At 44.9% G+C, this 125,712-nt stretch overlaps 1 protein-coding gene across 1 annotated transcript; it reads right to left on the bottom strand.

Moving 5' to 3' along the window:
* Nucleotides 1–56,344: 56,344 nt before the first annotated feature.
* On the bottom strand, nucleotides 56,345–119,925 carry MARCHF4 (membrane associated ring-CH-type finger 4). The gene is made up of 4 exons (XM_077273241.1): nucleotides 118,464–119,925; nucleotides 87,867–88,028; nucleotides 86,526–86,718; nucleotides 56,345–59,659 (listed from the first exon to the last, which is right to left on the bottom strand). The coding sequence occupies exons 1-4, from the start codon at nucleotides 118,914–118,916 to the stop codon at nucleotides 59,307–59,309; spliced, it is 1,161 nt and encodes a 386-aa protein (XP_077129356.1). The 5' UTR covers nucleotides 118,917–119,925; the 3' UTR covers nucleotides 56,345–59,306.
* Between the last annotated feature and the right edge of the window lie 5,787 nt (nucleotides 119,926–125,712).

Here is a 125,712-nt window from a genome sequence, read left to right as displayed (position 1 = left end):
TCTCTATATACAGGGAGCTCCCCCTAGTGGTGGCTGCAGTCAGGATCTTATCATGTATCTCTGTATACAGAGAGCTCCCCTAGTGGTGGCTGCAGACAGGATCTTATCATGTATCTCTGTATACAGGGAGCTCCCCCTAGTGGTGGCTGCAGACAGGATATTATCATGTATCTCTGTATACAGGGAGCTCCCCCTAGTGGCTGCAGACAGGATCTTATCATGTATCTCTGTATACAGGGAGCTCCCCCTAGTGGTGACTGCAGACAGGATCTTATCATGTATCTCTGTATACAGGGAGCTCCCCCTAGTGGTGGCTGCAGACAGGATATTATCATGTATCTCTGTATACAGGGAGCTCCCCCTAGTGGTGACTGCAGACAGGATTTTATCATGTATCTCTGTATACAGGGAGCTTCCGATAGTGGTGGCTGCAGACAGAATCTTATCATGTATCTCTGTATACAAGGAGCTCCCCCTAGTGGTGACTGCAGACAGGATCTTATCATGTATCTCTGTATACAGGGAGCTCCCCCTGGTGGTGGCTGCAGACAGGATCTTATCATGTAGCTCTGTATACAGGTAGCTCCCCCTAGTGGTGGCTGCAGACAGGATCTTATCATGTATCTCTGTATACAGGGAGCTCCCCCTAGTGGTGGCTGCAGACAGGATCTTATCATGTATCTCTGTATACAGGGAGCTCCCCCTAGTGGTGGCTGCAGACAGGATCTTATGTATCTCTGTATGCAGGGATCTCCCCCTAGTGGTGGCTGCAGACAGGATCTTATGTATCTCTGTATACAGGGAGCTCCCCCTAGTGGTGGCTGCAGACAGGATCTTATCATGTATCTCTGTATACAGGGAGCTCCCCCTAGTGGTGACTGCAGACAGGGTCTTATCATGTATCTCTGTATACAGGGAGCTTCCCCTAGTGGTGGATGCAGACAGGATCTTATCATGTATCTCTGTATACAGGGAGCTCCCCCTAGTGGTGACTGCAGACAGGATCTTATCATGTATCTCTGTATACAGGGAGCTCCCCCTAGTGGTGACTGCAGACAGGATCTTATCATGTGTCTCTGTATACAGGGAGCTCCCCCTAGTGGTGGCTGCAGACAGGATCTTATGTATCTCTGTATACAGGGAGCTCCCCCTAGTGGTGACTGCAGACAGGATCTTATATATCTCTGTATACAGGGAGCTTCCCCTAGTGGTGACTGCAGACAGGATCTTATCATGTATCTCTGTATACAGGGAGCTCCCCCTAGTGGTGGCTGCAGACAGGATCTTATGTATCTCTGTATGCAGGGATCTCCCCCTAGTGGTGGCTGCAGACAGGATCTTATGTATCTCTGTATACAGGGAGCTCCCCCTAGTGGTGGCTTCAGACAGGATCTTATCATGTATCTCTGTATACAGGGAGCTCCCCTTAGTGGTGGCTGCAGACAGGATCTTATGTATCTCTGTATACAGGGAGCTCCCCCTAGTGGTGACTGCAGACAGGATCTTATATATCTCTGTATACAGGGAGCTTCCCCTAGTGGTGACTGCAGACAGGATCTTATCATGTATCTCTGTATACAGGGAGCTCCCCCTAGTGGTGGCTGCAGACAGGATCTTATGTATCTCTGTATGCAGGGATCTCCCCCTAGTGGTGGCTGCAGACAGGATCTTATGTATCTCTGTATACAGGGAGCTCCCCCTAGTGGTGACTGCAGACAGGATCTTATCATGTATCTCTGTATACAGGGAGCTCCCCCTAGTGGTGACTGCAGACAGGATCTTATCATGTGTCTCTGTATACAGGGAGCTCCCCCTAGTGGTGGCTGCAGACAGGATCTTATGTATCTCTGTATACAGGGAGCTCCCCCTAGTGGTGACTGCAGACAGGATCTTATATATCTCTGTATACAGGGAGCTCCCCCTAGTGGTGGCTGCAGACAGGATCTTATCATGTATCTCTGTATACAGGGAGCTCCCCCTAGTGGTGGCTGCAGACAGGATCTTATGTATCTCTGTATGTAGGGATCTCCCCCTAGTGGTGGCTGCAGACAGGATCTTATGTATCTCTGTATACAGGGAGCTCCCCCTAGTGGTGGCTGCAGACAGGATCTTATCATGTATCTCTGTATACAGGGAGCTCCCCCTAGTGGTGACTGCAGACAGGGTCTTATCATGTATCTCTGTATACAGGGAGCTTCCCCTAGTGGTGGATGCAGACAGGATCTTATCATGTATCTCTGTATACAGGGAGCTCCCCCTAGTGGTGACTGCAGACAGGATCTTATCATGTATCTCTGTATACAGGGAGCTCCCCCTAGTGGTGACTGCAGACAGGATCTTATCATGTGTCTCTGTATACAGGGAGCTTCCCCTAGTGGTGGCTGCAGACAGGATCTTATCATGTATCTCTGTATACAGGGAGCTCCCCCTAGTGGTGACTGCAGACAGGATCTTATATATCTCTGTATACAGGGAGCTTCCCCTAGTGGTGACTGCAGACAGGATCTTATCATGTATCTCTGTATACAGGGAGCTTCCCCTAGTGGTGACTGCAGACAGGATCTTATCATGTATCTCTGTATACAGGGAGCTCCCCCTAGTGGTGGCTGCAGACAGGATCTTATCATGTATCTCTATACAGGGAGCTCCCCCTAGTGGTGGCTGCAGACAGGATCTTATGTATCTCTGTATGCAGGGATCTCCCCCTAGTGGTGGCTGCAGACAGGATCTTATGTATCTCTGTATACAGGGAGCTCCCCCTAGTGGTGGCTGCAGACAGGATCTTATCATGTATCTCTGTATACAGGGAGCTCCCCCTAGTGGTGACTGCAGACAGGGTCTTATCATGTATCTCTGTATACAGGGAGCTCCCCCTAGTGGTGACTGCAGACAGGATCTTATCATGTATCTCTGTATACAGGGAGCTCCCCTTAGTGGTGGCTGCAGACAGGATCTTATCACGTATCTCTGTATACAGGGAGCTCCCCCTAGTGGTGACTGCAGACAGGATCTTATCATGTATCTCTGTATACAGGGAGCTCCCCCTAGTGGTGGCTGCAGACAGGATCTTATGTATCTCTGTATACAGGGAGCTCCCCTTAGTGGTGGCTGCAGACAGGATCTTATCACGTATCTCTGTATACAGGGAGCTCCCCCTAGTGGTGACTGCAGACAGGGTCTTATCATGTATCTCTGTATACAGGGAGCTCCCCCTAGTGGTGACTGCAGACAGGATCTTATCATGTATCTCTGTATACAGGGAGCTCCCCTTAGTGGTGGCTGCAGACAGGATCTTATCACGTATCTCTGTATACAGGGAGCTCCCCCTAGTGGTGACTGCAGACAGGATCTTATCGTGTATCTCTGTATACAGGGAGCTCCCCCTAGTGGTGGCTGCAGACAGGATCTTATCGTGTATCTCTGTATACAGGGAGCTCCCCCTAGTGGTGGCTGCAGACAGGATCTTATCGTGTATCTCTGTATGCAGGGAGCTCCCCCTAGTGGTGACTGCAGACAGGATCTTATCATGTATCTCTGTATACAGGGAGCTCCTCCTAGTGGCGGCTGCAGACAGAATCTTATCATGTATCTCTGTATACAGGGAGCTCCCCCTAGTGGTGACTGCAGACAGGATCTTATCATGTATCTCTGTATACAGGGAGCTCCCCCTAGTGGTGGCTGCAGACAGGATCTTATCATGTATCTCTGTATACAGGGAGCTCCCCCTAGTGGTGGCTGCAGACAGGATCTTATCATGTATCTCTGTATACAGGGAGCTCCCCCTAGTGGTGGCTGCAGACAGGATCTTATCATGTATCTCTGTATACAGGGAGCTTCCCCTAGTGGTGGCTGCAGACAGGATCTTATCATGTATCTCTGTATACAGGGAGCTCCCCCTAGTGGTGGCTGCAGACAGGATCTTATCATGTATCTCTGTATACAGGGAGCTCCCCCTAGTGGTGACTGCAGACAGGATCTTATCATGTATCTCTGTATACAGGGAGCTCCCCCTAGTGGTGGCTGCAGACAGGATCTTATCATGTATCTCTGTATACAGGGAGCTCCCCCTAGTGGTGACTGCAGACAGGATCTTATCATGTATCTCTGTATACAGGGAGCTCCCCCTATTGGTGGCTGCAGACAGGATCTTATCATGTATCTCTGTATACAGGGAGCTCCCCCTAGTGGTGGCTGCAGACAGGATCTTATCATGTATCTCTGTATACAGGGAGCTCCCCCTAGTGGTGACTGCAGACAGGATCTTATGTATCTCTGTATACAGGGAGCTCCCCCTAGTGGTGACTGCAGACAGGATCTTATCATGTATCTCTGTATACAGGGAGCTCCCCCTAGTGGTGACTGCAGACAGGATCTTATCATGTATCTCTGTATACAGGGAGCTCCCCTAGTGGTGGCTGCAGACAGGATCTTATCATGTATCTCTGTATACAGGGAGCTCCCCCTAGTGGTGGCTGCAGACAGGATCTTATCATGTATCTCTGTATACAGGGAGCTCCCCCTAGTGGTGGCTGCAGACAGGATCTTATCTTATGTACCTTTTAACAGTGTGAAGGAAAGAATAGGATTTGGAGTTCTGCATTAGAATTGTGAATCTCTATAAAGATGTTTGATGAAATTAATCAGCATAGAATTTTTGTTCTAATATTAAAAGATGCAGGACAGTAAAGTGGAATCATGTCTTACACTCCAGTCACATCCAGAGCTGCAGTCTCATTTCAGCTGGTTTCCTGATACCAGACTTTATTTCATAGTTTAGAGACTATTATGACAGGGTAGGTGTTTTTAACATTTTTTCCCATTGCAGGTTTTCCTCCCAACCCTTCATGTCTATGTACACGTTCACATTTGCGTTGTTGGGCGCAGCGTCGTCAACGGATACCGACGCATGCGTCATGCGCCCCTATCTTTAACATGGGGGGCACATGGGCATGCGCCGGTATGCGTTGTCTGACGCATGCGTCATTTGGGCGCAACAGTCAGGACGCAGCCGACGCTACATGACGCAGTTTTTCTGCGTCAAATTTCAGGTTAACGTTGAACGCATGCGTCACAAAACGCTGCGTTGCGTCGACGACGCTGCGCCCAACAACGCAAATGTGAACGTAGCATAACAAAATCTCCAAACTCCCCGAGATCTCAGAACTGAGCAGAGAAGTCACAGATCTTATCGAAAAGTCTAGACAAATCCCTGTTTTTTAGTAACCGATAGTTTTGTCAGTGCAGCTTTAGAGGTAACTAGAGAGTAAGATTCAACCAATAATGTAAAGTTTTGTGTAACTTTACTTTTAGAACTGGATCCGCATCCATCACACAAGAGGTTAAATGGCGGATATTACCTTCAGCTCCAGATAAATGTTCTTCCCGGCAGCGACATGTCGCCCGCTGTCGTGTCATCTGAATGTAGCAGTGATCAGGGGATGGGGGAGACACGAGGCCGATAGACGGCAGATGAATCATCCAAAAAATGGCCCCGGGGTGAGAACCGAGATGAACTTGGAATCCCGACTGATGATCACAGCAGGAGTCGCCGCGTGTTTCCCATAAGCGAAAATGTTTCCTGTAAACTGATAGATCGGAAAGTTTTTATCATTGTATGTGTGATCTCCAACCTGCGGCCTCCAGCTGCTGTGACACTACAACTCCCAGCATGTGTAGGCAGCCCCAAATCCTCCCTCAGTGTTATAGCTTCATTTCCCCTTTTTGCATTTTATAATAATTTTCTCTTACTCTTACTTCACTGCAGCGGAGGAGACTCAGCAACCGAGCAGGAGGAGTGAAGCGGATTTTTTTTTCTTCGTATAAGAAACTGCACCCAGGAAGTAAGTTTTCCTGTAAGTGGACATCCCCTTTAAGTAGCACATGCCCAGACTGTGCAGATGTTCAAGTGTTAAAGAACAGAACTACATTTATTAATTAATTAAGTTGCGCGCACCTTGCTGATGGTTTCCACTAAGCAAATGAAAAATGATCTAAAGATGGAAAAAGGCCTTGAAGCCATAATGCGCTGACAGCAGTGTTACTAGTGTATATTATGCAGAGGGGGGTCGGAGCTTATTTGTTAGGCCGGCGTCACACATGCGAGTTTTACGGACGTAAGAGCGCAGAAACTACGTCCGTAAAACTCGCATTACACACGGCCCAATGATTCTCAATGGGGCTGCTCCTATTAGCCGTATATTACGGTTCAGTATTATACGGCTTTCTACGGCCGTACAAAATCGCAGCATGCTGCGTTTGTCAGCGTATTGCGCAAAAAAATCGCCAATGAAAGTCTATGGGGGCGAGAAAAATACGGATTCCACACGGACCAGCAGTGTGACTTGCGAGAAATACGCAGCGGTGTTAGTGAAAAGTCGGTAATTCGATTGCCGGCTTTTCATTTCTCCTGCACAAACCCGACAGGATATGAGACATGATTACATACAGTAAACCATCTCATATCCCCCTTTTTTTTGCATATTCCACACTACTAATGTTAGTAGTGTATATGTGCAAAATTTCAGCGCTGTAGCTGCTAAAATACAGGGTTAAATGGCGGAAAAAATTGGTGTGGGCTCCCGCGCAATTTTCTCTGCCAGAGTGGTAAAGCCAGTGACTGAGGGCAGATATTAATAGCCAGGAGAGGGTCCATGGTTATTGGCCCCCCGTGGCTACAAACATCTGCCCCCAGCCACCCCAGAAAAGGCACATCTGGAAGATGCGCCTATTCTGGCACTTGGCCACTCTCTTCCCACTTCCGTGTAGCGGTGGGATATGGGGTAATGAAGGGTTAATGTCACCTTGCTATTGTAAGGTGACATTAAGCCAGGTTAATAATGGAGAGGCGTCAATTATGACACCTATCCATTATTAATCCATTTGTCTGAAAGGGTTAAAAAACACACACACACAAGATTAACCCCTTAACGACCGCCGATACGCCTTTTAACGGCGGCCGCTAAGGGTACTTAATCCACAGCGCCGTTAATTAACGGCGCTGTGGAAAATGTGAATAGCGCCCCCCAGAGTCGGATTTTCTCTGGGGTCTCGGTTGCAGAGGGTAGCCGAGACCCCAGAGAACATGATTCGGGGGGTTTTTACCGACCCCCGAGTTGCGATCGCCGGTAATTAACCGTTTACCGGCGGTCGCAACAAAAAAAAAAAAAACGCGATTTGCCGTTTAATTTCTCTGTCCTCCGATGTGATCGCACATCGGAGGACAGAGAAATGTGGTCCCCGATGGCCCCCAATAGCCCCCCAATACTTACCTACCTCCCCCGGTGCTCCTCGTGTCTCCCCATGGGCGCCGCCATCTTTTTTCCGGGAAAAAATGGCGGGCGCACGCGCAGTGCGCCCGCCGCCCGGCACCCGGATGTTCTTTGGGGTCTCGGCTGCCGGGGGTAGCCGAGACCCCAAAGAACATGATCGGGGTCGGTTTGCACCGACCCCTGCTTTGCGATCGCCGGTAATTAACAGTTTACCGGCGACCGCAAAAAAAAAACAAAAAAAAACGATCAGTTATTTCTCTGTCCTCTGATGTGATCGCACATCAGAGGACAGAGAAATAGGGGGATTCGGGGACCCTATCATACTCACCCGGGGTCCCTGGGTCCTCTTCTGTCTTCTCCTGCCAGCCGGCTTTTTCATCATGGCGGGCGCATGCGCAGTGCGCCCGCCATCTGCTGCCATCTGCCGGCCGGCAGGAGAAGACAAGTTGGGGCTAAAATTAGGGTTAGGGTTAGGGTTAGAGTTAGGGTTAGGGTTAGGGTTAGGGTTAGAGTTAGGGTTAGAGTTAGGGTTAGAGTTAGGGTTAGGGTTAGAGTTAGGGTTAGGGTTAGGGTTAGAGTTAAGGTTAGGGTTAGAGTTAGGGTTAGGGTTAGAGTTAGGGTTAGAGTTAGGGTTAGGGTTGGGGCTAAATTTAGGGTTAGGGTTAGGGCTAGGGTTAGGGTTAGGCTACTTTCACACTAGCGTTTTTTGGCTTCCGTCGCAATGCGTCGTTGGAGAAAAAACGCATCCTGCAAAAGTGCTTGCAGGATGCGTTTTTTCTCCATTGGCTTGCATTAGCGACGCATTGCGACGGATTGCCACATGTCGCATCCGTCGTGCGACGGATGCGTCGTGCTTCGGCGGACCGTCTACACAAAAAAAAACTACATGTAACTTTTTTGTGCGACGTGTCCGCCATTTCCGACCGCGCATGCGTGGCCGGAACTCCGCCCCCGCCTCCCCGCACCTCACAATAGGGCAGCGGATGCGTTGAAAAAACAGCATCCGCTGCACCCGTTGTGCGGCGCTTACAACGCTAGCGTCGGTACGTCGGCCCGACACACTGCGATGGGCCGAGTACGACGCTACTGTGAAAGTAGCCTTGAGCTTCTTTCACACTTGCGTCGGTACGGGGCGGTCGCAATGCGTCGGCCCGATGTACCGACGCACGTTGTGAAAATTGTGCACAACGTGGGCAGCGGATGCAGTTTTTCAACGCATCCGCTGCCCAGTCTATGTCCTGGGGAGGAGGGGGCAGAGTTACGGCCACGCATCCGCGGAAATGGCGGACGCGACGTACAAAAAAAAGGTTACATTGAACTTTTTTTGTGACGACGGGGGCTAAAGTTATGGTTAGGGTTGGGGCTAAAGTTAGGGTTGGGGCTAAAGTTAGGGTTAGAGTTGGGATTAGGGTTAGGGTTTGGATTAGGGTTGGGATTAGTGTTACGTTTGGGATTAGGGTTGGGATTAGGGTTAGGGTTGGGATTAGGGTTAGGGGTGTGTTGGATTTAGGGTTTTGATTAGGGTTATGGTTAGGGTTGAGATTAGGGCTGTTTTGGGGTTAGGGTTGTGATTATCGTTAGGGTTGTGATTAGGATTATGGATCGGGTTGAGATTAGGGTTAGGGCTGTGTTGGGGTTAGGGTTGGAGTTAGAATTGGGGGGTTTCCACTGTTTAGGTACATCAGGGGGTCTCCAAACACGACAGCCAATTTTGCGCTAAAAAAGTCAAATGGTACTCCCTCCCTTCTGAGCTCTGCCGTGCGCCCAAACAGTGGTTTACCCCCACATATGGGGCATCAGCGTACTCGGGATAAATTGGACAACAACTTTTGGGGTCCAATTTCTCCTGTTACCCTTGTGAAAATAAAAACTTGGGGGCTAAAAATCTTTTTTGTTGGAAAAAAATATATTTTTTTATTTTCACTACTCTGCATTATAAATTTCTGTGAAGCACTTGAGCTTTCAAAGTTCTCACCACATATGTAGATAAGTTCCTTGGGGGGTCTATTTTCCAAAATGGGGTCACTTGTTGGGGGTTTCTACTGTTTAGGTACATTAGGGGTCTGCAAACGCAACATAACGCCCGCAGACAATTCTATCAAAGTCTGCATTCCAAAATGGCGCTCCTTCCCTTCCGAGCTCTGCCGTGCGCCCAAACAGTGGTTTACCCCCACATATGGGGTACCAGCATACTCAGGACAAATTGGACAACAACTTTTAGGGTCCAATTTCTCTTGTTACCCTTGTGAAAATAAAAATTTGGGGGCTAAAAAAATCTTCTTTGTGGGAAAAAAAATATTTTTTATTTTCACTACTCTGCATTATAAACTTCTGTGAAGCACTTGGGCATTCAAAGTTCTCACCACATATCTAGATAAGTTCCTTGGGGGGTCTATTTTCCAAAATGGGGTCACTTGTTGGGGGTTTCTACTGTTTAGGTACATTAGGGGTCTGCAAAGGCAACATAACGCCCGCAGACAATTCTATCAAAGTCTGCATTCCAAAATGGCACTCCTTCCCTTCCAAGCTCTGCCGTGCGCCCAAACAGTGGTTTACCCCCACATATGGGGTACCAGCATACTCAGGACAAATTGGACAACAACTTTTGGGGTCCAATTTCTCTTGTTACCCTTGTGAAAATAAACTTGGGGGCTAAAAAATCTTTATTGTTAAAAAATATATATTTTTTATTTTCACGACTCTGCATTATAAACTTCTGTGATGCACTTGGGCATTCAAAGTTCTCACTACACATCTAGATAAGTTCCATGGGGGGTCTAGTTTCCAAAATGGGGTCACTTTTGGGGGGTTTCTGCTGTTTAGGCACATCAGGGGCTCTCCAAACGCGACATGGCGTCCGATCTCAATTCCAGTCAATTTTGCATTGAAAAGTCAAATGGCGCTCCTTTGCTTCCGAGCTCAGCCATGCGCCCAAACAGTGGTTTACCCCCACATATGGGGTGTCGGCGTACTCAAGACAAATTGTACAACAGCTTCTGGGGTCCATTTTCTCCTGTTACCCTTGGTAAAATAAAAATTTGGAGGCAAAAAGATCATTTTTGTAGAAAAAAATGCGATTTTTTTATTTTCACGGCTCTACGTTATAAACTTCTGTGAAGCACCTGGGGGTTTAAAGTGCTCACCACACATCTAGATAAGTTCCTTAAGGGGTCTAGTTTCCAAAATGGTGTCATATGTGGGGGTCTCTACTGTTTAGGCACATCAGCGGCTCTCCAAACGTGACATGGCGTCCGATCTCAATTCCAGCCAATTCTACATTGAAAAAGTAAAACGACACTCCTTCTCTTCCAAGCTCTGCGGTGCGCCCAAACAGTGGTTTACCCCCATATATGGGGTATCGACGTACTCAGGAGAAATTGCACAACAACTTTTGTGGTCTAATTTCTCCTGTTACCCTTGTGAAAATAAAAATTTGGGGGCAAAAAGATCATTTTTGTAGAAAAAATGAGATTTTTTATTTTCACGGCTCTACGTTATAAACTTCTGTGAAGCACCTGGGGGTTTAAAGTGCTCACCACACATCTAGATAAGTTCCTTAAGGGGTCTAGTTTCCAAAATGGTGTCATATGTGGGGGTCTCTACTGTTTAGGCACATCAGCGGCTCTCCAAACGTGACATGGCGTCCGATCTCAATTCCAGCCAATTCTACATTGAAAAAGTAAAACGACACTCCTTCTCTTCCAAGCTCTGCGGTGCGCCCAAACAGTGGTTTACCCCCATATATGGGGTATCGACGTACTCAGGAGAAATTGCACAACAACTTTTGTGGTCTAATTTCTCCTGTTACCCTTGTGAAAATAAAAATTTGGGGGCAAAAAGATCATTTTTGTAGAAAAAATGAGATTTTTTATTTTCACGGCTCTACGTTATAAACTTCTGTGAAGCACTTGGGGGTTCAAAGTGCTCACCACACATCTAGATAAGTTCCTTAAGGGGTCTAGTTTCCAAAATGGTGTCACTTGTGGGGGGTTTCCACTGTTTAGGCACATTAGGGGCTCTCCAAACGCGACATGGCGTCCGATCTCAATTCCAGCCAATTCTGCATTGAAACAGTCAAACGGTGCTCCTTCACTTCCAAGCTCTGCGGTGCGCCCAAACAGTGGTTTACCTCCACATATGGGGTATCGGCGTACTCAGGAAAAATTGCACAACAAAATTTGTGGTTAAATTTCTGTTTTTACACTTGTGAAAATTAAAAAAAATGGTTCTGAAGTAAAATGTTTGCAAAAAAAAGTAAAATGTTCATTTTTTTCTTCCACATTGTTTCAGTTCCTGTGAAGTACGTAAAGGGTTAATAAACTTCTTGAATGTGGTTTTGAGCAGCTTGAGGGGTGCAGTTTTTAGAATGGTGTCACACTTGGTTATTTTCTATCATATAGACCCCTCAAAATCACTTCAAAGGTGATGTGGTCCCTAAAAAAAAACATGGTGTTGTAAAAATGAGAAATTGCTGGTCAACTTTTAACCCTTATAACTCCCTAACAAAAAAAAAAATTGTTTCCAAAATTGTGCTGATGTAAAGCAGACATGTGAGAAATGTTATTTATTAACTATTTTTTGTGACATATCTCTCTGATTTAAGGGCATAAAAATACAAAGTTTGAAAATTGCAAAATTTTAAAAATTTTCGCCATATTTCCATTTTTTTCATAAATAATCGCAAGTAATATCGAAGAAATGTTACCACTAACTTGAAGTACAACATGTCACGAAAAAACAATCTCAGAATCAGCGGGATCTGATAAAGCGTTCCAGAGTTATAACCTCATAAAGTGACACTGGTCAGAATTGTAAAAATTGGCTCTGTCACTAAGGGGTTAAAAAGGATTTTAATGAAATAAACACAGCGGTTGTTTTAATAATTTATTGTTCTCGCAATCCATCAGCAACACCCTCGCTTGGAAAAATAATAAACGCACAATATACATACCTTCTGATGTCCTATCACATCCAACGAGGTAATCCATCTGGAGGGGTTAACTAATATTACAGGCACGAGCTGCGATAATCCACTCGCTCGTGCCTGTAATCCCCGGGTGCTGAAAGGAAAGCTGGATCTGTACTTACATTGAGTCGCGGTGAGGCGCCCCTGCTGGATGTTCTCATGAACTGCAGCCTGGGAACTTTTTCCCACGCTCCAGGTCATATGAGGACATCCACCAGGGGGCGCATCACCGCGACTGAAGGAAATGTAGGTCAATGACCTACATTTAATTCATTCGCCGGGGATTACAAGCACGAGCACACCGCTGCATTTGCAGGGCTCCTGCTTGTAAATTATTTTAACCCCTTCAGATGGATTACATCGTGGGACGTGACGGTTCAGCTGAGGGTATGTATCTTGTGCGTTTATTATTTTGCCAAGCGAGGGTGTTGCTGATGGATTGAGAGAGCAATAAATTATTAAAACAACCGCTGTGTTTATTGCATTAAAATACTTTTTAATAACGTGTGTGTGTTTTTTAACCCTTTCAGACAATTGGATTATTAATCTGGCTTAATGTCACCTTACAATAGCAAGGTGACATTAACCCTTCATTACCCCATATCCCACCGCTACAGGGAGTGGGAAGAGAGTGGCCAAGTGCCAGAATAGGCGCATCTTCCAGATGTGCCTTTTCTGGGGTGGCTGGGGGCAGATGTTTGTAGCCACGGGGGGGCCAATAACCATGGACCCTCTCCTGGCTATTAATATCTGCCCTCAGTCACTGGCTTTACCATTCTGGCGGAGAAAATTGCGCGGGAGCCCACGCCAATTTTTTCCGCCATTTAACCCTTTATTTTAGCAGCTACAGCGCTGAAATTTTGCACATACACACTACTAACATTAGTAGTGTGGAATATGCAAAAAAAGGGGGATATGAGATGGTTTACTATATGTAAACCATGTCTCATATCATGTCGGGTTTGTGCAGGAGAAATGAAAAGCCGGCAATTGAATTACCGACTTTTCACAGATATCGCGCTGAATGAAATATAAATACAGAATATATATATATGTGTCTCAATGACATATATATATATATATATATATATATATATATATATATATATATATATATACTGTATATATGTTTTCCCGAACATTTGAGCACATAAATCCATTAGATGTCGGTTTTGCAAGCCTGCGCGAAAATCTCGCAGTACGGATGCCATACGGATTACATACGGAGGATGCCATGCGCAAAATACGCTGACACACCCTGACTACGGATCACTATTTTGGGAACATTTCTCCGTATTACGGCCGTAGTACGGACGTATAATATGTGGCGTATTGTCTTACGCCAAGTGTGACGCCGGCCTTAGAGTTTTCTCACTACTCCCCTAATTCCACCATTCTCAGCACAGACCGGATCTCGGGTCACCGCCTGCGCCCTACGCTTCCCAAAGACCTGACCAAGGCGCCATTTATTCTTTATTTGGATGAGGGCAGTTTGCTGCAGGTTCACATAGAAGCCCCCGATCATCACAGGCAGTTTCCTCCCTCTATTGGGGTCTCATCAGACACTTTGCTTCATTTTGTTGTTGTACCCACAGAAGGTGACCGCTGCCTTCCCTGATTTTCCTGCCGCTCCCACACACGGAACCTCCCAGGATTCTCCTGCAATTGATACTTTTTAATTTTTGCTAATAATTTAATTTCCTGTTTGTCTTTGCTTTCTTTGTCCTTACACAGATTCCTCTGCACCGAGCGAGAGAAGTCTGCAGGGGGATAACAAGCCGAGTGATGACTCCCCGGAGAAGCTGCAATGATACAGTAAAATACTTAATATTCCATTATACTGAGACCAGGAGGTGAAACTAACACTGAATCCTAATCATCTGTGAAGTGTACATGTGAGAAAAGAGGAGAGAAGATGAATGCGAGGACCTGGAGGTCACAGCACGAAAGGGGTTAAGACCTCAATAATTCCTCCTTACATTATCACATCTCTTATATAAGTGTAACACAAATGGCAGAAGAATCAGTAATGTCAGCACCAAACAGTAAGAATAAGAACGTCACCCATCCATCACCAGAGATCAGCGGTGACATCACTGAGAATGTCTCCTATCCATCACCAGAGATCAGCAATGACATCACTGAGAATGCCTCCTATCCATCACCAGAGATCAGAGGTGACACCACTGAGAATGCCTCCTATCCATCACCAGAGATCAGCGGTGACATCACTGAGAATGCCTCCTATCCATCACCAGAGATCAGAGGTGACATCACTGAGAATGCCTCCTATCCATCACCAGAGATCAGCAATGACATCACTGAGAATGTCTCCTATCCATCACCAGAGATCAGAGGTGACACCACGGAGAATGCCTCCTATCCATCACTAGAGATCAGCGGTGACATCACTGAGAATGCCTCCTATCTATTACCAGAGATCAGCGGTGACATCACTGAGAATGCCTCCTATCCATCACCAGAGATCAGCAATGACATCACTGAGAATGTCTCCTATCCATCACCAGAGATCAGCGGTGACATCACTGAGAATGCCTCCTATCCATCACCAGAGATCAGCAATGACATCACTGAGAATGCCTCCTATCCATCACTAGAGATCAGCGGTGACATCACTGAGAATGCCTCCTATCCATCACCAGAGATCAGCAATGACATCACTGAGAATGCCTCCTATCCATCACCAGAGATCAGCGGTGACATCACTGAGAATGTCTCCTATCCATCACCAGAGATCAGCAATGACATCACTGAGAATGCCTCCTATCCATCACTAGAGATCAGCGGTGACATCACTGAGAATGCCTCCTATCCATCACCAGAGATCAGAGGTGACATCACTGAGAATGCCTCCTATCTATTACCAGAGATCAGCGGTGACATCACTGAGAATGCCTCCTATCCATCACCAGAGATCAGCGGTGACATCACTGAGAATGCCTCCTATCCATCACCAGAGATCAGCGGTGACATCACTGAGAATGCCTCCTATCCATCACCAGAGATCAGCGGTGACATCACTGAGAATGCCTCCTATCCATCACCAGAGGTCAGCGGTGACATCACTGAGAATGCCTCCTATCCATCACCAGAGATCAGCGGTGACATCACTGAGAATGCCTCCTATCCATCACTAGAGATCAGAGGTGACATCACTGAGAATACCTCCTATCCATCACTAGAGATCAGCGGTGACATCACTGAGAATACCTCCTATCCATCACCAGAGATCAGCGGTGACATCACTGAGAATGCCTCCTATCCATCACCAGAGGTCAGCGGTGACATCACTGAGAATGCCTCCTATCTATTACCAGAGATCAGCGGTGACATCACTGAGAATGTCTCCTATCCATCACTAGAGATCAGAGGTGACATCACTGAGAATGCCTCCTATCCATCACCAGAGATCAGCGGTGACATCACTGAGAATACCTCCTATCCATCACTAGAGATCAGCGGTGACATCACTGAGAATACCTCCTATCCATCACTAGAGATCAGCGGTGACATCACTGAGAATGCCTCCTATCCATCACCAGAGATCAGCGGTGACATCACTGAGAATGCCTCCTATCCATCACCAGAGATCAGCGGTGACATCACTGAGAATGTCTCCTATCCATCACCAGAGATCAGCGGTGACATCACTGAGAATGCCTCCTATCCATCACTAGAGATCAGCGGTGACATCACTGAGAATGCCTCCCATCCATCACCAGAGATCAGCGGTGACATCACTGAGAATGTCTCCTATCCATCACCAGAGATCGGCGGTGACATCACTGAGAATGCCTCCTATCCATCACCAGAGATAGGCGGTGACATCACTGAGAATGCCTCCTATCCATCACCAGAGATAGGCGGTGACATCACTGAGAATGCCTCCTATCCATCACCAGAGATCAGCGGTGACATCACTGACAATGCCTCCTATCCATCACCAGAGATCAGCGGTGACATCACTGAGAATGCCTCCTGTCCATCACCAAAGATCAGAGGTGACATCACTGAGAATGCCTCCTATCCATCACCAGAGATCAGCGGTGACATCACTGAGAATGCCTCCTATCCATCACCAGAGATCAGAGGTGACATCACTGAGAATGTCTCCTATCCATCACCAGAGATCAGCGGTGACATCACTGAGAATGTCTCCTATCCATCACCAGAGATCAGCGGTGACATCACTGAGAATGCCTCCTATCCATCACCAGAGATCAGAGGTGACATCACTGAGAATGCCTCCTATCCATCACCAGAGATCAGCGGTGACATCACTGAGAATGCCTCCTATCCATCACCAGAGATCAGAGGTGACATCACTGAGAATGTCTCCTATCCATCACCAGAGATCAGCGGTGACATCACTGAGAATGCCTCCTATCCATCACCAGAGATCAGAGGTGACATCACTGAGAATGCCTCCTATCCATCACCAGAGATCAGCGGTGACATCACTGAGAATGCCTCCTATCCATCACCAGAGATCAGCGGTGACATCACTGAGAATGTCTCCTATCCATCACCAGAGATCAGCGGTGACATCACTGAGAATGCCTCCTATCCATCACCAGAGATCAGCGGTGACATCACTGAGAATGCCTCCTATCCATCACCAGAGATCAGCTGTGACATCACTGAGAATAAAGTTTCACACCATGGGATATTTAGTTTAAAATCAGGTGTTTTTATAAATTACTATATTTATTAAAAAGAAGTAAAAGTAATCTGCAACTTTCACACTGGCCTATGGATGTATTTTAAACACAAACTTACTGCCATGTCAAGAAGAATAGTTTACAGCAGCTTAATTATCATCAGAAGCATAATGACTGATAACCCCTCTATATACAGTAGATAACACAGGATCCACCATTCACAATAGGTGATGTCACAGCTCACCTCCTCCTCCTGTACAATGACTGATAACACCTCTATATACAGTAGATAACACAAGATCCACCATTCACAATAGGTGATGTCACAGCTCACCTCCTCCTCCTGTACAATGACTGATACCACCTCTATATACAGTAGATAACACAGGATCCACCATTCACAATAGGTGATGTCACAGCTCACCTCCTCCTCCTGTACAATGATTGATAACACCTTTATATACAGTAGATAACACAGGAGTCACCATTCACAATAGGTGATGTCACAGCTCACCTCCTCCTCCTGTACAATGACTGATAACACCTCGACATACAGTAGATAGCACAGGTTCCACCATTCACAATAGGTGATGTCGCAGCTCACCTCCTCCTCCTGTACAATGACTGATAACACCTCTGTATACAGCTGATAACACAGGATCCACCATTCACAATAGGTGATGTCACAGCTCACCTCCTCCCCCTTCCTTCACAATTACTTTGCACATGCTCATTAGATGCTTCAATACAAATGCTCAGACCAGAGTGTATGGTTGCTAATGTACATGTGAATTTCCTGGAACATCATTAAGGAACTGTCTAGAATAGCCCCAGTGGCCAATGTGAGAATTGCAAGATTTCTATTTTAATACAGATACTGATATGAAACAAATTGCCAAACCAAAACATTTAACACAAAAAGCCCGATTTAAATAATAGGTAATTTTCTAATGACACATTCCCTTTAAGTGTAGAGAACCCAATATATATGATTTATTCGTTACTTCCCCTTTGCTGCTTCTGCTCTAGATCTTCTGTAACGCCCAATTATTAATTGTAAGAGGAAAATAATTATTTATACAATTAATTTGGAAAAAAAACAACAACAAAACGTCCTTATGTTACTGGGGGGCTCCCCGGCATTAGCCCCTGGACCCTCAGCCGTCTGTATGTCGGTGTATATAATCTGCCTGTTTAGTGATGTCATTATGTATCAAGTCAGCGCCAGATTAGAAGCTAGGAATCCTCTTTAATAAACCACTGTGAAAATATGAGAGCGCCGGCCCTTTAACAAGCGGGTGATCGGGCCAGATATTTATCACACGTCAGTGATCTACGTACGTTGTCAATCCGAATCAGCCAATCGCCCTCATCTCGGCCTATTGATGCCCGTGGAGCCGCTGATTATTCATCTGGGCATGTAACAGACCCATCTCATCATTCCGCCGCGCCGAGCACATGAATCCATCATGGCCGCATTGACACATCTAATCACTTCTCGCAGATGGCCTGAGACGTCTGAGGCTTCTTTGCTCTTTTGCAGTTTTTAATGATGCATTTGTGACAATACTTGTCTGATTCATGCGCCGTTCAGGGTTTGTGTAGAGCTGGGAGACAATGTCTATGGGCTCTGGGATGTCACGTGTTCGTGTCACCCAGCACCCACTGGTCCATGTAGGAGGCTTTTATTACTGGGTCCTTCTAAATGTAAGGGCAATCCCCAGTCCTGGCATCTGGTGTTCTAGAAATGCAATTTATTGCAAAAAATAACGTAATCTAACGAAACCAGGAACAGAAGACGAAGCCGAGACACAACACCGAGACAGATTGCTGCTTTATTTCTTCCCAGTGATTATGTTCAGTTTGTTTATTATTTGTTTGTTACAATGTATCAGTCGCACATCACAGATCTCCCTCCAGTCCTGCAGTTCAGGTTTATAGCACATGCGCTGATCCATCACAACAAGCCCATAAACAAGGACACGTCGTAAAGTGGCTCCTTGTTTCTTCACATCAATATGGTGTTAAAGGGAAACTGTCAGCAGGTTTGGCCGATATACAGCATTCTATAATGTATCTGTATATCTGCCCCCGAGCCGAGGGCAACAAGAGGAAAGCACCTCTTATTATACTCACCTGTGGGGGGGTCCGGTCCGAGGGGTGTCGCTGTCTTGCTCTGGCGCCTCCCTTCTTGCGATGCCGTCCTCCTTGGTTCGTGTGGATGATGCGTCCCTGCATCATCCACACAGTCTTCCCGGCATCGCCCTCCTGCGCAGGCGTACTTATCTGCACTGAGTAATGCAGAGTAAAGTCCTGCAGAGCACAGGTTCCTGGGAAAGGTTAGAGAAGAAAATCGCTGCTCCGCACTGCCCCATTGGGACCCGGGAAAGGCTAGAGAAGAAAATCACTGCTCTGCACTGCCCCATTAAGACTCGGAAAAGGTTAGAGAAGAAAATCGCTGCTCCGCACTGCCCCATTGGGACCCGGGAAAGGTTAGAGAAGAAAATCGCTGCTCCGCACTGCCCCATTGGAACCTGGGAAAGGCTAGAGAAGAAAATCGCCGCTCCGCACTGCCCCATTGGGACCCGGGAAAGGTTAGAGAAGAAAATCGCTGCTCCGTACTGCCCCATTGGAACTCGGGAAAGGTTAGAGAAGAAAATCGTTGCTCCACACTGCCCCATAGGGGCCCGGGAAAGGTTAGAGAAGAAAATCGCTGCTCCGCACTGCCCCATTGGAACCCGGGAAAGGATAGAGAAGAAAATAATTGTTCCACACTGCCCCATTGGAACTCGGGAAAGGTTAGAGAAGAAAATCGTTGCTCCACACTGCCCCATAGGGGCCCGGGAAAGATTAGAGAAGAAAATCGCTGCTCCGCACTGCCCCATTGGGACCCGGGAAAGGCTAGAGAAGAAAATCGCTGCTCCGCACTGCCCCATTGGGACCCGGGAAAGGTTAGAGAAGAAAATCGCTGCTCCGCACTGCCTCATTGGAACCCGGGAAAGGCTAGAGAAGAAAATCACTGCTCTGCACTGCCCCATTAAGACTTGGAAAAGGTTAGAGAAGAAAATCGCTGCTCCGCACTGCCCCATTGGGACCCGGGAAAGGTTAGAGAAGAAAATCGCTGCTCCGCACTGCCCCATTGGGACCCGGGAAAGGTTAGAGAAGAAAATCGCTGCTCCGCACTGCCTTATTGGGACCCCGGGAAAGGTTAGAGAAGAAAATCGCTGCTCCGCACTGCCCCATTGGGACCCGGGAAAGGCTAGAGAAGAAAATCACTGCTCTGCACTGCCCCATTAAGACTTGGAAAAGGTTAGAGAAGAAAATCGCTGCTCCGCACTGCCCCATTGGGACCCGGGAAAGGTTAGAGAAGAAAATCGCTGCTCCGTACTGCCCCATTGGAACTCGGGAAAGGTTAGAGAAGAAAATCGTTGCTCCGCACTGCCCCATAGGGGCCCGGGAAAGGTTAGAGAAGAAAATCGCTGCTCCACACTGCCCCACTGGGACCCGGGAAAGGCTAGAGAAGAAAATCGCTGCTCCGCACTGCCCCATTGGGACCCGGGAAAGGTTAGAGAAGAAACTCGCTGCTCCGCACTGCCCCATTGGAACCCGGGAAAGGCTAGAGAAGAAAATCGCTGCTCCGCACTGCCCATTGGAACCCGGGAAAGGCTAGAGAAGAAAATCGCTGCTCCGCACTGCCCCATTGGGACCCGGGAAAGGTTAGAGAAGAAAATCGCTGCTCCGCACTGCCCCATTGGGACCTGGGAAAGGTTAGAGAAGAAAATCGCTGCTCCACACTGCCCCATTGGGACCCGGGAAAGGTTAGAGAAGAAAATCGCTGCTCCGCACTGCCCCATTGGGACCCGGGAAAGGTTAGAGAAGAAAATCGCTGCTCCGCACTGCCCCATTGGGACCCGGGAAAGGTTAGAGAAGAAAATCGCTGCTCCGCACTGCCCCATTGGAACCCGGGAAAGGTTAGAGAAGAAAATCGCTGCTCCGCACTGCCCCATTGGAACCCGGGAAAGGCTAGAGAAGAAAATCGCTGCTCCGCACTGCCCCATTGGAACCCGGGAAAGGCTAGAGAAGAAAATCGCTGCTCCGCACTGCCCCATTGGGACCTGGGAAAGGTTAGAGAAGAAAATCGCTGCTCCACACTGCCCCATTGGGACCCGGGAAAGGTTAGAGAAGAAAATCGCTGCTCCGCACTGCCCCATTGGGACCCGGGAAAGGTTAGAGAAGAAAATCGCTGCTCCGCACTGCCCCATTGGAACCCGGGAAAGGTTAGAGAAGAAAATCGCTGCTCCGCACTGCCCCATTGGAACCCGGGAAAGGCTAGAGAAGAAAATCGCTGCTCCGCACTGCCCCATTGGGACCCGGGAAAGGTTAGAGAAGAAAATCGCTGCTCCGCACTGCCCCATTGGGACCTGGGAAATGCCCCATTGGGACCCGGGAAAGGTTAGAGAAGAAAATCGCTGCTCCGCACTGCCCCATTGGGACCCGGGAAAGGTTAGAGAAGAAAATCGCTGCTCCGCACTGCCCCATTGGAACCCGGGAAAGGTTAGAGAAGAAAATCGCTGCTCCGCACTGCCCCATTGGAACCCGGGAAAGGCTAGAGAAGAAAATCGCTGCTCCGCACTGCCCCATTGGGACCCGGGAAAGGTTAGAGAAGAAAATCGCTGCTCCGCACTGCCCCATTGGGACCTGGGAAATGCCCCATTGGGACCCGGGAAAGGTTAGAGAAGAAAATCGCTGCTCCGCACTGCCCCATTGGGACCCGGGAAAGGTTAGAGAAGAAAATCGCTGCTCCGCACTGCCCCATTGGGACCCGGGAAAGGTTAGAGAAGAAAATCGCTGCTCCGCACTGCCCCATTGGGACCCGGGAAAGGTTAGAGAAGAAAATCGCTGCTCCGCACTGCCCCATTGGAACCCGGGAAAGGTTAGAGAAGAAAATCGCTGCTCCGCACTGCCCCATTGGGACCCGGGAAAGGTTAGAGAAGAAAATCGCTGCTCCGCACTGCCTCATTGGAACCCGGGAAAGGCTAGAGAAGAAAATCACTGCTCTGCACTGCCCCATTAAGACTTGGAAAAGGTTAGAGAAGAAAATCGCTGCTCCGCACTGCCCCATTGGGACCCGGGAAAGGTTAGAGAAGAAAATCGCTGCTCCGCACTGCCCCATTGGGACCCGGGAAAGGTTAGAGAAGAAAATCGCTGCTCCGCACTGCCTTATTGGGACCCCGGGAAAGGTTAGAGAAGAAAATCGCTGCTCCGCACTGCCCCATTGGGACCCGGGAAAGGCTAGAGAAGAAAATCACTGCTCTGCACTGCCCCATTAAGACTTGGAAAAGGTTAGAGAAGAAAATCGCTGCTCCGCACTGCCCCATTGGGACCCGGGAAAGGTTAGAGAAGAAAATCGCTGCTCCGTACTGCCCCATTGGAACTCGGGAAAGGTTAGAGAAGAAAATCGTTGCTCCGCACTGCCCCATAGGGGCCCGGGAAAGGTTAGAGAAGAAAATCGCTGCTCCACACTGCCCCACTGGGACCCGGGAAAGGCTAGAGAAGAAAATCGCTGCTCCGCACTGCCCCATTGGGACCCGGGAAAGGTTAGAGAAGAAACTCGCTGCTCCGCACTGCCCCATTGGAACCCGGGAAAGGCTAGAGAAGAAAATCGCTGCTCCGCACTGCCCATTGGAACCCGGGAAAGGCTAGAGAAGAAAATCGCTGCTCCGCACTGCCCCATTGGGACCCGGGAAAGGTTAGAGAAGAAAATCGCTGCTCCGCACTGCCCCATTGGGACCTGGGAAAGGTTAGAGAAGAAAATCGCTGCTCCACACTGCCCCATTGGGACCCGGGAAAGGTTAGAGAAGAAAATCGCTGCTCCGCACTGCCCCATTGGGACCCGGGAAAGGTTAGAGAAGAAAATCGCTGCTCCGCACTGCCCCATTGGGACCCGGGAAAGGTTAGAGAAGAAAATCGCTGCTCCGCACTGCCCCATTGGAACCCGGGAAAGGTTAGAGAAGAAAATCGCTGCTCCGCACTGCCCCATTGGAACCCGGGAAAGGCTAGAGAAGAAAATCGCTGCTCCGCACTGCCCCATTGGGACCTGGGAAAGGTTAGAGAAGAAAATCGCTGCTCCACACTGCCCCATTGGGACCCGGGAAAGGTTAGAGAAGAAAATCGCTGCTCCGCACTGCCCCATTGGGACCCGGGAAAGGTTAGAGAAGAAAATCGCTGCTCCGCACTGCCCCATTGGAACCCGGGAAAGGTTAGAGAAGAAAATCGCTGCTCCGCACTGCCCCATTGGAACCCGGGAAAGGCTAGAGAAGAAAATCGCTGCTCCGCACTGCCCCATTGGGACCCGGGAAAGGTTAGAGAAGAAAATCGCTGCTCCGCACTGCCCCATTGGGACCTGGGAAATGCCCCATTGGGACCCGGGAAAGGTTAGAGAAGAAAATCGCTGCTCCGCACTGCCCCATTGGGACCCGGGAAAGGTTAGAGAAGAAAATCGCTGCTCCGCACTGCCCCATTGGAACCCGGGAAAGGTTAGAGAAGAAAATCGCTGCTCCGCACTGCCCCATTGGAACCCGGGAAAGGCTAGAGAAGAAAATCGCTGCTCCGCACTGCCCCATTGGGACCCGGGAAAGGTTAGAGAAGAAAATCGCTGCTCCGCACTGCCCCATTGGGACCTGGGAAATGCCCCATTGGGACCCGGGAAAGGTTAGAGAAGAAAATCGCTGCTCCGCACTGCCCCATTGGGACCCGGGAAAGGTTAGAGAAGAAAATCGCTGCTCCGCACTGCCCCATTGGGACCCGGGAAAGGTTAGAGAAGAAAATCGCTGCTCCGCACTGCCCCATTGGAACCCGGGAAAGGTTAGAGAAGAAAATCGCTGCTCCGCACTGCCCCATTGGAACCCGGGAAAGGCTAGAGAATAAAATCGCTGCTCCGCACTGCCCCATTGGGACCCGGGAAAGGCTAGAGAATAAAATCGCTGCTCCACACTGCCCCATTGAATAACATTTGCGCGAGTGCTGTACGTAGTTTTCACGGACAGTTCTCGGACCGAACATGTGACATGTGTGATTGAGCTCTTACAATGATTAGTTACTTTTTTTTTGCCAAAATTAAAAATCTACTTGAAATGAATGTAAAAACAAAAGATCGTGAGGGAGGTTTACTAAGACAATGGGCCAGAATTTTGATGCCGTTGACTGTAGTCCAGGCCGTCCACCCATTTATTAAGCAATTTAGACACTTCTTGCACTTCATATGACAATGGGGAGTGGCTTTGTGAAAAGAGGCGAGGCTTAAAGTGACTAAAGATGCGCCAGATTAGTCACCAGCAGTGACTCCTGTGATAAGTTTGGCGCATTTTAAGATTTGCCAGTCTGGAGGTCCCTGGAAACTTAGAAATAGTTTTGCTTTGTGTCTTGTTGTTTTCTGTTGTTTGTTTCCCTTTAAGTCACAATCCTTTACATTTCCCCCAGAGTCTGTTCCTTAGCAGAAGCTGTAGCCCCTCGGAGTCAGGATTTATCTCCCCCCGGTTGTATTTCCATCTGGATTGTGTATTTTCTCTTTATGTATCACTTATGTTCCGGATAAGATCATAAATCGCTTTAAATAAGAGATTTCTAGATGTGCGGTGTGTAAATCTGCTCCGTGCAAGAAGGGAACTGGGTAACCCTTAGAAAAAGATCAAGTCCACACGGAAGGGAGCACCACAACCATATGTAAGAAATACAAAGTCTTATATTGGTAAGCTTTTACAAAAAAATAATGCAACACACAAAAAGATACATCACACAGAAAAACGGATAAAATCATTAAAAGTGCAACAACTGCACAAATCTTGTACACAAGTCAACTCCTAATATGATAATATAGGAAGAGAGTGACAACCCACATCCCCAACTACTCCAGCATGGTCATACATCCCCACCATCATCATGGGCGACTTTAATATCCCTACTGACACCCACCAGCCAGCAGCCTCCAAACTACTGGCCCTTACTTCATCCTTTGGACTCACCCATTGGTCCACCACAGCCACCCACACAGATGGACATACACTAGACCTCATCTTCACCCGCCTTTGTTCCTTATCTAATCTCACAACCTCTCCCTTCCCCCTATCTGACCACCATCTACTCACCTTCTCATCCTTGTCCTCCTCACCTGCCCCCCATGTCCAGCCATTACCACATCCTCGCAGAAACCTCGCACATCTAGACATTCACAGACTCTCAGACTCTCTCCTACCCCTGTCCTCCATATCTTCACTGCACGACATGGACAGCGCCACCGCTTTCTATAACTCCACCCTCACAACAGCCATAGACTCAGTCGCCCCTCTCATGCATGGCACAGTGCGACAAACCAATAGGCAACCTTGGCATAACAATGTCACAAAAAAACTTCGACAAGCATCCAGGGCTGCGGAGCGGTGTTGGAAGAAAACACGCCTGCCAGACGACTTCACTGCCTTCAAACAAGCTACATTTGACTTCAAATCAGCCCTCACCTCTGCTAAACAGACCTATTTCACTAACCTTGTATCTTCACTATACTACAACCCAAAACAACTGTTCAGCACATTTACCTCCCTCCTCCGCCCACCACTGCCACCTCCAACTCCCCTCATCTCTTCCGAGGACTTTGCCACCTACTTAAAAAACAAGATCGACCAAACAAGGCAAACCTTTACTTGTTCACCACCCCAACCACTCCATATACCAGACCTCTGCCCTTCCCTAATAACCTCCCTCTCCAACATCACTGAAGGAGAGGTTACTCACCTCCTTTACAAATCACACCTCACCACCTGTGCACTAGACCCCATCCCTTCCCACCTGCTCCCCAACCTCACTAACACGCTCATTCCAGCCCTAACCCATCTCTTCAACCTATCGCTCTCTTCTGGTACCTTCCCCTCTGCCTTCAAACATGCCACCATCACACCCATCCTCAAAAAAACTAACCTTGACCCAACTGCTATGCCCAGCTATCGCCCCATATCACTGCTCCTGTTTGCTTCTAAACTCCTTGAGCAGCATGTCCATGCCCAACCTTCCTCCCACCTCTCATCTAACTCTCTCCTTGACAATCTCCAATCTGGTTTCTGCCCCCACCACTCCACCGAAACTGCTCTGACCAAAATTACTAATGACTTAGTCACAGCCAAAGCTATCAGACAGTTCTCCATCCTCCTCCTTCTAGACCTGTCCTCTGCTTTCGACACATTCGATCACTGCCTACTGCTACAGATTCTTTCTTCCCTTGGCATCAAAGACCTTGCCCTGTCCTGGATTGCCTCATACCTTTCCGACTGCACATTTAGCGTTTCCCACTCCCACACTACCTCCTCATCCCGCCTTCTCTCTGTTGGAGTCCCTCAAGGCTCTGTCCTAGGGCCTCTACTTTTTTCCATCTATACCCTTGGCCTAGGACAACTCATAAAGTCCCATGGCTTCCAGTACCACCTCTATGCTGATGACACTCAGATCTACCTCTCTGGCCCAGATGTCACCGCTCTGCTGTCCAGAATCCAGGAGTGTCTGTCAGCCATATCCTCCTTCTTCACCTCTCGCTTCGTAAAACTCAATGTAGACAAAACCGAACTCATCATCTTTCCCCCATCTCACATATCCCCCCTACCTGACCTATCTATTATGGTAAACGGCATCACGCTCTCTCCCGCACCTGAAATCCGCTGCCTCGGGGTAACTCTCGACTCTGCCCTGTCCTTCAAACCTCACGTCCAAACTCTTGCCACCTCCTGTAGCCTCCAACTCAAAAATATTGCCAGAATCCGTTCCTTCCTCAGCCCACAATCACTAAGACTCTTGTGCATGCCCTCATCATCTCCCGCCTCGACTACTGCAACACCCTCCTCTGTGGCCTCCCCGCTAACTCTCTTGTACCTCTAAAGTCCATCCTCAACTCTGCTGCCCGACTAATCCATCTCTCTCCTCGCTACTCCCCTGCTTCTCCCCTCTGCAAATCCCTCCACTGGCTCCCAATTCCCCAACGAATCCAGTTCAAATTACTAATACTGACCTACAAAGCCATCCACAACCTGTCTTCTCCATATATCTCTGAACTAATCTCCCGATATCTTCCCTCACGTAATCTCCGATCCTCCCAAGACCTCCTTCTCTCCCCCACACTTATTCATTCCTCACACAACCGCCTCCAAGATTTCTCCCGAATATCCCCCATCCTCTGGAATTCCACGCCTCAACACGTCCGATTATCCACCACCCTCGGATCCTTCAGACGGAACCTGAAAACCCATCTCTTCAGGAAAGCCTACAGCCTACAATAACCGAGCTGCCGCCTCACCACCGCCAGAGCAGCCGCCGCCTCACCCCGACCTTCTGTATCTTCCCCACTATCCCATAGAATGTAAGTCCGCAAGGACAGGGTCCTCTCTCCCTTCTGTACCAGTGTGTCACTGTAAACCTGTTTACTGTAAATGATATTTATAACTCTGTATGTGACCCCTTCTCATGTACAGACCATGGAATTAATGGTGCTATATAAATAATAATAATAATAATAATATAATGGCATGTGATATAACCATATACAATGTGCTTAGTATACAGAAACAATTAGTTGTATACACATGGTTCACAGATCAAAACAACACAACAATATAAGAAAATGAGTGTAGACCTGCCAGTATCACAGCACCATATAGCCCTACAGGTATCAATGGATAACAATGGGCCCCACAGGCAAATAAAGATCAATGCCTAAACGGCTTTTACCCAATGCAGCCATGCTAAATGAAAAGACCACAAGGTATGATGAGGTCCCGCAAGTCAATAAAGAATCAAATACATCCACCATGTGTGTACCGATAGAAAAGAGAGGAGGGAAGGAGATGTGGGAAAAGAAACCCACGTGTATCGCTGCGGCTTCCTCAGGGAGAGGTGGCATACTGTGTGACGTATCGACCCAATATTTATGTAGAATATGTTAGGAGTTGAGTTTCCTCTGCTGCACAGGGGGAATCTCGATCCGTGTCCGCTGCGGTCTCCCATTCTGCATCCTGCTCGGCGGAGACGTCGGTCCCAGCGTCTCGCTCAGTCCCACTCTGTACAGAGAGTTACTGCTGCTTTTCCTGCTTCTGCCATTGAAGTCAGTGCTGGGCAGCGGCGAGCAGACGCTTCTGGGACTAAGTCCTGCTTTTCTCGTTCTGAGCATGCCCAGGGCAAGATCTCTCAGTGGAGATCTGGGGTCACATGCTCAGGTACTGCATTGGTCCTCTGAAGGTCCTAAATGTGCAGCAACTATTTAAGGCTCGCACGGCCCCACGGCCATGCGCTAGTATTGACATTTGTATATGTGTGTGTGTTGATGAGTGCAAGTCGTCCTTAAATATCCCATCCCTATTGAATGACTACTCGCATAAGGTGGATGATTGATATCCAGCGTCCGACTTAGCCGTCAGCACGTTACACACAAAACAGCGTCTATTGCTGTGACCGGCAGAGCGGCGCCGTGCGCTATCACTGCGCTTTCCTGACCCTAGTCTGGGTGGTTAGTGGCGGCCGCCAGTGCGGCATCACACGCACTCTCTTGTTATTAGTTTTGTTACGTGCGGTACTGTGACGCAACAGGGTTCGCCTAATTCACACAGGGTGAAGCTAACCCGTGTGTATCCTCATTGTACCGCCATATAGTCCGTCATTGCTTAGCAGCAGGTTCCATCTCTGCACGGTGGACCCCGGGCTGCGAACGCACCTTATTCCTTTCTTCTAATTATTTGGTGCGTTCCGCTAGCCCTAACAGAATAAATGCGCTAAATGATATTCACCTGTTAGGAAACAGCAGTGAGGAAGGCACATGGAGCAGACTGGTCGCGGCCATCTTGTGAATCCACCAGAGCGGTGTACTGACAATAAAGTTGTATAGAAATGAGATCCATGCATGCGCAATGAAGGGAAGCCCCCGCACAGGCGAACTAAAGGTAAAGCCAGAGATAAAAAATGCATTGCGCAAATGCGCCTGCGCAGTGGCCATAAACACTCACCCAGTGGGGACCATCAAGAGGGAGGGGAGCGCAATGTAAAAGTACCTGCCATATTTTACCCCCGGAGTAATCCTGCCTGTGTTGTTACTGTATGTTAACACAGTGCACACAAATATATCAGAGAGAGCAGCAAAACGGCGCAGGCACATGATCATAAATATCCTATCAGACCAACACCGTAGATAAGCTGCACTCATATGTCGGCTGCACTCATATGCAGACTCATAATGCGCTCGCAGGATCAGTACTATACAAAGAGCCCCACCTAATGTCATTGCATATACTCTAATGTTGAGGGAGTAAAAAATGCAAAGATAGATGAGTATGATTATGCATATAGGCATGGGAGTACCTGCCGTATTCTACCCCCGAAGTGATCATGCCCGTATAGTTATTGCATGTTAGCACAGTGTACACAAACATGTTAGAGAGAGCAAAGCGACGCAGGCACATGATCATGAATGTCCCCTCGGACCAGCACCGTAGATAAGCTGCACTCATATGCAGGCTGCACTCATATGCAGACTCATAATACGCTTAAAGGGTCAGTACCATGCGAAGAGCCTCACCTAGTATCATTGCATGTATTGTGACATTCAGGGTATAAGAAGATGCAAAGATAAATGAGTATAATTATACATATAGGCATAAAAAGTTCCCGCCGTATTTTACCCCCTGAATAATCATGACCATATTGTTAATGCATGTTGACACAGTGCACACAAACATAACAGAGAGAGCGGAACGACGCAGGCACATGATCATAAATATCCTATCGGACCAACACCATAGATAAGCTGCACTCATATGCAGACTCATAATGCACTTGCAGGATCAATACTATACAAAGAGCCCCCCCCACCTAATGTCATTGCATATACTGTAGTGCTGAGGGAATAAAAGATGCAAGGATGGATGAGTATAGTTATGCATATAAGCACCTGCCATATTTTACCCCCAAAGTAATCATGCCCGTATTGTTATTGCAGCGCCCCCAAACGCAGGGCAACGGCTTACTCGGCACCGGGTCTCTCTGTCTCGGTTCTGGGGATGTCACGGTGGCCCGACCCGGTCCGTGACCCTGCTAAGGAGCGCCCAATTAAAGGTGATAGTTTGTCAAGTGTTCGTGACGCCACTTGTGGTATTCGGTCAGGGTGACCGACGCTGATTAGGGGTCCGCTGGGGTGATGGAATGGCAGCTAGATGGAGTACCTTCCCACAGGTGAAGTATGTCCCCAGGGCTTCCCAGAGTGTAGATGGTGGATGGTGAACGGTGTGAGGAGTGGCCTAGTAGATAGCACCTTTTGCTCCCCCTGGTGGCCGGAGTGTGAAGTGTAATGTGTGACTGTGATACCTGGTCAGGTGAACTCCTTTACTACAATCAGACGTACCATCACTCCCCCTGGTGGAAGAGCGACGTTACTGCAACGACCAGACTCTCAGGCACTGCACTCCCCCCCGTTAAATCCAGTACTCCCGGACTGGGAAAAGAAGAACAACAATACATGTCAGCAAAAGACATACAACATTTTTGAAATGCTATGAACAAGTAAATATAACAGTGCTTCCCTTTATGGGAGGGGAGGACACTTGAATGTTGTGAAAGACTTGGTCATGCACAGTTCTTGACTCCCAGTTCAGTGAGTGCAAACTTGAAACAGCAGGGATCCCGGGTAAACATAGGGATCCCTTTTTGAACGTTTTGGAGCAATTCACTGTCCATTACTCCATTGTCCATTTTAAATCTGTAACAAAGATATATATACAAACATTTTTAACCAAACAGCAGCACCCGTTAATAATTCCAAGTTTTGTAACGAATTGGGGTCTGATTCTTGGTGCTACGTGTAGACCTCCGCAGTGCAGGGGTTGCTAGTGACCTAACAGGACCCGCTGTACCTACTATCGCTGGTGTAGTGCACTGTCTTCTAGCTACACTTCTAGTGAGTCTGGGTAGCACTGGTATGCTGGAGCTCTCAGGACTGCTGCTACCAATTGTGGGCATGGCAGTTTCACCGATAGCAGAGGGAGGACTTGCGGGTTCGACTGTTGGCATGGCATCCTCTGGTGGAATCTGCTGTAGTTGAGGCGCCGGATGATCTGGCATCACATTTGGTTCTGGCGGCTTGAGCTGACGAAACGTTAAAACAGGTACCACGATAGCCTGATTTATCTGAGTCCAAGACTGGGGAAAATCGCCAAGAACAGTGTGTATCATCTTCTCCTCTTCTATGGGTGGAGAGGTTCCTGGAGCTGTTTTCCTATCTCTCAACTTATCAGGGCAGATTTTGAGGTGGTCTCTGGATATTGCTGTCGAAGTTTCTCCCCCATCTTTGCTAATGAGACAGACCTTCGTATTGTCAAAATCGGATGGCAGGATGGTATATGGTTCTGCTTCACATTGGTCGTCAAGCTTGTGTAATCTCCTCTTTCGTTTGAGTACTTGCTCACCGGGTGACAAGGGAATTGCAGGATCATGCTGGTTGTAGTCCCTTTCTTGTTTTTGTCTGGCTTGGGCTAGACTTCTTTCCACGCATTCCTGTATTTTGTGGTACCTTTGTTGCCTTTCTGTATCCCAATCTGCATCTGGCGAGATATCTTCAGGGGTGAGGACCGCCATGTCTAGATCAACAGGTAACTTGCTAGATCATCCTCGCATCAGGTATGCTGGAGCGCAGTTGGTGGAATTCACCGGAATGTGGTTGTACATGTCTAACAAGTCAGGTAACTTTGTTGGCCACAAGTTCCGTTCCTCCACAGGCAAGGTCTTCAATAAGTCGATTACCACTTGGTTCATCTTCTTGCACATCCCGTTAGTTTGCGGGTGATACGGTGTTGTTCTGATCTTCTTACACCCGTATAAGTTGCAGAATTCCTGGAACACCTCCGCTTCAAATGCTGGCCCTTGATCGGTCAGTACCTTCTCCGGGTACCTGTGTGGTCTACAGAAGTACTGTTGGAAGGCTTTGGCGGCCGTCCTGGCTGTCAGATCTTTGACCGGCACAACTGCCAGAAATCTAGAGTAGTGGTCCACGATGGTAAGGGCGTAGACATAGCCTGACCGGCTGGGTGTTAGCTTTACATGGTCTAGCGCGACCAGCTCAAGCGGCCGTTTGGTGGTGATAGGCTGTAGGGAAGCCCTTTGGCTGTCACGGTCCTTCCTGCGTAGGCTACATGGACCACACTATTGGCACCACTTTTCGATGGCTTTCTTCATGCCAATCCAGTAGAACCTCCCACGGAGTAGACTCTCCAACTTCCTCCATCCGAAGTGTCCTGCCCCATCGTGGTACGCTCCCAGAACCATTGGCGCATCTTGCCTTGGGACTACTATCTGCCATACCAACTCATGAGTGAGTGGGTCGATGCTTCTTCGGCACAGCTTACCATCGTGAATAAACAGTTTGCCTCTCCCCTTCCACAGTTGTTGTGTCTCTTGTGGATCATCCGGGCCGGGATGCGAACTTGCCTGCGTCAGGAGCTCTTTCACCCGACGGACCTCGGGGTCACCATCCTGGGTCTCTGCCCATCCGTGGTGGGGCAGGGGATTCAGCGTGGCGTCCTGCTTGTTCTTGCGCCTGTTCTTCACATGATGGGAACACTGGGTGGCTTTGGGGCAATGGAAAGCGGGCAACTCTATCTCTTCAAGTGCTTCTGGGTCTTCTCCCGTTTCTGACAAGTTGGGCATCCTGGACAATGCATCAGCATTCGCATTCTTGTGCCCTGCCCGGTACTTGATGGTGAAGTCGTAATTGGACAACCGGGCCATCCACCGCTGCTCTAAGGCACCAAGTTTTGCTGTGTCCAAGAGTGTCAGTGGGTTGTTGTCCGTGAAGACAGTGAACTTTGCTGAGGCCAGGTAGTGTTTGAACGTCTCCGTCACTGCTCAAACGATGACGAGGAACTTCAACTTAAAGGAACTGTAGTTGTCAGGGTTCCTTTCAGTGGGACGAAGTTTCCTGCTGGCGTAAGCAATTACCCTCTCCTTGCCCTTCTGGGCCTGGGACAACACGGCTCCCAGTCCCATGTTGCTGGCATCCGTATACAGCACAAACGGTTGGTCGTATTCAGGGTAGGCCAGTGCCTCTTCTCCCGTCAGCGCCAACTTTAAACAAGTGAAGGATCTCTCCAATCCATCGTTCCAATCAAATGGGGTATTTTTACCCTTGGTTTTCTTAGATTGGCCCACTAACAGGTCTTGCAATGGTGCGGCTTTCTTGGTGAAGTCCTTGATAAACCTTCGGTAGTAGCCTACCAACCCGAGGAACTGCCGGACTTCATGGAGGTTACCGGGCTTCGGCCAGTCTTTGATCACAGTGACCTTGTCGGGGTCTGGGGCCACTCCTTCAGCGCTCACCACATGGCCCAGGTACTGCACTTTGGGTTTTAGCAGATGGCATTTGGACGGTTTTACCTTTAAGCCAAAGTTGGACTGGGCTTCGAACACCTCGACCAGGTGCCTCAGATGGTCCTCATAAGTCTCGGAGAAGACAATGACATCGTCCAGATATAGCAACACGGTTTCAAAGTTCTTGTGTCCCAGACAGCACTCCATCATCCTCTGGAACGTCCCCGGGGCGTTGCACAGTTCGAAGGGCATGTAGTTGAATTCACAGAGACCCATCGGCATCGTGAAGGCCGTCTTTTCCTTGTCCACCTCTGCCACGGGAACCTGCCAGTACCCACTGGTGAGATCCAAGGTAGAGAAGTAGTTAGCAGATTTTTAAGCAGCCAAGGACTCCTCTATTCTGGGCAGTGGGTATGCATCTTTATGTGTAATGCGATTTAGCTGCCTATAATCAACACACATCCTCATCGTGCCATCCTTCTTCCTGACTAGGACTAATGGAGCTGCCCAGGGGCTACAACTATCTCACTACCCCAGCCTCCTTCATCTCTTACAACATGTCTTTGGCACACTGGTAATGAGCTGGGGGTACAGGGCGGTATCTCTCATCTATGGGTGGATGATCTCCTGTGGGGATATAATGTTGAATCCCTTTTACCTGCCCAAAATCTAGGCGGTGCTTGCTGAATACCCGCTCATACTCATGAACCACCCTGTAGGCCCCCTATTTCTGGTGAGGTGGGGTAGAGTCAGTGACCACGTGTAATTCCCGACACCAATCTTCCATTTGTCCTGCAGAGCCATTGTTCTCCGCCTGGTTGGACGGGACCAAGGGCTCTGGTGCCTGTATCACGTTATTATCAACAGTAAACAGTTTGGCAAGTGTGACATATTTGGTTAGGTGGACCTCTTCCTCCCCACAGTTAATGACACGTACGGGCACCCTCCCCTTGCGGACGTCAACCACCCCTCTGGCTGTCAGGAGGGTAGGCCTACTATCTGAATATACAGGTTCTACCAGTGCCTGGTAGTCTTTACCCCTGAGGCCTATTGCTGCCCGACACCATATTAACATCTCACTCCTGGAGGTATCGCGATGGGTTTTGAATCACTCACAGTGACACGACCAATCTCACCACCAGTCAGCTCTACCTGCTGTCTCTGCATCAGAGCTCTGATTTCCTTCTGCAGGGCACGTTGCTCACTGTGGCCAGCGTTTTCTGCCACCTGTTGTAACAAGACAATAACCTCTGCAAGACAATTTTCTATGACATTAGTACCAATAGTCATCATGGGATTACATTCACGTCGGTCAATATCAACAATTACAATCCCCTGGGCCTCCAACTCTACCCGCCCCACTTTAATGGTGACCTCTTTGTACCCCACTTGTAGCAATGGCTGACCATTACTGGCTATTATGGTGAAATCATCATCGGGGCCGCGAGTGAGGTCGGTGTCCTCCCAATACCGTTTATAAAGGATGTAAGGCATAGTTGTCACCTGAGAACCGGTGTCCAACAAAGCGTTCATGGGGATACCGTCGATCACGATGGGGAGAACTGGTCGCCCTCCAATGTATTTGGCTCTCCAATTTTGCGGGCCTGATCGTCCTACTCCTGGGGGTTGGCCCTTTGCCCCAGGGGTTGCTCGTTTAAATGACAGTACCTTGCAAGGTGGCCCACCTGGTTGCAGCGGCGGCAGATGGGTCGTCCGTCCTGATGAAAGCGGTCGTCGTCTCTGCCTCTGGTCGGCGGAATCCTCCTCTGCCTCCGCCAGGGGACATCCTCCGGTCTGGAAGCCAGCTGGGTCTTCTCCTTGGGGGCCTCCTGTAGAGACTGTATGGTCCGGGCTAGGGCACCAACGCTCTTGGTCAGCTCCTGCATCAGGAGGCGTAGTCCTGCGGGGGAGTCGTCTTTTAGGATCTGGGCATCGGCCTCGGCAGAAACTGGAGCATCCGGCGCCACCTCCTGGTGGTACCTGAGAGCTTGACGCCTGGGAAGTACTGCACGGCCGGGGTGTCGCTCCTGCAGCACCTGGATGGCTTTGTCTTAAAATTGCGCGAAGGTCAGGTCTGGATTCTGCATGGCTAGGAATGCAGTTGGCCCCTTTGGTGACTGCACAGGAACCCCTCGATGAACCGCTCTTTCAGAAGTTTATCCTCATCTTGCATGCTGCTGGGGTCACTCTGTTGATGGCCCGCAGCGCCTCCTGGAGATTAAGGGCATAGTCCCGTAAGCTATCCTGCGACCTCTGCTTGCACCCATAGAACGTCAATTTAATTTCCGTAGCGGTGCAAGGCACACATGACCCGATTCTCGGGCTTAAGTAGATCCTGTTCGTGATGCCAAAAATTGCAGCGCCCCCAAACGCTGGGCAACGGGGTACTCGGCACCAGGTCTCTCTGTCTCAGTTCTGGGGATGTCACGGTGGCCCGACCCGGTCCATGACCCTGCTAAGGGGCGCCCAATGAAAGGTGATGAAAGTTTGTCAAGTGTTCGTGACGCCACCTGTGGTATTCGGTCAGGGTGACCGACGCTGATTAGGGGTCCGCTGGGGTGATGGAATGGCAGCTAGATGGTGTACCTTCCCACAGGTGAAGTGTGTCCCCAGGGCTTCCCAGATGGGTAGATGGTGATGGTGAACGGTGTGAGGAGTGGCCTAGTAGATAGCACCTTTTGCTCCCCCTGGTGGCCGGAGTGTGAAGTGTAGTGTGTGACTGTGATACCTGGTCAGGTGAACTCTTTTAGTACAATCAGACGTAACATCACTGCCCCTGGTGGAAGAGCGACGTTACTGCAACGACCAGACTCTGGGGCGCTGCACTACTGCATGTTGGCACAGTCTACACAAACATGTTAGAGAGAGCAGAGCAACGCAGGCACATGATCATAAGTGTCCCATCGGACCAGGAACCGTAAATAAGCTGCACTCATATGCAGGCTGCACTCATATGCAGACACATAATGCGCTTAAAGGGTCAGTACTATACGAAGAGCCCCACCTAGTATCATTGCATGTATTATAATGCTCAGGGAGTAAAAAAATGCAAAGATAGATGAGTATAATTATGCATATAGGCATAAAAGTACCTGCCATATTTTACCCCCGGAATAATCATGCCCGTATTGTTAATGCATGTTGACACAGTGCACACAAACATATTGGAGAGAGCAAAACGGTGCAGGCACATGAACATAAATGTTCTATCGGACCAACACCATAAATAAACTGCACTCATATGCAGGCTGCACTCATGTGCAGACTCATAACGCGCTTACAAGGTCAGTGCTATGCGAAGAGCCCCACCCAGTGTCATTGCATATACCATAGCGCTGAAGGAGTGAAAAAGGCAGAGATGGATGAGTATGATTATACATATGGAAAGTTGTATATATATAATCCTTTCCAATTGGGTTGGTTCTATATGGTACTGTGATATATGGACCTGCCTAGATAATGACATTATCTAGGCAGGTCCATATATCACAGTACCATATAGAACCAATCCAATTGGATAGGATTATATATATATATACAACTTTCCATATGTATAATTATACTCATTTATCTTTGCATCTTCTTATACCCTGAATGTTACAATATATGAAATGATACTAGGTGAGGCTCTTCGCATAGTACTGACCCTTTAAGTGTATTATGAGTCTGCATATGAGTGCAGCCTGCATATGAGTGCAGCTTATCTACGGTGCTGGTCCGAGGGGACATTCATGATCATGTGCCTGCGTCGCTTTGCTCTCTCTAACATGTTTGTGTACACTGTGCTAACATGCAATAACTATACGGGCATGATCACTTCGGGGGTAGAATACGGCAGGTACTCCCATGCCCATATGCATAATCATACTCATCTATCTTTGCATTTTTTACTCCCTCAACATTAGAGTACCGTATATACTCGAGTATAAGCCGAGATTTTCAGCCCAAATTTTTGGGCTGAAAGTGCCCCTCTCGGCTTATACTCGAGTCATGATCGGTGGTGGGGTCGGCGGGTGAGGACTGTCATATACTCACCTAGTCCCGGCGATTCTGACGCTCCCCCTCCCCGTCCCACGGTCTCCGGGTGCCGCAGCCTCTTCCTCTATCAGCGGTCACCGGCACCGCTCATTAGAGAAATGAATAGGCGGCTCCACCTCCCATAGGGGTGGAGACGCATATTCATTTCTCTAATCAGCGGTGCCGGTGACCGCTGATAGAGGAAGAGGCTGCGGCACCGAAGACCAGCTGTCCGGGGGAAGGAGCAGGACGCCGGGAGCAGGTAAGTATCGCATATTTACCTGTCCTCGTTCCACACGCCGGGCGCTGTCGCCATCTTCCCGGCGTCTCTCCGCACTGACTGTGCAGGTCAGAGGGCGCGATGACGCATATAGTGTGCGCGCCGCCCTCTGCCTGATCAGTCAGTGCGGAGAGACGCCGGGAAGATGGCGCCGAGGAGCTGCAAGCAAGACAGGTGAGTATGTGTTTTATTATTTTATTGCAGCAGCAGCACAGCTATGGGGCAATAATGGACGGTGCAGAGCACTATATGGCAGAGCTATGGGGCAACGGTGCAGAGCACTATATATGGCACAGCTATGGGGCAACGGTGCAGAGCACTATATGGCACAGCTATGGGGCAACGGTGCAGAGCACTATATGGCACAGCTATGGGGCAACGGTGCAGAGCATTATATATATGGCACAGCTATGGGGCAACGGTGCAGAGCACTATATGGCACAGCTATGGGGCAACGGTGCAGAGCATTATATATATGGCACAGCTATGGGGCAACGGTGCAGAGCATTATATATATGGCACAGCTATGGGGCAACGGTGCAGAGCATTGTATATATGGCACAGCTTTATGTGGAGCATCTATGGGGCCATAATGAACGGTATGGAGTATCTATTTTTAATTTTGAAATTCACCGGTACCTGCTGCATTTTCCACCCTAGGCTTATACTCGAGTCAATAATTTTTCCCAGTTTTTTGTGGCAAAATTAGGGGGGTCGGCTTATACTCGAGTATATACGGTATATGCAATGACATTAGGTGGGGCTCTTTGTATAGTACTGATCCTGCGAGCGCATTATGAGTCTGCATATGAGTGCAGCCGACATATGAGTGCAGCTTATCTATGGTGTTGGTCTGATAGGATATTTATGATTATGTGCCTGCGCCGTTTTGCTGCTCTCTCTGATATATTTGTGTGCACTGTGTTAACATACAGTAACAACACAGGCAGGATTACTCCGGGGGTAAAATATGGCAGGTACTTTTACATTGCGTTCCCCTCCCTCTTGATGGTCCCCACTGGGTGAGTGTTTATGGCCAGTGCGCAGGCGCATTTGCGCAATGCATTTTTTATCTCTGGCTTTACCTTTAGTGCGCCTGTGCGGGGGCTTCCCTTCATTGCGCATGCATGGATCTCATTTCTATACAACTTTATTGTCAGTACACCGCTCTGGTGGATTCACAAGATGGCCGCGACCAGTCTGCTCCATGTGCCTTCCTCACTGCTGTTTCCTAACAGGTGAATATCATTTAGCGCATTTATTCTACATAAATATTGGGTCGATACGTCACACAGTATGCCACCTCTCCCTGAGGAAGCCGCAGCGATACACGGGGGTTTCTTTTCCCACATCTCCTTCCCTCCTCTCTTTTCTATCGGTACACACATGGTGGATGTATTTGATTCTTTATTGACATGCGGGACCTCATCATACTTTGTGGTCTTTTCATTTAGCATGGCTGCATTGGGTAAAAGCCGTTTAGGCATTGATCTTTATTTGCCTGTGGGGCCCATTGTTATCCATTGATACCTGTAGGGCTATATGGTGCTGTGATACTAGCAGGTCTACACTCATTTTCTTATATTGTTGTTGTTTTGATCTGTGAACCATGTGTATACAACTAATTGTTTCTGTATACTAAGCACATTGTATATGGTTATACCACAGGCCATTATATTGCATTGTATGACCATGCTGGAGGAGTTGGGGATGTGGGTTGTCAGGCTCTTCCTATATTATCATATTAGGATATGACTTGTGCACAAGATTTGTGCAGTTGTTGCACTTTTAATGATTTTATCCGTTTTTCTGTGTGATGTATCTTTTTGTGTGTTGTTTTTTGTAAAAACTTACCAATAAAAGACTTTGTATTTCTTACATATGGTTGTGGTGCTCCCTTCCGTGTGGACTTGATCTTTTTCTATGGGTTAAGTTGCTGTTTCCAAGTCCACGGTGAGCCCCAATGGTTATATATTCAGCGGTGCCCACCGCCCCCACGAATTTACAAGAAGGGAACTGGGATACATCTGTGGCGGAGTATGGAGAAATCACATTTATAGCCTGTCACGGGGCCCTTCTCTGGTATCACACAATCCACAGAGCAAGAGAAGAGTGAACAATCCCAAGACCTTTATTTAGGCAAAAATACGAAAGGTCCATATATATACGATCTACCACACAAAGGATAAAAAAAAGTCCAGAACACGAATGCAGTTCAGTAACAGAATAAAAGTCCAACAATCCAGCACAGAGGATAACAGTCCATATTCCCTTCTTTCTCTCTGTGAGGTCCTGTCACATCATGATCCCACACAGCATCTGAATTCCCCCCAGCTCCTGTCCTCCCCAGCCCCCTCCTTATGTCCAGGAGTAGTCAGACAGGTTGGGGTGGTTTTCAGGCCTCCCCCACCTGACAAAGGTGCCTGGTGGGTTAAGGCACTACAGGGGCTCATTGTTTCAACAAGCTAGTTCAATATGGCATTAGCATACAATACAGTACTGTGGGGGCTGATATCAGATGGCAGCAACAGCCATTCATCAATTAGCAAATAACTCCTTCTACAAAAGAACACCATGAAAACAGGTAAAATAGAAATATACACAAAATGATACCCACATAGCATATCACACCATCACAACCTCTCCCCCCTCATAATAAGTGAGCACACCATGAGACCTACACAGACCTCTGGCCTGCTCACTTTAGTCCACTTTGCTCCACTGTTTATAGTTCCTTGTACAGTGGCAGGGGTTGCAATAATCATGAGCACTTGTCCATAAATTCCTGGGTCCTGGCTTTATGGTCATACCAGGCTTTTTGACTGGACTAGGCCGTTCGCTGATGTTCATTAGCCAAGGAAGCTAGCTGGGCGAGACAGTCTCTGAACTCTAGAACGTAGGGAATGATGGGCGTTCCGGTATCTGCGATATCTCCCTCCAATTGTTCTTTCAGAAGAGTGAGAGGCCCGTCTCCTTGAGAGTTGTCTCATTAGCTGATAGAGATTTAGCAGCAGGTTCTGACTTCCCGATTCCAAACCACTTCGCTTCAATGATATCTGAGTTATATTTTAGACCACTCAATGTAGAGCTTGTTTGTGTTCCATATCCAAGTGCAAAACTATAAAGGGATATGTATTTTGAAGGGGTAAACAATTCTGCGTTTTTATTACCTGTGAAGTGATAATAAGGAGATTCAGGAAGATTTTCTTCATAGTGTTCAGCACAAGAGGCAAGAACCAAAAGATCCCGATAGAGTGGAGGTGAAGCTAGTAGAGGAGATCCAGAGAATGCTCCATATTGAGAGGTGATCATAAAGGCTGTTAATCCCTTATTCATAATATATGGGTCCATCATTTGAATCACTTGCCTGAATTTAGTTGCACTCGACCCTACTGATTTCAGACAAATTAACACCTTCACAATTAACCTACGAATAGGCACTTGGTTCCTAACATATGCGCAGAACTTTTTAACCTTCTCAGAAGTGAGCATATTTCGCTTGTTGACAGCCAACTGTTGTATTGCCCTTTGCAATCGAGTGGCGTATGCTCCTGCTGCTTGGTCCGGGTTCGTGACTATTTTAGCAATCGTTAGCCAATAATGGCAAATCCTATCTATCTCATCCTCTTCCTTTTCCCGACAGTATTCTTGGTCTTCCACATCTGCATCTTTGATTTGAATGGCACTAAAATAAGATTCAAGATATTCTTGAATGTAGGTGCTGGTAACCCCTCTCCTCTTGCATGAAAGTCCCCAGCCATCATCGGTTATAGTATCCTTTACATATGAAATTCCGGTCAATCTGATTGATAATCCACTATCTTTTTCAAACTCATATACATCAGTTTTCTTGTCAAACAGTCCTTGGAAAAGATATGAGATTAATCCACTTAATCTGCTTTCATCATTATTCTGACTGTTGTCCCACATCTCAAAGAATGCTCGGATAGCAAATGCTTTGGCTAACGGAGGAAGACCATGGATCGTAAAATATTCTACTTGGGCACACTCCTCCGCAGCTAAAAGGCCTGCAACCTTAACTTCTTTCCCTTTCCAATGTCCTGTATGAAGTCTACTAAGCGCACCAAACTTGTTATTGTGAGATTCAATCATCTTTCTGCAGCTCCAATGCCAGCTATCTCTTTTGCAATTTTCGTTTCTCCCTCTTTCAAGCTCCATTGCTTCTTGTCTCCGCTGTGCCCGGCAGGCAGCCTCCTCCTTGTACTCCTGAGAGACGCCTGGGCCCAGAACCGCCATCTCTTCTTTGTACCACACCACCCACTGTCTTTTTGGGGTGGGGGTCCTCGTCTCCAGTGCTCGTCCTGCAGACATATGGGAGGAGGTGGTCTGGCTGGCACCCACCAGTAGGTCAATCAAGGCCTCTTTAGTCAGTCCCTGGTAGTTCAGGCCAAGGTCTCTGGCTCTCTCCTGTAAACTGGATGCAGTCCAATTTCTGTACTCTGTGGGTGGTTCTCCATTAGGTTACGCTCTGTTGATCCCGCTGCTGCCACCAGTTGTCACAGGTTCCTTCTCCGGTATCACACAATCCACAGAACAAGAGAAGAGTGAACAATCCCAAGACCTTTATTTAGGTAAAAACACGAAAGGTCCATATACGATCCACCACACAAAGGATAAAAAAAAAGTCCAGAACACGAATGCAGTTCAGTAACACAATAAAAATCCAACAATCCAGCACAGAGGATAGCAGTCCACATCACATCATGGTTCCACTCCGGATCTGAATCTCCCCCAGCTCCTGTCCTCTCCTTATGTCCAGGAGTCGTCAGACAGGTTGGGGTGGTTTTCAGGCCTCCCCCACCTGACAAAGGTGCCTGGTGGGTTAAGGCACTACAGGGGCTCATTGTTTCAACAAGCTAGGTCAACATGTCATTAGCATATTAGCAAACAACATTATTCACTGACCCTGTGGAGAGATAACAGTACAGGACTGTGGGGGCTGATATCAGATGGCAGATAACAGCCATTCATCAATTAGCAAATAACTCCTACAAGAGAACATCATGAAAATAGGTAAAATAGAAATATACACAAAAATGCATACCCACATAGCATATCCCAGCATCACATAGCCGTTGTAAGGATGACATTGCAATTTATGATCATAGATCAGCACAAAAAAAAAATCAGAAACAGCCTCTTTATATCTCTTCTATCATGTGAGGAATCTTCTGTAACATGCCGACCCGGGCCTTAAAGGTACCCTCACACTGAACAACAACGATAACGATAGCGATCAGTGACGTTGCCGAGTCCTGGATAGCGATCTCGTTGTGTTTGACACGCAGCAGCGATCTGGATCCCGCTGTGATATCGTTGGTCGGAGCTAGAAGGCCAGCACCTTATTTCGTCGTTGATCACCCACTGACATCGCTGGATCGGTGTGTGTGACGCTGACTCAGCGATGCGTTCGCTTGTAACCAGGGTAAACATCGGGTAACTAAGCGCAGGGCCGCGCTTAGTAACCCGATGTTTACCCTGGTTACCAGTGTAAATGTAAAAAAAACAAACACTACATACTCACATTCCGGTGTCTGTCGCGTCCCCTGGCATCCGATTCCCTGCACTCCTCCTGCATCCTGTGTCAGCGCCGCAAAGCAGAGCACAGCGGTGACGTCACCGCTCTGCTTTAGGGCCGGCACCGCTGACACAGTGCAGGGAAGCGGACGCCGGGGGACGCGACAGACACCGGAATGTAAGTATGTAGTGTTTTTTTTTTTTTACATTTACACTGGTAACCAGGGTAAACATCGGGTTACTAAGCGCTGCCCTGTGCTTAGTAACCCAATGTTTACCCTGGTTACCCAGGGACTTCGACTCTCCAGCGACCACACAACGACGAAACAGCGACGCTGCAGCGATCGGCATCGTTGTCTATATCGCTGCAGCGTCGCTTAATGTGACAGTACCTTTAGTAAAAGATAAAAATGTGATTGTCTTTTACTGGTTGGGGGTCGCTTGTTCAGCATCTCTAAATCCCTTCCATAGTCACATAATAACACTCTCACTTCCTGCTGCCACCACTAGGGGGAGCCCAGGAGCTGACCGCAGACTGTGTCATTACTGTGAGCATAGTATAACCAGTATGCAGGAAGCTCCTTAGCTCCCTCTAGTGGTGGCAGGTTTATAAGTGACAACGCAGAACAGCAGACTGAGGACAAGCAGCTGCCGCCTTCACAATGTCATATGGCGGTATTTCTGGCATTATTATATGAATCTTATTTTTTGGCTACCTAATGACACGATTGTTTAGGAAGTACAGAAAAGTATGAAATCAGCACTACACCATGTTCCAAATTATTATGCAAATGATATTTTTCTCGGATTTTCCTAAATGGTCGGTGCAAATGACAGTCAGTCTAATAAAAGTCATCACCCGTTAGATTATACATCGGATTTTATTGCAGAAACCTCCCAATGATAACAGTATAATCTCCACAATGAATAAAACCCCACAATGCACTGTTCCATGTTATTAGGCACAGTAGAATTTCTAAACATTTGATATAAAGAACTGAAAAGTCTCATTTGTGGAATTTGCAGCATTAGGAGGTCACATTCACTGAGCAGAAAGCTATTTACCTCCAGAACCTCCTACCAGGCCAAGTTACATGTAACATAGGAGCCTTCTTTGTTGTCACCTTCACAATTCTGCATCCATTGAACTTGTGAGTTTATGGAGAGTTTCTCCTTGTATTTCTTCCCTCCCAGAGCCGCGGTTTTGATGTGAACGGCCTCCCACCCTCATAGATCTTTTGCTTGATGATTCTCCAAAGGTTCTCTATAGGGTTGTGGTCAGGGGAAGATGGTGGCCACACCATGAGGATATCTCCTTTTATGCCCATAGCAGCCAATGAGGTATTCTTTGCAGCATGAGATGGTGCATTGTCAGCATGAAGATGATTTTGTTCCTGAAGGCACGTTTCTGCTTTTTAGACCATGGAGGAAAGTTGTCAGTCAGAAACTCTATATACTTTGCAGAGGTCATTTTCACATCTTCAGGAACCTTAAAGGGCCCCACCAGCTGTTTCTCCATGATTCCGGCCCAAAACATGACTCCTCCACCTCCTCGCTGACGTCGCAGCCTTGTTGGGACATGGTGGCCATCCACCAACTATCCACTACTCCATCCATCTGGACCATCCAGGGTTGCTCGACACTCATCAGTAAACAAGACTGTTTGGAAATTAGTCTTCATGTATGTCTGGGCCCACTGCAACCATTTCTGCTTGTGAACACTGTTTAAGGGTGGCCGAATAGTAGGTTTATGCACCACAGCAAGCCTTTGAAGGTTTACACCTTGAGGTTCGAGGGACTCCAAAGGCACCAACAGCTTCAAATAACTGGTTGCTGCTTTGTAATGGCTTTTTAGCAGCTGCTCTTTTAATCCAATTAATTTGTCTGGCAGAAACCTTCCTCATTATGCCTTTATCTGCATGAACTCTGTCTGTGCTCTGGTTCAGTCACAAATCTCTTCACAGTATGATGATCACTCTTAAGTTTTCATGGAATATCTAATGTTTTCATCCCTTCACCAAGGCATTGCACTATTTAATGCTTTTCAGCAGCAGAGAGATCCTTTTTAGTTCCCATATTACTTGAAACCTGTGACCTGCTTAATAATGTGGAACATCATTTTTAAGTAGTTTTCCCTTAATTAGAATCACCTGGAAAACCAATTATCACAAGTGTTTAAGATTGATTTCATAGTTACATAGTTACATAGTTAGTAAGGCCGAAAAAAGACATTTGTCCATCCAGTTCAGCCTATATTCCATCATAATAAATCCCCAGATCTACGTCCTTCTACAGAACCTAATAATTGTATGATACAATATTGTTCTGCTCCAGGAAGACATCCAGGCCTCTCTTGAACCCCTCAACTGAGTTCGCCATCACCACCTCCTCTTTCAGTGATCCATTGAGCCCTGAGACACAATACCATCCACGAGTTTATTTGAAAAACAAAACAATAAAATATTTATGACACTTAATCCAATTTGCATAATAATTTGGAACACAGTGTATATGTTCTATAGGTTAGTATCTTTAGGAACTGTATATGGCCACTGGATGGCTGAATCGTATGGACCGTGTAATATTTGTCATCGCGCGGCAGTATCCAGGTTTGTGTCCCTGTTTTGTTATGTCTGGAGTTCCCCTTTAATTTATTAAGGTGTAGAGGTATTAGCAGCAATTATGCGTCTTATTAACGATCACCAATCAATCGTTACAGGTTAGAAAGGAAGCGACGGCGCACGGAAAAAGCTGACCATACTAATTAATAATAGGCTGCTGGTGGTTTCACATACGATTAACCTTCGGATAGAAGCAGAGGATCGGTCACCATTATCCTTCATCTAATAATTACTGTCGCCTCGTCGTCCAATCACCATCAGGATTAACGACCAACTCAATAGTAATTAACTGGTTAACTAAACCATGTGTCAAGGAGAGATACAATGTAACAGGCCCAGTCATCCTGTTCTACAGGGCATGCAGCAAAATCACAGGTCTTATATCATTGTGTCCATTCTGCCGCCCCTCCCCCAACTCATCTATAGGATGAGATCATCCTCCTAATTATGGGACAGCGCCGGACGGCAGGAATCCCATAATTAGTAATACAGGGTAATGTCACATTGTTACATACATCATTACATATATTGTTACATATATTGTTACATATATTACTACCCACTTGTCAACCGTTTGAAATAAGCTTCAAATATATTTCCATTTTAGTGGGGGCACGCAGCAGGAGTTTTCTTCATAAGCCCCAGCTCTTCCTATAGGCCAAACCCCTTTAAGGGCTGCTCCACAACGTACCCCTCCCGAATCATGAACTGTACGGACCCCACAGATTTTACGTCCAGGGTCCGGATCTCGATCTGATGATGCGTCCAGCACCAGAGAAAATAAACACTGAAGACGCGATGTGGATAGATGAAGAAATACATTAGTAGAAACATCCTGTAGAGCAGTTAATTGAGAAACTACAGTGGCTTGTGAAAGTTTTCACCCCCTTGCATTCTCCCTGTTTGCTGCCTCACAACCTGGAATTTCACTGTTGTTTTTTTAGGGTTTGCAATAGTTCATGTAAAGAACATGTATAAAACTGTGAACATTTGGTTTTCTGTGTATTGTGAAGCAAACAACAAATAGGAAAAAATAAGTGAAAACTTCGGTGTGCATAACTATTCACTCCCCCACTAAAGTCAGTAATTGCTCGCACCAGAATTTTTTAGGGCCTTAATAGCAAAAGGTGTTCATACATATGCTCAGGCATTCAATGTCTGTCTATACTTTTCTCACTTCTCCAACTTAAACTATTTAGTGCTGATGCATCACACACAAATCGGATTATTAAAAATGTTTAAACATGGGTTGTAATGTAGTAAAATAGGTAAAAAGCCAAGTGGCAGGTAAACACACTGTACGTATGTAGTGAGCTCCCCCTAGTGGTGGATGTATAAATCTGTATGTAGTGAGCTCCCTCTAGTGGTGGCTGTAAAAATCTGTATGTAGTGAGCTCCCTCTAGTGGTGGATGTATAAATCTGTATGTAGTGAGCTCCCTCTAGTGGTGGCTGTAAAAATCTGTATGTAGTGAGCTCCCTTTAGTGGTGCCTGTAGAAATGTGTATGTAGTGCGCTCCCTTTAGTGGTGCCTGTAGAAATGTGTATGTAGTGAGCTCCCTCTAGTGGTGGATGTATAAATCTGTATGTAGTGAGCTCCCTTTAGTGGTGACTGTATAAATCTGTATGTAGTGAGCTCCCCTAGTGGTGCCTGTATAAATCTGTATGTAGTGAGCTCCCTCTAGTGGTGGCTGTAGAAATCTGTATGTACTGAGCTCCCTCTAGTGGTGGCTGTATAAATCTGTATGTAGTGAGCTCCCTTTAGTGGTGACTGTATAAATCTGTATGTAGTGAGCTCCCCTAGTGGTGCCTGTATAAATCTGTATGTAGTGAGCTCCCCCTAGTGGTGGCTGTAGAAATCTGTATGTACTGAGCTCCCTCTAGTGGTGGCTGTATAAATCTGTATGTAGTGAGCTGCCTCTAGTGGTGGCTGTATAAATCTGTATGTAGTGAGCGCCCTCTAGTGATGACTGTATAAATCTGTATGTAGTGAGCTCCCCCTAGTGGTGACTATAAATCTATATGTAGTGATCTCCCTCTAGTGTTGACTGTATAAATCTGTATTTTGTGAGCTCACCCTAGTGGTGGCTGTATAAATGTGTATGTAGTGAGCTCCTCCTGGTGGTGACTGTATAAATCTGCAAGCAGTGAGCTCCCCCTAGTGGAGGCTGTATAAATCTGTATGCAGTGAGCTCCCCCTAGTGGTGACTGTATAAATCTATATGTAGTGATCTCCCTCTACTGTTGACAGTATAAATCTGTATTTTGTGAGCTCACCCTAGTGGTGGCTGTATAAATCTGTATGTAGTGAGCTCCCTCTAGTGGTGGCTGTAGAAATCTGTATGTAGTGAGCTCCCTCTAGTGGTGACTGTATAAATCTGTATGTAGTGAGCTCCCCCTAGAGGTGGCTGTATAAATCTGTATGTAGTGAGCTCCCTCTAGTGGTGGATGTATAAATCTGTATGTAGTGAGCTCCTCCTGGTGGTGACTGTATAAATCTGCAAGCAGTGAGCTCCCCCTATTGGTGTCTGTATAAAGCTGCATGCAGTGAGCTCCCCCTAGTTGTGGCTGTATAAATCTGTATTTTGTGATCTCCCCCTAGTGGTGGCTGTATAAATGTGTATGTAGTGAGCTCCTCCTAGTGGTGGCTGTATAAATGTGTACAGTATGTAGTGAGCTCCCCCTAGTTGTGGCTGTATAAATCTGTATGCAGTGAGGTCCCTCTAGTTGTGGCTGTATAAATCTGTATGCAGTGAGGTCCCCCTAGTGGTGGCTGTATAAATCTGTATGCAGTGAGCTCCCTCTAGTGGTGGCTGTATAAATCTGTATGCAGTGAGCTCCCTCTAGTGGTGGCTGTATAAATCTGTAGGTAGTGAGCCCCCTCTAGTGGTGACTCTATAAATCTGTATGCAGTGAGCTCCCTCTAGTGGTGGCTGTATAAATCTGTAGGTAGTGAGCCCCCTCTAGTGGTGACTCTATAAATCTGTATGCAGTGAGCTCCCTCTAGTGGTGGCTGTATAAATCTGTATGCAGTGAGCTCCCTCTAGTGGTGGCTGTATAAATCTGTATGCAGAGCTTCCCTAGAGGTGATTGTATAAATTTGAATGTAGTGAGCTCCCCCTAGTGGATGCTGAATGTAGTTACTATGACAATGAATGCCTCCAGAGGTCCCATACCTGTCTGTAACAAGGTGTTGTCTGATACTTAATGGCTGTACTACAAAAATGTGTCATATAGACACTCAGTGCTACCATGTAGGTAGAAACCAGTCTGTAACAGGAAATTCATTAAGATGAGGGCAGGTATTTTTTTTCCATGATTAACCCCTTCCATGCTGCAGGCTGTCTTAGCACCCTTCGTCCATTTGCACACACACAAGCTATGCTAGACAGCAGACTTTCTGTGTACATCACTGCAGTCTACGTGACTCCTACTGACTGCTCCGCATGTCTTATGGGGAGGAACGCAGACTAATAGTAAATGTCATCATTATTGGCGTTGACAACATTAGCAGCTCGTTAATGACTCATTCTTAGGCCTGATGACCCAACGCTCGTTATTGTCACATCCCGACTTCCATTAACCCCTCCTGCATATACATCATGGACGCTGATGTTCCGTAACTTCATTGTAATGGTGAACGTCCCCATTAAGGAGCAGATATTAGCGAACGAACACGTAGATCTTCTCCCGCCGCTCAATCGTTTCCAGGAACTTATTAACTCGGTAATTGACGAAGAGCCTCACACAGGCCACAATAGCTCTTCATCTCATCGATCCGTCATGGCTGCTACTTGGCGCTCTACATTCATCCTCATAATCACTGGGACACGCGGATACATCAAGCAGATGAGAATTGTCTCATAGGATTTAGTACAATGTGTTTTTTTTAATCTTCAAATCTCAGAATCCTATATAATCTCATGAACATTACCGAAAGAAAAATAGATGAAATCTTGATTTTTTTCCAAAAACTTGTAGCTGCAAAAATAAAAAGCAAAAACTGCGAGCAGGAAAGTCTATATCCAGAGTTACTGTCGCTCTGAATATCTGACCTCATCCATCCTCCTGTCAATACGGTGTAGTCGTCCTGTCCTTTCAGGAAAAGCACCCTCAAAGTATGATGTTTCCCCCACCATGCTTTACGGTTGGGATGGTGTTCTTTGGATTGTACTCATCCTTCTTCTTGATACCAAGAAGTTTCATTTTGGTCTCATGTGACCACATGACCTTCTCCCATGCCTCATCTGGATCATCCAGATGGTCATTGGTGGACTTCAGATGGGCCTGGACATGTGCTGGCGTGAGCAGGGAGACCTTGACGGCATAGTGCGTTATTAATGGTAATTATTGAGACTATGATCCCGGCTCTCTTCAGGTCTTTGACCAGTTCCTCCCATGTAGTTCTGGGCTGATTCCTGACCTTTCTCAGAATCATCCTTTCCCCACAAGGCGAGATCTTGCATAGAGCCCCAGACCAAGGAAGACTGACAGTCATCTTGTGTTTCTTCCATTTTCTAATAATTGTGCCATCAGTTGTTACCTTCTCACTTAGCTGCTTGCCTATTGTCCTGTAGTCCATCCCCGCCTTGTACAGGTCTACAATTGTGTCCCTGGTGTCCTTAGACAGCTCTTTGGTCTCGGCCATGGTGGAGAGGTTGGAGTGTGATTAAGTGTGAGGACAGGTGTCTTTTATACAGGTAATGAGATCAAACAGGTATAATTAATCCAGGTAATGAGTGCAGAGTAGGAGGCTTCTTACAGAAAAACTAACAGGTCTGAGAGGCAGAATTTTTGCTGGTTGGTCGGTGATTAAATACTGATTTCATGCAATAAAATGCAAATTAATTATTTTTTTAAAACAAAATGTGATTTTCTGGATTTTATTTTTAGATTCTGTCTCTCACAGGTGAAGTGTACCTACGATAAAAATTACAGACCCTCCATTCTTTGTAGGTGGGAAAACTTGCAAAATCGGCAGAATATCAAATACTTATTTCTCCGCTGTACATAATGACACAAACCTTTTAAAGAAAGTCATATATCTGAAATCTTGTTTTCTCTTGTGCAGGAATAAAGTGGCTCCAAGCTCTTGTATAACACCTCCGAACATCAGCACGGATGATGCATTCAAAATGCAAAAATGGAGAAAAATGCAAATCTTCCCCTCATAAACAGCTGCAGAATTTCTGAATGCTTCTTTGAATGAGTGGAAATTGCTGCCAGGACCAGATGAGCCGTCAGGAGTTTGCTGCCATCATCACAGCTCAGCGATCAGCTTATTAGCAGTGCCCTGTGCACGGACAATATATGGGCACTTTGCAGCCCAAGAGATCATAATAATGCAAAAATTGCAGCTGCTTAGGAGGTGGATGTGGCCCTCTTCACCTCTTGGGCCCCTGAGTGAAAAGTCCCACATCATTATATATGGCATCTCGGTGATTGGATATCCAGCCATGGAGGACGGCGAAATGTCTCCAGTTCTTTTCAATCCTTGCGTCTTGTTTTCTGGAGCAAACAACGTTCCATTCCCCATCTTTCCAGAGACGATGGAGTCTTCTGTATTTGGGATTTCCTGACTAAAAGGGAAATTCTCTTTAAGAGTCTCTGGAGTCTTTTATGTAAATTTCGGCGTTTTCTCTTTCATGTGCGTCAGCTTCTATAAATAAGTCATTGACTGGAAACCCGGCTCCGATTCTTCATCTGCATCAGCCGAGGTCACGCAGAGTTCTTGTATCCGGCGGCTGATCGCACAGGCATCTATTAATGTTATACACGACATATTGCAGCCACTAACGTGGAAAATCCCATCAGAGCTGTGACTCGAAAGGAAGCGACTAATGTGTCGCCTCATAGAAAACTGCTCCTAATGGAGGTGAGAAGTTGTCAGATATGACCCAGAAATGGTCTGCAGCTGAAGAGTTGTCAGGTATGGTCCGAGCGTTGGTCTAGAGATGAGACGTTGTGAGATATGACCCAGCAATAGTCTGCAGGTGAAGAGTTGTCAGGTATGGTCCGAGCGTTGGTCTAGAGATGAGACGTTGTCAGATATGACCCAGCAATGGTCTGCAGGTGAAGAGTTGTCAGGTATGGTCTGAGCATTGGTCTAGAGATGAGACGTTGTGAGATATGACCCAGCAATGGTCTGCAGGTGAAGAGTTGTCAGGTATGGTCTGAGCGTTGGTCTAGAGATGAGACGTTGTGAGATATGACCCAGCAATAGTCTGCAGGTGAAGAGTTGTCAGGTATGGTCCGAGCGTTGGTCTAGAGATGAGACGTTGTGAGATATGACCCAGCAATAGTCTGCAGGTGAAGAGTTGTCAGGTATGGTCTGAGCGTTGGTCGAGATGAGATGTTGTCAGATATGACCCAGCAATGGTCTGCAGGTGAAGAGTTGTCAGGTATGGTCTGAGCGTTGGTCTAGAGATGAGACGTTGTGAGATATGACCCAGCAATGGTCTGCAGGTGAAGAGTTGTCAGGTATGGTCCGAGAGTTGGTCTAGAGATGAGACGTTGTCAGATATGACCCAGCAATGGTCTGCAGGTGAAGAGTTGTCAGGTATGGTCTGAGCGTTGGTCTAGAGATGAGACGTTGTTCGATATGACCCAGAAATGGTCTGCAGGTGAAGAGTTGTCAGGTATGGTCCAAGAGTTGGTTTAGAGATGAGATGTTGTCAGATATGACCCAGCAATGGTCTGCAGGTGAAGAGTTGTCAGGTATGGTCCGAGCGTTGGTCTAGAGATGAGACGTTGTTCGATATGACCCAGCAATGGTCTGCAGGTGAAGAGTTGTCAGGTATGGTCCAAGAGTTGGTTTAGAGATGAGATGTTGTTAGATATGACCCAGCAATGGTCTGCAGGTGAAGAGTTGTCAGGTATGGTCCGAGCGTTGGTCTAGAGATGAGATGTTGTCAGATATGACCCAGCAATGGTCTGCAGGTGAAGAGTTGTCAGGTATGGTCCGAGCGTTGGTCTAGAGATGAGACGTTGTTCGATATGACCCAGCAATGGTCTGCAGGTGAAGAGTTGTCAGGTATGGTCCGAGCGTTGGTCTAGAGATGAGACGTTGTTCGATATGACCCAGCAATGGTCTGCAGGTGAAGAGTTGTCAGGTATGGTCCGAGCGTTGGTCTAGAGATGAGACGTTGTCAGATATGACCCAGCAATGGTCTGCAGGGGAAGAGTTGTCAGGTATGGTCCGAGCGTTGGTCTAGAGATGAGACGTTGTTCGATATGACCCAGCAATGGTCTGCAGGTGAAGAGTTGTCAGGTATGGTCCGAGCGTTGGTCTAGAGATGAGATGTTGTGAGATATGACCCAGCAATGGTCTGCAGGTGAAGAGTTGTCAGGTATGGTCCAAGCGTTGGTTTAGAGATGAGATGTTGTTAGATATGACCCAGCAATAGTCTGCAGGTGAAGAGTTGTCAGGTATGGTCCGAGCGTTGGTCTAGAGATGAGACGTTGTTCGATATGACCCAGCAATGGTGCAGGGGAAGAGTTGTCAGGTTATTCATTATTCTCACTAAACTATGTAGTATTCTCATCTGTAGGGATCAGAGGATGGAGGATATCCGTTCATTATTTTTACTAGACAATGTAGTATTCTAGCCAGGATAAGAGGATGGAGGATATCCGTCCATTATTCTCACTAGACTATGTACTATTCTAGTCTGTAGGGATCAGAGGACGGAGGATATTCCTTCATTATTCTTATTAGACTATGTAGTATTCTAGCTGGGATAAGAAGATGGAGGATATCCGTTCATTATTCTCACCAGACTACGTATTATTCTAGCCTGTAGGGATCAGAGGATGGAGGATATCCGCTCATTCTCACCAGACTGCGACACTGGACGCCCTGGTGCTGAGACATAGTGCACAGTTCGGGACGTGATTTTCAGGTTACCACCAACAGATGTCTGTCTGCAGATATGGAATAAATTCTAACAAGAAAAAACATTGTGTTCTAGACACCATTGGCCGGTGTCATCTTACTGCAAAAAAGTCTCATCAGCTCCAATGAATATGGATATAATGCAAAGCATGACAGGATGCCAACCTGGCAGCGAGCCGCGGGCACCTTGTTATCTTGACGTTTGAGAGCCGCTGACAAGAATTCCGAGCCAAGGTGAATAAAGCAGAATGGAGCCATCTCACGTCTAATTAGCTACAAAGTCTGTATCTTATTACGGGAAGTCTTCAGGTCCGGATTGTCACCTCTACATGACGTCTGCCGACACCAGGAGCAGGTAATAAACTCCGAAGACGATCATTTCCATCATGTATTTGGTGGTGCCAGGACTGGAAATCAATCAGCTTGAGGTTCAGCTGACGCCCGTCTCCCTCCATCAGGAGCTTTCCAGAACTGTGCAGTCACTAAATCATTTCTGTGTCCCCTGAAAGTCACAAATATAATTTGTAGGATTGTGGTTTTACTCCATTACATTCTTCTCAGAGAAGTATTGTCCTCAGAAAACACCAGAAGAAAACGACGTCACCAGAAGAAAGCCACTCCAGAAAAGTCTCAACAATGCAGCCCTCTAGTAGACACGGGCAGTCAGTCCATCATGACTCCAGAAGATGCTCAGATATAGATCTGAATTTCTCCAGGACATCGCAAGTCGTTCACTTCATCCTCTAGAAGAAATTCACCGAAGGCCGTAGAGACCCATTATTTATATCTAAAAGACGACAATCATTTGTGGTGACATTTAAAGAAAATATTAACTCATAGCTCAAGAATATATTCAATCATAGCTCTAAAATAAATCAGCACTGTAGAAGAAAATAGCTCCTCAGTGTAGTCGGTCGCTCCAGAAGACATTCATGCAGGGCGGGTGACGGCACGTACTCATCATTCTAGAACTCTACAGCTCTAAATTACACTTGTCTCTCTAGAAAACATTTACTCTGCGGAGCGTTTACTCACTGTTCTAGAAGACACTCACTCTGGACGACACTGGGGCATAACTATGAGTGGAAATGGGGGATGTGATCCTGAGTGGGAGGGCAGGGCCAGCGTGCCACATTGCCTTGGCCAGGATATTTAGATATAGAACTAGGGAACCTAAACGGAACGTGAAAACCCACCTCTCCGGGAAAGCTTACAGCCTGCACTGACCCCGCTGCCTCCTCAACACTACCGGAGCTGCTGCAACCCCCCAACCCATTGTCTCCTTCCTGAAGACACGTGGGACCGTGAGGAACTTGGGCAGACAGCAATCCCAGAAGCAGTAGGATGGGTGAAGTGTAATCCAGCAGAGGTGCACTGAAGCTAAAGCACAATATCTGCCGATTGTGGAGCCCAGCAACATAGGACTCTGGAGTCTAATCCTAAAAGACAGGTGTGTGTACTAATGAGCCTTAGATAGGATTAGGGAAATGATTTCTAAGAGCCGCACTGGGCAACCTGTAAATTTTGATGTGGAGCACAGCCGAGGGCAGCAGACCGAAATGAAGGAAGCAGAGCCTAAGATGCCTGGAACAGTGTGTAACACCAATCCTATTGAATAACTAATCTCTTGGTATACACCTAATCCAGCAAACATTCATCACCAAGGTGCTCACTAAAAAAGACAAGTGTCTTGTAGAGAGTGTGGAGGTGGTAAACTCATGTGTTCACTCGAGAAGACATTCAGTACCACATATCATGGACTCCACTCAGAAGATAAGGGACTATCTCCAAAACCATTCAATAGAAACTCAAATGAACACTCTAGAAATTATTTCCTATAAGTACTTTCTACAATCCCCCTCATTCATCAGCCTCTAATGCTATCACAGTCAACCGAGAGATACCACCGGCTTCAGCACATCCCTACACCTGACTCTGGAAAGCAAGAACACAACTGTCTATAAGGCTGTTACTCAAGAAAAGACAGCTGAATAATTATGTTCCCATTGCAGAAGACATCATTCTAGAATGTATCTCCCCTTCTTCACTCCTGTAAATGACTTGAAGGTACTTACTTTCTCTAAAAGATACTCACTTTATAAAACAACGGTATTAGTTGGTCCATCCATAAGTAGACACTCGTGGAAAAAGTCGCTAATTGACCTATCTAGAATGTAATCATTAAAAAGTCTTTCCTCATATAAGATGTTCCTCTAGAAAGAAGTCACTATTTTTTTCAGAAGATGTTTCAAGAGGTATTTAGATTATGTGCACAGGACATTGACGAGGAAAGCACATGTGTACGCCTTGATAAGAAACCTACTCAGTGAAAACCCCATACTAATCCAGAAGAAGCAGAATAGTAGAAGATACTTCAGAACAATCTTGAGGATTTGTGGCCTCTAACCAATATGTCTCCTCTGATCATGAAAGAATCACATGTGAAAACATGTTCAGAGTTGTAGTTTTACAATTTGAAGAGACAGACAGGAGGCCACCACTCTGGATCATACTCCCGACAGAAGATACGGTAGAATTAAATGACTGGACGGAGCCGATAAACCAAGAAATGCAAACACCTCAATAACTACTCATAAGACTCCTTGTTGGTGACTTCTGCAGGTTCCTCATCCATCAGTCTCTTTTCATTAATTAAAGTTACCATCACTCGCATCCAGAACACAAGACTGAGCCAATACATCGTCGTCACAGATTTTAATGTGACAGTAAAAGCACAAAATGTTCAAAGAGAACAAAATCTAAGAACGTGGTTCAGAATTTCCATCCGAAACCTTTACAACTTGCATAAACTTTTTAGGATTTTTCCACAATTTGGCCAAAACGCCTTCAAATTACTTCCTAGTAATCAGATCAAACTGATCTAGAATAGAAATGGAGGGAGCTCATCTCAGTTGGCAAATGTATAAAGCGTCGGCTCGATAACTTTTGGGGGTGTTGTCTAATTTTTAATCCAAATTTATAACCATACCACTAACAGAGTGCCCAGTTTACAAGGGGGGTTGCCAGTAATGATACCCGGTAAGGGAAGCAACGTTAAATACCCTAAAAACTCTGCTTCAGTGGCTGTATAGATTGTTTCTGCACAGTTTTTAGCACTTTAAGCCCAAAAAGGGTTTCATTTCATGTTGGTCTCAAGTATATTTTAAAGAAATAGATTAAAAGTTAATTTTTATTTGGCGCACTTTAACCTTAAATGATGGCATTATTGTAAATGAAGCGTGCACAGTGTTACATTTTGGCTATGTTTATTGATTTGGTATCCAAAATGGTTTTTGTTTTATTTATGGTAGCAATGGGTGACAAAAAAAAAGAGTCAACAGACAAAACATATATTTATGTATCATTCTACTGCACAGCTTAGGCCTTCCATGTATAACTGGCGATTACACGCAGACATAAAATGCATAGGATCCCACAGACGCAGAGATGCAGCAGAGCTGAGTGTGCTATTTAGCATGATGAGTTGTAATGTAATATCAAACTGTGGGATATGTGGCCAGCTGTAGCACAAATAAGTTCAGCTCTGCTACATCCTTCGTTTTCTCAGCACTAGAAGCTCACACTGTATCAGGTTTTAAGGTGCGACGCTCCAAGTTACAATGTGTCCGTATACTGGCTGCTAACAGTGGATGAATACAGTACTATCCACGTTATTAGAGAGGAGCGGACGGATTCGCCACATGACTACTCCCATCTGCTTATTCAATGGAGCAATGTATGGCTGGATCCACCAATAATTGGTCTCCATTTCATGGGTGTTACCATTGTGCTCTTCTATATTCACCTTGCTTGGAACTTTAAAGGGGTTTTCTTATCTTGTGAAATGGTTAACATTTTAAAGTGTTTGTAAAAAAACAAGCAACTTTATAGTTTACTTCTTATTAAAAATTCTCCCTGTTCTCAAGAACGGAGGGATTTTTAATTCTAGAATTTACATCTCGTTGCTAAGGTTACCGGCCACCTCTGCAGTCTATCAGCGGCGGTTGCACACGTTTGCAACCATTATGCTTTAGTGCTTGCAAGTAGCACTCTGAAGCCGGCCAGACCTCTGCAGGACCTGCACTTTTCTGATGTGGCACTGCCTCTGCATGCCGCTCTCTGAACTGTCAATCATCAGGAGTGCATCGCCACTGGAAAGCAAGAAGCCGAGAATTCGGGGAGCTCCAGAAGATGAAACGTAAGAACAACCCTTTATGTTTTTCCTCGGTCTGGGATTTTACCACTTATTAATCATTGTGCTATCCTTGTGCTCTCGGAATAGCGGTATTAATGCCCCGCACGGCATCAGGAGGAAGAATAACATCTCCAGTCCCTCTTATTAAATAGACAACTTCTGAGTAATCTGAGTAAACTATAGAAAAATCAATTGTGCCGAAAACCGGAAGTAACTTGTTACAATAACAATGGAGTAATCTGAAACAATGTATCACTTCAGAAAAAGGATGAGAGAACAGAAGAGAAATCATGAAGGCCAATGCATTCCAGCTGTTACACAGAATTCCTCAGGCTTTACCTGCTGCAGCTTGACCTTGAGCTTCAGCTCATATAGGTTTTGGGGACAGCGATAAAATCACGGACTACGGACGCTGTAGACAATGTTACAAAGTGAAGATTCAGGCTGCACTAGATAGGAAGTAATGTATTCTAACAATGCAGAATAGGGGGAGAATTATCTCTTCTGATTAAAATGTTATGGTAAAAAGTAAAGTGATTATTGGATTTTTGGATATTTCATAAAGCAGCAGCAGATAAAATCCTAAAGTCTTGTAAAGGGGAATTTGATTATTCTGCCTGTGGAGAAATCAATGTATAACAGTAGTAAAAACGGAATAAATAATTATCACCTGAATCTGAGAAACACAGTCACGAGTCAATGTTTTGCTGTAAAAAGGCAACATACGGAATTGTATGGGCTTTACGTGCTGCAACCTGATCCTGAGGACCAGGAAAAATGACCGAATGTAATTCTGGCAGCTGTAAAGGATTTCACTGATATTGTGCTGAATTTAGGCAATAATTTGTAAGAATTAGCCTTATATTAGGAAATCACTTGTGCTAGAAATCTTTATATCTTTGAACATTTTTCAAGGATTTGGGAGCAAGAGCACCGACAGGTTTCTTATTTGCTTTCCTGATAAATAAAAATACTAACAGAGAAGTGCACCGGCTTTACCTGCAGCACACTGAATCTGGGCACAATCCCTGGAAACCTCGGGGGCATTACCTAACTGAGAAGGATCTCCACCACAGACGCTGGAGCTCGGTGCCCATTTTATCAAAAACATTTAACAGAAAACACCTTTGTGCTTATGCTGGATTTCTGCTGACAACCGAGCAGTGACTTGGAACAGTGGAAATTCTCGGACTGCAGACAGAAACTGCTAAACGGGGGCTTCTCACGGGGTCGATTTAACTCTCCCCATGTGGATTTGGTGACTGCAAGAACCTCCGGATCAAATGAGTGCACTAGTCATGCTACGTCTTATCAGGGTACGGTCCATATTGCACTTTGGGATAAACCATGGACCAGCACAACAGCTTCCATCGCCTCTTTCACTCCTTCTGCGCTCGAGAAGGTTGAGCCGAGGCATTGGTTTTCAAGACAAGGCACGCATCTCCCAGGTAAGGCCTGCGGGTAACCTCAGACAGTGGTCACTCTCATGACAAACTCTCTGTTAGTACTAGATTGGCTCCTCTGTTCGTGTGGTCTGAGATGGCTGAGGATGTGAAAAAAAGTGTAAGCACAGTGATGGTCAGACACGGAGCCCCCATGCCCACCACTGTCCCCAGGCGTAGAGTTATTTGCTGTGCCAGCAGTGGTAATGGCGGAGTTAGTCTGGGTTGAAGTGCGTTGGTTTGTACGTTGGCTACTTCCTAATTTCTGATCCTCTAAATCTTTAGTCTTGTCATAATTGAGAACTTTCCATTGTTGGTTCACTGCTTGCCAGCGCTTAAATATCCGAAAAACTGAAGGTCCCTCATGAATAATCAGTCCTGAAAAGAAGCAGAAATAAAGCCGTGAATAAATGGACAAGAATGAAATTGTAACGTGTAATGTGTCTATAACGTACAGTGTGTGCAACATGTAATGAGTCTATAACGTACAGTGTGTGCAACGTGTAATGTGTCTATAACGTACAGTGTGTGCAACATGTAATGTGTCTATAACGTACAGTGTGTGCAACGTGTAATGAGTCTATAACGTACAGTGTGTGCAACATGTAATGTGTCTATAACGTACAGTGTGTGCAACATGTAATGAGTCTATAACGTACAGTGTGTGAAACGTGTAATGTGTCTATAACGTACAGTGTGTGCAACATGTAATGAGTCTATAACGTACAGTGTGTGCAACGTGTAATGTGTCTATAACGTACAGTGTGTGCAACATGTAATGTGTCTATAACGTACAGTGTGTGCAATGTGTAATGAGTCTATAACGTACAGTGTGTGCAACGTGTAATGTGTCTATAACGTACAGTGTGTGAAACGTGTAATGTGTCCTATAACGTACAGTGTGTGCAACGTGTAATGAGTCTATAACGTACAGTGTGTGCAACATGGAATGTGTCTATAACGTACAGTGTGTGCAATGTGTAATGAGTCTATAACGTACAGTGTGTGCAACGTGTAATGTGTCTATAACGTACAGTGTGTGCAACGTGTAATGTGTCCTATAACGTACAGTGTGTGCAACGTGTAATGAGTCTATAACGTACAGTGTGTGCAACGTGTAATGTGTCTATAACGTACAGTGTGTGCAATGTGTAATGAGTCTATAACGTACAGTGTGTGCAACGTGTAATGTGTCTATAACGTACAGTGTGTGCAACGTGTAATGTGTCCTATAACGTACAGTGTGTGCAACGTGTAATGAGTCTATAACGTACAGTGTGTGCAACATGGAATGTGTCTATAACGTACAGTGTGTGCAATGTGTAATGAGTCTATAACGTACAGTGTGTGCAACGTGTAATGTGTCTATAACGTACAGTGTGTGCAATGTGTAATGAGTCTATAACGTACAGTGTGTGCAACGTGTAATGTGTCTATAACGTACAGTGTGTGCAACGTGTAATGAGTCTATAACGTACAGTGTGTGCAACGTGTAATGAGTCTATAACGTACAGTGTGTGCAACGTGTAATGTGTCTATAACGTACAGTGTGCAACATGTAATGAGTCTATAACGTACAGTGTGTGCAACATGGAATGTGTCTATAACGTACAGTGTGTGCAACGTGTAATGTGTCTATAACGTACAGTGTGTGCAACATGTAATGTGTCTATAACTTACAGTGTGTGTAACCTTTAATGTGTATATAACACATTATATAAACAAGCAAAACTGTAATTAACCAGGTGATTGGATGATTTATGTTGGAACATAAAGCATTATTCTCGACAGCACATAGACAGTGTAAACAGAGGACTTGCTGCTGATAACATGATAGTGTACGGAGAGAGAATAATAGCGATGATGCTGTCCCTATAATTCTTCAGCAGCAGGTGCAAAGAGGCCGATGATCAGGCGCCAAATTATGTGATTATTGCTGATTTGTGCTCGTTTAACAAGTCTGAAATTAGCTCATGTTAATGCACCAATGATTTGGTATGCCCCCCCATACACAAGAATATAATTACTATAATACTGCCCCCTATGTACAAGAATATAACTACTATAATACTGCCCCATGTGCAAGAATATAACTACTATAATACTGCCCCCTACGTAAAAGAATATAACTACTATAATACTGCCCCATGTGCAAGAATATAACTACTATAATACTGCCCCCCATACACAAGAATATAATTACTATAATACTGCCCCCCCATGTGCAAGAATATAACTACTATAAAACTGCTCCTATACACAAGAATATAATTACTATAATACTGCCCCCCATGTGCAAGAATATAACTACTATAATACTGCCCCCTATGTACAAGAATATAACTACTATAATACTGCCCCTATGTACAATATAACTACTATAATACTGCCCCTATGTACAAGAATATAACTAATATAATACTGCCCCTATGTACAAGAATATAACTACTATAATACTGCCCCTATGTACAAGAATATAACTACTATAATACTGCCCCTATGTACAATATAACTACTATAATACTGCCCCTATGTACAAGAATATAACTACTATAATAGTGCCCGTATGTACAAGAATATAACTACTATAATACTGCCCCTATGTACAATATAACTACTATAATACTGCTCCTATGTACAAGAATATAACTAATATAATACTGCCCCTATGTACAAGAATATAACTAATATAATACTGCCCCTATGTACAAGAATATAACTACTATAATACTGCCCCTATGTACAAGAATATAACTACTATAATACTGCTCCCTATGTACAAGAATATAACTACTATAATACTGCCCCTATGTACAAGAATATAACTACTATAATACTGCTCCTATGTACAAGAATATAACTACTATAATACTGCTCCTATGTGCAATAATATAACTACTATAATACTGCCCCTATGTGCAAGAATATAACTACTATAATACTGCCCCATGTGCAAGAATATAACTACTATAATACTGCCCCTTATGTACAAGAATATAACTACTATAATACTGCTCCTATGTGCAATAATATAACTACCATAATACTGCTCCTATGTACAAGAATATAACTACTATAATACTGCTCCCTATGTACAAGAATATAACTACTATAATACTGCCCCTATATACAAGAATATAACTACTATAATACTGCCCCTAAAAAAAAAAAATATAGGGGCATTTTATGAAGCTAAATGAATCAGAATTCTGGTGCCAGTCTATTATGACTTGCATCATATTTGTTATGTGTTTAGACACTTTCTGCTCCTTGTTGGAGAAGGAGGTGTGGATTTCAGGGAAAGGAGTGTGTGATCTAACTTGCAACACTGTGGACAAGAAATGTGTCAACATTTAGCCACAAAGTATCCCAGGTAATAGTTGGTCTGAACTTAGACTAGACAGTGTAATGAATACGACATGGTGGATTTATCAGTGAGAATCAGGCTGTATGATAAATCTGATGAGTAGTAAGGCTGTCTCGCACTGTCTACTAATCAATACGCTTGGATGAATCAGCCCAATATTTGTCCTCTTTATATGTAAATCTTACTGGTGAAACAAAAAGTGAATACATGACACATAGGTTTCAATCTCCAGCAATGTCTGTCCCAATAACCCTCCGTCCTCAGCACTGGGTCTGTTCCGGCTCTTCCCTCAAGCTCCGGCACAGGATACACTGTAATCATACAACCCATTGTGAAGGCATGAGGACGAGTCGCATCCAAATCCCTGAATTCATCCATCTGGAGAAATGAGCGGCGTCTCGTTTTTATTTCCTCTCCCCTTCAGTACTTAAAATTGGGTATTGATTTTCTGTGTTGAGATCAGGAAGCTGCTGAATGAGCAATGGAGACAAGGAGCCGCTACAAACAGAATGTAAGTGGCGAGAGTCACTGCCAGATATAATGCCAAAAATGTACTATTCAAAAGAAACGCCCTCAAAATGTAGGAAGAGTCTGGAGATATCTCATTATTAGGCCTCCTTCACCCGTCCTGGTGATTCCTAGGTAGGAAAAAGCAGCACTGGTGAGATCCATGTCCATGTGCCATCTATATGTACGTATGTGACATCCGCGTATCAATGTGCCGTCCGTGTGACACGTACCAGCGCCTGGGGAGAAGCAGCACAATTCGCCCTTTTCCCAGGCGCCGACTGCTGAAGGCAACTCTCATCATTGTCGCCTGGTCACTCTGATCATAGGGAGACCAGGCGACAATGATGAGAGCTGCCTTCAGCAGTCGGCATCTGGGAACAGTGCGAACTGTACTGCTTGTTCCCAGGCTCCAGTACGTGTCACACTGATGATCATCACTGTCATCAGTGGGCGCATGTGCGGCATGCATTTAGTCTATGATGCGCAAGAAAACTGACATGTCTGCTGGTATTTCACACAGACACATGGTCCGTGGGAAAACCTGACATCCAGTATGTGCCCCACCAATGAATAGAATGGGTGATTATGGAAGTGGAGAAAAAGACTTCCACCATAAAATTAAACTTTCCATCCGATTGTGGGAAACCATCTCTCCATATGGCATAGAGAACTCTCTTAAAAAAAATGTTCATGGACTATCACGAGAGAGGAAAGATGTCTTCATGAGATTAGGGGGTAGGAACCTACAAGATTGAAAGCAGACAACTAGGGTAGGAGAAAGAAGCTAGATACCCAACTACAGTAGGAGAAAGGAGCTACATACCATCTATGGTAGGAAAAGAAGCTACATACCCAATTATGGTAGGAGAAAGAAGCTAGATATCCAACTAAGGTAGAAGAAAGGAGCTAGATACCCAACTATGATAAGAGAAAGAAGCTAGATATCCAACTATGGTAGGAGAAAGAAGCTAGATACCCAACTACAGTAGGAGAAAGGAGCTAGATACCCAACTACGGTAGGAGAAAGGAGCTAGATACCCAACTATGATAGGAGAAAGAAGCTAGATATCCAACTACGGTAGGAGAAAGGAGCTAGATATCCAACTAAGGTAGAAGAAAAGAGCTAGATACCCAACTATGATAGGAGAAAGAAGCTAGATACCCAAGTACGATAGGAGAAAGAAGCTAGATACCCAAGTACGATAGGAGAAAGGAGCTAGATACCCAACTACAGTAGGAGAAAGGAGCTAGATACCCAACTACGGTAGGAGAAAGGAGCTAGATACCCAACTACGGTAGGAAAAAGGAGCTAGATACCCAACTAAGGTACGAGAAATGAGCTAGATACCCAACTAAGGTATGAGAAATTAGATAGATTACCCAACTACGATAGGAGAAAGGAGCTAGATACCCAACTACGGTAGGAGAAAAGAGCTAGATACCCAACTACGGTAGGAGAAAGGAGCTAGATACGTAACTACAGTTGGAGAAAGGAGCTAGATACCTATTGTGATGGTGTGATATGCTATGTGGGTATAATTTTTGTGTATATTTCTATTTTACTTATTTTCATGGTGTTCTCTTGTAGGATGAGTTGTTATTTGCCATCTGATATTCTCCCCACAGTTCTGTATTGTTATCTCTCCACAGGGTCAGTGAATGTTGTTTGCTAATATGCTAATGAGATGTTGACCTAGCTTGTTGAAACAATGAGCCCCTGAGACCTTCCCCCTCCTGACCTGTGAATGAGGAGGGAGACTTGTAAATATCAGGGTGGTGAGACACAGATCAGTCTAGTGTGGAATGAGGTGAACACAGCACGTCAGAGAGAAGGGGAAGCATATGGACCATTTTTTATCCTCTGTCTGCTGGATTGTTGGACTTTTATCCTGTTACTGAACTGCATTCGTGTTCTGGACTATTTTATCCTTTGTGTGGTGGATTATATGGACCTTTCGTGTTTTTGCCTAAATAAAGGTCTTGGAATTGTTCACTATACACTTGCTCTGTTGATTGTGTGGTATCGGAGTAGGACCCTGTGACAACTGGTGGCAAGCAGTGGGATCAACAGAGCATAACCTAATGGAGAACCACCCACAGAGTGAGTTCAGAAATTGGACTGTATGCAGTTTACAGGACAGAGACAGAGACCTGGGCCTGAACTACCAGGGATTGACTAAAGAAGACTTAATTGATCTACTGGTGGGTGCCAGCCTGGCCACCTCCTCCCATATGTCTGAAGGACAAGCACAGGAGACAGGGATCACCACCCTAAAAAGCCAGTGGGTGGTGTGGTACGAAGAAGAGATGGCGGTTCTGGGCCCAGGCGTCTCTCAGGAGTACAAGGAGGAGGCTGCCCGCCGGGCACAGCGGAGACAAGAAGCAATGGAGCTTGAAAGAGGGAGTAACGCAATGTAGAATGTAAACCCAACGATCCGGGAGCCTGTATGGATCACCCGGACAGACTTTAAGCCATTTGATGAGGCTTCCGGAGATGTGGAGGGGTTCTTCAAGGACTTTGAGCAGCAGTGTGCTGTGATGGAGGTGCCCCACTCTGGCTGGATGCGTTTGTTAGTGGGACTCTTGAACGGTAGCATGGCGGAGGCTTACCGAACTATTGACTCCCAGCGGAACCGAGATTATAACATTGTAAAGCAGACTATCCTGGATTACCATGCTATCACCCCAGACTCATATAGGGCCAAGTTGCGAGACCTCCCATGCACTACGGGGGATCGTTTAGGATGTATGCACATATGATGTCCCAGGCATGTCGGAGATGGCTGGAAGCAGAAAACGTCTTTACTGTGGAAGATGTTATACAGGCGTTCCTTATAGAACAATTTCTTGCCAAGTGCCCCGCAGAGGTACGGGAATGGGTCCGGGAGCGCACGCCGTGTACCGTGGATAGAGCTGCAGCCCTGGCCGATGAAGCCCTTACTATCCGACCGCAATGGAGGAGGCTTCTGGACAATGAACCACGGCCTGCTCCCACGCCCCATCCCCCTCGGATTATATCTGCCCTTTCACCCAGCTGCAGGCCGATGACAATCACAGCTCACAATCCTGGGCCCCAACAGTTCCGACCACGACCTGGGGGTATCACAGAGAGGAGATGTTACGGGTGTGGGCAACCTGGACATTTGCAGTCTGGCTGTCCCTCAAGGATTCGGAGGGAGCCCCACGCAGCCCCAGCTTGTCCAGTGCATCTTGTGCACTCCATCCCGCCTGAGGAAGAGCTACCACCACCCCCACCAGAGTGGATCACCGACCACGGCACCATAGATACCCCTGCTGGAGTGTACGGACTCCGGCCTTTGTCCATCAGAAATACAGAGCAACGGCATTGCCACCTGCAGGATGTCTTAATTGATGGATACAAAGTGTCGGAATTTAGAGACACGGGGGCATTCCTGACTATCGCTGACCCCCGTGTGGTTCGATCCGAGGCAATTCACCAGGGTCCGGGAATTCCCATTGTCCTGGCGGGGGGGGGGTCCGCAAATATATACAGTGATCCTTGGTACGTTTGGATTATGGTTTTGGAGAAAAACTGTGTTGGATTGGCGTTATGGGAGGACTTCCTGCAGATATCCTCCTTGGAAATGGCATTGGGGAGTTACAAAGTCATTTTGTGGGAGCAGAATGTCCGTGGGCCTCTCACTCTTCTGAAAGAACAATTGGAGGGAGATATTGCAGATACCGGAACGCCCATCATTCCCTACGTTCTAGAGTTCAGAGACTGTCTCGCCCAGCTAGCTACCTTGGCTAATGAACATCAGCGAACGGCCCAGTCCAGTCAAAAAGCCTGGTATGACCATAAAGCCAGGACCCGGGAATTTATGGACAAGTGCTCATGATTATTGCAACTCCTGCCACTGTACAAGTAACTATAAACAGTGGCGCAAAGTGGACTAAAGTGAGCAGGCCAGAGGTCTGTGTAGACCTAATGGCGTGCTCACTTATTATGAGGGGGGAGAGGTTGTGATGGTGTGATATGCTATGTGGGCATCATTTTTGTGTATATTTCTATTTTACTGATTATCATGGTGTTCTCTTGTAGGATGAGTTGCTATTTGCCATCTGATATTCTCCCCACAGTTCTGTATTGTTATCTCTCCACAGGGTCAGTGAATAATGTTGTTTGCTAACATGCTAATGAGATGTTGACCTAGCTTGTTGAAACAATGAGCCCCTGAGACCTTCCCCCTCCTGACCTCTGAATGAGGAGGGAGACTTGTAAATATCAGGGAGGTGAGACACAGATCAGTCTTGTGTGGAATGAGGTGAACACAGCACGTCAGAGAGAGGGGGAAGCATATGGACTATTTTTTATCCTCTGTCTGCTGGATTGTTGGACTTTTATCCTGTTACTGAACTGCATTTGTGTTCTGGACTATTTTATCCTTTGTGTGGTGGATTATATGTACCTTTCATGTTTTTGCCTAAATAAAGGTCTTGGAATTGTTCACTATACTCTTGCTCTGTTGATTGTGTGGTATCGGAGAAGGACCCTGTGACACCCATCGACAGTAGGAGAAAGGAGCTAGATACCCAACTACAGTAAGAGAAAGGAGCTAGGTACAAAAGAGACAAAGTATTTATCACTGAGGTTAGAGGTAGACGATCAAGAGAGAACTGTAAAGTTCAATAAGATTGGAGGCAAATATCCATAAAAATGAAGGTACTCCAATACAGGATTGGATTTAGACAACTGTGACAGTTGAAGAAAGGAGCTAGATACCCAACTACAGTAGGAGAAAGGAGCTAGATACCCAACTACGGTATGAGAAATTAGATGGATTACCCAACTACGGTAGGAGAAAGGAGCTAGGTACACAAGAGACAAAGTATTTATAAATGAGGTTAGAGGTAGACGATCAAGAGAGAACTGTAAAGTTCAATGAGATTGGAGGCAAATATCCATAAAAATGAAGGGACTCCACTATAGGATTGGATTTAGACAATCCGTGAGAGTCAAGAACCCTGAAATAACCCAATAAAATTGAAGATTCCGCTTTGGGTTTATAACTAGTCATGGGCAAGGACTATATAAAGAGTCTGTACTGACGAACATGAATAGGGGGGCACTACAGATCCTTTTATCTTCGTCTCCAATGCTATTTGCATTCTGGAAGTAAATATTTATGAATTTGGAGGTAAATTCTCAAAACTATAATCTAAAGAAACCCACAATGCCGAGACGTGAGACATAACATACCATTCCCTATACCTATTAAGTGTTTTGCATGCCGAACCCAATATATTTTTGTACATCGTATGCAATTTTCAACAAATTCCACTGCAAACAATGAGAATCTGAAGCTGCGTTCCCCGAGGTCCACACCGCAAATATTACACAAGAATCTAATATCCTGAGATCACATGTAAGGTCAGCACAATATTATATATAATATACTGCAGTATCCAGCCTAGAAAAACACACCGAAAGGACACAGAAAGAAACACCAATCTATGTACAAACCAAAGAATACAGCATCCTAAAAAAAGTGCAAAGATGTACAAACATTGAATATATGAAATAGAGAGTACATTACTGCTATACAGACTAGACTTGTGCAACTTATACAATGAAGCTACTTAGCGCCGTGACAAGGAACAGCTTCTCTGATGGGACCCCAAACCTGATATATATCAGACATATCTATCCCAGGATAAAAGCCATCTCTCTGAGACATTTAAATGACAGAGGGGCACTAGAAAGGGATGTCCATTGTCGCCCTTTCTCTTTGCCCTGGCCATTGAACCCTTTGCGTGTCGCCTAAGAGAATCAAGAGATTTTACTGAGTTTAAATGTGGAGAAATAGAGAAGTGAGTGAGTCTCTGTGCAGATGATATGCTGCTTTTTATAGATAACATCCTCAATTAGTCCAATAAAGTCAATCACAACAGACTGCGGAAGGTTGACAGGTTTATCAATTATTTGGAATAAACCTGCTTGATGCCAGGAGATCCTCTGTCCCATTTTCCAATAGTAGAAAAATCTCAGATACAAATTGTAGACAAGTTTAAATAAGTATAAAACCCTCTGTCTCCAAACACAGACAGCCCCCTAATGTCCTCTCCCGCTCACACCTAACACTTTCTCTGCTCCTCCTCACTTCCGGCGATATCTCCCCCAATCCTGGTCCTCCTTACCACATCCCACAGTTGTTTCTACCTCCCATCCACGCTCTATCACAAATTTGCATAACCTTCATAACCTTATACCCATTCTCCCAGCCCCCGCTTCCCGCTAACATGAGCTCTATGGAACGCTCGCTCTGTCTGCAACAAATTTTCCTACATCCATGATCTTTTCATTACTAACAAACTTTCTTTCTTCGCCATCACTGAATCCTGGCTCACCCCTCTGACACAGCCTGTCCTGCTGCACTTTCTTATGGTGGATTCCACCTTTCCCACAACTCCTGCCCCGGCAGAAAGCTTCAGAATTGGTTCTCCCCTGTTAGATAACTGCTCCATCACCCAAATTCCAATGCCACCTTCCATTACTCTCCCTTCAAAAGAGGTGATCTCTGTGCGCATCTACTCCCCCTCCAACTGGCTGTCATTTACCTCCCTCCAGGGCCAGCCACCACCTTCTTTGACCAAATCACCACCTGGCTACTTAATTTCCTTTCCGCTGACATCCCCCTATCGTCAAGGGCGACTTCAACATCCCTATTATCACATCCCACTCAGATGTCTCTAAGCTTCTATCTCTCACTTCCTCCAATGATCTTCCGCAGCCACTCACAAAGATGGACACACACTGGACCTCATCTTCACCTGTCTCTGTTCCTGATCTAACCTCTCCCTCTTTCTGACCTCAACCTACTTATATTTCTCTTCCCTCTCCTCTCCTCTCGGGTGCACAATCCCCACTCCACAAACTTTCCCACTATCGCAGAAATCTGAAACACCTTGATCTACACTCACTCTCTGAATCCCTCCTCCCTCTTGCAGACATAAGTTCCTTATACAATGTAGATGCTGCGGCCGCTTTATATAACACCACAACAGATGCAGCTCTTGAGTCAGCCGCCCTTCTCACAGATACCAAAGCTTGCACAATCAACAGGCAACCCTGGCACATGAGCCTGACTATAGAACTGAGGCGGGTGTCCGGGGTTGCTGAGTGGAGATGGAAAAAGTCCCATTCCAACGAGCACTTCATCATATTCAAATAGTCCCTCACTACTTTAACCCTTTAACCCCCAAGGGTGGTTTGCACGTTAATGATCGGGCCAATTTTTACAATTCTGACGACTATTCCTTTATGAGGTTATAACTCTGGAACGCTTCAACGGATCCTGATGATTATCACACTGTTTTCTCATGACATATTGTACTTCATGATAGAGGTAAAATTTATTTGATATTACCTGCGTTTATTTGTAAAAAAAAAAACGGAAATTTGGCGAAAATGTTGAAAATTTCGCAATTTTCCAACTTTGAATTTTTATGCCCTTAAATCACAGAGATATGTCACACAAAATAAGTAACATTTCCCACATGTGTACTTTACATCAGCACAATTTTGGAATCAAAAATTTTTTTTGTTAGGGAGTTATAAGGGTTAAAAGTTGACCAGCAATTTCTCATTTTTACTTTTTTTTCACAAAAAATGTACTTCAGCTCCAATTTGTTCTATTTCACCAAGGGTAACAGGAGAAAATGGACCCCAAAAGTTGTTGTACAATTTGTCCTGAGTACGCTGATAGCCCATATGTGGGGAGGAGCCACCGTTTGGGAATGCACCGGAAGGGAAGGAGCACCGTTTGGAATACAGACTTAGATGGATAGGTCTGCAGGCATCACATTGCATTTGCAGAGCCCCTGATGTACCTAAACAGTAGAAACCCCCCACAAGTGACCCCATATTGGAAACTAGACCCCCCCAAGGAACTTATCTAGATGTATTGTGAGAGTTTTGAACCCACAAGTGTTTCACTACAGTTTATAACGCAGAGCCGTGAAAATAAAAAAATATTTTTTTCTCACAAAAATGTTTTTTTTTAGCCCCTCAAATTTGTATTTTCTCAAGGGTAACAAGAGAAATTGGACCCCAAAAGTTGTTGTCCAATTTGTCCTGAGTACGCTGATACCCCATATGTTAGGGTAAACCCCTGTTTGGGTGCACGGGAGACCTCGGAAGGGAAGGAGCACTGTTTTACTTTTTCAACGCAGAATTGGCTGGAATTGAGATCGGACGCCATGTCACGTTTGGAGAGCCCTTGATGTGCATAAACAGTGGAAGCCCCCAATTCTAACTGAAACCCTAACCCAAACACACCCCTAACCCTAATCCCAACCACACCCCTAACCCCAACTTCAACACACCCCTAACCCTAATCCCAACTCTACCCATAACCCTAACCACACCCCTAACCCGAACATGTCCCTAACCCCAATCACACCCCTAACCCCAACAGACCCCTAACCCTAATCCCAACCCTAACCACACCCCTAACTCCAACACACCCCTAACCCTAATCCCAACCATAACTCTAACCACACCCCTAACCCTGACACACCCCTTACCCGAATTCCAACCGTAAATGTAATCCAAACCCTAACCCTAACTTTAGCCCCAACCCTAACTTTAACCCCAACCCTAACTTTAGCCCCAACCCTAACTCTAACTTTAGCCCCAACCCTAACTGTAGCCCTAACCCCAACCCTAGCCACAACCCTAGCCCTAACCCTAGCACCAACCCTAACCCTAGCCCCAACCCTATCCCTAGCCTCATCCCTAGCCCCAACGGGAAAATGGAAATACATTTTTTTTAATTTTTTTATTTTTCCCTAACTAAGGGGGTGATGAAGGGGAATTTGATTTACTTTTATAGCGTTTTTTAGCGGATGTTTGTGATTGGCAGCCGTCACACACTGAAAGACGCTTTTTATTGCAAAAAATAGTTTTTGCGTCTCCACATTTTGAGAGCTATAATTTTTCCATATTTTGGTCCACAAAGTCATGTGAGGTCTTGTTTTTTGCGGGACGAGTTGAAGTTTTTATTGGTAACATTTTCGGACACGTGACATTTTTTGATCGCTTTTTATTCCTATTTTTGTGAGGCAGAATGACCAAAAACCAGCTATTCATGAATTTCTTTTAGGGGGGTGCGTTTATACCGTTCCATGTTTGGTAAAATTGATAAAGCAGTTTTATTCTTCGGGTCAGTACGATTACAGCGATACCTCATTTATATCATTTTATTATGTTTTAGCGCTTTTATACGATAAAAACTATTTTATAGAATAATTATTTTTGCATCGCTTTATTCTGAGGACTATAACTTTTTAATTTTTTTGCTGATGATGCTGTATGGAGGGTCGTTTTTTGTGGGACAAGATGCCGTTTTCAGCGGTACCATGGTTATTTATATCCGTCTTTTGATCGCGTGTTATTCCACTTTTTGTTCGGCGGTATCATAATAAAGCGTTGTTTTTTTGCCTCTTTTTTTTTTACGGTGATCACTGAAGGGGTTAACTAGTGGGACATTTTTATAGGTCAGGTCGTTACGGACGCGGCGATACTAAAAATGTGTACTTTTATTGTTTTATTTTTAAGATAAAGAAATGTATTTATGGGAAAAATAAATATATATTTTTTCTTTATTTAGGATTTTTTTTTTTTTTTTTTAAATGTGAATATTTTTTTTATACCTTAGAACATTGCCCCCATGGGGGTTGATCATGTTATAGGGTCAGATCGCTGATCTGACACTTTGCAGAGCACTGTGACCGCTCCTGGCACATAGTGCCGGATGTCAGCTGCGATAGTCAGCTGACACCCGGTCGCGATCGGACACGCTCCCCCCTGTGAGCGCGGCAGATCGCATATGACGTACTATCCCATCACTGGGAATTAAGTCCCAGGTCACCTCGACGGGATAGTACGTCATATGGGATTAAGGGGTTAAAGTCCACACTCACTGCAGCAAAACAAACTTACTTCTCATCTCTCAACCTTATCAGTTATTCAACTTTTTCAATTCTCTCCTCCATCCCCCAACACCTTCTCCCTCAGATGAAGACTTTGCCTCATTATTCAAGCAGAAAATTGATAACAACAAAGTTTTTGCCTAAAGTCCCCACAGCCCCTTCTCATAACTACTCAGCCATCCTCCTCCAAAACCAGCTTACAAAAGATTATCTTTCCTCTCTATTCTCCAGATCGCATCTCACCACCTGTGCACTTGACCCGATGCCATCCCACCTCATCGCAAACCTCACCACAGTCTTCATCCCAACCCTAACCCATCTTTTCAACCTGTATCTAACAACTGGTGTCTTCCCCTCTTGCTTCAAGCATGACTCGATCACACCCATCCTCAAAATGCCCTCCCTTGACCCATCCTCTGTATCTAGATATCGCCCCATATCACTTCTCCCCTATGCCTCAAAACTACTGGAACAACACGTCCATTTTGAACTGTCCTCCCATCTCTCCTCCTGCTCCTTCTTCGACCTCTTACAATCTGGCTTCCGACGGCATCATTCCACTGATACTGCTCTAACTAAAGTAACCACTGACCTATTAACTGACGAAGCCAAACGACACTACTCTGTCCTCCTCCTCCTGGACCTGTCCTCTGACTTCAACACAGTGGACCATTCCCTATTACTACAGACCCTCACCTCTTGGCATCACAGACTTGGCCCTATCTTAGATCTCCTCATACCTAACAGACCGGACCTTCAGCGTCTCCCACTCACACACCACCTCCTCACCTCGCCCCCCCAGGTTTAGTCCTAGGGCCCCTGCTCTTCTCCATTTACACCTTCGGCCTGGGACAGCTCACAGAATCTCATGGCTTTCAGTATCACCTCTATGCTGATGACACACAGATCTACATCTCTGGACCAGATATCACCACCCTACTAACCAGAATACCACAATGTCTATCCACTATTTCATCCTTCTCCGCTAGATTTGTAAAAATTAACATGGACAAAACAGAATTCATCATCTTTCCCCCACCTCACTCAGCCCCCCAAACAGACCTGTCCAAAAAAGTCAACGGTTGCTCATTCTCCCCAGTCCTGCAAGCTCGCTGACTCGGGGTAAAACTTGACTCTCACCTCTTCCTCAAACCACACATCCAATCCCTTTCCACTTCCTGCCGACTCCAACGCAAAAATAATTGCCGGATCTGCACATTCCTCAACCACGACTCTGCAAAACCACTAGTGCATGCCCTCATCATCTCCCACCTCGACTAATGCAACCTCCTGCTCTGTGGCCTCCCCTCTAACACTCTCGCTCCCCTCCAATCTATTCTAAACTCTGCTGCCCGACTGATTCACCTGTCCCCCCGCTATTCTCCGGCCTCTCCCCTCTGTCAATCCCTGCACTGGCTCCCCATTGCCCAGAGACTCCAGTACAAAACCCTAACCATGACGTACAAAGCCATCCACAACCTGTCTCCTCCATACATCTGTGACCTCGTCTCCCGGTACTTACCTACACGCAACCTCCGATCCTCACAAGATCTCCTTCTCTACTCCCCACATATCTCCTCTTCCCACAATCACATACGTTTTTTCCAATGCATCTCTCCTTAGACCCTTTGTTAGCTAAATGTGGAACTAAAGTGAATGCACGGTCCAACCTCCAGTTATCAGTTATAGGTAGAGGAAATCTTATAAGATGATCTTTATGCCACAGTTGTTATATGTGCTACATAACGCTCCTTGTTGGCTTCCTCCACCTATATTTTGTAAAGTACAAACCATGTTCAGGGAATTACTATGGCGTAAACAGCATGCTCAAAGAAAACTACAAACTCTCCAACATAATAAGGATGAGGGTAGACTGCCCATTCCTGATCCATGGCGGTATTTTATCATATCCAAACACCTCCATGGATGGGGAGGCAGAGATGTCATGGTCAAGTCAGGTGCTCTTATTTTACAGAATATGAAATGGGCCTCACCTCTATGTCTCTGGAGTCTGGGATTTCTCCTGGAGGGAATCCTCTTACTCTCACATTGGCGTTAGTGTATGAAGTGTGGGATAGAGGAAAGAAACTTATGGGTAGTAAGGGAGTCACCAAATACACACCACAATGGCATAATCCCAATTTGGGTGAAATAGCAAAGGTAAAGGGTTTTTCTGATTGGGAGCAAAAAGTGATCTGGTCGATAGAACAATTATTTGCAAATTCAGTCCTTAAAAGTTTTCAACAGCTTTAAGTGGAATTCAATTTATCATGTAACACTTTTTACCAATACCTTTAAATCCGACTTGCTCCCTCAGCTCAGTCGGGTCTGATGGATCTTAGCATACATCCCCTAATAGATACTATTGCTTCCACAGGTCAAACAATGGGTTTAACTTCTACCATACAGAAGTGCCATCCCAACTGGATGATCACCCGCTGACAGGGAAAGTTATATGGGAGGCAGATGAAGGCCCTTTACTCGATCAAGCAATGGAGAGAGATTCTAGAAACTGTTCCCAAATTATCTCCCGGTGTTACACAAAAAGCTCTCACCTATATTTAATTCACAGAGTAAAACAACCTCCAATCTTTTCGCAAAATAGGATATCGCGTGATGCAAAATGCCCTAGGTGTGCGATTCATGAGGCTTATCTGATGCAATCGTGTGGAAACGTAGACAGGTAGACCCATTTTGGAATGAGGTCATCTCCTTCATAGAAAGGGTGCATGGAGTGAAATTGTTAACAGATACCCATACATGTATAATGGGATTATTTGAAGATTGAGTGGATCCTGACTTGCCCCTAATCATAGGTATCGTTCTTATCTTATTTCGAGCACGTAAACTTCTTGCATGTCATTGGTGAAACACAGAACCTCCATCTAAGGGAGATTTACAATGACGGATAAATAATATAATCCATTTGGAAAGAGGAGTCATCATGAACGTAACTCGATTCGCAAATTTGAAAAGATGAAGAGTCCTTGGTTGGATACTCCAGGCTGCCCACGAATCTTCTAATTAGTAATAGAATATCTACGATGCGATCTTTTGTTAGTCCCGTTTTCCTTTTTCTCCCCCTTCTATGAATTTTGTACTCTGTTATTCTAGGACTGCTCTGAAAATTAAAATGGTCCTCTCGGGGTTGTTGGGATTTGGGTTTAGGGATTTGGGTGAGTTAGGGAATTGAAGTTGAGTCACTTTGTTTATGTTTTATGATATGGAATTATTATGTCATTTATATTATTTAACAGATGAAAAATGTGTATTTGGAGTTTTGCAATAAAAATGATTTGATTTAAAAAACAAACAAAAAAAAAACAGCTTTAGGACTCAAAAAAAAATGGTACTGGCGTCATCAGTATTTAGTCCGTTTTTACCAATAGTATTTTTCATGACTGGATTAATAAATAAATGACAAAGCAGCCCCATTGACTGTAGCAGGTACATTTTGTATCCGTATAAAACATGGATAGAACACGTGCTTGAGACACAAATGTCTGAATGAGGCCTTAAGCTGATGAGAAAAGATCAGCCAGATATTGAGGCAGTCACTACCTCCAACAGTGTACTACAAAATACTAATCAGCACCGCCGAGTACAAAGCTAATCAATCCATGTATCCCATATTTATCCATCTCATGTACATCTATCCATCTTTAGTATAAGCACTGTATATTTCTAAGTCTGGTTCATTGGATGTTTTTACATTGTTGGCTTCTTTTTACTAACAATTGTTACAAACCTTCACTGATACATTGTATCTGTACTGTGTGTTCCGATCCACATAAGAAGTCGTATGTCGGCGGTTTTCATAGAGACGGACGTTGATGACCTCTCTCCAGCTATTAGGGCTACGTGGCTCTAGGCCGTCAGCACCAGCCACAAGTCATCAGAACCTCAGAATCGCTGTCGCTGGGAACGACGAATGTGAGTGACAGATATGAGCTGGAGAAGTGAAGCAGGTGAGAGGGAAGATAACAGAAAGTGAAGGAATCAGGTCACGGCTCTGATGTACGGACACATCCGTCAGCTTCTGCTGAGCTTACACTCTACCGGCGGAGACATCACTGCCGCATGCAACCAGCGCCAATGTGTCCGGCCCGAGAATGTCAAAGGTATAGTTTAATGTCCTTCCAGAAAGCTATCAGCAATGCCCAAAAAACAACCATGTGGGAGGAGATAGAATAGGCCCAGCCCCTTTGTTTGATCAGATCACAGGATTATCCTGGAGGAATCAGGACAATTGGCAAATAAGCGGCAACCTCCACCCAATCACTTCCCATGTACGCAGACTATATACCACTCACATACATCAGAGGCCTCTGACCAGTATCCCCCCTGCTACAAATCCCAGACTTTGGCTTTCTGGGCATGCTGGGAGCAAAATACTGAAATGCAATTAAAACAGGTTTCATAAGCGTTGACCCCACTATCAAGCAGCAAACACAGCGATCTGGGGTCATTTGTGTGTTGTCTGTGGCGTTCCGGCACCGTTACACATCGCGGTGGTGTGAAACCTCCCAATTTAATAACATTCATTAAAGAGATGGAGCAGACACTTCACCTTTTGAAATAACAATTTCCAGAGCTGCATTCAAAATGTTTCTACAGTTCATCTGTATTCACAGGTCACCTAGGATCACGCTGCCTCACCGACAGCCACATGCTAAGCAGAAAGAGAACAGAAATCCAAAAGAATTAAGAATACAGATCTGTTTGTGACAAGAGTAAAATATAAGTACAAGATAAGCAGAGTATGTAACACCGTTATATAAAGAATAGAAAGGTCGGAGCTGAGCTAGAAGAAAACTCACTACTATTCTAATCAACTGTTAGGAATCCTTCAGGATCCATCATAAATATATAAATGGACCAGAAGTTTATAAACAAGTGTCCAAAATCTGAAAACTGAACTGCTCTCTACAGTGAAGACTAACAGCATCTGTAAGGGGTTTATTAGCAGACCATTAACTAAAAGAATGTGAGTGCAGCTCTGGAGAATGTTACAGGAGGGAACTCAGGATCAGTAATGTAATGTATGTACACAGTGACTGCACCAGCAGAATAGTGAGTGCAGCTCTGGGGTATAATACAGGATGTAACTCAGGATCAGTAATGTAATGTATGTACACAGTGACTGCACCAGCAGAATAGTGAGTGCAGCTCTGGGGTATAATACAGGATGTAACTCAGGATCAGTAATGTAATGTATGTACACAGTGACTGCACCTGCAGAATAGTGAGTGCAGCTCTGGAGTATAATACAGGATGTAACTCAGGATCAGTAATATAATGTATGTACACAGTGACTGCACCAGCAGAATAGTGAGTGCAGCTCTGGAGTATAATACAGGATGTAACTCAGGAAGAATCTAGAAACAACTTCCTGACAGTCACTTGCATAGCCTCATTCAGATGCACCTGACTTGTCTCCTAATACGTCCTTCCACTATTGAGCCATCAACATCTGTCGTGTCGGCAGCTCGAGTCGCATCACTTGAGTTCGGCATAGGACTCGGCTGCTGAGCAGCTGGAGAATGATCTTCAGCTCTGAAGTCCAGGCAGGAGGGGGCTCCATTGTAAGACTTCGGTGACTTGTGTGTTGCTCTCTGGCATTCTGCCCTCGCTCTGTGCAGTAGAGCAGCAGGTCGGGATTTGATCCTGCAGAATGTCTTCGAGCTTGCTGGGTTATTCTCTGCGCAGAGAGCGCCTGCTCTGCATGAGAATGGCATTGATTTGGATACAAGTGAGCGGAGCGTTCAGATGTTTTGGGCAGAGATGTGATGGTTTCATGGCTGGCAGGAGGCAAATGTAATTAGAGCAGAGGATGGAAAGATCAAATCACAGTCATTATCTGCTTTATAGCCCCATACAAAGGAGAGGGGATACATAAAGATTCATCACATGTAACAAGAAATATGTACAGCCGGTATAACCTGGGCATCTCCCGTATATAATTATATATGTACAGCTGGTATAACCTGGGCATCTCCTGTATATAATTATATATGTACAACTGCTATAACCTGGTTATCACCTGTAAATAATTATATATTTACAGTCGGTATAACCTGGGTATCTCCTCTAAATAATTATATATGTACAGCTGCTATAACCTGGGTATCACCTGTAAATAATTATATATTTACAGTCGGTATAACCTGGGTATCTCCTCTAAATAATTATATATGTACAGCTGCTATAACCTGGGTATCACCTGTAAATAATTATATATTTACAGTCGGTATAACCTGGGTATCTCCTGTATATAATTATATATGTACAGCTGGTATAACCTGGACATCTCCTGTATATAATTATATATGTACAGCTGGTATAACCTGGGCATCTCCTGTATATAATTATATATGTACAGCTGGTATAACCTGGGTATCTCCTGTATATAATTATATATGTACAGCTGGTATAACCTGGGCATCTCCTGTATATAATTATATATGTACAGCCGGTATAACCTGGGTATCTCCTGTATATAATTATATATGTACAGGTGGTATAACCTGGTTATCTCCTGTATATAATTATATATGTACAGCTGGTATAACCAGGGCATCTCCTGTATATAATTAAACATGTACAGCTGGAATAACCTGGGCATCTCCTGTTATTATCCAGAAAAATGAAGGCAGCACTCCAAAAGAAAAAATAAATGTGGTTTATTGGCCCATGTGCGACGTTTCAGTCCAGGATGTGGACCTTTCTCAAGAATTATATACATACAGCTGGTATAACCTGGGCATCTCCTGTACATAATTATATATGTACAGCTGGTATAACCTGGGCATCTACTGTAGATAATTATATATGTACAGCTGGTATAACCTGGGCATCTCCTGTATATATTTATATATGTACAGCTGGTATAACCTGGACATCTCCTGTATATAATTATATATGTACAGCTGGTATAACCTGGGTATCTCCTGTATATAATTATACATGTAGAGTTGGTATAACCTTGGTATCTCCTGTATATAATTATATACTCCATTATATCTATCTATTATATACACTCTATTGATGCATATGACAAATGATTATCTTCTCCATATGCATCATCAGAGAAGCATTTGCAGTTTCTCTTCATAGATCTGTCAGCAGCAGGCATCAAACACAGCTCAGCTCTGCGCTGCCTAGTTATGACCAACTCTGTTGTGGAGGAGAGCTGGAGAATTGAGCTCTACTAAAGCAGCTATTAATCACTGCCATAACACTGATGTAGATGCAGTAGATAAAATCGGTCTGTCAGGGTCCAGTGCAGAGAGTACAAGAGGCATAAGGTGACATATACTTAGATTAGGTGGATGATAACTAAGAGCTGTGGGTCTAGTCTGGAGGGGGGAGGGACCTGCAGCACTGAGGAGAAGCAAGTGCTGTTGGGAAATGTAGTTTTAGTAGAAAAGAATAGCACCGCCCACTTAGTGCTGCGAATTTGGATCCACCATGGGGACAACAGAGATGAAAAGGGTACAAGAAATAAAGTTCTGTTGGGCTTAGTGAACCGTAAGTCCGCAATAACCATGCTATATCTGTGAATAAACCTTTAATACTTCTAACAGCTGAGAATTTGGTACAATTGTATCACATCGTAACTGACACATTTTACCTGCACCGACACTGTCAGCTGCTGTCTAGACTGAATGGAATTGTGACAAATCCTCAGCTTTGCACAGAATATTAGACTGAGATGGGCTTGTAGCCACCGTATGTAAAGGAGAATGCTCCCATTCACTGACAGCAAGCAGAGGTAGTGAAAACTGAGATGAGTTGGAGAATTCTCAGTTTGCACAGGTCAGGCTTCATTCATCGTCTGTCATCGGTCCTGGCGCTCTCGGAGGTCGGGTAATATGTAATTGGGTGCTAATGTGTCTGTACAGAGCTGTCAGCAGGCGCACGGCTGTCACCGGGTGAGATGTTCTCTGCTGCGCTGTAATCCGGTGGATTGTGCGGGTGCCTAATGGGGACACATCAGGACATCAGCGCCGATGTAAAGGAAACAGCAGAAAACGTTCCAGAACATAGAAAGAAGAAATTCTGCAAATCTGCTGCTGCGTCTGGTATCTCAGATTGTCACATCGGACGCTGCGATGAATCCGATCTACAGCCAATGGTGACCTGCAGAAATCAGAACTTTACTAGACACTACAACCCCCAACATGCAACACATCATCTCTATGGGGAGAGTGTCCAACCCACTCATGTTTGATAAGGTATCTAATCCTCTCATGTGTGATACTGTCTGCTGGGCTATGTATCTAATCCTATCCTGTGTGATACTGTCTGCTGAGCTGTGTATCTAATCCTCTCCTGAGTGATACTATCTGCTGAGCTGTGTATCTAATACTTTTCTGTGTAATGCTGACTGCTGAGCTGTATATCTAATCCTCTCCTGTGTGATACTGTCTGTTGGGCTATGTATCTAATGCTATGCTGTGTGATACTGTCTGCTGGGCTATGTATCTAATCCTACTGTCATGGGTTCCTTCTCCGGTATCACACAATCAACAGAGCCAGCGAAGAGTGAACAATCCCAAGACCTTTATTTAGGCAAAAATAAGAAAGGTCCACATATGATCCACCACACAAAGGATAAAATAGTCCAGAACACGAATGCAGTTCAGTAACAGGATAAAAGTACAACAATCCAGCAGACAGAGGATAGCATAGTCCATATACTCTTCTTTCTCTCTGAGATGCTGTGAACACATCATCATTCCACACAGGACTGATCTGTGTCTCACCTCCCTGATATTTACAAGTCTCCCTCCTCATTCACAGGTCAGGAGGGGGAAGGTTGCAGGGGCTCATTGTTTCAACAAGCTAGGTCAACATGTCATTAGCATATTAGCAAACAACATTATTCACTGACCCTGTGGAGAGATAACGATACAGAACTGTGGGGAGAATATCAGATGGCAAATAGCAACTCATCCTACAAGAGAACACCATGATAATCAGTAAAATAGAAATATACACAAAAATGATACCCACATAGCATATCACAGCATCACACCTATCCTGTGTGATACTGTCTGCTGAGCTGTGTATCTAATCCTCTCCTGTGTGATACTGTCTGCTGAGCTGTGTATCTAATCCTATCCTGTGTGATACTGTCTGCTGAGCCGTGTATCTAATCCTATCCTGTGTGATACTGTCTGCTGGGCTTCTGTACCTGGCTCCATGGGCACAGATTCCAGTAAATAATATTGTCATACCAATCTTCCTGGATATGGGTATGCAGCCGAGTCTAGATAGCAGAGATGACCGTGAGCCAGCATCAGAGTGCTCCTGCACCAGCCGGCAGGAAATGTTACATCCTTGGGTCCGTCAGTCATTGGTAGCGTCGGCTGGTGTAAGGTGAGCACGCTCCTGCACCAGCCGGCAGTAAACGTTACAACCTTGGCTCCGTCAGTCATTGGTAACGCCGGCTGGTGTAAGGTGAGCACGCTCCTGCATCAGCCGGCAGTAAACGTTACAACCTTGGCTCCGTCAGTCATTGGTAACGCCGGCTGGTGTAATATGAGCGCGCTCCGGCACCAGCCGGCAGTAAACGTTACATCCTTGGCTCCGTCAGTCATTGGTAACGCCGGCTGGTGAAATGTGAGCGCACTCCTGCACCAGCCGGCAGTAAACGTTACAACCTTGGCTCCGTCAGTCATTGGTAACGCCGGCTGGTGTAATGTGAGCGCACTCCTGCACCAGCAGGCAGTAAACGTTACAACCTTGGCTCCGTCAGTCATTGGTAACGCCGGCTGGTGTAATGTGAGCGCGTTCCTGCACCAGCCGGCAGTAAACGTTACAACCTTGGCTCCGTCAGTCATTGGTAACGCCGGCTGGTGTAATGTGAGCGCGCTCCTGCATCAGCCGGCAGTAAACGTTACAACCTTGGGTCCGTCAGTCATTGGTAACGCCGGCTGGTGTAATATGAGCGCGCTCCGGCACCAGCCGGCAGTAAACGTTACATCCTTGGCTCCGTCAGTCATTGGTAACGCCGGCTGGTGAAATGTGAGCGCACTCCTGCACCAGCAGGCAGTAAACGTTACAACCTTGGCTCCGTCAGTCATTGGTAACGCCGGCTGGTGTAATGTGAGCGCACTCCTGCACCAGCAGGCAGTAAACGTTACAACCTTGGCTCCGTCAGTCATTGGTAACGCCGGCTGGTGTAATGTGAGCGCACTCCTGCACCAGCCGGCAGTAAACGTTACAACCTTGGCTCCGTCAGTCATTGGTAACGCCAGCTGGTGTAATGTGAGCGCGCTCCTGCACCAGCCGGCAGTAAACGTTACATCCTTGGCTCCGTCAGTCATTGGTAACGCCAGCTGGTGTAATGTGAGCGCGTTCCTGCACCAGCCGGCAGTAAACGTTACAACCTTGGCTCCGTCAGTCATTGGTAACGCCAGCTGGTGTAATGTGAGCGCGCTCCTGCACCAGCCGGCAGTAAACGTTACATCCTTGGCTCCGTCAGTCATTGGTAACGCCGGCTGGTGTAATGTGAGCGCGTTCCTGCACCAGCAGGCAGTAAATGTTACAACCTTGGCTCCGTCAGTCATTGGTAACGCCGGCTGGTGTAATGTGAGCGCGCTCCTGCACCAGCCGGCAGTAAATGTTACAACCTTGGCTCCGTCAATGTGAGCATGGTTACACCCATTAATTCTGCTGCTGTAAATCCCTAAAACAATAAATCCTAAACCGTGTCAGCGCCTGATTGGCCGGATGAGCTCGTTGATTTGCTTCTTTGCTTGTCACTTGGATGAGAGAAGAGAAAACGATTGCAGCCCCCCCCGGCAGAAAACAAATATATGATTCAGATGACAACCTGAAACGCGGCGTCCGCACAATCCAATGGGGGCATCATCCTGATGAGTAATGGCTGCGCTTCCTGCTGTCTCTTCCTCACGCAGATGGGATGATTTGAAAAAAACATCAAATTCACAAGATTTGTGGGGATTTTTATGGCGCTTTTGTCTCATTTACTAGTGAAGACATTAACCGGCTGCGGCAGCCTCCGAGCGGCGGCGAGAACAACGCTGCTCAGTAGTCACTGCCCATTTTGGGAAGAGGAATTATTATGGCCCCGGGCGTACGATGACGAATCAGGACTTCTCCGCTGTACAAATGCTTGTCTGGCGGAAAAGGAGATGTAGGACGCAAACGGTGCAGGAGGGTACACGGGATGATGCGTTTCAAGTCATAGACGTGGCCAGAGCTGGAGGAACAGCAAAACGGAGCTGTGACATCGGCGGACACTATGGAGGACAGGTCCAGAGCTGAAAGAGCAGCACTAGCTGCCCCAACTAACACGTCTTAGGGGGGACGCAGGGAGGCGAACGCCCACCACAATACATCGGAGACGGGGTTCATGTTGGATTCGGTTTATTGGGACCTCGATTTGTCTGTAGCAGTATGGGGGCTGGAGCTGCTCCTGGCAGTGCTTCCTTTACGCCCCCATTGTATATGATAGATTAAAGACCTGGGGCTGCCTTAGTGACCCCAGTACCTGCATGGCAATGCTGTAATGTGCCCACACAATTGCCCACCGAAGCCGCCCTAAGTGACCGAGCCCCCCGTATGAGATAATCTCCAGTTATCCCAACCCCCGAGGTCAGTGGTGCCCGCTGATAAGAGTACGTGTCACTAGCCATCAATGTGGCGGTATTTTATGGTGATAAGAGCCTGTGCACTCGGAAGGTCCAGAAGACTTCTGGAGAATAGCGGAACTCTCCCAGACTTCCTGACGAGGTGACAAATCTCCGCTGGCGTTCAGCCTTTATACGTGGCGCCAATCTGCTTCATACAGAACAATGCCCGACACTTCCAGCTGCCGCAATGTCTGACGAGCAGCTCGATACTTTCCAGGCTGCAGATTCGGTTTTGTGGGGTCTCGGTCGCAGCGTCCCCTCTGTACTCCTTTAAGGGTAGCGCTAGGACCACCATGCTTACCGCCACACTTGCTCTGATCATTAACAAACCACCGATCCCCGTGTCCTGGCACCGGTGCTGCGCTCTGTCTAGACACCAAGATACCAGGAACCATCGTAGCGTGGCAACTGTAACGACTAATGGCAGCGACACAACAACCCACAGACAATTACAGCGAAAGCATCTTGACAGAGCGAAGCGGCCGCTCATCCCAGCTGCTCCGCACCAGCCATATGACCAGGCCCTGGGACCTCCAGAGTCTCTAGTGCCAAACAATGGGACCAACAATTAGAAGGAGTCCGAGTCCCCACTGGCCTAATTCACACGAGAAGCATTGTCTTCAGATGACGGGTGCCACAATACAATGTTATTAAAGAGGCGGTATGAGATTAGAGAAACATGGCTTTTTTCTCCCTGAGCTTAAATAGGCTGCAGTACCACAGCCAGCCATTAGCAAAGGTGGCGCTATTTCTAAAAGAAAACAGACACATTCTTTTAATCCAGGACATTCCCTTTAATACTAAGTGGTCAGGTGGTTGGGCAGTGCTGGAAATGTTTGGCCCCATTGGTGCCCCTTATATGAGCGGTGCCCGTCCAGGTCCAATCTCCACCTCCTCCACACCCAGTCTTCCCTTCTCCCAATACATCTGACCCTGCCTCCACAAGTCACTGATTTCTGGAAGGTTTCCGCAGACCTGAAAGATTTGCTCTTTTTAATAGAAGCCGCTCGGACCTTCAGGGAGACTCGGGAAGGGGTTAATCAGGATTAAAAAACATGGCTCCTTCTCTACAGAAACATCGCCACCCCAGTACACAGGTTGTATGCGGTACTGCAGTTCATCCTCATTCACTTCTATGGAGCTGAAATACCAGACACAACCTGTGGTCAGGGGTGGCGCTGTTTCGGTAGCGAAGCAGCCATGTCTCGCCGTGTGCGTACAGTAGAATTCGCTCAATCCATCATTCTGATAATCCAGCCCTTGTTTTAGGCGCAGACTACAGGCGGGAAAATTTCATTAATCCATTCATACATGTATATCTTTTTTGTGTATTTTCTTGTTTCTTGCCTGTTTTTTTTATGTTTGTCATTGTGAGCAGGTGTTAGGGTATTCAGATATTTTTGGCAGATTCATCAATTACGACTTTTGAAAAAGTCACTACATTTTTGGGCAAAATGTTCTCCGGTCCTAACTACGGTGATTTTATATATTCCTGAATTTTTTGCACAAATTTCGGAACATTTTAATGGAAACATGCCACTTTTGTACTAAAAAAGAGTCAGTAAAATATTACAAGCAATTTTTTTTTTTTAAAATAAAATATAATTTTTTGGATTTTGCGCAAAAAAAATTGCGTCAAAGGACAATAAATCCCAAAAGACAAAAAAAAAAAAAAGAAGTAAACTTGCCCCCCTCCCCTCCCACAAAGTGATGAATCTATCTCTGCATAGCGCCGGGGTCTTCTCACCTATACACACGATGTCCATGAAGCCGTACATCCCATAGCAGATCTGGAAGAGCAGGTCCTGACGCTGCCATTTGGCTGAGGGGCTGAATGTTGACCAGATGAGCCACGAGATGCTGGCAATGAGGAAGAGGGAGCCCAAGATGGCAGCGGCAATCTGCACCTTCTCAATGACCGTCAGCGAGATGGCTTGCCACTGGAAATAAGGGGGAGACACGGCTGAAAACCAGAGAAAATCCTTCCCATCTGTAGGAACTGTGCACTGCTGCTCCCAGCTCTACGCTCACGTTCACGCAGGGATGTCCAATGTGTGAAATAAGTCTAAATCATATTTTTAAATTAAGTATCTAAGTGTTGATTGGCATTTTCTTACAATATATATATGTTTTTAGAATATCTTGATATATTTAGTTTTGTTTTCCAGATAGAGCTCCAAACCCCCTGCATAGATCTAATGATAACATTGTGTCTGCCTGCGGTCACCACAAGGGGGAGCAGAGGAGCTCACTGCATACTGTGTTACTATTATATTCCTAGGCTCCCCCTACTGGTGGCTGTAGGGAGTGAACATGTTGTCGTTTACCCTGCGTCTATCCAGGGAAATTGGAGCTGTAAAGAGTGATCTCCGATTACTATAAAAATATATTATGACACTAAACCCCCACGGAGTTTGGTCCTAAAAACGATACAAATTTTAAAAGGTGAATTTACATACAAAAAAATTAGGGAAATGCAGCACTAATGCGCTGTGTGATCTGAATATTGGATCAAACTCGGGCATGCAGCCATTTGTTTTCCTTTGACAGACGGATTTCTGCACTTTGATAAAATCCCTGTTTTCTCTGCTGCAGACCTACCGGCTCTCTGACCGATGAGCCCTGTATAACCCCGCCAACACCTGAGTATACTGTGCATAGGCAGAAAGCTGCCGATCAGTGGTGGTGGCGGGATTGTACAGAGCTTATGAACATGGAGAACTACATGGGAGCAGGGTTACTAGTCCTCTACTGATAATCTCCTGCTAGTAAAACAGTGATCTTATAAAAACTACAGCAAGCAGCCCAGTGATACATCGCTGGAATCAGGGTCTCTGCACCTACATTAGGATTCCCTTTTATGCATGTAAAAGCAGTTTTATTAAACTTTGCTACAACTTTTGGAAATCACAGCATATAAAACAAAGAAAAACATACGTTCTAACACCAAGAAAAAATAATAACATGAAATAAATATAAATAAATAAAAAATATTCAAATAAAATAATGTGTAAAACTCCTAACAGGAGTGGCTAAGAACTGAACTAAGGAGTGGGGTCATCAGCGCGTGCGGCCGGGGATCACCTACCTTTACCTGAAGAGGGTTCTTTGTACTTATGGCGATGACGTGGTACTTGTAATAACACAGCTCACAACTCCAGGACCCCCGCTCACTTATCCACTTGACCAGGCAGGGCTGGTGCGTACAACGTACCGACCCATCACAACGACATGGACTCAGCAGCTCCCCCTGCAGGAGAGAAACAGAATTACTCTCATAAAAAATGACACGCTTATCTCACCGGGGCAGCTCTCCAGATACAGACAGCTGAGCTACGCAGAATAGTATAACATTATTTTGCAACAACAGGTAAACTTTAATAAAATGCAAATATGTATCAATTCCTGAGCAGATGATACAAGCATCCATATCCTCCTCCAGCTAACCTCCACAGCCAGAAATGGCTGATAACAAAAAACAGTAGCTTGTATGTAACTGATAACTGACTCTGAGTGTACTATCCCTTTAAAAAGCAATCCATTTAGGGTATGTCTCCACGTTCAGGATTGCATCAGTCTTTGGTCAGGATTTTATGCAAGTAAAATCCTGACCAAAACTGCACCTGAGGTCACTGGCAGGTCACCTGTGGTGTACCTGCGTGTTTTGCTCATAGTAGCAACATGCAGCGTTTTGAAAAAACGCACAACGCATGCGTTTTCGCGGCAAAAACGCATGCGTTTTTAAACGCATAGTGGAGTCTGGATTTCATAAAATCCCATCCACTATGCTGTAACATCTGGACGCTGCGTTTTTGACGCAGCAGAAAAACGCAGCGTCAAAAACGCAGCGTTTCCTGAACGTGGAAACATACCCTAACAGTCCCAAACAGGATTCTTAAAGGGCACACACAACCTGAATACTGAAGTGCAGCCCCTGAGGTTAGAGGGATAGATACGTGGTCACTATCCAGGTCTCCGACATAAACAGTTTCATTTTAATAATTAAGTTCTGAAACTTTCTAAAAACTGTAAAATATGGATTATTTATATTTTTAAAGCCTCATTAATTCCAAGGTGCTGCGCATTTGATATAAGTTCATGATTTTTCTTCTTGCCTTAAATGAATGGATCACTCTTGTTTCCATCCACCAGACGTTGATTCCTGGCCTAATGCGTGTTGATATGATATTGGGGCCGTGGTAAGTTGCTATCAGAATTTATATCTAAGGCTAGGTTCACACTAGGCGTTTATCGGTTTTTTTTTAAAACAGCAAAACCTGATCTCTTGGCAAGAAAGAAGCTGCAGAAAAAAAAAATCATGTTTTTCTTGGTTTCTCTTGCGCCGGTTTTGGCATGCTAGATTAGTCTCTTGTGCATGATGATAAAGAATGAGGTTTTGGCACAAAAAACGCTGCAAAAAAGGATTCCTGCGTTTTTGATGCATTTTTTCACCACCGCTTCAAGTCAATGGGTGAGAAGCGCTGAAAAAAAAATGCTCAAAGAAGTGACCTTGTCCAAAAAACCATGCTAAGCACAAAATACCAATGACAACAAATACCAAGATGTGGGCAGATTTCTGCAATCTCATAGGCTTCGCTGGGACTGTAAAACGCAGCTGAAAATTAGCATTAAAAAAACGCATCAAAAACGCCCCGTGTGAACTTAGACAATTCTTTATGTGAACGCTTAGGCCATCTAGAGAAATCCTTAAAGTTACGGTACTTGAGTCCAACTGACTTGTGCGGATACATGAGCGCCTCCATCGTCTGGTCGACAGCGTCTATCATTTCACACACAATAATCTGCCATAATACCGCCATATAGAGTAGAAATCATGCCGCTATACAGAACCCAAATGTCACCACTGAACTCTGAAAAGCCCCTAATTAATACACACGGCACCTATAGACGTGCAGCAGAACTAGAAAGTGTACAAATCACATTACAGAGAAGTGCCCAACAACCACGTGCAGGATAAAGGATTTCCCACTCACCAAATGTGATAAAATGCTTCTTTATTATTACATCAGGTTACAGCAAGTGGAAAAACAGCAGCTCATGTGCGGTGACGGCTGCTTCACACTCACTAGTGCTTCTACGGCACTATATGTAGCACTGCCATATAGCGCAATGTATTGTATAGATCAGAGGTGTCAAACTGCATTCCTCGAGGGCCGCCAACAGGTCATGTTTTCAGGATTTCCTTGTATTGCACAAGTGATAATTTAATCACCTGCACAGAATGATTCCAGCACCTTGTGGAATGAAAGGAAATCCTGAAAACATGACCTGTTGGCGGCCCTCGAGGAATGCAGTTTGACACCTCTGCTATAGATCACATTACCCAGTGTTAAATAATACCACCATACCGTATTAATACGAATCCTTACATGATACTAATACTGTTCAAGACCAAAGTAGTACCGCCATATAGTACTCTGCATGGTGGGCGTAGTAAAGGGGTAAAGAAGTGTTTTATAAATCATGAGGATATGCTGTAAATGCCTGGAAGAAGAGTCCTACCAGTGAAGCCCAGACATTCGGGGTCCCTGACCTCCCCAGACCCATGATGTGCCGTCCGTGCCCACCATCAGGAAATACCTGGGCTTTGTAAAGCAGACATGAGGGAAATGTCATTTATTAATGTTTTTTGTGTCGTGTGACTATCTGGATTAAAGGGATAATCATTCAAAGTTTGAAAATTCCAATTTGTTTTTAATTTTTGTCAAATTTCTGATATTTTTTTTATTAAAAAACGCAACATATCTAACTACATGTACCATAATCATAACGTATGATGTGTCACTGATAAACAATCTCAAAATCAATGGGATATAGTGAAGCATTCTAGAGTGATTACTACATAAAGTGACACGTCAGATTTAAAAAAAATTGGCCCGGTCACTAAGGGGTTAAAGGTTAAAACAGCACCACTACTATACAAAGGCCGCCTGTGGTACTGCACCTCATTAACTGTAACGATGCTATTAAATGTGATACATTGTTCACGAAACACACAGTGATGACGATTCATCCATCAATAGGGGAAAACACCCCCAATAATAATCAGTTATTCTGGCAGACGTGGATATGAGTGGGGCAAGCCAAAATCTGCTCCCTAGAATACATTAGGAAAGCCCCACGACTGTCCGCCCTGCGCTGTAATAAGCTGTGTAGAGATATAATTGGATTGCAATATTCCTCATCCCCAGCGCCATCTCCAGCCGATGAACCAGAAGACAAAGGCAAATCAGACTGACAAGCAAATCACGGGCACGGCGCCCGCACTTATTCCACCGAATGACTCCAGGCAATCTCTGCCTCACTGCAATCATGAAATTGGCCAGCACCGTCCCCTGATCAGTGACTCATGCAGAAAGTGGTCAGACTGGGGGAGGGGAGAATATGCACTGACTGTATACAGGACAGTGTATACAGGACACCTGCAGCATCTCACTGCCAATGTCCCATCTCACGGTCTCCAGCAGCCCTCCTGCAAGAACAGCATATGGGCCCCTCTGTGTCTGTGATAGGACCTGCTTGCTGATTTGGAGGGGATAATGGCCCCCTTTACATCTTGGGCCCTTATGTGGCTGCAGATTGCACCAATTCTATGTCCACCCCAAGTCTGTAATCGGCCACAGGATCAGCACACTCCTCTCCTGAAATGCTCTGTGCGGCTGCAGGGCCCCGTATAACAGGCTGTGTGCACCCCGTCCTCACAGTATGGCCCTGTGCTATGCAGCCTGGTCCTCAGTGTGATCATCATACGAGTAGAGGTCACTGAACCCCCCAGCATACCGACTTCTAAAATACTCTGTGCTGCTGGGGTTCCTACTTCCTCTTCCATATAACTTTTAGTCTCTGACCATTGACAGGACCAGCACATTCCTCTGCTGAAATACTCTGCACAGCTGGAAGCTCAGACCCTTCCCTTATTCACCTCTTTATATCTGACCTCCCTCAAGGTCCTCTGCTGAAATACTCTGTACAAATGGAAGCTCAGATCCTTCCCTTACTCACCTCTTTCTATATGACCTCCCACAAGGTCCTCTGCTGAAATACTTTGTACTGCTATTTCCACTGTGACTCTTTAGTCTTTACCTCCCAGGAAAACCAGCACAGTCCTGCCTGAAATACTCTGTGCTGTGCTCCTTCCACTGTGTAATTCAGCGTGCAATCTCCCACCTGCCTCCATCCCCTCCTCCCATCGTGGCGCTGCCACAGTCACAGCCGATTCTCACCACCATTGGGAAGAGGTCACTGCCCACCCATTCCACTCCTGAAATCCTCTGTGCCCCTTGGATCAGGTTCCTTTAGTGATCGCCCACTTCTCTTATCCTTCCTCATGCCATGATCATTGCAGTCATTTCCTGAGATCCTGGCTGCTGCTGCGGTCATTATAATAAGAAGTCTATTTCCGACAGACGACAGTTCACACCTGTGACTTGTGGGTTTTCAGCCCTTCAGTTTAGGGGCGATACAACTGGATGTGACCCTCACTACGTGACACCTGCAGAGGGGGCACGTCATTTCAGGGATTTTGGTAGCAGCCCCTGCGGCATATTGTGACCACAACCAGGGACCGCAGAATAGAATTCTGGGATGTATCGAAGCTCTGACCCCCCGGCTCATACTAAAAGCCCCTGATCTTTCCTGCGCTTACAGGTGAACGTACTCCTGACCGGCGGATCACCGTGACGTGTGATTACAGGATTACTCCTGCCCCATCCTGGGAACGTTCTCCTGACTGACAGGAGCTGATTATGAGCCTGACGTCCGGTGAATGAGATCAGAGGCTAAAGACTTATCCACCGTCAGCGCTGGAAATCTCTTATTGACCTGTCGGCAGGTGAGAGGCGATCTGTCAGGGAGAGGCCGGTAACTGACATGGAGTAGATAGATAGGAGGAAAGAGGCCTCAGTGGGCAAAGTCTGGAGAGTGGGGGGCCGAGCTAGAAACAGGCTTCCGGTCATACAGCATGTACCCTAGGAAAATGCTCCCAACAGCCATCAACTATACTAAATATTATTACATATAGTATATTAATGAATAATTATTAATTCACACGCTCCATCGCTCACCTACCAACCTATTCAGTTACTGACTGCCCAACTCACACATCCACTCATTTTCCTATTCAGGAGGAAGTCACTCAACATCAGTCAGCACTTACTCACTCACTCAATTCTCCACTTACGTACCTAAAAAAGTACTGACCCACTATGTCGCTCAATCACTGACTCAGTCACAGACCTCCAGTTCACTCAATAAGTCCCTCACTCACTGAATAATTCACCAACTCATCTGTCTGCTCATTCATTCACTCATCCATACACCCACTCACTCATCCATACACCCACTCACTCATCCATACACCCACTCACTCATCCATACACCCACTCACTCATCCATACACCCACTCACTCATCCATACACCCACTCACTCACCCATACACCCACTCACTCATCCATACACCCACTCACTCACCCATACACCCACTCACTCACCCATACACCCACTCACTCACCCATACACCCACTCACTCATCCATACACCCACTCACTCATCCATACACCCACTCACTCATCCATACACCCACTCACTCATCCATACACCCACTCACTCATCCATACACCCACTCACTCATCCATACACCCACTCACTCATCCATACACCCACTCACTCATCCATACACCCACTCACTCACCCATACACCCACTCACTCATCCATACACCCACTCACTCCATCTCCACTCAACTCACTCAGTATCTCAACAACGTCCTCACTCATTCACCAGGTCAATCACTCACTCATTTATCTACACACAGTCACTTTATTCACACATCCACCCACCAGCTTAATCACTTACCCACTCACTCATCACCTTAATCACCCACTCAGTTAATCTATATGCCCCTTCGCTCGCTCAATCCCTCACTCATTCAATCACTCACCATCTTTCTGCCCACTCACGCACGCAATGAAAGTTCATTAGTTCCAATCTACACATCTGCACCATACACGTGTCTGACTGCATCGTACAAACATCTTTCAGATGACGACACACACAGTGTACAAAACTGTTTGATAATAAGTCGGATGGAATAAGGGAGACGACGGACCTTTCTTTTCCTGAACGATCCAGGCATACACATTATGGCACAGTCGATAGTTGTATGTAGACATCACACATGGCCTAATCAATCTAAAAGAGGATTTAAAACGTTTGTCGCCAAAAGCCCGCCATCTAAACAGAACGACGATTGGGTCGAAATCGCCAATTTGGAACAACTTTGGTCTAATGGTGTCTGGGGGCCTAAAAACAGACAGAACTGTGCGCAAGTATTCTAGAAATGAAATCACTGGATACAGAGTAACGCATTTCTTTGTCCGTAAGTCGATCAGTGCAAAAGGTGAGTACCGACTGAATCCGTCACTCACTCAGACACCCCTGTCCCAAACAGGAACATGCCCAAAACTATCAGAAAAGCAGATTTCAGATGCAATGCTTGCCCAAAATCCGCCACGTGTGGCCCACACCAGACTCCGCCACTCACTCATGTGACCACTAAGAGCGAGCGGCATTTAGTACTTTTTTTCTAAACTATTTTCTGCCCCTTTTCTAAAACTATAAACCCCCCTATATACAAAACGCCGGAGCGTTGGGCAGTTTTGTCTTTTTCTGCTTTTATTTTCTGTAGTTCCTCGTCTAGACCATGTTGGCATCACCTCTGCTCATTTTATAAATTCCACTATTGGAGAACATATGAAATGAAAAGTGACCACGGATGGTGAAGGTAAGCGGTGTACCCCACATTTATTTCAAAAACTGAAAATTGGGGAAGAGTCTTTAAATAGAATCAAACAGCAAACAAGCCCCTTTAAAGCAGAGTGCAGGTGCTATCATAATTCATACCAAACTAAATGGCCCCCAAGCCTCGACACTGTAGAGATGATGGGGGATATGGCTGCAGGAGGAGAGGACCATGATACAAAGCCCATCTTTTCCCACAGTGGTGCATGTTAACTCTTCCACACCCTGAACCATACCCATGTAAGACAGCACGGCTAAAGGTACCGTCACACTAAACGATATCGCTAGCGATCCGTGACGTTGCAGCGTCCTCGCTAGCGATATCGTTTAGTTTGACACGCAGCAGCGATCAGGATCCTGCTGTGATGTCGCTGGTCGCTGAATAAAGTTCAGAACTTTATTTGGTCGTCCGATCGCCGTGTATCGTTGTGTTTGAAAGCAAAAGCAACGATACCAGCGATGTTTTACACTGGTAACCAGGGTAAACATCGGGTTACTAAGCGCAGGGCCGCGCTTAGTAACCCGATGTTTACCCTGGTTACCAGCGTAAAATGTAAAAAAAACAAACACTACATACTCACCTTCGCATCCCCCGGCGTCCGCTTCCCACACTGACTGAGCGCCGCAAAGTGAAAGTGAAACCACAGCACAGCGGTGACGTCACCGCTGTGCCCTGCTACTGCCGGCGCTCAGTCATTGCAGGAAGCGGACGCCGGGGGACGCATGTAAGTATGTACTGTTTGTTTTTTTTACATTTTACTCTGGTAACCAGGGTAAACATCGGGTTACTAAGCGCGGCCCTGCGCTTAGCAACCCGATGTTTACCCTGGTTACCCGGGGACCTCGGCATCGTTGGTCGCTGGAGAGCGGTCTGTGTGACAGCTCTCCAGCGATCAAACAGCGACGCTGCAGCGATCGGCATCGTTGTCGCTATCGCTGCAGCGTCGCTTAGTGTGACGGTACCTTAAGGCTATGTGCACATGTTGCGGATTTTGCTGCGGATCTGCAGCAGTTTTCCATGAGTTTACAGTACCATATAAACCTATGGAAAACAAAATCCGCAGTGCCCATGCTGCGGAAAAAAAACGAGCGGAAACGCTGCGTTGTTTATTCCGCAGCATGTCAATTCTTTGTGCGGATTCCGCAGCGGTTTACACCAGCTCCATAATAGGAATCCGCAGGTGTAAAACCGCAGGTGAAATCTGCACAAAAAACAGAAAAAAAATCGCGGTAAATCCGCAGGTAATCGAAAGTGCAGTTTACCTGAGAATTTAAAAACAGGTGCAGAAAAATCCGCAGACATCCCATCTACGTGTGCACATACCCAAAGGGTTGAGTCAAGGCTAAATGCACATACTTGGTGCAATTGTACCACTGCACGAATTTAAAGGGAAAGTGTCCTGGTGTTAAGATTCCTTCAAAATGCTCTTTCCAGGAAGCATCAGCCGGCAGGACCATCACATCTCCGCTCAGTTTCCCTTTATAGTCGCGCTTTCCTCCTGAGTTTTGCACATTGTAGCTGGTGTTAAAGCAGCAAAGCAATTTCTATGAATGTTTTATGTGTCATATTTCTTGGCTATTTAATCCCAGCTGTGAGAGACTGAGCCACGACAGAAGCCGTCACTTCTGGTTTTATTGCTCTCCCAAACATCGCTAAAATCCTGGAATGAGACAAAACGCTGAGGCAGAAAAAAAAAATCACACCAGCGCTTTAATTATGACAATGGCTCGGATTCCCAGGGAAAACTGCTCATTTCTATATAAATGATCTAAGAAAAAAGGGCGACTTCTCCGAGCTACGACGCTGCTCTCTGTATAAGAAGCAATTAAATGTAAAATACAAAGAATTTCCAGAAGCAAATAATATGGCTGTCCGCTATACTGGATACCAGGGGAGGCAGCCACAGAAATGACGACCATCAGGACGGTAGTATGCCGTAATATTGTACTCACGGAAATCACGTCACTGTTATTACTAACATCAATCATACAATAACAATCAACATTAACAAGATACATAGTAAAGATACAGTATAGCACTGCCCCTATGTACAAGAATATAACTACTATAATACTGCCCCTATGTACAAGAATATAACTACTATAATAGTGCCGCTATGTACAAGAATATAACTACTATAATACTGCCCCCTATGTACAAGAATATAACTACTATAATACTGCCCCTATGTACAAGAATATAACTACTATAATACTGCTCCTATGTTCAAGAATATAACTACTATAATACTGCTCCTGTGTACAAGAATATAACTACTATAATACTGCCCCCTATGTACAAGAATATAACTACTATAATACTGCCCCTATGTACAAGAATATAACTACTATAATACTGCCCCTATGTACAAGAATATAACTACTATAATACTGCCCCTATATACAAGAATATAACTACTATAATACAGCTCCTATGTACAGGAATATAACTACTATAATACTGCCCCTATGTACAAGAATATAACTACTATAATACTGCTCCTATGTACAAGAATATAACTACTATAATACTGCTCCTATGTACAAGAATATAACTACTATAATACTGCCCCTATGTACAAGAATATAACTACTATAATACTGCCCCCTATGTACAAGAATATAACTACTATAATACTGCCCCTATGTACAAGAATATAACTACTATAATACTGCCCCTATGTACAAGAATATAACTACTATAATACTGCCCCTATGTACAAGAATATAACTACTATAATACTGCCCCTATGTACAAGAATATAACTACTATAATACTGCCCCTATGTACAAGAATATAACTACTATAATACTGCCCCTATGTACAAGAATATAATTACTATAATACTGCTCCTATGTACAAGAATATAACTACTATAATACTGCCCCCTATGTACAGGAATATAACTACTATAATACTGCCCCTATGTACAAGAATATAACTACTATAATACTGCCCCTATGTACAAGAATATAACTACTATAATACTGCCCCTATGTACAAGAATATAATTACAATAATACTGCTCCTATGTACAAGAATATAACTACTATAGTACTGCCCCTATGTACAAGAATATAACTACTATAATACTGCCCCTATGTACAAGAATATAACTACTATAATACTGCTCCTATATACAAGAATATAACTACTATAATACTGCCCCTATGTACAAGAATATAACTACTATAATACTGCTCCTATATACAAGAATATAACTACTATAATACTGCCCCTATGTACAAGAATATAACTACTATAATACTGCTCCTATATACAAGAATATAACTACTATAATACTGCCCCTATGTACAAGAATATAACTACTATAATACTGCTCCTATATACAAGAATATAACTACTATAATACTGCCCCTATGTACAAGAATATAACTACTATAGTACTGCTCCTATATACAAGAATATAACTACTATAATACTGCCCCTATGTACAAGAATATAACTACTATAATACTGCTCCTATATACAAGAATATAACTACTATAATACTGCCCCTATGTACAAGAATATAACTACTATAGTACTGCCCCTATGTACAAGAATATAACTACTATAATACTGCCCCTATGTACAAGAATATAACTACTATAATACTGCTCCTATATACAAGAATATAACTACTATAATACTGCCCCTATGTACAAGAATATAATTACTATAATACTGCCCCTATGTACAAGAATATAATTACATTAATTGTGCAGGATATCCTATTGGTCGCGGTTTTGTGCGGAGATTCTATAATCATCATGAATCCCTGAAGAAATATGCTATGACTAAATACGAATTAATAAGTAGATAACTAATGATATGGAGTCAGGGTCGGGGTGTCGTTCCTTCAGTTTTTCATATATCTTTGTCACGGTCTCCTATGTTTTTCATCATTATCTCACAGTTTTGTCACTTTTGTTTTGTTTTTTCCGCTACACTTGTATTTGGGACTATTCGTACGTCTTGTGGGGGAGGGGTATAGCGAGGCTTCTGCTTCTGTCTGCACCCCTTTCTTCCCACTTTGTTTTGGGGATGTACAGTTTCTGTGAAGGTTTGTCTGACTTATTCCCTTGTGTTGTAGATCGCTGCTCGGGGGAAGGACGTCTTATTAGTTTTGTCTGACAAATATTTCATATCTCCTGGAGACATTTGATGAGCTGTGAGATTCTTTAGTTTTCATTTACCCACTATCGAATCAATCTGTCAACTTTATGCTGATGGCGCATTATAGGAGAAAAAAAAAAATGAATGCTCCTTGGTGACGATCTCTGCAGCCTGGTCCACTGCCAAGGTTCAAAAAGTGTCCACATGGCCAGAGGTAATCCAGTCCGAGTCCACTGGTGGCCACACTGGCAGGGCTGAATTTGATCTGGACTTGGCCATAGACATTACCTTCAATATTTGTTAGTGGATCCCATTAAATTCTATGGAAAAAGCTGATAATCCGTACAGAGGGACAACCCAACCAAGTCTTCATAGATAACAGCAGGTGCATTACGATGGTTTGAAGGCACCTATACATGGTATAGGGGGCTTGGGGGTTCACCTTGAGGACAAGCTGGTCCTATTGGTATCTATGACTATAAACAAGGTCAATACAAACAACATGAACTATTTATGTCATGGTCTGTACACAGGACCACGTGCGGAGAAACTGCTCAAACTTCACGATCAGAAATTGTCTAGAGATGATTTTCCCAGTGATGATCTGCATGTGGGGATAAATTATATAATTGTTTCTATGTAGATTATGAACCTTGTACACAGCAGATTCTCTGTAGATTTAATCAGCAGCTGTGTAATCTCTGGTAGAGATCCGGTCACAGATGGAATCTACAGAGACAAGAGAAGTAAAATAATGGAATGCCTTATATGGAATCTTCTATTAGAGTGTAGTGTAATTTCCAGGCTGTGTATGGTGCTGAGCCACCGTGCCGCCCCAGTCTGGTTGATTCCCAGTCCCGTGGGATTTGCAGGACCCAGTGCCACGTTTTGTGCTGGGGACCTGCGGTTTCACTTCCACTCATTAGATGAGCCACTATTGCGGCTGTTCTTATGCCGCCATGAGCCGGAAACACTTTCCAGACACGAAATCCATTGCACTGTGCCTGACCCCAGACGACAGATGATTCATTAGTGCAGATTATCTGGCTGGAATACAGATGCTCGCACCTGTACAGATCCAGAAACTGGGAGATAAAGCGACCAGGGAGCAGAAATGTCCCTATAGTAATAGACTGAAACAGGTGCTCAAGTCGCTTCCCAAACCTTGCAATCTTGTGTAATCTACTTGGCACACTTTGTTTAGTCGAGGTGAAGAGATTTAATGTGATCCAAAAGAGCAATACATACAGTAGTCACAAACGTTCCGGTCATCAAGACCGTCATCAATGTACTAGAGTGTATAAAGCATGATCCTGAGGATCTCTCGGCAATAAATGGCTCAGTCTGTATGTATAACCTGGCTGGGATTAATCGCGTTGTCCACATCTGAGACTCCACATTGAGATTTGGTCCTTCAGCTACTAATACCTGGGATTAATCCCAGCCAGGTTATATGTACAGACTGAGCCATTTATTGCCGAGAGATCCTCAGGATCATGCTTTATACACTCTAGTACATTGATGACGGTCTTGATGACCGGAACGTTTGTGACTACTGTATGTATTGTTCTTTTGGATCACATTAAATCTCTTCACCTCGACTAAACAAAGTGTGCCAAGAAGTTTACACCTGACACAGGAGCAGGCACCGCGGCTCGTGACTCCTGGATGTTTTTTTCTCTTATGTTTTAGATATAATTCCACATCATTGTCTAGATCTCTGCTTTCTGTCGGTGAATGGGAACAATCTTGCTTATGCCTAGGGGTTTTCTCAGAAACATACTGTATGTAACTAAGAAAACGCATTGGAGTTAGATTATTGATGTCCCCTCATTAAAACATGGAGGAAAGTCTGCTATATATATAGTTTTGCTATAGTCATCCACAGATTACAGATTAGGGAGTTGCCCCCATAATCAGAAAGTGAGATTTTGGGGCTCGCGAATGTTGATTTGGAGATGTGTACAGGACATGTGTATTTCCATCGACTTCCATTGATCTGCTGCACCCTGTGACATAAAGCCCTGGAGCGGGGGCTTATAAAAGGAGAATTACCTCTTGGAGAGCCGCGGCCGCTGTGAGGAGGGATTAGATGCCATGGTCATGTTCAGCCCAGAAGAAAAGGGGATTAAGGAAAGCTATCATAGTAGTGTTTAGCATCCTAAAGAGGATAGAGAGCGACACAAAGCAGAGCGAGCGCGTCCATTGAAGCGGCTGATATCTCGTGAATGCAGAGGGCAGGCGCAGAGCTGGAATAGATAGAAGTAGGGAGAATTAAATGGATTACAGGGTCCTCACGGAGCCAGCGCGACGCAAGGCCTGATGGCTGCTGAATAAACAGAAAGGCATTGCCTGGCATAATATGGGGTGCATCGGGCTGGCAAAGATTAGGTGACCACTACAATGCTTTACTATAGCCCAACGAGTGTAATCTTCTGCAACCAATTTCTTTCATTGAATCTAAAATAAAGAATGAAACAACTTCTAAACAGTTTAATAATCTACCGTTTTACGTACACAGCTCCTATGCGACGTTTGTCGCTCTATAGAATGCAAGCAGTGGGAGATCTGCTGTATACTTCACATAGGAGACACAAAGACAGCTGTATACATCCCATAGGAGACACCGAGAGGTATATATACATCACAAAGGAGATGCAGAGACTGCTGTATATGCATTACATAGGAGTCACCAAGGCTGCTGTATATACATCCACATAGGGGACACCAATACTGCTGTTTATACATCACACAGGAGATACCAAGACTGCTGTATACATCACAAATTGGACATTGAGACTAATGTATATACATCACATAGGAGATACTGAGACTGCTGTACATACATCACATTGGAGACACCTGGGATAGAGCATACACATCAAATGGGACACACTGGGGCTGGAGTATACAGTTGTGGCCAAAAGTATTGACACCCCTGCAATTCTGACAGATAATACTCAGTTTCTTCGTGAAAATGATTGCAAACACAAATTCTTTGGTATTATTATCTTCATTTAATTTGTCTTAATTGAAAAAACACAAAAAGAATTGTCCTAAAGCCAAATTGGATATAATTCCACACCAAACATAAAAAAGGGGATGGACAAAAATATTGGCACTGTTCGAAAAATCATGTGATGCTTCTCTAATTAGTGTAATTAGCAGCACCTGTAACTTACCTGTGGCACCTAACAGGTGTTGGCAATAACTAAATCACACTTGCAGCCAGTTGACATGGATTAAAGTTGACTCAACCGCTGTCCTGTGTCCTTGTGTGTACCACATTGAGCATGGAGAAAAGAAGGAAGACCAAAGAACTGTCTGAGGACTGGAGAAACCAAATTGTGAGGAAGCATGAGCAATCTGAAGGCTACAAGTCCATCTCCAAAGACCTGAATGTTCCTGTGTCTACCGTGCGCAGTGTCATCAAGAAGTGTAAAGCCCATGGCACTGTGGCTAACCTCCCTAGATGTGGACGGAAAAGAAAAATTGACAAGAGATTTCAACACAAGATTGTGCGGATGTTGGATAAAGAACCTCGACTAACATCCAAACAAGTTCAAGCTGCCCTGCAGTCCGAGGGTATAACAGTGTCAACCCGTACTATCCGTCGGCGTCTGAATGAAAAGGGACTGTATGGTAGGAAACCCAGGAAGACCCCACTTCTTACCCCGAAACATAAAAAAGCCAGGCTGGAGTTTGCCAAAACTTACCTGAAAAAGCCTAAAACGTTTTGGAAGAATGTTCTCTGGTCAAGATGAGACAAATGTAGAGCTTTTTGGGCAAAGGCATCAACATAGAGTTTACAGGAGAAAAAAAGAGGCATTCAAAGAAAAGAACACGGTCCCTACAGTCAAACATGGCGGAGGTTCCCTGATGTTTTGGGGTTGCTTAGCTGCCTCTGGCACTGGACTGCTTGACCGTGTGCATGGCATTATGAAGTCTGAAGACTACCAACAAATTTTGCAGCATAATGTATGGCCCAGTGTGAGAAAGCTGGGTCTCCCTCAGAGGTCATGGGTCTTCCAGCAGGACAATGACCCAAAACAAACTTCAAAAAGCACTAGAAAATGGTTTGAGAGAAAGCACTGGAGACTTCTAAGGTGGCCAGCAATGAGTCCAGACCTGAATCCCATAGAACACCTGTGGAGAGATCTAAAATGGCAGTTTGGAGAAGGCACCCTTCAAATATCAGGGACCTGGAGCAGTTTGCCAAAGAAGAATGGTCTAAAATTCCAGCAGAGCATTGTAGGAAACTCATTAATGGTTATCGGAAGCGGTTGGTCGCAGTTATTTTGGCTAAAGGTTGTGCAACCAAGTATTAGGCTGAGGGTGCCAATACTTTTGTCTGGCCCATTTTTGGAGTTTTGTGTGAAATGATCAATGTTTTGCTTTTTGCTTCATTCTCTTTTGTGTTTTTTCATTTAAGACAAATTAAATGAAGATAATAATACCAAAGAATTTGTGTTTGCAATCATTTTCAGGAAGAAACAGAGTATTATCTGACAGAATTGCAGGGGTGTCAATACTTTTGGCCACAACTGTATACTTCATTAAATGTGCTGCAGTGTTCAGTACTGAAAGCTGTGCGCTCACTCTCGCAGAGCAAGAAGAAATTAAAAGGCAGACAGCTATCAAATCGCAGCGGCCGATCCAGTCACTGCGGTTCCTGGGAATTTGCCTGGGGGCCGGAGAAAAGGTCTTCGCAGGTTGTAAATGGCCCAATGGCCTGAGGTTCCCCACCCCTGGAGTGCTGGATCTGACTGTACAATGTTTGATTGTAGTTCACAACCATGGAACTAAATAAACCGGAATAGGAGCTGCATACAAAAAAATATTTTCTGAATTTTTCATTGGTTTAGATGCATGAATTGCAAAAGAATATACACCTCATGGTGTGCCCAATAGAGTCAATCACTTGGAAAATATGCATTGCTCACTAAACAGATCCTTTTTAAACCTCATATTGGGACTATACAGGAGGAGTGTCGTACTATTCTGGAATTTCTGGACATCTATAACACATGTAAAGGGGCAAGTTCTGTCACTAGAATCCAATTAAGGGAGTAGCCATAGCAGAATGAAAAAGAAACAAATGCACACATACAGTCTATGCAGCTTTCTAGTAAGCGTTTTATCTCACTCCTGTTCTGCATTCACTGCTACGTCGCTCCCTTCTGCTCCGTTCTACTAAGGGCCCCTTCACACTGTGCAATCAAAGTCTGAACGAGCGTTCGATTTGTGACGTTTATCCGTCCTCGTTCCGAGGTTGCAAAGTGTGACATGGCGTTACGATTTGCGACGCAGCCCAGCATCGTACGATGTGAAAGAAAGAGCAGAACTTTCTTTCGTCGTAAATGTCCCGCTGTGGCGGTCGAAATCGTAGTATGTGACGGCGGTCATACGAGCTCGTAATGCGACTACGTGGGTTGGGCTTCCGCATACTTGTCTCCTGATTGGGCGTGACGTTTTAGCACGCCCATGCTGGTAATACGTCACGCTCGGAGTCGTAGGACTATGGCGGTGTGAAGGGTAGCGTACGATTGCGACGCGTGACGTTCACATCGCAACTACGTCAGAAAAAGCGTTAACATCGTAGAGTGTGACCGCTGGCTACGAGCTCGTACTGCGATGTCGAATATGACGCAAATGCGTCGTAATCGTAGCAGAATCGACCAGTGTGAAGGTACCCTTAGTGTTGAATCTCACCCTTGTGCTGGATTCTTAACCACACTGCTCAGTACAGCACAGTTATTATTATCCATTATTTATGTAGCACCAACATGCAGACGTAACCAGTGGAGCTCACAATCTAAATACATGCTATATTTACGGTAAGTAATAACACTATTTGTTTACAATTAAAGTCTATACAGAATATTCCTGTGCAGTATTCAGAGTCTGGGATGGACCTATAGGGTGTGCACAGGTGGCAGAAAGAGGGCCATTACCATATGAGAAGGCTGCAGTATTATACATGGCAGATCATGTACCTCTTGTAGATTTTGTATTTGGACCTAGGAACTTCACATTACACCTTTGCACGATTCCTTTAGCCAAACAAAGCACCAACTTGAAACCTTGTCACCAATTATTATTATCATGCCCTGCAGCATTATGTGCAAACCTGGTCAAGAACTACAGGAAACGTCTGACCTCTGTAATTGCAAACAAAGGTTTCTGTAACAAATATTACATAGTCACCTTTCTTTATAAAAGTCTCCTGTCCACAGACTCAATTATCAGTCAGACTCTAACCTCTACAACATGGGCAAGACCAAAGAGCTTTCTAAGGATGTCAGAGACAAGATCAGAGACCTGCACAAAGCTGGAATGGGCTACAAAACCATAAGTAAGACGCTGGGTGAGAAGGAGACAACTGTGGGTGCAATAGTAAGAAAATGGAAGGAATACAAAATGACTGTCAATCGACATCAATATGGGGCACCGTGCAAAATCTCACCTCGTGGGGTATCCTTGATCATGAGGCAGGTGAGAGATAAGATAAAACTACACGGGGGGAACTTGCTAATGATCTTAAGGCAGCTGGGAACACAGTTACCAGGAAAACCATTGGTAACACATTACACCGTAAGGGTTAAAATCCTGCAATGCCCGCAAGGTCCCCCTGCTCAAGAAGGCACATGTGCAGGCCCGTCTGAAGTTTGCCAATGAACACCGGGATGATTCTGTGAGTGATTGGGAGAAGATGCTGTGGTCAGACGAGACAAAAATTGAAATCTTTGGCATTAACTAAACTTGCCGGGTTTGGAGAGAAATGCTGCCTATGACCCAAAGAACACCATCCCCACTGTCAAGCATGGAGGTGGAAACATTGTTCTGGGGGTGTTTCTCTGCTAAGGACACAGGACAACTTCACCGCATCAAAGGGAGAATGGATGGAGCCATGTACCGTAAAATCCTGAGTGACAACCTCCTTCCCTCAGCCAGGACATTAAAAATGGGTTGTGGCCGGGTCTTCCAGCCACTGACAATGACAAGACAATGACCCAAAACATAGAGCCAAGGTAACAAAGGAGTGACTCAAAAAGAAGCACATTAAGGTCATGGAGTGACCTAGCCAGTCTCCAGACCGTAATCCCGTAGAAAACTTATGGAGGGAGTTGTAGCTTCGAGTTGCCAAGCGACAGCCTCAAAATCTTAATGATTTAGAGATGATTTGCAAAGAGGAGAGGAGCAAAATTCCTCTTGACGTGCGCAAACCTCATCATCAACTACAAAAAATATCTGACAGCTGTGCTTGCCAACAAGGGTTTTACCACCAAGTATTAAGTCTTGTATATATATATATATATATATATATATATACATATACATAAACACGCTCACACAGTATAGTGCTAACCACTGAGCCACCGTGCTGACCACTGATGAGTCTGTACAATCCATGGAGCGTAATACATGAAGCCTCTAGAACTCAGTGTATCTCCATGTGCTTCAGATTTCATAGAATATCATCTCATCTAGGTTTCATATGTCCATAACACACTGATGTACACCATATAACGGTACAGAGCCACCCAGTGATGTGTGCACTGTCTGGTGGTATTATTTGATAGTTTTTGTGAACGGTATGAGGGCTTTAATTGGGTTTTGCACTATGTGAGCAGGGTAATCTCAGATTGTCTTGTTTCAGGATGCTGCAAGTCTGGCGACTTTGATGGAAAGTCCAAAGTCATGAAGGATTTTGTGCCTGTAAGTGCTTGAAATGTGAATTTGCTGCTGGTGAGAAGTCATGCTAACACCTACAGCCACTAAAACACATCTCTACTGCAGTATCATTGACTCACCAGGGGGACAACACCTCATCTAAGTAGATTTTTATATACATGGAGCTATAGAACGACCATCTAATCTATTGGTCGCCAGATTCTCCACTTCATCTGCCATTAATACAATTTGCCCCTTTATTTTAGGCATTAATTAAATATAAAATATTTGCAATGAGAAACAGTCAGCTGAAAGGTATTAAATAAAGGATTTGTGTCCAGACAATTCCATTAGTATTAGTGGCATATCAGACTTTATATATTCATTTACGTATTAGCAATCAATCACACTTTATATGCCCTTATGCAACAGCAGCACTGATACTTTATTTATCTCATATGTATCAGCAGCAGATCATATTTTATATAATTCCTAATGTATCAGTTGTAGTTCACAGTGTATCAGTGGTGGTTTACACTTTATATATCCCCAATCAGTGGTGGCTTACAATTTATATATCCCCTATGTATCAGCGGTTGTTTACACTTTATACAAGTGCTTCTCACAAAATGAGAATATCACCAAAAAGTGAATTTATTTCAGTTCTTCAATACAAAAAGTGAATCTCATATATTCTATAGAGTCATTACACACACAGTGATCTATTTCACATGGTTATTTCTGTTAATGTTGATGATTATGGCTTACAGCCAATGAAAACCCAAAAGTCATTATCTCAATAAATTAGAATACTTTATAACACCAGCTGGAAAAATGATTTTAATATCTGAAATGTTGTCCTACTGAAATGTATGATCAGTAAATGCCCTCAATACTTGGTCGGGCTCCTTTTGCATCACTTACTGCATCAATGCGACGTGGCACGGAGGCGATCAGCCTGTGGCACTGCTGAGGGGTTATGGCAGCCCAGTGTCATGTTCCGTTCCAGGGTTTAATCCTGTCTGCCCTTTTTCCGGGCGGATCATGTCAAGAGATAACTTTGCTCCGCCTCATTCTGGTTTCAGGTTCGCTATTTAGTTCCGATACATCCTGCTGGCGGTGTCAGCTATAGTTCTGCCTTCGGCGTGTGTACCCGACTCTGGTAGCTCTTGATTTGTCCTGCTGTGATCCCTGACTTGCCCTGTGTCTGTTGACTCCCTCTGTCTGCCCTTTTCCCTGTTTGTTGGTTTGATTCTCTGGTTTTTACTCCACTATGGTGAAGACCAAAGAGCTGTTCAAGGACACCAGAAACAGAATTGTAGCCCTGCACCAGGCTGGGAAGACTGAATCTGCAATAGGCAAGCAGCTTGGTGTGATTAAATCAGCTGTGGGAGCAATAATTAGAAAATGGAAGACATACAAGACCACTGATAATCTACCTCGATCTGGGGCTCCACCCAAGATCTCACCCCGTGGGATCAAACTGACCACAAGAACGGTGAGCAAATACCCCTGAACCACACGGGGGGACCTAGTGAATGACCTGCATAGAGCTGGGACCACCATAACAAAGGCTACCATCAGTAACACACTACGCCGCCAGGGACTCAGATCCTGCAGTGCCAGACATGTCCCCCTGCTTAAGCCAGTACATGTCCGGGCCAGTCTGAAGTTTGCTAGAGAGCATTTGGATTATCCAGAAGAGTATTGGGAGAAGGTCATATGGGCTGATGAAACCAAAGTAGAACTGTTTGGTAGAAACAAAACTCGTTGTGTTTGGAGGAGACAGAATGCTGAGTTGCATCCAAAGAACACCATACCTACTGTGAAGCATGGGGGTGGCAACATTATGCTTTGGGGCTGTTTCTCTGCAAAGGGACCAGGATGACTGATTCGTGTACATGAAAGAATGAATGGGGCAATGTATCGTGAGATTTTGAGTGCAAACCTCCTTCCATCAGCAAGGACATTGAAGATGAAACATGGATGGGTCTTTCAGCACGATAATGATCCCAAGCACACCACCAGGGCAACGAAGGAGTGGCTTCATAAGAAGCATATGAAGGTCCTGGAGTGGCCTAACCAGTCTCCAGATCTCAACCCCATAGAAAACCTTTGGAGGGAGATGAAAGTCCGTGTTGCCCAGCGACAGGCCCAAAACATCACTGCTCTAGAGGAGACCTGCATGGAGGAATAGACCAACATACCTCCAGCAGTGTGTGCCAGCCTTGTGAAGACTTACAGAAAATGTCTGACATCTGTCACTGCCAACAAAGGATAAATAACAAAATATTGAGATGAACTTTTGTTAATGACCAAATACTTATTTTCCACCAAAATTTGCAAAATAAATATTACCAAATCAGACAAGGGGATTTTCTGGATTTGTTTTCTCATTTTGACTCTCATAGTTGTGGTCGACCTATGATGTCAATTACAGGCCTCTCTCATCTTTTTAAGTGGGAGAACTTGCACAGTTGGTGGCTGACTAAATACTTTTTCCCCCCACTGTATCCTGTATGTATCAGTGGTGAATCATACTTTGTATAAGCATTATGTATCATTGGTGGCTTACACTTTATATATCCTGTATGTATCAATGGTGGCTTACACTTTATATATCCTGTATGTATCAATGGTGGCTTACACTTTATATATCCTGTATGTATCAACGGTGGCTTACACTTTATATATCCTGTATGTATCAACGGTGGCTTACACTTTATATATCCTGTATGAATCAGTGGCGGACCACACTTTATATATTACCTATGTATCATTGGCAGACTGGTTCATACATTTGTGGTGCCAGTAGGTGCCACGCTGACAGGTGAGCACTGTGCTCCTTGTCTCTTTTTATTTCGATACAATATTAATAATTTAATTATGTTTCAACATTTCCTTTAATAATTAAGTGCCTTTTATTTGCTAAAGCAGAGAGCGGATTGTGATATTTTCCAGTACGACTCCTCTGAATGCTTCTCGGCTTCGGTTATTTAATTGCTGGTGTTCGGCGTGAGTCATCCTAATGCATAACAGGCTGCGCTGGAACATTGAAAACATCACGGTGCATTGCAATGGCGCTCCGTTGCTCCGCTGCGCTCTATATGCAGGATTGGGACAGAGGTGAGGCGGCCCGGCACAATGGAGACTAGTGCAATACTGTTCATTAAGAGGGCAACCACTGGCCATATGACTTATGACGGCACATGAACGTCATGAAGGGGCTCTGAAAGTCCTATCAGTGTCAATTTATCACGTTATTAAGTTTTTTGACGCTGCCCATAAACCTCTTTGGTATATCAATCTAATCTGAATAACGGCTGTAGATCCCACCCACACATGCACCTTTGGATGGATGTTGATTGAATATCATTGTTTTCTATGGAGATAAGTGGCACCAAATGTTTATGGTGACCTCTCATCTCTGCGTTTGCGGCATTTTGAGTGAGCCCCAGGAATGTGATAAATTGCTGATCGCCCTAGTGTTTCCTATAAGAGTTTCCTCGGGGCAGACAACTCATTTAATTAAAGGTTATTGTTGGGGTAGATAATAAGTTGATAAAATCCTTTAATTGTGGGAGAATTATAACAACCCCCAGGGCAGTAAGGAATATAACCACCCCCATGCCTTAGATCTTGGAGGAGATGGTGGCTATTTCTACTCACATTCTACAACTGTGACCTCTAACCGGTGGCTCTCTAGGATTTGTACAACTACAACTCTCAGCATGCCCAGATAAAGTACTGAGGGTTGTAGTTTTGTCGCTGGAGACGTCTTCTCTACAAGGAGACATTTCATTATCTCTGTGCAGTGAGAGGCTTCTATCATGGCGAGCGGCTGCCAGGAGGACCTATGAGAGGAACAGGAGGTGTCGCAGAGTGTCCCGGTGACAGAAAAGCGGCTCCATGGGGGATAAACATGGCGGACACTAGAGAATATGTAGAGTATGCTGGCTGCACAGGAGGAGTCTGGGGCCGGACGAGATTTCGTCTTCAGCTCGAGTTCTGCGCTTAGCTTTCACGTTTTCTTGAAATATTAAGTGTTTGTTTCTTGACAGCCATTCGTTAGGCACAAGATAAGAAGATTTCTCTCTCTCTGGTGCAGTTTGAGTCTTGGCAGAAGAGCTCAGAGGGAGGCGAGTCACAATCTACACTCAGATTGCCATGGACTTTCTGCAACAGTATTATGGCGGCTCTAATTCTGTAAAATGGAAAATGTTACAGCCGAAAAATGTAAAAGCTCTGGGACCCTAAGGCAAAATCTGTAACACGGCCCCCACCGACCATGGAGCGCTGCTGCCTCTGTACCTCTCATTGATGCACGACTATCACAAAACCAGAATGCCTGTCAGTAGGACTTCCCAATAGATCTGCAAATTCACAAAATGATCCGTCTGCTACTACTGCTAGTATCTCAGCCGTCCCAGCACCCTCTGTACCTCTCACACAGTGAAACGTTTGTTACAAAGTGTCAGGGAGGAGTTTATCAAGTGTTTGTGCAAGTATCTTGTTGTCAAAATGTTTCAAACTTTGTCACACTCTATTTTTGAGCAAAATTGTTTTTGTTTTTGTTTTTTTTACGTTTTAACCATTTAACACAGCTCTTGCCAGTTTTAAAAGGTTGGGTGTAACCTTGTAATGGTTGCCTATGCCAATTAGCTTTAGGCCAGATTTATGAATTGCGAGTTTTCAAAAACAGTCACATTTTTCAGAGCACTTGGTGGAAAGAACGGTCTCAGGCTCAGAAATAAAAAGAAGAAAAGATACATTGTTGCAGGATTTGGGGCTTCACACTAGTTTATTTCTCAGACAGCAAGTAGAGATTTTGAAAATGGTGAAGAACTCAAATATAAAGTATCAAGAAGGATGAAAAAAATTAGATTAGAAAGATTCAGTACATGTTGTACACAAGTCCAGATGAGACGTGATTGACTAAAGTCATTCCTGCAATGGGAGTAACAACGATGGGGGCAGACCTAGTGCCTGAAGGCGCCATCTGCCATGTAAGAGGACAGCAGCAATAAAGGACACATAGGAGCTGTGGAGGGGGGGGTTTGTTTTGGATTGTGATCCTAAAAGTTTTAGGTTTCATCTTGGAAAATTCCAGAACACATCATCCTGCCTCCGACCACGAGGGCATGCTGAGAGCTGTAGTTGTAGATCCCAGAGGGTCCCATTAGTCAGTAGATACACCTGTGCTTGTATCTGTGTATACTCACAGACTGTATACATCTCGTTTGATGGTTGTGGAAGTCTGGATATAATCAAAACGCATCTCCGACTGTTATTACAAGCTGCGCAGTGCCAGGCGTGTGTGATCTATAACACGATGACTGTAAGGTATAATGGGAATCATCGGCATGGCGCTGCGCAGCACGGGCAGCGTACAACGAGGCTGGAATGAAGAAGAGGCACAATGTATGATATTCACACACCGCAGATTTACTGCACACATTCCCAATTCATCTCAACGGGGCCTGAAAAAATCCAAACTTTTGCCAAATTAAACCCTTCCTGGCGGATAGGACTGATTCTCAATAACAGGAACTACTGCAGCTGATCTGCCACAAAACTCCAACAATCTCATCATTTCACAAATTTTTCTCCAAAGACCGCAGTCCGGAGTAGGCAAACAGCTTTGGATGTGAATAGAGAGTAAAAAACACTGCGATCCCAGATCAGCACAAGAGTAAATTATTGGGTAACAGGAGGAATGTTTGCATTGCTTGTGTAATATCAGGATTAGAGCTCATATTCATCTGCGTTTACAACGGATGAGTGCAATCAAATAATAAAAAAAATCAGATTGCACTCTGACTAGTGTTCGTCAATGATTCGGCGTTCATCTGCGATTTTTTTCTCAAATTGGATTCGACTGAGGAAAAAAAAAATCACAGCATGCTGCGAGTGACCGCATATATCGGACAAGACTCGGTAATACAAGTGAATGAGAGAAAAAAAAACGAATGGCACACGGACCACGCATGTGCCGTGCGATTTTTACCCACCCATCTCATAGGAAACCCAACATTTTATCAGCTGAGTACAGTAAACTCACAGCCCGAACTGTCAGAATGGTATAGATATATAGACAGAATAAAAGAAAGAAATGGAGTGGGGTCTCTCATATTTTTCTTGACTAGCTGAGGGAAAGCCGACAGCTGGTGGCTAATGTTAATAGTCTGGGGAAGGGGTAATAAACATGGTGCTTCCCAGGCTGTTATTATCAGCTCACAGCTGTCTACTTAGCCTTTACTGGTTATTAATAAGGGGTGATCCTCCCAAAAAATGAAATGCAGCCCCCCCTATTATTAATAACCAGCTAAGGCTAGGCAGACGGCTCTGGCTGATATTAATAGCCTAGGATGGAGCCATGGATACTGGCCCTCTCCCAGAATAAGAACATCAGCCCTCAGCTGCCCCAGAAATGGCACATCCATTATATGCCAATTCTGGTGCTTAGCCTCGCTCTTCCCACTTGCCCTGGTGCGGTGTCAAGTGGAGTAATAGTATTGGGCTTGCTGTCAGCTTTGTATTGTCAGCTGACATCACACCTAGGGGTTAGTAATGGAGAGATGTCTATAAGACACCCCCATTACTAACCCCATAATCAAATATAATAAGGACAAACACAGATTAATGTTCTGTAATAGAAATGAACACTCCACGACCTCCTTTTACCCATTTATTAATATCAAAATAAAAATAAAAACACAAAGTCATCCTCACCTGAACACAGAATCCGTATGTGATGCTGTCCCACGAAGAACTCCAGCTCTGCTACATCCGGATGGTTTGCTGAGCGGTGGTCACCTTACTCACGATACAGCTCGCATCGTGAGAAAATTCTCATGATGCGAGCGGTGACATCAGTGAGGTGAACGGAGTACATTGGCTATGAACTCTCGTGACCTTACTCACATCAGCACTAGACACTGCAGGAGAGTTCTCACTCTCCTGTCTCACTGTATTCCAGCTGGCTTACTGAGAGGTCGCATCATGCCACCGCTCAACAAACCACCCACCTTTATTACATTTGATTATGTGGTTAGTAATGGGGGCATCTTATAGACACCTCTCCATTACTAACCCCTGGGCTTGATGTCAGCTGATAATACATAGATGACATCAACCCACCAATAATATCCCACTTGCCACCACACCAGGAAGAAGAAGGAAGAGCAGAGGTTAAATGTCAGAAGTGCCAATTCTGGGGTGGCTGAGGGCTGATGTTCTTAGTCTGGGGGGAGGCCAATATCCACGGCCCCTTCCTAGGCTATTAATATCAGCTGCAGCTGTCTCCCTACCTTTTGCTGGTTATGAATATAGGGGGATCCCACTAAATTTTTTGGGTGGGCACCAGTAATAACCAGTAAAGGATTAGTTGACAGCTGTGCACTGATATTAATAGTTTGGGAAGCTCCATGTTTATTACCCCCTTCCCAGAATATAAACATCACTCCTCAGCTGTCAGCTTTCCCTCAGCTGGTGAAGAAAAATATTGGGGACCCCACCCCATTTCTTTATTTATTAGCTAAATACATATACAGTTAGTTGCACATGCACTGCAGTGATCATATATCTCAATTACATTTATCCATCTACTGTATCTATCTACCACTCATCTAGCTATATCTGTATATAAGATTGTTTTGTTACTTAGTAATCTAGCTGGAAATTACTGAGAATTAATGTATGCAAAAGCTGATGTTAAAAACGCATTGCATTCGCTTGTCAGACAAATGCTACTTGCTAAAAATTGTATTCACATGACACTCGTCCTACCTTTCAGGAACATCGGACTGATTTTATTTACGCTGATGAGTGTCAGCCCTTATATTGGATAATTTATCTTTGAAATTGGAAATTCTCCTAAATCTGAATTTTTGGGCTTTGCTTGATTTACTGATTAGCGGTCTCTTCTTTCCTTCTCCTTACAATCAGTCTGTCCTGATATCAAATTCCAATGCAATTATTTCCTGCTGAGCTAATGAGCCAATGTGAACAAGCAGAGCTGCAGTGTAAAGCAAGGGGAAGAAGAGAGCAATATCCTGAGAGTCAGAGAAGGTGCAGTGTGGGCTCTTGATTGTTTAGTGTTTAGTTAGGAGTACATTTTATCCATTGCTGTCTTGGCTGGCGGGATCACAGACCCGGCATTACTTGCTTAGTTGCGGTTTTATTTTTAGTTTCATTACTTCAGGGCAACTTAGATTCTGTGGAATTGACAAAACTGCAGCAATAGTCAGCGGGCCATGCTGGGACTTGTAGTTATGCAGCAGTCAGAGCCATTCCCAGCTTCTCCAGCACTGAGGGCATTAAACAAAGCATTAAGTTGTATGGAGACGAACGTCCCCGCTGCTGGAGATCTACATGTGATGAAATATTCATCTCCGTGGTGTGCAGAGGCTCTCACGTATTTATTTGGTTCACTTTATAGCTGACACTTCGGAGGCGAGTTTATAAGTAGAGATGATGCGACTATGGTCTAGAGAGTGCGGAACGTGCTGGACTCTCGGACCGTAGGGCTGGCGGTGACAACCTGTAGCCTACAGTCTTACTGGTGTCACAGTGGGGTCCTAGGAAACAAGCTGAGAAGACCCCTATCCCTCCGATACATATACACTGAATGTTTACATACAAATACCGCCATACAGTGCCCACTAATACCGCACAGTTTGAATTATTCGTGGGCATAATTCTCTAACCCAATGCTTGGGACGCTGTCCTTACATGCCCATAGAGGTATTAGGGCCTATACTCCAGCTGTCGGGCCCTCGGCAAACTCGAGAATGAGACTCCGTAGTACCCTGTCTTGAGGAGCCTATGTGCGGCTTTGGCTCCACTCACTGTCTATGGGACTGCTGGAGAAAGCAGAGATCAGTGCTAGACTATTTCTGACAGTCTAAGGGCGCAGTCAGATGACTGTATAACATGGACGACGATCGCAGTGCACGGATTAGCCGGCGGCTCTCCTCACCCGAGCGACACTACTGAAATACATGCTGTCAGACACTGTTCAGGAGAGCCGCCAGCCAGTCCGTGCACTGCGATGTGATCGTCGTCTGTATTATACAGCCGTCTGACTGCGCCTTAATAGACAATGGAGGCCGAGCATGTGCTCCTCTGATCCATTAAAGATGGTGTGCTACACAGAACCGGTCCCAAAAATTACAAGTTACCCCATAGGATATGCTAACTTCTGGGGTGCGACCACTAGGACCCTCACCGATCAATACGTTATCCCCTATCTTACAGTGTATAACTTGTGCATTTGCGAATAACCCTTTAAAGGGATTGTCCAGGATTAGGAAAACACGTCTGTTCTCTTCTAATAATAGCGCCATGGAGTCCACGGGTGCGTCTGGTACTGGAGTCCAACGATTGGGGCCGTGTTACCACATCTCACACAACCTAGAAATGGCGTCGCTCCTAAAATCTTTTCTGCATTAAAGTGGAACTGCGTTTTTTGCGTGCATTTTTCCGGGCTTCCCATAGAAGCCCATAGTTATGTTCCGAAGTTACGGAAATGCTGCGTTTTTCTTGTGAACGGAAAATCTGATGCGTTTAACTCTCCAAGCAAAGAGTATGTGATTTCAAGAAAACTTCTGACCACCGTGCATCTGAACAGGCTGCAGAACTGTGATAATTTGGTGCATTTTTTTCTCTATAGGCTTCTATGGCGAAACAAAACTAACCAGCACCTTTAACAGAATAAAGCAGGTGTGAACAGATGCAAGCTGCTATAGCTGCATAATACACGAACCAAAGAATACAGCCGCCTCTGTTAGCGGCAAGATATCTGCAAACATTGAACATACGAAATATACACCTAATTACTGCTATATAAAATATATGTATATAATGGAGGTACTTAGAGCACAAACTGGCTAAGTCATGAGAGCCCAACAGTCATGACAAGGCGACCTCTCTGATGGAACCTCAAAACCAACATTTATCAGAAAGATCTCTCCCAGTATAAAAGCTACAAATATAAGGGGCAGGTTGTATCCAGCATTAATTAAAAACAGCCTTAGGGCTCTACAGATGTCCATGGATTTTGGTCTGAGCACAGAGCGCAGCGTACAGACTGCTGCAAATCTCTGATCCAGATTCATATATATGAGAGAGAGTCGCGGCCAGTCCTGCATTGTGGTCCATGCCCGGACTGATTTGCTTTGCAGTCGGCATATTATGGTGATGGGCGGACTAGTCACCAATAGTACACTACAAAAAAACAAGTGACCAGAACAGAATAAACCAAGTCTGAACAGGTTCACGTGGGGATCCCGAAACACCGCTTGTAAAATAGGCAGTAGTGTCTTTAAGTGCGGAAATAACCTTTTCTGTACAAAGAAAAAAATGCATTAAAAATGCTGCTTCCAATCTGTACGAAAAACGATTCAAATAGAAGGAAAAACACAGCAAGCGGGCAATAATCAGAGAAGATTGCTATGGTGTACTGAACATAAAATAAAATATGCAGCATTCACGCTACATGTGAAAACAGCCTGAAAGGAGGGGTTACATTAAACCACATCCATTTTGCATGAACGGTTAGACCTCGTTCACACGGTCAGTATTTACGCAATGTGGGAACCTGGTCCATAAGTTTTTACATCCTTAGATACATTTCTTTTGTTCATAGTAAAACCTGAACATATAACTTTCTGCCCATTTTTAGGCCTCATTCACACGTCAGTATTTTGTCATCAGTGTTCTTTTGCCAAAGTACGAAGTGCAACTTCCAGAGAAAAACTATAATTGAAAGACTGACACCTGTTCTGTGTTTTGGAGACATTCCTGATTTGGGGAAATACAAATAATGGCACAAAAATATTGTGAAAAGTGTGAATGAGGCCTTATTCTGTATTGTTTTTAGAATTTTTTTGTGAAAGTTTTGCCGATACTGATACATGATAACAAACCCAGCAGCTGCGTGAGCAGGACGGGTCATGTCATATAGTCAGACACAAGAATGTGTACGTTTACTGACAAAATGTCGAGATATTGAAAAATATACAGAAGTGAAACAAATTATAATCGGTGCACGTTATCAGGCAAACTGTAGATGTAAAGCATTTTTCCCAATATTAATCTTATTTTGACATCATGCAATGTTCTCATATACTTTGTATTTCAATATCTCACATTTTTGTTTACATTCAAAGGACATCATTCTTGTCCCAGACACATCCTGCTCACAAGACTGCAGGACTCATTGGAAAAGCAGCTGAAATGCAATGAACCCTGTGTGAGCTGAACTAGATCAGGTTTTCAGCCCTTGAATGTAAACAATAACATTTCATTCACTGACTGCAAGCAGAGAGTACGGCACATAGAAAATATATTACAATGTTATACAATAAGGTTCACTAATATACAACAGAAAACGTGGAAGGCGAAAAATAAAAGGGTCCCATCCATTATAGGAACAGAAGGCAAAAATCCTCTTCTAGCAAAAAAAAATGGTGGAATGACCCTATTCCATTGCCATACTGGTGGAGACTGGGAGTCATAAGCAGGAGTCTGCTGCCCTAAGGAAAGGTGGAGAAAACCACTGGAACTCAGCGCCCATTACACAGGACAACTACTACAGGAGCAATTAAGTCCATACCAATGGAAGGTAAACAGGCTTAGTCCAAAGGGAGGGTCCGCAGCCGGACCCCGTGCCTTACTGCCACGCAGCATGGAACACAAGGCAACACTGCAATGTAAGAGAACACCCTCTACCACCTTAGCGACAGTTCTTTCAGAGTCCAATGGACTCAGGCCCAAAACTTTCTACATGTTGAAACAAACTCCAAAAAATTGCAAACTAATAATTCACCGCAGGTGATAAAAATGTTATCTCCATCGCAATAAACCCAAATTATGGTTTTCAATGCTAAGGAACAGAGGCTGATGGCCACCATTACAATGCCAATGGGGCTGACACTGCTGCAGATCGTTACTACCTCTCCTCTCGAACTCTCAATACCACATTTTGGAGCCATAATACCAGCCACCAGTTCGGTTTTTAGGGCTAAAAATCATCTATTGTACTGAGTCGCCCACACAGTCAAGGCTTACCTGCTCAGGTCCTTGGAAGCAAATCCTGCAGAGAGGGGTCCTCATCCCACTGTCCAGGCTGCCAAGAGAAAACCTGTCCTCAGCTTTTCCTTTGCAGAACTCATCTGAAGAGTTGCTGCTGACCATGGACATGGGTTGGTGCTGGAGTCCAGGCGCTGTAGCTGGGTAACACCAGTCCTCCTCTGGAGTAGTCGTCCCCCCAGCTGGAACCCTCCAGGCTCGCCCCAGTGCTGTCAATGTATTATTGTTGGCCGCCAAGCTCCCTCCGGCGCCCACCTCACATTCTGAGCTGTTCATGGGCAAACTAGGCGTCTGTGGAGGGCGCCGGAGTAATAAGACCTTCAAGTCATTGAAAAGCATGCGGCATCGGCACTTGAGGAGACCCTGATGGCGCAACATTTGTCTTGGACCCAATAATCCACAGCACCACAAAAGCAGGACGGTTCTCAACATGTGCAGGCTTTACACTCCAAGATATAAGGGGGAAAATGTCAGACGTGTGCTCTGATCTTGGGTTGTGCTCACTGTATAAACGAAGGCCCCCTTCCTAAAAACCTATTGTAAAACTCCTAACACCTGGAAAGGGTAAATCAACACCGACAAAGAGGGGGCATTGGTAAAAAATAACACCTTAGACAATGGGGGCGAATGCAAACAAAGCCTCTTCACTTCCTAACTGGAAGGTGAATCCCATGGAGAACTGTAAAAAGTGCACCGTGACAATAAAAATCATCAATTATCAAAAGCAACTTCATCAACTTTCACATTAAATTCAAACCAGGAATCAACAAGTTTTCTTAATTGTCCTGAATTAGGGGTAATTGCTTAACATCTTCAAGACTGAAAGACGAGATCTGACCGCACGCCCCCCATAAAAAGAGCCCGAAACTTCCCAGAATTCCAAGAAGGGGAAGAAAACCTAATGTCTAAATCTGGTTCATCCATTCATCACAGCAGCAAGCTCACCAGCACCCCAAAACCAAAGGGGTCATACTGCATAGACCACCACTCTACCCCACCTCGCTGCCAGGGAATAAGAAGCCCCCACAGCGCTCAGGATCATCCCTGCTGCCTTGTGTTGTTGGCATGGCAGGCGACCATGTCCAGAGCAGTCCCTGAATGCAATGATGCCAGCGCTGCCCAGGGTGCTGCCACTTGTGCTGCTCCAGATCACGATGCTGAGGATGTGGAATCTGCTGTTGGCTCAGCTGCTGTTGCTACCTCCCTGGGATGGAAGAGGAAGGATTCTTGTACAAGGGCTCAGTCCTGTGTCTGCACAATAGGATGATGGCAGTGTGCTCCTGGGTGGCTGGGGCTCCTTGGGGAGGCAGGGGCAGCAGTGCACCAGTGTGTGGGGAGCAGGGTGGAGGAGATGGGTGCAGGGTTTGCATTGGGCACGGTGCTGGCAGTCACTGCTGCAGTTTCAGCACTATGTTCTATGGACAGCTCCCTCCCCGTCTGCAACGTCACCCCGCTGGGGGCAATGACGCAGGGGGAGGGGGTGGGGGGCAGGGCCTGGGAGGGAGGGGGTAGTAGTACTGGAGTAGTGGCCACAAAGTCATCCTGGCACCAGGACCCTCCTTACTACAGCGTGAACCTGCTGCAGATCCAGGACAAAGGCTGCAACGTGTGATACATGGCTGTGATCACAGGCTGCAACCAGCACCATCCTCTTCCTCAGCACTGTGCTATATAATATGTGCAGAATATGGACACACAGAAATCCTCAACACACCCAGGAAGAGACAGCAGAGAAACCAGCACAGAACAGAAATCACAGGAAACTACAACTGCCCCTATGTACACGAATATAACTGCTATAATACTGCCCCTATGTACACGAATATAACTGCTATAATACTGCCCCTATGTACAATAATACAACTACTATAATACTGCTCCTATGTACAAGAATATAACTACTATAATACTGCCCCTATGTACAAGAATATAACTACTATAATACTGCTCCTATGTACAAGAATATAACTACTATAATACTGCCCCTATGTACAAGAATATAACTACTATAATACTGCCCCCTATGTACAATAATATAACTATTATAATACTTCCCCTATGTACAATAAGATAACTGCTACAATACTGCCCCTATGTACAATAATATAACTACTATACTGCCCCTATGTACAATAATAAAACTATTATAATACTGCCCCTATGTACAATAATATAACTACTATAATACTTCCCCTATGTACAATAATATAACTACTATAATACTGCCCCTATGTACAAGAATATAACTACTATAATACTGCCCCCTATGTACAATAATATAACTACTATAATACTGCCCCTATGTACAATAATATAATTACTATAATACTGCCCCTATGTACAATAATATAACTGCTATAATACTGCCCCTATGTACAAGAATATAACTACTATAATACTGCCCCTATGTACAAGAATATAACTACTATACTACTGCTCCTATGTACAAGAATATAAGTACTATAATACTGCTCCTATGTACAATAATATAACTACTATAAAACTGATCCTATGTACAAGAATATAACTGCTATAATACTGCCCCTATGTACAAGAATATAAATACTATAATACTGCTCCTATGTACACGAATATAACTACTATAATACTGCCCCATGTACATGAATATAACTGCTATAATACTGTTCCTATGTACAAGAATATAACTACTATAATACTGCCCCTATGTACAAGAATATAACTACTATAGTACTGCCCCTATGTACAATAATATAACTACTATACTACTGCTCCTATGTACAAGAATATAACTACTATAATACTGCCCCTATGTACAAGAATATAACTGCTATAATACTGCTCCTATGTACAAGAATATAACTACTATAATACTGCCCCTATGTACAAGAATATAACTACTATAATACTGCTCCTATGTACAAGAATATAACTACTATAATACTGCCCCTATGTACAAGAATATAACTACTATAATACTGCCCCCTATGTACAATAATATAACTATTATAATACTTCCCCTATGTACAATAAGATAACTGCTATAATACTGCCCCTATGTACAATAATATAATTACTATAATACTGCCCCTATGTACAATAATAAAACTATTATAATACTGCCCCTATGTACAATAATATAACTACTATAATACTTCCCCTATGTACAATAATATAACTACTATAATACTGCCCCTATGTACAAGAATATAACTACTATAATACTGCCCCCTATGTACAAGAATATAACTACTATAATACTGCCCCTATGTACAATAATATAACTACTATAATACTGCCCCTATGTACAATAATATAATTACTATAATACTGCCCCTATGTACAATAATATAACTGCTATAATACTGCCCCTATGTACAATAATATAACTGCTATAATACTGCTCCTATGTACAATAATATAACTACTATAATACTGATCCTATGTACAAGAATATAACTGCTATAATACTGCCCCTATGTACAAGAATATAAATACTATAATACTGCTCCTATGTACACGAATATAACTACTATAATACTGCCCCATGTACATGAATATGACTGCTATAATACTGTTCCTATGTACAAGAATATAACTACTATAATACTGCCCCTATGTACAAGAATATAACTACTATAATACTTCTCCTATGCACAAGAATATAACTGCTATAATACTGCTCCTATGTACAAGAATATAACTGCTATAATACTGCCCCTATGTACAAGAATATAACTACTATAATACTGCCCCTATGTACAATAATATAACTACTAAAATACTGCCCCTATGCACAAGAATATAACTGCAATAATACTGTTCCTATGTACATGAATATAACTACTACAATACTGCCCCTATGTACTAGAATATGACTACTATAATACTGCCCCTATGTACACAAATATAACTACTATAATACTGCCGCTATGTACAAGAATATAGCTACTATAATACTGCCCCTGTGTACAAGAATATAACTACTATAATACTGTTCCTATGTACAAGAATATAACTACTATAATACTGCCCCTATGTGTTATGACCCCAGTGGACAGGGTCTCAGAGGAACGTGTAAGTCTGCAAGATACAAAAATCCAGCTCATAGGGCTGTGGTAACTGGGTTGACCAAATAGCTACTCCTAACGCCAACACTAGAAGTAGCCGGGGATCATGCCTACGGTGATCGCTAGATGACTCGCGCCAGCCGGAGAATCTAACTACCCCTAGGAGAAGAAAACAAAGACCTCTCTTGCCTCCAGAGAAAGGGACCCCAAAGCAAGATACAAGCCCCCCACAAATAATAACGGTGAGGTAAGAGGAAATGACAAACACAGAAATGAACCAGGTTCAGCAAAGAGAGGCCAGCTTACTAATAGCAGAATATAGCAAGATAACTTATCTGGTCAACAAAAACCCTATAAAAATCCACGCTGGAGATTCAAGAACCCCCGAACCGTCTAACGGTCCGGGGGGAGAACACCAGCCCCCTAGAGCTTCCAGCAAAGGTCAGGATACAGATAGGAACAAGCTGGACAAAAATACCAAACAAAACAAAAGCAAAAAGCAAAGAAGCAGACTTAGCTTGAAAAACAGGAACCAGGATCAGAGGACAAGAGCACAACAGATTAGCTCTGATTTCAACGATGCCAGGCATTGAACTGAAGGTCCAGGGAGCTTATATAGCAACGCCCCTGAACTAACGGCCCAGGTGAGGATATAGGAAAAGACAGACGCTCCAGAGTCAAATCACTAATGACCACTAGAGGGAGCAAAAAGCAAAATCACAACACCTATGTACATGAATATAACTACTATAATACTGTTCCTATGTACAAGAATATAACTACTATAATACTGCTCCTATGTATAGGAATATAACTACTATAATACTGCCCCTGTGTATAAGAATATAACTACTATAATACTGTTCCTATGTACAAGAATATAACTACTATAATACTGCTCCTATGTACAAGAATATAACTACTATAATACTGCCCCTATATACAAGAATATAACTGCTATAATACTGCCCTCTATGTATAAGAATATAACTACTATAATACTGTCCCTATGTACATGAATATAACTACTATAATACTGTTCCTATGTACAAGAATATAACTACTATAATACTGCTCCTATGTATAGGAATATAACTACTATAATACTGCCCCTGTGTATAAGAATATAACTACTATAATACTGTTCCTATGTACAAGAATATAACTACTATAATACTGCTCCTATGTACAAGAATATAACTACTATAATACTGCCCCTATGTACAAGAATATAACTACTATAATACTGCTCCTATGTACAAGAATATAACTACTATAATACTGCCCCTATATACAAGAATATAACTGCTATAATACTGCCCTCTATGTATAAGAATATAACTACTATAATACTGCCCCTATGTACAAGAATATAACTACTATAATACTGCTCCTATGTACACGAATATAACTACTATAATACTGCTCCTATGTACAAGAATATAACTGCTATAGTACTGCCCTCTATGTATAAGAATATAACTACTATAATACTGTCCCTATGTACATGAATATAACTGCTATAATACTGTTCCTATGTACAAGAATATAACTACTATAATACTGCTCCTATATACACGAATATAACTACTATAATACTGCCCCCTATGTACAAGAATATAACTACTATAATACTGCTCCTATGTACAAGAATATAACTACTATAATACTGCTCCTATGTACAAGAATATAACTACTATAATACTGCTCCTATATACACGAATATAACTACTAGAATACTGCCCCTATTTACATGAATATAACTGCTATAATACTGTTCCTATGTACAAGAATATAACTACTATAATACTGCCCCTATGTACAAGAATATAACTACTATAATACTGATCCTATGTACAATAATATAACTACTATAATACTGCCCCTATGTGCAATAATAAAACTATTATAATACTGCCCCTATGTACAATAATATAACTACTATAATACTTCCCCTATGTACAATAATATAACTACTATAATACTGCCCCTATGTACAAGAATATAACTACTATAATACTGCCCCTATGTACAATAATATAACTACTATAATACTGCCCCTATGTACAATAATATAACTACTATAATACTGCCCCTATGTACAATAATATAATTACTATAATACTGCCCCTATGTACAATAATATAACTGCTATAATACTGCCCTGTCGTGATTCTCAATGGCGAGAGAACATAGCCCAGCATATATGAGAACTAGCTCTTGGAAGATGGAAACTATACTGACCATGAACTAAACCTGCCGCACAACTAGAAGTGGCCGGGTAGCATGCCTACGTTTGTTTATCCCTAGATGCCCAGCGCCAGCCGGAGAACTACCTAATCCTAGCAGAGGAAAAGACAGTCCTGGCTCACCTCTAGAGAAATTTTCCCAAAAGGCAGACAGAGGCCCCCACATATATTGGCGGTGATTTTAGATGAAATGACAAACGTAGTATGAAAATAGGTTTAGCAAAAATCGAGGTCCGCTTACTAGATAGCAAGAAGACAGAAAGGGCACTTTCATGGTCAGCAGAAAACCCTATCAAAACACCATCCAGAAATTACTTTAAGACTCTAGCATTAACTCATAACACCAGAGTGGCAATTTCCGCTCACAAGAGCTTTCCAGACACAGTAACGAAACAGCAGCTGTGAACAGGAACAAAATGCAAAAACACACAAGGACAAAAGTCCAACTTAGCTGGGAGTTGTCTAGTAGCAGGAACATGCACAGAAAGGCTTCTGATTACATTGTTGACCGGCATGAAACTGACAGAGGAGCAAGGTTATATAGCGACTCCCACATCCTGATAGGAGCAGGTGAACAGAGGGGATGATGCACACAAGTACAATTCCACAAGTGGCCACCGGGGGAGCCCAGAATCCAATTTCACAACAGTACCCCCCCCTCAAGGAGGGGGCACCGAACCCTCACCAGAACCACCAGGGCGATCAGGATGAGCCCTATGAAAGGCACGGACAAGATCGGAGGCATGAACATCAGAGGCAGTGACCCAAGAATTATCCTCCTGACCGTATCCCTTCCATTTGACCAGATACTGGAGTTTCCGTCTGGAAACACGAGAGTCCAAGATCTTTTCCACAACGTACTCCAACTCACCCTCAACCAACACCGGAGCAGGAGGCTCAACGGAAGGCACAGCCGGTACCTCATACCTG

This window comes from Ranitomeya variabilis, chromosome 7 (genome assembly GCF_051348905.1).
Source record: "Ranitomeya variabilis isolate aRanVar5 chromosome 7, aRanVar5.hap1, whole genome shotgun sequence".
NCBI classification, from domain to species: domain Eukaryota; kingdom Metazoa; phylum Chordata; class Amphibia; order Anura; family Dendrobatidae; genus Ranitomeya; species Ranitomeya variabilis.
Note: the sequence above shows the minus strand (reverse complement) of the source record. Positions and strands in the feature narration are given on the sequence as shown.

Coding starts and splice junctions, on each gene's coding strand:
- MARCHF4 (XM_077273241.1), bottom strand. CDS start 118,916: ATGTTGAGAACCGTCCTGCTTTTGTGGTGCTGTGGATTATTGGGTCCA. Junction 88,029..118,463: donor GCTTCCAAGGACCTGAGCAG/GTAAGCCTTGAC, acceptor TCTCTCCTGCAG/GGGGAGCTGCTGAGTCCATG. Junction 86,719..87,866: donor AGAACCCTCTTCAGGTAAAG/GTAGGTGATCCC, acceptor CCTTATTTCCAG/TGGCAAGCCATCTCGCTGAC.